The 119,192-nt window shown below is 25.9% G+C and overlaps 10 protein-coding genes across 36 annotated transcripts in view; 3 read left to right on the top strand and 7 right to left on the bottom strand.

Annotated features, from left to right (window-relative positions):
* The window catches only part of LOC126902648 (facilitated trehalose transporter Tret1-like), an 11,561-nt gene extending 7,445 nt beyond the window's left edge, over positions 1-4,116 (bottom strand). Inside the window, exons 1-4 of one of the 5 annotated variants that reach the window (XM_050680125.1) lie at positions 3,608-4,111; positions 2,367-2,532; positions 781-946; positions 515-717 (exon numbers count right to left, since the gene is read on the bottom strand). In XM_050680125.1, coding sequence (XP_050536082.1) covers positions 515-717; positions 781-946; positions 2,367-2,456 — 459 coding nt within the window. In that variant the 5' untranslated portion in view covers positions 2,457-2,532; positions 3,608-4,111. Of the gene's footprint in view, positions 1-514; positions 718-780; positions 978-2,366; positions 2,533-3,607 lie in introns of those variants that run through there. The other 4 variants (XM_050680123.1, XM_050680124.1, XM_050680126.1 and 1 more) reach the window with 4 other exon arrangements.
* Positions 4,117-5,772: 1,656 nt separating this feature from the next.
* On the bottom strand, positions 5,773-9,462 carry LOC126902652 (39S ribosomal protein L47, mitochondrial). Its single transcript, XM_050680136.1, has 6 exons — positions 9,218-9,462; positions 7,999-8,151; positions 7,775-7,871; positions 7,208-7,325; positions 6,079-6,238; positions 5,773-5,995 (listed from the first exon to the last, which is right to left on the bottom strand). Exons 1-6 carry the CDS (start codon positions 9,286-9,288, stop codon positions 5,857-5,859), a joined length of 738 nt encoding a protein of 245 aa, XP_050536093.1. The 5' UTR covers positions 9,289-9,462; the 3' UTR covers positions 5,773-5,856.
* Positions 9,463-19,523: 10,061 nt separating this feature from the next.
* Positions 19,524-27,895, top strand: LOC126903161 (plexin domain-containing protein 2). Its single transcript, XM_050681178.1, has 10 exons — positions 19,524-19,827; positions 22,187-22,357; positions 22,500-22,607; positions 23,490-23,575; positions 24,502-24,633; positions 24,703-25,105; positions 25,181-25,326; positions 26,575-26,752; positions 27,425-27,558; positions 27,633-27,895. Exons 1-10 carry the CDS (start codon positions 19,749-19,751, stop codon positions 27,699-27,701), a joined length of 1,506 nt encoding a protein of 501 aa, XP_050537135.1. The 5' UTR covers positions 19,524-19,748; the 3' UTR covers positions 27,702-27,895.
* Positions 27,896-30,442: 2,547 nt separating this feature from the next.
* LOC126903160 (putative uncharacterized protein DDB_G0282133) lies at positions 30,443-43,127 on the bottom strand. Of its 2 annotated transcripts, none has more exons than XM_050681177.1 (12): positions 42,907-43,127; positions 42,505-42,675; positions 41,926-42,400; positions 40,695-40,996; positions 40,437-40,532; positions 40,114-40,353; positions 38,062-38,133; positions 34,787-37,881; positions 33,410-33,756; positions 33,115-33,351; positions 32,162-32,252; positions 30,443-30,757 (listed from the first exon to the last, which is right to left on the bottom strand). In XM_050681177.1, exons 1-12 carry the CDS (start codon positions 42,947-42,949, stop codon positions 30,668-30,670), a joined length of 5,259 nt encoding a protein of 1,752 aa, XP_050537134.1. In that variant the 5' UTR covers positions 42,950-43,127; the 3' UTR covers positions 30,443-30,667. The 2 variants fall into 2 exon arrangements, with proteins under 2 accessions (XP_050537134.1, XP_050537133.1); XM_050681176.1 differs by having other exon boundaries at positions 38,062-38,136; positions 42,907-43,126.
* A 1,504-nt stretch (positions 43,128-44,631) lies between these two features.
* LOC126902401 (uncharacterized) lies at positions 44,632-46,723 on the top strand. The gene is made up of 4 exons (XM_050679643.1): positions 44,632-45,088; positions 45,218-45,413; positions 45,850-46,030; positions 46,143-46,723. Exons 1-4 carry the CDS (start codon positions 44,832-44,834, stop codon positions 46,628-46,630), a joined length of 1,122 nt encoding a protein of 373 aa, XP_050535600.1. The 5' UTR covers positions 44,632-44,831; the 3' UTR covers positions 46,631-46,723.
* Positions 46,724-47,588: 865 nt separating this feature from the next.
* On the bottom strand, positions 47,589-48,498 carry LOC126902403 (dynein light chain Tctex-type 1). Its single transcript, XM_050679645.1, has 3 exons — positions 48,316-48,498; positions 48,011-48,176; positions 47,589-47,826 (listed from the first exon to the last, which is right to left on the bottom strand). The coding sequence occupies exons 1-3, from the start codon at positions 48,334-48,336 to the stop codon at positions 47,678-47,680; spliced, it is 336 nt and encodes a 111-aa protein (XP_050535602.1). The 5' UTR covers positions 48,337-48,498; the 3' UTR covers positions 47,589-47,677.
* Positions 48,499-51,788: 3,290 nt separating this feature from the next.
* Positions 51,789-56,426, bottom strand: LOC126902400 (mitochondrial outer membrane protein SLC25A46-like). The gene is made up of 6 exons (XM_050679642.1): positions 56,023-56,426; positions 55,415-55,518; positions 54,307-54,485; positions 54,185-54,241; positions 53,067-53,212; positions 51,789-52,607 (listed from the first exon to the last, which is right to left on the bottom strand). The coding sequence occupies exons 1-6, from the start codon at positions 56,177-56,179 to the stop codon at positions 51,991-51,993; spliced, it is 1,260 nt and encodes a 419-aa protein (XP_050535599.1). The 5' UTR covers positions 56,180-56,426; the 3' UTR covers positions 51,789-51,990.
* A 383-nt stretch (positions 56,427-56,809) lies between these two features.
* LOC126902402 (SAP domain-containing ribonucleoprotein) lies at positions 56,810-62,781 on the top strand. The gene is made up of 8 exons (XM_050679644.1): positions 56,810-57,084; positions 58,195-58,294; positions 58,365-58,429; positions 58,505-58,615; positions 60,913-61,074; positions 61,133-61,225; positions 62,262-62,345; positions 62,427-62,781. The coding sequence occupies exons 1-8, from the start codon at positions 57,031-57,033 to the stop codon at positions 62,586-62,588; spliced, it is 831 nt and encodes a 276-aa protein (XP_050535601.1). The 5' UTR covers positions 56,810-57,030; the 3' UTR covers positions 62,589-62,781.
* A 667-nt stretch (positions 62,782-63,448) lies between these two features.
* On the bottom strand, positions 63,449-99,322 carry LOC126902398 (calcium/calmodulin-dependent protein kinase type II alpha chain). 21 transcript variants are annotated; one of them, XM_050679620.1, is made up of 18 exons: positions 99,017-99,322; positions 91,529-91,623; positions 85,648-85,707; positions 84,506-84,560; positions 82,276-82,414; positions 78,187-78,289; positions 78,047-78,130; positions 77,877-77,971; positions 77,638-77,760; positions 76,558-76,641; positions 76,401-76,461; positions 72,788-72,880; positions 71,796-71,849; positions 70,907-71,083; positions 66,584-66,659; positions 66,420-66,514; positions 66,225-66,351; positions 63,449-65,972 (listed from the first exon to the last, which is right to left on the bottom strand). In XM_050679620.1, the coding sequence occupies exons 1-18, from the start codon at positions 99,079-99,081 to the stop codon at positions 65,825-65,827; spliced, it is 1,734 nt and encodes a 577-aa protein (XP_050535577.1). In that variant the 5' UTR covers positions 99,082-99,322; the 3' UTR covers positions 63,449-65,824. The 21 variants fall into 21 exon arrangements, with proteins under 21 accessions (XP_050535577.1, XP_050535576.1, XP_050535578.1 ...); XM_050679619.1 differs by having other exon boundaries at positions 63,450-65,972; positions 71,796-71,852; XM_050679621.1 differs by having other exon boundaries at positions 63,450-65,972; positions 66,225-66,336; positions 71,796-71,852.
* A 3,524-nt stretch (positions 99,323-102,846) lies between these two features.
* LOC126902397 (phospholipid-transporting ATPase ID) lies at positions 102,847-112,468 on the bottom strand. Of its 2 annotated transcripts, XM_050679617.1 has the most exons (22): positions 112,296-112,468; positions 110,253-110,311; positions 109,979-110,191; positions 109,549-109,754; positions 109,339-109,485; positions 109,057-109,231; positions 108,743-108,954; positions 108,505-108,667; positions 108,346-108,438; positions 108,136-108,240; positions 106,970-107,156; positions 106,538-106,839; positions 106,276-106,447; positions 105,121-105,225; positions 104,845-105,031; positions 104,627-104,757; positions 104,218-104,570; positions 103,930-104,155; positions 103,758-103,861; positions 103,548-103,679; positions 103,274-103,416; positions 102,847-103,215 (listed from the first exon to the last, which is right to left on the bottom strand). In XM_050679617.1, exons 1-22 carry the CDS (start codon positions 112,312-112,314, stop codon positions 103,020-103,022), a joined length of 3,630 nt encoding a protein of 1,209 aa, XP_050535574.1. In that variant the 5' UTR covers positions 112,315-112,468; the 3' UTR covers positions 102,847-103,019. The 2 variants fall into 2 exon arrangements, with proteins under 2 accessions (XP_050535574.1, XP_050535575.1); XM_050679618.1 differs by lacking the exon at positions 108,136-108,240.
* Between the last annotated feature and the right edge of the window lie 6,724 nt (positions 112,469-119,192).

The raw sequence follows: 119,192 nt of genomic DNA, 5'->3' as shown, positions 1-119,192 counted from the left end.
AAGGTCTGACACTTTTATATATATCTTAAATTGAAGCTAATGCAATGTTCTTTTTTATGCAAAAAAAAAATTTCGGACTTTATTTTATCTTCACGGTGAAAATGGCTACCAAATGCTATAATTATGTGAAAATTCTCGATTTTATTTTTTACATTTTTAACTTTATAATGCTATAACTTATTGAAAAGTGTATTGATCAACACAATTTTTTTATGAGAAATAATATTTTTTAATAATCCCTTTTTCATTCGACATACTTTATCTTAATCAGGNCGAATAAATATTTTTTTTCAAAAAACGAAAACTCCCGTTATTTTTTGATATTTTTTTAATTTACGTCAGTTTTTTTCTTTATACCTCGCATAAAGTATTTAAAAACAAAAATTTGGGTTCATCGGTACATTTTTTAAGAAGCTATAGCAACACATCGCATGCCATTTATGCCAACACCTCAATCTTCATAATATTCGCTAACATAATTAATAATATAATAAACAACACTTAACCTACTTACTGGAGCTTCCAATAATCCACCACACATACCACATAAAGCTACAGCTAAGTACAATTCCAAAACAGTGGAAGCATTATGAAATAATAGCCACGCTACAATAAATGGTAAGTTGAGCATGACCATGCTTCGTTTTCGTCCAAATGGTTGCGTTAAAGTTCCTGACATCAAACAACCAAGTGGTACACATATTAGATTTATGCTGCCTAAATAAAATAAAAATATATATTAGCTAAAAAAAAATTAATTTAATTCCTTCATATACTAACTAAACCATGATATTTGTTCTCGAGACAACTGAAGAGTATCACTAAATTTTCCACTAATGCTATTTAAACTTTTGTCAGAATACAACGCTGGAATCGCTATGGTTGGTAGACCTATTGTCATTCCATACGTAAGAAGCAAAACGTTTTTTGCTGATATTGCCAGGATCTATTTTTAAAAATTATATAAGTTTATACTTCTGGAAAAAAATTTATTTATTGATAAATTTCTGCAGTCTACTATCTTCTTAATTTAAAAGAGTTACAGAGAAATGTTTATAAGATAACTACAATTTATCATTATTGTTTTTACTCATTAACTCTCATTGTTCAAAGAACCTTTTATTTTTTTATCACAGATATGTTTTTTTTTTGTGATTTTGTTTCATTGAAAATTAAAATCTATTCATTATGTGTAATGTAAAATAAATATTTTTCGACAGCTCTACAAAATAAAAAACTAAAAAGTAATACACTGCTGTTGTATAAAATATATGTTAATTTATATTTTATAAAATATAAATAAACATATTTTTATTTATAAAAACTAGTATGATGTTAAATATTTGACATTGTATTTTGTACAAATTCAACCTCACTAAAAATGTTTAAATATGAGTCTGCAAAATCAGTTGGTCATTATTCAATATTCGGACATTATCTCGAAAAAATAATTTGCCGGTTAAATTTTCAGTCTTAGAGATCTTTAAATATAGTTTAATCACTTGTTCGAACATTTTTGTTATAGGGTTGAATCAACACTATTGATCTGACTAAAGGTCTGTAAGACAATAGTCATTCTAAAGGCATATTAATTTTCTAAGCGATGTAATATTCGGACGTCGTTGACTTGACTTACTGTACAGTTCTTTTTCTACATTCTTGAGAATATAATTTCAAAACTAAGTGGATCAATTTAGGTGGGGATCTATATAAAACCAACAAATTTATTTATTTTTGACCAAAAGTATTTTAATTTTGTTCAACATTTTTTTACCGTTATGATAAACTAAATAAACTATAAAATGTATACACAGAATAAGTAATGAAGATATGACAAAACCAATAAATCTTGATCCAATAATTAGATCACTCTAATTTTTTTTAATAACAATTTGTACATTTTTGACTACGTTAAAAGTATAATATTTATAATTTATCATAATTAGAAAAACAATTTTTTTTTCAAAATTTAAAAATAAACAATTCTTAGCTATTTGCTTACAAAAAACGTTGATGGATAGATATCAAATTTAAGATAAGTTTTTATTGATTTACAAACATTTAAATACATTGAAAAAAACATTGCAGTATTTGCAATTTTAAAATACTTTTTTTCATTTTTGGAAAAATCCAATCGTTTTTGACTTTAGACACTGTCACTATATTGACTCGGCCACACCGACCCTATAATATGATTTTAAAGTAGTTTAAAAATATAAAACTTCATTTTAAAAAAATGATACCGAAACTTATTTTTATTTTTTAAAATTTTAAACGTTTTTATGAAAATAAACTATTTGATAAAATATTAACAATTAGCTATTCAAATTTTACAATTTTTTCAAGAATTTTTAGTATCAACTAACTTGAGACAAAGCACTTTTAAATGTCTTCTCTTCTTTATAATTATCTGAGTCATTTGATTCATTCGTTTGATTTCGTGTATCAGCAAACATAGATAATTTGTCAAAATTAATCAAAATATTGCTTCAAATAACTGATTTATCGCTGGTAAATTTATTAATTTCTTCTCTAAAAATAAAAATGTTTTAACAATATACCAAATACTTTCAATAACGTATAACATTAAAATTATGTAAGGTATTTAATTGACCACGCGTTTTACCAATTAATATAATTTTATAGTGAATCAATTATTACTATTTTAAAAGGGCACAATAAAGGACAAGTCATCGAAATACTTTTTTTTAATTATGTAATACATTTAACAAGCTTTAATTCAAAGCTAGCTAAAAGTAATATTTGTGAAGAAGTTTTTGAAACACAAAGATGTAAAAAATAGTTACTAAAATTATATGGCGACGTCTGAAAACCTCAAATGAATAATTTTTAAAAAGTTTGTGAAGATTGAAATATTTTAGAATACTTATCAATTGACAAGCAATTATAATTTTATTTTATTGTAGTTGATCTAACATTATATTTAGTTTTGAACGGATAACAGCTGAACGGATTAAAAATCAATGAGCATAAGTTCCATATAGAGAAAAATTCAATGTCATCAATGCTTTTAAAAAATTATTAGGAAAAATAAACATTAGAATTGACGAAAGGCATATACTCTAGAAATTATCACTAGATTTGTTGGTGTATACAAAAAAATTCGATTCTCTTAGAAAATCGCAAAAAGCATTCAAGATGGTTCTACTTTTTTTAAAGATTAAGAAAAAAAATGTTTATGATAATGTATAAAAAAAAAATCTTTACTAAGCGCGGACTAAGAAATATATACTAATTTTGAGTCAGTGCATAGATGCATTAAGACTATAGTTCAAACAATTGAAGAAATGTTTACCAAGATAGGATTACAAATAATATGAAACTAAAACAAAATAATTAAAATATAATAGTGGACAATTAACTGCAGATTTTTACCTAATAATTAGAAATTGTCTTTAAAAAAATAAGCAATTTAATACTTTGGTTCAGTCTTAATTAATAAATATGTAACAGAAAATAAAATATCAGAAAAGATACTTTTAAGGAACTAATATCTTCATAAAAGGCTTTACAAGTCTTTTACAAGACAAAACTAACATTTATGACAAGAATAAAAGTCAAATATTTAATTTGTATTTGAACTTACCTGAAATCTCAATTTCATTGGAATGTTGTAATCTTATAAGTTTAATAATATATTATTTAACTTAATATAATCTTTATATTAACTATATTTTATACAAAACATTAATATACTAAAACGGAAAAAAAATTTACTTTGGTCAAAAACGGTTTTTACTAATTATTTGACTAATGAAATATGGTACATAAAAAATGGAAGAAAATAATGTATTTACGATCAAAACATAATTTTTTCGGTATAAAGATCTGTAGAAATGAACATACATTAATTTTGCCCCCTATATCCTCAACATCTAAATTTATAAGTCGAGTAGGTGATTGTTGACGTTCTAAAGTAATTTCAGTACAATTGAATCTAATCACGCCGAACTAATTGAAATGTAACTAATGTACTCGTATGTTTCTATGGCTGTTTCGAGTTTATTTAAAATGAAAAAGTTAGTTAGAATAAAATTTAGTCTATTTACTAATTCAGTAAAAAAAGCACATGAATTAGGTATAATTTAACCTTAGTTTAAGATACTTTTTTAACCACAACATAAAAGATGAGACGAATCTTAGGAAGGTCATAAGATTATTAAATTATCACAATGCAGTTAAAAAAACAATGTTTTTAGGTGATAAAATTTAAAAAAAATATTTGCACTTCTATTCAAATTGCATATCCACGCTTTTCAGAAAATTCATGATTATATACTACACGATAATTATTTATTTAGGAAGATGGAAACTAAAAAGATGTTAACATATCGTTAAGCGCAATAAAATAAGGTAGTCAATCATTATTTTTATTTTTCAGGGTATAAAAAATAAAATTTATTCTCCGATTACACTCTATATGTTTATATTTTTTTTAAATATTATAATTCCGATTAAAAATACATTTTCAATATTTTGATGAAAGTTATTATAATAAGAGTAAAACATAAATCTAAATACCTCATAATCTGAAAGTTGAAATTTTTGAGTTACTACTTTCTTCGTTGCGCAAGCCTTGTGTAATTTTTCTGAGATATCGTTATTAAACATTTTTATCTCTCTCTGAAGTTTAAACCAGCAAATATTATATAAATATATCAAAAGGTCAGAGGCGTCGATAAGTGAAAATTGGGGTTCAACCCTCCCGCCAATTACAAATTAGATTATAAATATATATCCGTGTATAGTAAATAATTGTTCAAAATGTTCTGGACTATATACTGTATAAAAGTTCCGTCGACAAATATTGTTTTTGAGTTGAAAAGAAACTTGATATTTGTATAACAAGAAAAATTATTTTTTCTCATGATTATTTAATAATAAAAAATGGTTCTCCACACATAGTTAATACATGTCGATATTATTAATAATTACATGTTATTCCCTTAGAGACGTTGGATTATTCAGAAAAGTTGTCACCTAACGCCATTGGTTTAGCGAACTAGTGGTTTCCTTTCAATTAAAATTTATATGTACTGCTTTCAGTAGCGTAGTTATAATTTTGTTGTAGATGGATATAAATAAGAAAATTTTATATTACCTCTTCAAACGAAAGAAACTGTATATTCAATATATAAATAATTTTGTTCGCCTCATCATTCCCTCATAAATACATCACTAATGCTGCTAACCCATTAGATATCTGCACCATGCAATGTATCAGAGTCGGCATGGGATCTTATAGGATCCGGAGGCAATTTTCTCAGAGGTCTATTAGTAAAATAATGGTTCCTAACTCAATATGGGATACCAAAATAAGGGATACCTCAGGTGTAATTAACACAGCAATGCATTATAATTCTCAAGTAATTTAAATAACTAAAAAAATATTTACAATTTATAGGCTACTTTATTAATTCAATTCTTTGTTGCTTAATCAATTTTTCCAAAGTAATTAAAGATTTTATAGTCGTAACAACCATATTTTATAAGGTTGATAAAATTTTATAGAATAATATAAAAAACCATAATGTATATGTTTAATATGACAGAAATGGATAATATTGCCGACAATGATAACACAGAACAATAGCCACTATTCTGTCTAAAATGTTTATGTTTTATATAATTTTGATGATTTTTTTTAAAACACAGAATTTTTATTAAATAAAACATGTAAAAATAAAATTGTAGTTTTTTCGAATATTTAAACTTTAAATAAAAGTTAAAATAAAATAAAAAATACTCAAGAAATTTTAAAGTATAATATAATATAGATAAAATAATAAAAAAAATTATTTCATGATTCTAAATACTTATTTATTTAATTAGTAATTAAGGAGCAAAATGTCCACGAGCTTTTTTGTAATCTTTAATTTTTTCTATGTCCACAGAAGGAAATTGTTGTTTTACCGCTTCCATATCTAAATTTGGGTAACGTTTCATCAGATGCATAACATGATTTTTATCACGGCTAAAATATAAATTAATTTAGATAAATAATGATTATAAAATTATAAATTTTAGAAGTAAAAACTAATTGATATAATTATTTACTTTCTTGCTTTCCTTTTTTCATTATGAATTTTTTCTCTATAGAATTTTTGGAACTTTTCAATATTTCCATTAACTCTATTAAATGTGTGCTTTTCTCTCCATTTTCTGTTCAAAAACTGAGGAATTAAATGTTCAAATTTACGGTAAAAAAAGTTCAATCCTACAAAATTTTACAAAAAAATATTTATATAATTATTTTAGAACTATTAGTTTAGATACAGGACAAAAAACTAAATACAAATAAGAAAACTGATTTTTTTAGTTAATGGTAAAATTAAGGTTTATGAGAAATAATCCAGTATTATAGTAGTTTTAGGATACCTATCATATGAGTCCTCATATCTAAGTAAAAAATTCATAATACTACTTAATTATTGATAAAATAAAAAATTATACTTATCTAAGGTATGGATACAAATGCTAACCATACTATATGAGGGAGCAGTGACATAGAACAAAAGTTGAGACACTAATGGATCTACTTCTGACGTAAGTATAATAAATAGAGGTAACATGCCTATTTTTATATTCAGAAACAGCCAAGAAGTAATTTATCCTTATAATTTGCAAAAAGGAAATGATCAAATGTCAAATGTAATAACTTTTCCAATATTTTGTCAAAACTATACAATAGTTTTTTAATAATATCAAAATCTCCAAACAATTTCTTAATACTCGGTTTCAGACAATTAATTTTTAACAAATTAACATAAATTCTTAGTAAAATTTCTTGATGATTTCTAAACCACCTTCTAAAAATAGTTTGTCTTAAAGGCATATTGAGAAAACAACAGTCCAGTGAACACAAAAAATTTAGCAGTTTTACTTTCTCAAAAAAAAATAAAAACTAATTTTTCAAATTTATATTTTACAGCATCCAAAGTAAAAACGCCATTTCCAGTTTCTCTCAACTTTGACTTTCATATTGATATAATGATCGACATTTAGTCTGGGTACAACAGAGTTCATGATAATGAAGTCCAATAGCTAATTAACAATGTTAAAAATAAAATCTTTAAGGGATGATAAATCATATTGAAATTTTACTATCCAAGATTTGTAAACCTTTAAGAGAAAAAGTACTAAGCAATTTATTTTAAAATTGTTACATGAATACTTTTTTTTTTACCTAAAAGATTTGTCACCATTTCACCTGGCCTTTCTCCATTTTCACCAATTTCTAAATCATAATAAGCTTTATTTCGTTCACGAACAACTGTTTCTAAATTTGCCATACTTAATTCAACCTGAAATAAAAAAAAATAGATCATATTTCAGATTTTACATTTTTAATTCATAATATTTATCCAACAATACTTATAAATAATATAAGAAATATTATAATATAAAAATAATAATTGAAATAAAAGTAATTAACAACCAATGGCCTGTGATGACATAGTTTTTATAATAATAAAAAAGTTAATAATTAAATATTATATTTCTAAAACTAATGTTAGTTAGCTAATAGGCTTTATTTATAAATAAAAAATATAAATACATTATTAACAAAGGGAACATTTAAAAAATTGATTTCTCATCCTTATTGAGTAATGTGAAAATTATTTTCTCATTATCCTCAATCATTTCAAAAATATTTTTTTATTATTAAATTTAGAGAAAATATATGCTGTACAAAATACGTAATGTACGTTTTATTTTATTTAAATTTTAATTATTGATAATTATCATTTACTTTATCAATACGTTCAGGATTAGGAAAAAGTTCAAACTGTGATTTACATTCTTCTTCCATAGTAAGTAACATATTCCTTTCTTTTAATAAAACAAACCTAAATAATTAAAGGAAAAAAAATTAAATTACTCGCAATTTAATAACAATACAAATATTAGATAAGATATTTGAAATTATAAATTAATTTTCCTGTTGATATTTTATCTTTTTTTTTCCTTGTTTACCAAAGTTTATGTAAGTCTTCATTGCTTTTAATACGCAATTCATCTTTAGACCATGCTCTTCCAACTTTAACATGTTCAACAGCCCAATTTTTTTTATCATCAAAAAATTCCATCAGATCTCTATGAATCACAGAAACATGAAGTCCATTGAATCTAAAAATAAATGATAATACAAATTTTTAAATTTTATAATTTTAAACTGAGATGGCCTATATAACTAAATTAGAAACTAAATTTAATACTAGAATAAAAATTTCCAAATAAATTTTATAAAAAATTGAAAAAAAAAGTGTATTACTATAATATTAGAAAAATAGAAAAACTCTTAAAAATATCAAAAAATAAACTTATATTGTTAATTAATTATTATAATTTGAAATAAAAAATTAAAATTAATTTCAACTTTTTTAAGGTCAAATTTTAAGTTTAATTAAAGTTTCAGAAGCTTTTTCATAATATTTTTAGTTTCTGTAATTGTTTTTTCAATATATAATAAAAAATATTTGATACAGATAAATTAATTTATTAGTTATAATAAAAATGGCCAAATCCTAGGGTTATATACAACAAACAAATCCTAACAAAGACCTATTGCTGGATTTGGACATAAAACCTCACAGATTTTATTTAGAATAGCCAATTGCACCTAATCCAGACTCACGTGGACTTTTTTTGCTCATTAATTTTTTTTTCATTCTTACTCTCTTCAAAGTAGCATAGTTATGGAAGGGATCTAAAGTGTCCCAATTCCTCTTGGTATAAAATTATGGTAAAAGAGGTTAAAGTTCTCTCTATTATTTGTTGAGAATGTTAATATTGATTTACAAGATCAATGTTTAAAGAAAAAATTATTTGAAAATGTAAAAGAAATCTATTTAATTTATTAACTTTTAAAAAACTTTTATTTATAATGTTTAAAATAAATGGTCATTATAACAAAATAATTATTCATTAAAATAATAATTAGTACATTAAAGCAGCTGTTGTTGTTATTTGTCAATAGGTTATACTATTGTAATTACTTTGAAGAGACTATTCATATCATCAAATACAGGGCAAATAATATAATGAATTAAAGAAGACTAATTAAAAATTTTCTTAGTAACTCATTTGGCCTATCTGGACTAGTAGAGTTTATTAAATAAATCATTTAATTAATAAACTAGGTTCTAAGAATTGTATACATTTTATACAGTTTTAGTAATTATTAGCAACTTACCGTAAACTAGTTGCATAATTATTAACTACATTTTTCAGTAAGCAACATCCTTTAAATACTCTAAAAGCCATTTTATAAGACAAAAACCTAAAAACACTCAGTTTTTAACAAAACAAAAATATTTATACCAAAATTATAAGTAAATATTGGATATCATATTTTAACAGGTAAATGTAATTAAAACGTAAAATTTGCTATACACAAAATTATAATTGTAGAAGAATTGAGATAGGCATTAAGTATGTTCTATCAAATTAAAAAAACTATTTTTTGATTGATAAATATCTCATTATCATTTGTCAGTAACGTTAGAAAGCGCTTATTCTATGATAACAAAACGGAATTATTTTAAATTCATGTATGTATAAAATACTAGTGATGGGAAATATCGAATAGTAAAAATATTCGTTAGTTACACAATATATTCGAATAGTTTTAAAAACTATTCGATATTCTATACTAAAAATAAACTATTCAGTTGTATAAACATAATTCGAATAGTTAATCGATAGTTTAAAATATTTGAAAATGTCCATCACTATAAAATACAATTAAATATCACACATAAGATAAATCTTTTCACATCTGTGGTTATATTAGTTATCTGTGAACGCAAGTGGTTAACACCACTTGCGTTCTTAACAACAAGGTCAAAAAAAAATTGTATTTTTTTAATTTAAACAAACAGTTTTTAATTGATATTTATGATATTTTTTGGTTTTATATTAAAAAATATGTTTTAACCTAAATAAATAAAAGTTAATTTAAATTAATTGTAAACATTTAACATTTTTACACTTAAGCAGTTGAAGTAGTGTGACCTAGAATAAACCCAATCTTTCCACTTCCCTAAATCCATCACTAATCATTCAAAGATAATAAACTTGATTAGTACTGATCGAATTGAAAAATAAATTCTGAATTTAACATGGATTGAATTTAGATTTTTTAATGGAAGAAGCAGAAAACAATTTTTCCCCTAATATTTACATAAAATAATAACAAAATAAGTTAATGAGTGAAAACCCAACCCCACCCCTTCTGAAATATACTTTAATTCAACACTGTTCACGCTACTAGTAGCGAAGTTGAAAGAGGCCATGGGACTATCGTAGTCCCATTGGGTAATCATTACCCAATACAATTTTTTGATAAAATGTTTTCGCTTGCAAGTTAAAACAATTATACAAAACTTATAGTTAAGAGAATTCTTAAATTCATACTTATTTGGTTTTACCTGAATTTAACTACATAGTTAGTTTTTATTAAAATAATACATAATCTATTTTTAAATTGAGAATTTCTAAATCAAAATCCAAATTTAATTGATCATTATAAATAATATATTTTATGACATTTATTTATAACCAAGATTAAACAGTATTGTTTTATGTTTTAATTGATTTATAATAAACATTAAAATATAATGTATTTTGTAAAATACTACATAAATACTAATAAATATCTTAACTTTAAGTATAAATTTACTTATACAAAGTGTTTTGTAACAGTTATATGAAAACAAGTCATACTTGTTATAATCAGAGTTAATTATTCTTCTTTTTGGAACTAAAACCAATATTTAAGTGCGTATATTGACTGTTAATTTTAAAATTTTTATAAGTTTAAAATGTTAAACATATTAAATTTTTCTCCTACATTTTTATTATATTTAACTTTTAAAATATTCTACGGTGAAATCAAGAAATAATTATCAATAATGAAAATTTTTTTTATGACGTATTAATTCCAATAAATATATATTTAAATTTTTTGTGTTTTAGCATATCAGTTATATTAACAAACCATATACATTAGTAATAATAAATATAGTTTAAAAAAACCAAAAAACACGCTTTTAAAGCACATCGAACTAAAAAGTTAAAAATAATTTTTTAGTTCAATGTGCTTTAAAAGCGTGTTTTTTGGTTTTTTTAAACTATATTTATTTTTTACTTTTTAGTTTCATGTTATGATAGTAGTTAATATCAATATCATGGTTGTAACGGGTAACGAGAAATCAGGGTTCGATTCGGGAGAGGGAGTCTGAGAAACGGCTACCATATCCAAGGAAAGCAGCAGGCGCGCAACGTGGAGGTAGTGACGAAAAATGACGATACGGGAATCATCCCCCGTAATCGGAATGAATACACTACATATCTCTTAATGAGAATAAAGCGTATTAATATATAAGTTTTAATAGTAATTAGAATATATATATACATGTAAAGCGACTTAAGTACGTAAACGTATCATGCACGAGGTATAGCCGTGTTTTGTAGCGGGGGAAACATTATACACGAGGCATAAACGGCGGCAGCGGCATCGGTTATAGGAATATATAAATGAATATTAACATATACGTATATATAAATATTAATATATATATATATATATATGTATATATTAATATTAACGGTGGCGATATGAATATATAATCTTCGCATAATATCGCGGCACTTTCGCTGGCGTCGACGACACGATGTCCGGCGTGATCCTCGGGCGTTAAAAGGTTAGCAGCGTTGATGGCGACGGTGCGCAAGTGCGAATCAGTTCGTCGACGTTTTCACTTTGACAACGGGAAGAAGACTACGGTATCATTTGCGGCGGGACGTCGTCGGCCGTGTGGCACTTGCTGGACTTTGCATCGCGGCGTATAACGCGCGGTGTTGGTCAGTCAAATACTCAGAGTAGAACGACGGCTGATAAAGGTGGCACGAGTCGCGGCGCATCGTGTATAAGGAAGCGACGCGTTGCATTGGAATGGAAACCACAAGGGAAAAGACCTAGAGGGAGGCCGAAGAAAAGATGGATCGACGTGGTAGAAGAAGATCTAAGAATCCTTAGAGTTAAAGACTGGAGAGAGACAGCCCAAGATAGAGATAGGTGGCGAAGCGTAGTAATGGGGGCAAAAACTCTTAGAGAGTAGAAATGCCAGTAAAAGAAAAAGAAGATATATATATATAATTGATGACACGCGCGCGTCTACGGGTTGGAAAATATTGTTTACGACGAGTGGTGAGTGGGGTGGGGTGAATGCGTTACGACCGTCTAGTCTCAAGGCCGTAGACACGTGCGCGTGGAAAGTTACAAACAACTCACAACTCACAACAAACATACATGTGAAACTAATATAAGCGTGTTAAAAATTATTTGATCGAAGAATCTGATAACACTATCAATATAATGGATTTGAGTATCTATAAAAACCTTCAGAAAAATCTTGTAGGCTTTAGTCATATGGATAATTGAAGAGAAAATCAAATACATCCAATAAGAACTGAGAAAATATTTTTATCCTCCTACACATGACTTACGCATTGAACTTATTTTTTAATCTTCAAAGTGGCCCAAAGGAATAATTTAGTCCAACATTATGTAAGTATAAGTAGGGTAAATAAGGTGATTCAGCCCGATAGTGGAAAAAAGAGGCGTGACCTGTTAAGGGAAAGTCTGTCCCACCTCACCTCCTCCTAAGTGGATCGTGGTCTTATGATGGTGGGGGTAATCCCCCTTTTCTATTATTTAAAGTTGGTATAAAACACATTAGGTTTTGGAAAATTAATCATATTATAACTTCATTTTCTTATTTTTGCCTAATCAGTGAAGTATAACAGTGTGATATTCAAGATAAACAAAATTAATATATTCAAGATATAAAAATATATGATGCACCGGCGAGGGGTGTATACTTGTATACACTGAGCATAAGGCTCTCTATAGGAGAAAATAGAGAGGAAATTAATCAAAGGCTAGAGGTGTAGAGATCAGCTCTTGAAGAAATGGGTTTAAGAATAAGTAGGAGTAAGTCAGAGTACATAGAGTACGAGTTTGACAAAGGAGAACACGAGGTAGCTGAAATAAGGAGACCAGTGACAATAGGTGAGGACGTGATTGGAGAGGTGGAAAGTTTTAAGTATTTAGGATCAGTTGTGCAAAAGAGCGGTGGTATTGACGAGGATGTAAGACATAGAATCAAGTGCGGGCGGTTGAAGTGTAGAGAAGCGTCTGGTGTATTATGCGATAAAAAAATTCCGAGTGAGGGAAGCTATGATGTATGGTTCAGAGTGTTAAGTGGTTGATAAGAAAGTAGAGCAGAGAATGAGTGTAGCAGAGATGAGAATGCTTAGATAGATGAGTGGAGTGACTAGATAAGATAGGATAAGGAACGAGCATATATGAGGGAGTATAGGTGTAGTGTCAATCGTGGATAAGATGAGAGAAAATAGACTTAGATGGTTTGGTCATGTTATGAGGAGAGAAGAATCTGAAGCTGTAAAAACAGTTATAGAAATGAAGGAAGGAAAAGAAAGGAAGAAGAGATACAGGAAGAACAAAAAAGAGATTGAGAGATGTTATTGAATGCGATATGAGGACAGCTGGTGTGAGCATAGATGATCTGGGAGATTGTGTCAAGTGGAAATTTAGGATAAGGGTGGTCGACCCCAAGTATTTGGGATTAAAGCGAGGAAGAAGAAGAAGAAGAAAATTTAAAAGATATAAAATTATATAAAAATGTTAATAATTATAAAAAAATCTTTATACCTTGTACAGAATACATATGAGTTTGCTGATTCATGATTTTTTTTTATTTGCGCATGTAAAATATTAACATAATACATTTTTAGTTTTCAAAAATTAACTATACGTTAAGGTCTATTAAACACGCATGTGACAGGATAAAAAGCATTTAACCGGTTAAAATTAATTTAGTAAAAAATAAAATGCGTTGGCCGGAAAAACAAAAAAGTTGTCATTTTTCTCATAAAATGTATACGATAGTGATCATTACTGTAATGTGGTACCTTTGATGTTTGAAATAAGCTTATCTAACCGTCTGGTAGACGATGACAAAATTATTAAAAAATGATTTATTACGTACAACCTAAAGGCTTACAGCAAGTTGTATTAGTCTACATCGGTTATCATCATCACCTCTCCCATTGCATTAGGTTAGTTTATGTTATGTTTCATTATCCCTTCCCTCTGTAACGCATGGTTAAAAACGAGATCCCCCTGCAATAGGTTAATTTACATCGGATTTAATACTCATCCTTCATCCGAGTGGTGTAGGAACGCTATTAGGTTGGATAACAAGGATTGTATGTAGGACGTTCACGACAGTTGAGTGACAATTACTTAATTGTAATGGCTATTACAATGACCACAATAACATCATAGAGTTTGTTAACACTCCTTCCACGTAGGCTACGCCTCTTACTTTCCCTATCGGGTTGGATCCTCTTTTTTACCCTACTAGTATATATACATTGTATTATTAAAAAAATAAGATATACAGGACTGGATTAAGAGACTAGCAGAGCAAAAGTCTTGAGGTCCTTAGATTTAGGACCCCAATTTGAATTTTACTAGTATGCGAAGATATTTTAAATAAAAATAACATGTACATGTTAGCAATATTTTTGCTTTTCACTAGCCATAGTCCATACTCATAAGCCTCGATTGTGTCTTTAAGTACCATACCCATAGCTTTTTGGGTGGGAAATAAGAGCTCCCCGATAACGAGTTTCGCTACATTCGTGACACGGTTGGTCGCATTTTTTCTACATCCTTCAATGCGGACGCATTGAGACACAAGGTTCGTCCTTTCTCCTTTTATCTCTATCCCTTCGAAGGGATCATAAGCCTTTGTTCTCTCGGAATAAAACTCGCTTCTATCGTCAAAGTCCAACCTAATTAGCTTGAAGATGGATGTTACAGAGATTCAGAAGTTTCCGAGAGACCGGAAACCTTCGTGAGGCCCACATCATCTCCCTGCAAGCGCAACTGGATATATTCCCAATATTCAAACTCAGAGCAAGACATAGGGATCTCGTTACAAAAACGAGCACTGATGCCCGACTATTCCTCTACTAAAACCCGATTGTTGTCGAGATATATGGCGGTAACCTCGGTAGCCCTTAGGCCAATGGAGGATGCCTGTTTCGCACATCTTCCGACAGTAATTTTAATGTGAACCCCTGGATCCTGCCTAGAATCCAAATCCTAATAGTAAAAATGCTGAAGTCGCTAGATAACGACTGGTTCAGGCCTTCAGCAGAATCCTCCCCAGCCGTTTCTAGAGTCTCCGAAGCTCCTGGAACCGTAACTTTGCTTCTCTCTTTACAACTTACTATCGCTGGTTTTACGGGTGACTTTCCTCGTGTTTAATAGACACCAGGAGATTTGTTTTCGGTGTTACCTTCACCTACTAAATGGTCGCTTACTGGGCTAGTTAGCCCACCCACCCATCACTGTATCAGGTTGACTCAATGAAGATTAAAATTAGAAGAGTATCAATACACAGTGCACTATAAAAAATATAACAAAACACTAATTTTGAGAATTGTATTAGAATTTTTGGAAAATATGGGCAATTATATACTCATCGAAGACAAACTTTCTACGACCAATCTCAGTTCCTTTCCACTCTACACATAGGTGATAAAGTTCTAATTCATGGAAGGCTAGCAAAGGGAAACTTGCTCTAAATGGTAACGTTCTTTCAAAATATTAATAGAGAGGCAAACACCAAACTCTCCACAAACATATAAGCTTTATATCGCTATTACAAGGCTAACAATTGTGATGTAAATCTTTATTTCAAACCTTATTATTCTCTTCTTAATTGTAAACTCAAATATCGAAGTTTATTCATTCCTGTATATCATATATTAGAATCTCAAAACGCATGGCTATATGTATACTCAACAGAAACCTATATGATTTTTAAATGTGGAAATGTACAGATACTTTTCAATCAATGCTATTGGTAAAATAACAGAGAATAAATCTTGTACTGTTAGAATCGAAATTTCAATATTATGCCATCTCAGGACATAACTTCAATAATTTCACAAAATTTTATACCAAAAATCCTTCAATTAACTAAAATTCTAGTATGACTACCAAAATTTCGAAATATCAGCCTGAACCACTAACAGAAATTTTAAGCTGTTTTAAAATATAAAAAAAAAAACATATTTATTATTTTTCTATTTATACAGCATTTTTACAAAAATCATTATCTTAAATTAAAATACTATACATTAATTAGCCCATTGTGATTTAAAGAAAAATGTCATTTTATTACATGATTTAGCTAATACTGCTTTATGAGTAAAGTAAAAAATGTACAACTCATGACATTTGTTCAGATTTTTATTTAAGCAGATTAGAAGATTCGAGTGTCATGTTCGAATATAATAGCCAGCAGTGAACTTTTATTAAAAATTGATCCAACTATTTAGTTTGCTTATATTTTTCAACAAAATTTACTCATAATGATTTTGATTTTATTTTTTATATTTTTAGGGACAGAGGAAGATAAATACGATCTTTGAATGTTTGAATTACATATTTGAGAATAAACTTAACCATACCTCTTAGAAATAAGGACAAAGCTTAATTATTATTAGCCAAAAAAAAAAAAAATCAATTACAATTGATTTAAAATTTATTTAATGAACAAAATTTTTTAATTTGTAAATTGAGATACACCTTTTTTTTAGAAGGTCAATAAGTCCAATATATTTAACTAATAGAAAACAATAAAAACCACTTTTTAAGCTAGCATTAGCGCGTTCCATTGAAACTGAGATGACTAAATGAAAATATTCGATGAGATATGTCTAGTTTATACAAAACATTTCAAATTTTCCTATTTTAACTTAATAGGACTCGTTTAAAAAGTCTGCTCTTGTGTTGTTTCTACAATATATTATTTACAATGATATATATGTGCATGATTAATATTATGACTGTGCCTAGTTTTTTTATCAGACAATGGATACATATAATAAATGTTTAATATTTTTAATAGAGTTTTAATTTTACTTAATGGATACATGTTTATTTTTATAAATATTTAATTATCCAAAACATTTTGTAAAACTATCAAAATTATTAAAAAATTCAAGGTTTTTTTAAATTTTCTCTTAAAAACTCGTTTTTCAAATTTTGGTACTGTTATATTAATTATTACATATAATGTTAACATATAATATTATGTTATCATTTGTACATGTATGTCACATATTATGAATGTACAAGATCACCAAAACTGGGTTCTCTCATTTAAAATACAAAATAACCAGTTAATAAGTTAATCTACGACACTCTACTCAAGATTTCACTCTCCAGGACTTAAGAGGCTTACACACTAGGCGTTTAATCACGCGCGTACGCGTTTTTAAAAACGCGGCGATTAATCGATTTATATAAAACACCCGCATTTAAATTGAACCATGCACACTATGAGTAAAAACATGCGTTCTGACGCGACCGATCGTGCAGGTTTGATTTTGGGCGATCGGACGCGACCGATCGCTAAAATTAAACAATACAAATCGCATGTTATCATTCACACGGGGCGATTAAATGCCGCGATTTCCGGGCACGTGAGGGTTCATTCAATCTATTTTCACGTATTATTTTGGATTCATTTCCTTTTGTGTCTTCTATCTATCATGTCTTTTGACACAGAAAATTTTATTAATTCCATATATTTGGACGAGTCAATTTGGAATACAGGTAAGTATTAAAAAAAGTACATGAATATATATATATATATGTTAATAAAATTAATATGATCATGTGTATTAGCTTAATACATTTCAATTTATATAAGTACTGTATACTTTAAAATTGAATATTAATAGGGGAAAATATTATTATTAGTATATATGTATAGTTTTACATAGGAACTCATTATGGAATTACTTCAAATAATATAAATCATAAAAATTAAATTTTGTCGAACATTTTATTTGAAATTTTTTATTTTAACTTTTTGCGGGAAGTATTTATATAATTAAAAAAAAATGGACAAATTTATGGGTTCATATTATGTATATGCAGTTCTTATACGTTTTATTAATTGTTTAAAATTAGTTGATCAAGTAAATTTATAGTTTCAACTAGAAACATTTTGTAATCTCTTGACTTGCCGTTAAGCAATATCAGTCAAGTGGGAGCTGATAAAAAGTACTAAGTACTCAGTCTTGAGGGAATGTACAAATAAAATTGTTTATTTCCCCCCTCAAAAAATTGGATTTTCACAGGGTAATTATTATTATATGAGGTAATCCTCCCTCATAATGACGTCCTTGAATATAAACCTGCATTGTTCAAATTAATGAATGTTTTTTAGCTTCGATGCGAAGCGGAGAAGGTATTAATTTTACTATGATGTGTTTTTTTTTTTTTTTATGTCTGTTGCCACTTTTTCTCAGCTCTCACTGGACCGATTTCTTTCAAAAATACGTCAAAAGATCACAAATCGTATCTAGTTGAAGACATTACCCTTAAAAATTGAAAAAAATTCCCTCGTTCCCCGCAAATGGGGGAAATATCCAAAAAAATTACAAATTTAAAAATCGCTAATTTTCGAAATTTTTTCACTTTTTTTTCTTAAAACTTCCATAACTTTTTGAAAAATCAACAAATCAACATAATTTTTTTTTATACTAAAACCTTAGATATTTACCTTTCATTTGATATCATTTTTTTGAAAATCTATCACTTAACCTGCTCATTGGGGGGGATTTAAAATGGCAACTTTTTTACAAAAATTAATTTTTTCAACTTAATTTTTGAAAATGTTCCGGAAAGACTGCGTCCTTTAAACATATATCAAATTAAAGCTTATTTTATGTACTACAAAATGAAAAAAAAAAATTTGTCCCGACACTTTTTTTTCTACATTTAAACGGCTGCCGTAGTTAAAAAAACACTATTTTTGTGTTAAAATTTTCGATTTTCGATTTTAAATTTTCAACTTAAAAATGCTATAACTTTTGACAATAATTTTTACGCCGGCTGTCGACCTGACATTAGTCGTCTCTTACGACTGACAGAGTGGTCGTGGAAGTATTTTTAGCCCCTATCCACAGGGAAAATTAACCTAAATGAATCATCTTGTATAATCGATGGTATATCCAAAATTTTTCACGAGAAGGTTTTATTTGAAAAAAATGTTTTATTTCCTTTATCGTATCATTATATTTATTAAACATAGTTTTCAATAATCAAATTATTCGATTTACGGTAAAAAATATAATTTTATTTAATTATTAATGTTTTTTATTTTTTCTTTATTTTTAACTTTGGGGTGGCAATGCGCAACTGAAGTCCTAGAAAAAATTAAATAAAATGCATTGTTTAGAATTACGGTATTATTTATTTAAATGTTGTTTTCCCGCGATTCTAACTCAGTGAGGAATATTTTGCAAGTGCGCTCTCTAGCGACAGAACGTTATCTATAACTATACGAATTTCATATATTTTGTGATTGCCATCAATATAATAATTATTTGTAAATAACTAGATAGTCGATAAAAACCAACAGTTGTTTTGTTCAATGCTTCCAACTTTAGTGATTATTACTCATTAGTTGTAGTACTAGATGAGCAATACGTCTGTTCGCGTTCTTTATGTTATCGCCCAAACGTTTTATGATGTATAAATAGGTGAATTGTAATCGAAAATTGTGCGTAGATTAGGGTTAAGGAGTGTGATATATCTATTAAAAATGAGTTTTAGAATTTTTTATGCGTACTTAGTTATTATTATTTGGTCTATTTTTGGTGCTCATTGTGTACCAAATGAAGGTAATTAATTTATAATCAAATAGTATGTATGTATACATTTTATCATAACTGAGTGTTATTAAAAATTGCCATATAAATTACTGTATAAATATCAAAATAATGTGTATAATTGCATAGAGTTCATATTTTAATACTTTACATTCATAAACAAAAAAATTTTATTTAACATTTATGTCCAATTTCGAGGTCAACAACATAAAGTGGGGCATATTGAATAATTTTATTATATGTGCTCTAAGTAATTGTCAATTATTTTATTCCTTTGTCTGAAATATGTATTATTGATGGTTCATATTGACTTATTGATTAAATCGCTAATTTTTTAAAATCATTTGATGAATTTTTGACCAATTTAAGTAATTTGTTGATTTGTATTAAAAAAAGTTATTTTAATAATTGCTTCAATAGTTATTAAATACTTCATTAATTATCTAATATAATTATGGTTGTTCATTATTAAAATTTTACCAAAATAAAAAATCTAATAAAAATTGTATGAAATAAACTTTATACAAATTTGTCATAAATGCAGCTTAATCTCATCAAATTTTTATAAATTTATTTGTTTTTTACACTGATTATGAATATGCAAAAATAAATTGTTAGTCAAAAATAGTTTAAAAGTTCGCTTATATGTTGTGCATGTCATTATTTTGATAATTTATATAGAATTCTGATTAAAGTAACTGTTCAGATATTTTTAAGTTACTGTACTTTTTAGTGTAACAGGTTGAAAGTTATTAGAATAGTCCAGAATCCATTTTTTCTGGTGGCCTCCATTTTACAAGAGTCTCAAAAGGTCTTGAATGAATCATTAGAACTAGTACTGTAGGTTGCAATTTTTATTGATTGAATTCTAATAAAAATATCATTAGTAATATGCATATTATTTTGAAAAATTACATGAAAAGCAAAAAAAGAAAGAATAAAGACTTAAATTTCAAAATTTTTAGCTAAGTTATAAATATATTTGAGCACTTAATAAATTTTTAATGAAAATTACTTTAGGATGAATATTAATGAGGTTTGTGCGGCCTCTTAGCAGCATTATATACAAACTTTAAAGTTAACACATATCAGTATGTGTTTTGGCATTGATAATGGTAGTACATTGATTGATTAGTAAAGGATCAGTCTGGTCTAATAGGTAGAAACGTATGTTTCGGTGCATGAGAGAGATCCCAGGTACGTTCCCAAGGGTGCAAATAAGGTGTTTCTTGTGATTTTTTTATTGGTGGTGTCTGGTTTCTGGTGCTAGTTGATAATAATACCCGTTCTGTTCATCATTGGCCTAGCCAAGGATCATCTTAGACTCCCTAACATGTAAAAGAGGGTTACCACCCTCTGTTCCATGGTGAGTTCAGAAAATAGATGGATGTAAAACTGATCATTTTTTACATTGATCAATTAGTATTTATTGTATACTAATTTTTATATAACAAATACAATATTATTGCTGTTATACAGTAAATACCCCAGTGATTTTTTTTTTTATGAAACACTAAAACATTGGAAAAATCTTGTATAAATAATAATTTAAGTAGTTTTAAATATTTGAATAGTTAAATAACACATAAATCAAAAATATTTAGTTGTTTAAAAATGTTTTTTGACCTTACAATGTTACAAAAATAAATAAAAAATGCTCAATATATTATTAAAATGTATAATATGTATTGCACTATATTTTTAAGTCCAATCATACTTAAATGATTTGATCTGGATTTTTTTTTAGTTATTAGAATTAGTCTAATTCATTTATAAGTTTAATTTGAATATTTTGATTTGAAGTAGATGTGCCTATTTTAAATATTTCACTTGTAATTGATAAAAAAAAAAAATCCAATCTAAATCATTAAATATTAATTGTTTAATTATATATTTATCCACTACATTTTCCAATATCAATCATTGTAAGTAATATTTGTATAAAAATATTTGTTCACACCTTTAATGGAAATATTTTTTTTAGAAGATTTATAAATTATTTTTAATTTTTAGTTGAACAATAGTTTAATTTTATATAGTTTAAGTTCATTATACTTTTGTTGGCATTTCTCTTTTTTTTTTTTTTTCTCCAAATCCTAATTTATTTATATACTTTTGAAATATAACCTCTATTGTGACAAAAGACTCTGCCAATGCTGAGGTAAATAAATTTTCTCATGAACCTGCAGTTAATAACATCATGAATAATATAATTTACTCAGGTCATAATTTATTTAGTTTTCGAAAAGTCGACATTTCTCTTTTTTTATTTTTGTTTCTCCAAATCCTTATAAGATATTTGTCTGTTTTAAAATTAAAATTTATTAATTTATGTATATACTTTTGAAATATTTTGATTTTTGACTTGTAGAGTATTTTTATGAGGTCACACCTCATAATGATCAGTATGATGTCAGTTTTGAACTCCCATTTGATCGTATTAAAAGACATCTTGTTGAACCCGATACTAATCGCCTAAAAAATGGATCTATCCAAACTATTATGCCTAAAAATAATAGTTCACCAGCTGAAAAAAAAACAAGTAATGCATAATATTAGTAACATTAAATTATTTTTTAAAACTAAAATTACATTCTAGATTAAGTAAATATTCAATATTAATATTATTATTTTTATTTTTGCTAGTCTTAATATTTATTATATTTTGATATATTTATAATTAGATTTATCAATAACCTCTATTGTGACAAAAGACTCTTCAAATGCTGAGGTAAATAAAGTTTCTCATGAACCTCCAGTTAATGGCAACATGAATAACATAACTTACTCAGGTAATAATTTTTTTATTTTTCGAAAATACAATTTTTTAAAAATCTGAAAAGGAATATTAAATAAATATTATGGAACAGTGGAAAAGTTTCTATTATTTATAACAATTTACCTGTATCCTTACTTATTAAATACCTATATATTAAGTTAGTGGTTAAAAATATTATGTTGTCATTAAAATTTTCAGAAATATTTTTAAGTTTTGAACTGGTACATCTAGTAAGTAATTATTATTATAAATAGTTTGAGCATCGGTAGTAGTATAATATGCGGTATAATTTGTAAAAAAACAATTGTATTTAAAAAATAAATACATTCGTTATATTATACACAACTTTAAAATTATGCAGTACATTGTAAAATAATAAATTATTTTAATTTGCATTGCTTTTTTAATTTTTTTTCCTTAAAAACATGAAAGTAACTTATTGTTACTTTAAATCAAACAAGTTTGAATGTTTTTGGTAAAATGTTACTTATGCCAACTAACCTGTAAACAATCTATTTAACATACATTAAAGAAAACAATTTAGTTGCAGTAGTGTCAGACATTCAGTGTTATTTATTTGAGATTATTCAATAGCAGCTCCTTTTGCTGAACAATAACTCAGCTCAGTGATATAAGTTACCATCACTCTCTCCAGCAATATACTATATTTTTTTCTTGAGTCATATAACTTTTATCATCTCAAACTTTGCACATTTTGTTTCATTAATAAGTAAAAATTATTAACACGTTATATGACATGTTATAACTGTTCAACATAGTAGTTATATTAAATTTTTGCGAACCCAAATTTAATTTTATTTAAATTTACAATACAATACATAATAATAATAATTTACAATATGTTATGTAAAATGATAGATAAAATTTATTTCAGCAACATCTCAACCTATGTCTGTAGAACTTCCATTACCAATATCAAATGAAACACTTGCGATGAACAATATAACAAAAACCAAAAATGTGAGTTAAACTATATATGGTTTAATAATTATAGTTTTTGTTATTAATTTAGGCAATTTTATTTTCATTATTAAAATTTTCTTTATTCCTACAAATCTGTACTTATTAACCTTATTCAATTAAATTTATGTTATTATTTTTATATAATGTAGTTATCAAAATTTTATACAAGTATAGGTTTATTGCCAGTGAGTCCATGTATATGTATATATACAAGCCAGGATTAAGACATAAGTCCACAGTCTAATTTTTAAATGAGACTCCTATATTATAGGCGATATATAAGATATATTTTATTTTATATAATCTGTTTAAATTAATTAGCGTATGTGTTAAAAGTAAATATGACATGAACATTTGAATGAAAATAATTACCTAGTGGTACAACTTTTAAATTTTATAATTTAACAAAAAAAATCTGAGGCTTTGGAGACATAATCATATTCTCCCTTAATCTGGGCTTGTATGTATTAATATTGATTATTTTTTAATATTTATTTTTGTCTACCCTTTTTAAATTATAATATCTTCATAATAATTCTTGACTTAAAAAATATTAACTTAGAATAACTGTTAGATAAATCAATGGTACAGCAAAAAAAAGACAAGAGTATGCATATTCATAGAATTCTTATATGTAGACAATTAATATTAAATGTACAATTGACATCTTTAAATTAGACTTAATAAAAAAAAAATTGTATTCATAAATACATGTACATATGTTAACAGTTTATAAATTAATGATATACTTTGACAGTGAAATCAAAGAAAATGAATCCTATTAATTTAAAAAGATAACATTTATCTTATATACTCAAGTAATTATTTTTAAATATTAGCTTGTTTTCTCATTGTTATGTTATAATTATAAATTATATGATACTTGTTTATTTATTTAATAATATTGTTTTTTTAACTAATAGGATTCCCATGTTTATTATAATAGTACTACAATAAATGAGAGTAATGAGTTTAAACATTATTGGATAGAATTAAAAGATCATCCAGGTGCAAATTTACATGGAATGTTATCAGAATCTCATCGTAGAGCAGCTGTAATGAATTATATATATGTTTAAAGTGTGTTAAATATATTTTATTTTATGTGCATTTCTATTTTTTAGACTGTTAACCTTAAATTTCAATTCCCATTTTATGGACATCTCATAAATGTTACTACCATTGCTACTGGAGGGTTTTTATATTTAGGAGAATACATTCATTCATGGTTAGCTGCTACCCAATATATAGCACCATTGATGGCTAATTTTGATCTAAGTACTTCAAATGATTCAAATATTTATTATATGGATAATGGAACTACTTTCACCGTTACCTGGCATAACGTAACTTTACAAGATAAACCTAAAGCGGGAGAATTTACTTTCCAGACTTCACTCTATTCAAATGGAGATATTGTTTTTGCTTATAAATTCTTACCTTTAACTCTAAAAGATATAGATTCAACCAGTCATCCAGTAAAAATTGGTTTATCTGATGCATATGTTTTGGATAAAACTGTATTTTGTAAGTAAAATTCTGATTTTATTATATAAAATAAAAAACTAAACATATTAGATAATTATTTTGGAACTTATTTAGTCTTAAGGCGAAAAACTATCTATGAATATCATCGAGTAACATTCAGTGATGTAACAAATGGGACTGTTATATTTTTGAAAGCATTACCTACTTGTATGGAAAAGAAAAACTGTTCAAGCTGTGTAAAAACTGATACTAATTTCCAAGTAATATACATTAAAACATATTCAATTCTAAATTATATTGATCATCATTTTTGAAATAATAAGATAAATAATATATTTATACAAAGTAGAAAAAATCTAACTGACAATCCTTATAACTTTTGATACAATTATTATTTTATTGTAATTTTTTTAAAAATTATTTATGCATTCATAAGGTATATTAAAAGCATATTTTAGCTTCAATGTGAAGTTTAGGAAGTTTTACCACAATGTCTTGTTTTTATGTTCATACAAATTCTCAGCTGACAGGTTCAATTTTTTTTATTGATATGTTAAAAGAACCCAATTTTATTAATCTAGTTGAATCTAATTAGTACCAAAAACTAGAAAAAAAGTCTCTGAATTAAAAAAAATTCATATATACCTCAAATTACACTACTATAAAAAAAATGACATTTTCAAAAAAAATTTTGGATTTTAAAACTGTCAGAACTTTTTTAAACATCAATCCTAATGACATTTTAATATAATATATTAAAAATAATTAGGATACCAAAAGAATGGTATGTTTTTTATGAAAATTGAATGAAAACCCTGAGTACAGGGGGGTTAAAAGACACCATCCATGCATTTAAAACAAATATTTTTCATATATAACTAAAAAAAAAAAAAATTATCCTTTAAATGTTTTTGTTTTTGATATTATTTTTACTGGTTCCAACTTTGCTGCGTCACTACTATACTGCTACCTTACTGTATTCATTTTTTTTCTTTTTTTAAATAAAATTTTTTATATCTTTATTTTTACATAATAGTCATTTTTATCACTAAAATATTAATGATCTGATAACATTTTTTTTTAAATGCTTATTAAATTACAAGTATTTTAATACGTTAAGTAGGCATTTAGTACAGATAAAGTGTACTGATCCGTACTACATACCACTCAATCTATATATTAAAATACTTGTAATCCAATGATAACTTATCCTAAAGTTGTTATCGAGCCATCAGTACATTAAAAAAGAACTATAAAATAACTATTTTTGTTTTTGTTTTAATTTTAATTTTAAAAAAATTACTATTAATCTATTTTTTATTATTAGAGACAACTAATAAAAATATGGTTTTAACATAGTTCAAAACTGTAAAAATTATAAAAGTAACACAAAATATTTACTTGATGAAAAGTTATTATATTTGTCAAAAACTTTTGAAACACTATAAATATATATTTCCATACTCATAATTTCAGATGTAACTTTTTTTTTATTCTATCCTTTTCAGTGTTTTTGGTGTGACAATCGTTGTTCATCAGGATTAGATCGGTATCGTCAAGAGTGGCATAAAAAAGACTGTGAAAAACTAAAACTTTCTAATGAAGACATGTGTACAAATGGTATTGCTACATCTACTCCATTAAGTAACATATATGGTGAAAAATCTGTTGAAATAGCAGAACCACGTAAGTTCAAGAATTTACAACCACAAAGCAATTTTTGAGTTATTTCATTTGCATGTTTTGCTTATTGTTATATTCATATAATAATATAATTTATAATATTACAAAAATAGAAATTATTATACACTACATTGGTTATACATTTTTATTTTCTAAACAGAAATAAATTTAGTTTGTGTGTTGAATTTAATTATTATTATTAACTAGCTGTGATTAGTAGTCATAAATATCAAAATTTCAAATAGAATTGTAAAAAACTGTATTAGAAAATTTGATCAAAGATTATTACTCTAATTATTTAATTGATAAAGCTATTGTTTTATAGTTAATAAACTTAAATTTTTTTTAAGGAAGCTATTTACGCTAACTTTCTAACTTAAGGAAAAACATATTATTATCAGATAATTATTCTTATTATGGGATATTAATTATTTGCTTTAATTAAAATAATGTTCGCATAAAATTATATATTTTTTAAATCTATTTCAGTACATGAATTCATAAGATAGCTTATTTAAAATATATTTTAATTAATGATTATTATTATTAGTATTAATTTTTCCTCCATTCTGAATTAAGTCAGAAAGTCTGTATTATATTTTGATTTTATGTGTGAATAATTTTGTTGGCTTACTTAATTAGCAAATTATATTTAATATTTTTTTTTTTTTTTAGATGCTAATAATTCAACATCTAACACAAGTTTATTCTTTATTGCACTATGTCTATCACTTTTAGTAATGTCTACTGTTTGGATACTGTATGCATATCTATACCCACATACAAGATCTGGTCAATTGTTAATAAGAGTGAGTATAAAATGGAATTTTTATGCTGTTATGAATCTATAAGTACTTAGTAATAAATAATAATTTCCAATTAGTATCGGCCTAGTCAATGGGGTTGGAGAAGAGGAGAAGCTCGTTATACAGCAGCTACTATTCATATGTAGAAAAATATTTTTGACTATATCATAAAATTTTTGGAATGATATTTAACTTTTCAATTTATTAATATGATCAAATGTTTAACTAATAATTAAAAACAATTTTAAGTGATAAAAATTTGAGTATTAATTATTGAAGTATTCATAGTTTATATTTTTAAAAGTAACAATGAATTTTAATTATTGACGATTTTTAGCAATATACATATATATAAAAAAAAAAATTTATTTGTAANTATTAAAAAAATTATTGAGCTCGTAATCCTCATGTTATAACTACAATAGACTAATCATGAGCTATTTATTACTATTAAACAAATTAAGGGTCTCCTTAAATGTAATTTTTAAGGAATATTGACATTAGTATATAGATTCGGCAATAATGTACAAATTTTTTTATGTTGTGATAATAATGTTTTAAGAGTTTGCCACTTCTTACATTTAAGTTTTTTGGAGATGATTTTTTTAAAAATAGAGCTAGCAAAATATTTTAGTAAAATAACATATATTTCATTTTCTGTTAGCTTCAAAAATATTCTAAATGTATATTAATGTTTTCAAATGCTAAAAATATACAATTTTTATTTAAATATTTTATTTTTATTTTCAATCAAATCTTACTATTATAAAATTGCTAAAATTTATTTTTGTAAAGACTTTTATCAATTCATGAAATAAAATAAAGCAATCATTAAAAAAATTGCAGAAGTTATTAAAGACTAAAAATAATTGAGTGGCATTTTCTTAAGAAATATAAATATTTTTATTATAATTTGTTGTGCAATAAAATATAATTTTAATTATGTTGACTAATACACAACCTATTATTGTAAAAAGTTATTGAATTTCCATTTGAAAATTAACAATGGAAAAATCCATTGTATGTTTGTTTGATAGGATTTCTATTTATGCACGTTACGTTTTGTACTTAAAAAATGTGATTATTCGACTCACAGTTATAAATTTTTATTTGCTTTAAAATTTTAGTGATTTACTGTATTAAATTTAAATGACTAATATTATTTGAAATATGTTATTTGTTAAATGCAGCTTTTTATTTAATGATTAAAATTTATTATATTCTTTAATTAAACTGAAATTCTTTAAATGATTTACATATTATAGACAGTTAATTTGTGGTTAATATTTGAGTTATCTTTATTGACAAATATTGTTTTTTCAATAATTATTACTTTATTAAAGTTTTTATTTCATTAATATTTATATTAGTAACTGTAAAATTTTAATTTAATATAATTCAATGATAATCATATTCTATTATATTTTTGTCAATTATCAACAAATGGTCAACAATTTTTGATAAATAACAATATTTGGTTATTAACATTAATTCAACTACTAACGCATATACTGAAAAAGTTAATATGTTGGTACTTACAACTACTGGTAATTAAAAACTCGGTATATTTATAATACCAGCACCCAAGTTATTTGTATAAAAATACATTTTAGAAATACCAAATATAATAAATATATACGGAGTGATACACTTATCATAAACCACTTAACGAATTAAAAAAAAATATTAATTTTTTTATTTGTTTCTTTTAGTTCAATGTTTCTCTCAATTTTTCAATCATAAAGTTTTTTTATGTTTATTTCTTTTACTTTTAAGGGTGTTTACACTAATTTCTTAAATAATCCTAATTAACTAGCCTATTTAATAGATAATGATCTAATTATGAACATTTCTGGTTGATTACTTTTGGATCAGTATTTTGGAATTTATGAATAATTTAAAGTTATGACTGGAGGTGAAGAGTGGGTGCTGCTAATTTTATTACTAAACATTTGACACCTACTCACCTACAAATATGTCAATAACTTTCGAAATACTGATCTAAAAGTTGTTATCGATTTGTCATTTTCTTAATAAGATAATACTATCTTAATATAATAGATAATAATTAATAAATATAGATAATACTATACTTAAGCTAGTTAATTAGGGATGATTCTATTTGAGAAATTAAAATTGACACCCCTATAAGGAATAAACATGAAAAGTTGAGAGAAACATTGAACTAAAAGAAACAAATAAAAAAATTATTATTTTTTAATTCATTAAGTGGTTTATGATAAGTAAATCATTCTGTATTTATAGTGTTCATTGAATAAGGCACGACTTTCTATTGTTTTTATTATTTGTAAAAATTGACCTGCTTCCTTATTTATTGAACATCTGTATATTTGCATAGCTTTTAATACAAAATATTGTTATAACTCAACAATTATCTTTTATAACTTATTATTTTTAAAAAGTAGTTTATAGAAATAATGAAACAAGTTTTAAGGGTATATGAGAGTTAATTTCGAGACGACGGTATTAAAAGACTGACGCACAATGTCATCAATTGCCTCCCAAATAAATATTGTTTAATTAAAAAGAGATGTTTTAACTGTTAAGTATTTATTTAGTCACTTGATGTATTTGTATTAAACTTATATATAAGATTAAATACAATTTTATTTAAAATAATTTGTTTTTAATTTTTAGCTTTGATGCGAAGCTGAGAAGGTATTAATTTTACTATGATGCGTTTTTTTTTATTTTTTTGTGTCTGTTACAACTTTTTCTCAGCTCTCACCAAACGGATTTCTTTCAACGATACGTCAAAAGATCACAAATCGTATCTAGTCGAAGACATTACCCTCAAAAATTGAAAAAATTTCTTACTTTCGTACTAACTTTTTTTTCATTATTTATTAACTAATTAAAAAGCACATAAAGTTAATCAAATGTATTTTAAATTATAAATTTGGTATAACAAAAAATAATAAATAAATATTTATATACATTAAAATATATGTCATAAATAAAAAATATTCAATATTAATTAGAATACGAGTCTAAATTAAGTTGAAACTATTAATTATTAACTAAAGAATACAAATAACAAGATTTATAAAACATTTGTAGTTAATTGCTTAATAATGTATTGAAATTCAATTTACTGTCCATGAACAATGGATAAAAAATCGTCCACATTCACATTTTTCAGCAATCTTTGATGTTCCACTTTAGATATTTTTGAAGGTATCTATGGTTTCAATAAAAAAAATATATTTAAAATAACTAATCAAATTTATAAATAAATTAATATCAATATGTATTATAAAGTTTGTTAGTATTAAATAATTAGATAAAACATATATTAACAATTGCCACATTAATATTTTGGATGATGAGGAAGTTGAGATTTCAGTCCTAATTTTTTTTTACATTACTTTTAGGTTCGATGCGAAGCTGAGAAGGTATTGGTTTTACTATGATGTGTTTTTTTTTTGTGTCTGTTACCACTTTTTTTCAGCTCTCACCAAACCGATTTCTTTCAATGATACGTCAAAAGATCAAAAATCGTCTCTAGTCGAAGACATTACCCTCAAAAATTGAAAAATATTCCCTCGTTCCTCGTAAATAGGGGAAACCTCCAAAAAAATTACAAATTTAAAAATCGCTAATTTTTTCAATTTTTTTTACTTAAAATTGCCATAACTTTTTTAAAAATAACCAAATCAATATAATTTTTTTTTATATAGATGTATGATATTATTACCTTTCATTATCTGACCCTTTACCTGCCCACAGGGGGGGATTTAAAATGACAACTTTTTCACAAAATATTTAATTTTTTCAATTTAACTTTTGAAAGTGTTCCGGAAAGTCTGACACTTTTATATAAATCTTAAATTAAAGCTAATGTAATAAACTTTATCATGGAAAAAATAATTTCGGACTTTATTTTATCTTCATGGTGAAAATGGCTACCAAATGCTATTTTTGTGTAAAAATTTTCGATTTTGTATTTTACATTTTTAACTTTATTATTCTATAACTTTTTGAAAAATGTATGGAACAACATAATTTTTTCATGAGAAATAATATTTTTTAATAATCCCTTTTTCATTTGACATACTTTATCTTAATCAGGATATAAATAAGAAAATAGGAGATCATGTAGCTAATCCACCAATTTTTTAAATTTATACACTATCTAAAGATTTGCATCGAAGCGTTTTTTTTTTATAGTGATTTTAATCACTGTCAGATATCATTATACTTGATCCAACTATGCCACGTCTCCACTGTGCCGCAAACCCCCTGTGCTGGGTTTTTTTTTAAAACAATTTTTAATTTTTTACAGTAAAAATTATTTTAAAAAAAAGTATCATAAAATATTTGCTGGATCAAACGTTATTAAATATATCAAAACCTGGTGAAACACTGTTTGTTACAATGAAAAAAATATTTTAACTAAGAGTGACAGCAAAAAATATAAGTAGTATATAATTTTTAAAAAAGATAAGTGTTTTGGGTAGCATTTGTTTACTCATAGGATTACATTTACACTTTAAATGAAAATTTTACATGATACCATTAATAGCATAAATAGCATTGGTCATTAAATTTAATATATTAATTTACTTTTCAATTGCTTAATTACCTCATTAATATTTGTTCGACTTTTAGACCTCTTAGTGGCTTTTTTAAGAATGTCATCTACCCGTATTGATTTTTGTGTATCATTCTGAGATCTAAAAATAAAAATAAATAATGCTAGTTTATTATTATCATATTCAATTTTTTTATTTTACAGAATAGTGAAGATCATGTAGAAAATTGGGACTTCATGAAATTAGAGGATTATTTTGGTTCCTTAAAGCAGTAGGTATTTTTACTTAGAAAAAAAATTAAACTTAAAGTTATCTGTTAAATATATAAACCTGTTTAATTCATTATGAACTTTTATGGTTTTTCTTAATTAATATACTATACCACAGAATTCAATATAAAAATATAAAATGTAAAATAAATGATCAATTATGAATTAATATATAAATTTTTAAAACCAATGTTGGAAAACAAATGAAATTTAATTGAACTATTTTTGCTTTTACATCCATTTAATATCTTTACAAAAAATAATGATTAGAATCAAATCTTAAGTTTATATATTTATTAATCTATAAATAATAAACCAACACCATAATTATTTTTAAATTTAAAACTATAGCATATTCAATAATATTCTTAAATCTTGAATGATAATTTATTATGTGTTATATTGTATACAATTTTTCCAATATATAACATCTATTAAATTAAAACAGATAATATAAAGCATAATACCACATTAAATTCAAATGAAAATTTTTAGTTACTAACTATTTTACTGACTTCATGTTAAAAAATATTATACGTAGAGTTAAAAATATAATATATTGATCGTTAAATTACCAAAACCTTTATTTTGGATATATAATTTTTTTAAATTTATTTTAAAATGAAATAAAATATTTTACTGAACTAAAAATTTTTTGGATGAGATGCCATTGTTTTTATTATAATAAAAATAAATAATTAAATGTTTTTGGTTAATTTAAATAGAATAATTACATTTTAAGAGAAACACCACGCCTTTCCGTTTCATCTAATCTTTTATAATCATCATAAGCTCGATAATCACGTGAATTCCTTCTTCTGTCTTCTTTTATTTTATACTTATCTTTTTCTCTAACTGATTCCTCTCGAGGCTCTCTTTTTGAGTAGCTTGAAAAATGACTCCTTTGATATTTATTTCGACAATCTAGTTGTGAGTACTCATCACGATAAGAAGAATACAAACCAGTTTGCCTTTAAATAAAAATAAATTAATCATGATAAAAATTCTTGTTTATTAAAATTTTATTACCTATATTTTTGCTCATATCTATTTTCTCTATAATTATTACTTCTTCGATAACTTGTATCTTTGTGCTTATCATCTCTGTATTTGTATAAATAATGTATTGAGTCCTCCCAAAAAGATGGACTCCTCCTAATTCTACTTTGTTTGTCTACATTTTTTTTATCATAAATTTCTTTAGGTGTACTAGTCATTAAGTTTTCAACATCATTAACTAATTCACCATCTTCCAATTCTGAGGTAACATTTAATAAATTTTTAGAAATTAATGGTGAAATGTTTTGTTGAAAATTGTTTAACTCTGAAGGTATATTAAGTAAATCAAAATTTGGTGATAGTTGAATGCATACCACCTAGTAAAATAGCAATTCAAACATAAATAATAAATATTTATAATATGTTCTAAAAATGTCTATCTTAAGTTATAAAATATAAAAATTAACCTTTTTATATATTTTAATAGGAAATTCAAAAGCTTAATATATAGATTGGAGAAATACAAATATAAAAGGAAATTAAGTATAGTGGTGAATAGGTTATGCATTGGACACACTAAGCTCACTCACTGATACCTTATAGATCATACGGAATAACCTATATGCTAAACTAGTGGAGAAAAGCTCACAGTAAAACATATTAAGGCTCAATGTAGAAAGTACAGAGAAGTGATTAAGAGGTTAGAAATATCCAACCACTTAAACACAATCCTTGGATCTTTGATTGAAGGTTTATACACCTAATATAGTATCCAAATAAAACAAATTTAATGAAGGAAATTTTATAAAAAAGTGTAAATTTAAATTGTAATTAAATAAATAAAAAAGAAATTCTTCGTTTAGTAGTTTTTTTTTGTGTAAAAGATCAATAATATATATATTAATAGAAAATTTTATGGCGAATTCAATGGTACAACATCTGTGGTTTTACCTTCAAAACTCATTAAGATAAAGAGTTTTAATGTTCTTTCAAAAAATCTTTTTCTGTTACTTAAAAAACAATCTTAGACAAATTAAAATAATCACTGAAGTTACTATGTTTATCAAAGACATAATAACTTGTGATTGTGCTATCATAGACTTAACAATTTCAATTACTAATAACAATAATAGAAATATAAACAACAGCTTGTGAGGGCTTACTTCATCAAAATAACAATAATGTGGTTTATTAAAACAAATTATTCCTTTTAAGGGTTTGTTAAGTGTTATTTAGTATGTATACAAGAGCTTCCCGATAAAATGAGTATAATTTTATTTAATAATTTTTTGATTATCAGATATTAGTAAAGTCATATTTGCACTAGAAAACACCCAATGTGACATAATTTTTACATAGTAATAATAATAATCATAATACTTAAGCTAGTAATAAAATATTTTTTACCTCTCTTTCATCATCTTCTGTGATGATTTCATATATTTTTGGACTTTTGAAAAAATCAGCTAAGCATATTTGATCAGGTAATATTGATTGAGATTTTGATGTTTCATTATGACCAATTGTTATACATGAAGTATTACTATTAATTGTTGATCCAGATTTATCACAAGTTATAGGGCTTGAAAAATAATTTATACTTTGTGTTAAAACGGAGTTTGCTTGAGAATTATTTAAATTTAATTTTGAGTTAACAGACATTAATTTAACTTCATCATCATTGTCTATATAGGATGTATTTTTTACACAACTAAGGGAGGGTCTGGTTTCATTTTTGCTTAGGTGATAGGATTCTTCTGAATTCTTATCTAAATTATGACTAGTATTCTTAAAAATGTTTTTCTCATAGCTATTATTTTCATTCAGAATAGACTTTTTTTTAGTACTAGGTATGGTTAATTTTTCATCAGCCCTACATTTGTAAGGTGTACTAGGTTTACTTAAGTATCTACTTAATCCAATTAGTGGCTCAGGAGTTTCTATTGTATTCAATTTAGATTTTTTTGATATATTTTTTTTTGAAAAAGTCATAATGGAAGACTGATTTTGATCTTTTTTAGGCGTACCATTCATAATTATTTCAACTGGGTCATCAAAATGTACCATTGACTTCATTGTTTTTTTATTAGTATTATATGATTCTACATGAGAAAATAATTTTGGTTTTGGAAAATTTGTCAATTGAGATTTTGTGGTGACCATATTTAATGATGGTTGTATTACATCACAACTAAAAGGTTGTGCAGCTTTAATATGCATTCTCTGCGGAATAAGTTTAAATCCAGATTTTTTTTCTTTTTTAACTGGTATTTCAAGTTTCTTAGTTAGGCTATTTGTTGTTATAAAATTATCATATTGTTTTTTTTTGTCTAATTCATCACCGCTAGAACTTGATGATATTTCACTTCCAAATAATTCAATTTTAACTGATTCATACACTTGTTTCTTTTTGTCTTCAATATTTTTTAATTCAATAGCAGATTCATTTTTTGTCCTTTGAATAGAATTTTTAGCTTTGTTTTTCTTTGGAATATTACTTAATGATTTGTTCTTATTAGGTAAAGTTACCTCATGTTTTGAAACTGATATTTCTTTAGAATTATTTAATTTTGATTCAGAGTTAAAAATAGTAGCTTTTTGCTGATTATTAAAGTTTATATTTAATTCTTGACTAGGTAGTGATATTATTGTATCAACAGATCTCGAATTTCCAGGTGTAGGAGGAAATGGGGAAATAGGAGGACGATTTAAATAAGATGTTTCTCTGAATACTTTTGTTAATGGAGTTTCTAATGATTCTTCACAATTGAATGGAGATGACGCTATTGGAGTCATGAGTTTACTAGGATCACATTCCCGCAAAAGCTTTGAAATAGGGGTTTCAGGAACATCAACTGCAGAATCATCACATTTGCAAGGTGTTTCTATAATAATATGCTTATTTGATTGACTTTCACTCTCAATATTTTTTATAGAATTACTTAACTCACATAATTTTTTATTATCTTCAAGATTTGGTAGATTTTGATATACAGTTGATTTAACATTTTCAACTGTTTTATTTTCTAATTGAGTTGGTGAAGTGAAATTATTAATACAGGGATTTTCTACCAAAACACAGTCTGAACTTGGAGTATTCATTGTATTGCTGCCAGTTTCGGAGTTAAAAATGACAGGATTTATTAAAGTAGTATAATTATTTTTTGAAACCACCTTTGAATTTTCAAATGAATCTGAGTTAAGTTTGTTAAGTATTATGGATTGATTATTTTGACCATTAGTGTTAGTCTTGCTTTCTAATTGATTACACTGAGATGATTTTTTAACATCTTTTATACAATTTTCTTTACTTATTTCTAGTGGAGTTTCCAAATTTTTAAAAGGTGTTTCCAAGTTAATAGTTGTGATTTCTTTAGAAATAACAGTTTTAGAATCTTTTATTGAGTTCTCAAAACTATTATTAAGATCACACAAAGATAATATTACATTATTTGAACTATTATGTTTTAAAGAATTTTCAACTTGTTTTAAATTAGAAGACATAATGGTATTCTCAGTAAAATTTTCTGCAGTTTCATCAATGGATGGGCGAGTATTGTTTATATTAGCTGTAAAATTTTCTTCTACTATTAATGAATTTTCATTCTCCTGAGTATAACAAGTATTGAAATTTGTTTGCTTTGGTTGTTCATTGTGGTTGATATTACTAGAATCATTTTGAATTTTTTTTATATCAGATGAATTTTTATTAATTTTTTCATTTAATAATGAAGTCTCTTCATTTTTTCCAACAACCTCATTGTTACTAACATTTTTATTTTTTAATAATTTATCACTTACAAGTTTACTTTGTTTGTTGTTCAAAGATTTTGATTCTTTTATATTTTTATTTAAATTAACTCTTTTTTTAGGTGTTTTCTTTTTTCTAGGTGATTTTCTTGATCTTGCATCAGCATCAGATGTTAATATTCCAGCCCCTACCATTTCTCTAATATCTGAATCCCAATGCTTCTTTACATTATTATTTTTTACCATTGATTCAAAGCCATTAACTGAACCCCAATCAGCTTGCAGTTTTGGAATAGGACTATGAGGAGGTTCTTCATCAATTTTTTTATTTTTTTTTGGAGAATCATTAAAGAGTTTTGAACGAGCATTGTTTTTTAAACTATTTTTTGGTTGTGGTGTACTAAAATCAAGGCATCTAATATGAGTACTACGTCTACGAGGTGTACTCATACTTCTGTTTTGTGGAGGTTTTAATCTGTCATCTGGTGTATCATGAGAAATATTTTCTTTCACTTTAAATGGTTCTTTAGTTATATCAGGTAATCTAATAATATTTTCAATAATAATATCATTTTTTGATTGAGCTTCATCAAGAGTACTTTGGTTTGGCACTTGAATAACAATAGAAGGAGTTGGTTTTATTGAATTCATTGGTTGAATAGGTGCAAGGTTAGTTCTTCTAAATTTACTTCTTACACCAAATTCTTCTAATGTTCTTCGTTTTCTCTTTGGAAAAAAATGCTTTTCTTGTCCTATAATTTCAAAAAAAAAAAGGATCAATAAATAAATACATAACGAGAATAAACTTTTAATTTAATAATTATAAAAATATTTAATTATTTTATAGTATAAGAAATAAAATAAGTAAAAAAATTTTCTAACTTTTTTTAACTGAAAAGTTTATATTAATTTTTAATTATTTATTAAATTACCTTGTTGTGATAAATACAACGGTGTAATTTTTGGTGCTATTTTCACATAGTTAGATTTTCCAGGATAGTCTTCTTCTGAAATGTTATCATACATTAACAAAATAATGACAAAGATAAAGTTAATTTAATAACAAATAAATAAATTAAAAAACAAATAGGAAATAGAAATAATATACCAATTAAAAACAATTTATTTTTTGTAACAGATAGAAAATATGTATATTTTAATGAAAAATTACATGAAAAGAATTTTAATTATTGAATACATTTTTAAGTCAGTCAATTAATATATTAGTAAAACATCATTTTTAACTTGTTTGAATTCAGTTGAGTTTTACCACAAGATAAAATACCATGTTTATTTACCTAATAATTAAATATAAAAATAAATTATGGTTTCTAGCAGTTTAGTTATAAAATTAAAATACTTTTTTTTCTTCAAATATTTTTCTACTAAACACAAATTTTTTTTTAAAAGTCTTAAATTATAGAAATCTTTCTTACAAAAAATGATGAGGAACATTAAACATGTTCAACAATGTTACTTATGAGAATGGGCTTATACTTATAGACTTTGCAAGTGTTGGAGGACTTATTGAAAAGAGTAAAATGTTCCCACATAAAGATATTTACAAAAGAACTTGAAAAGCATTAAATGCATTATATGGTAGATATGTCAGCTAGATATATCCATGTTCTCATTAATTCTTAAAAATTTTATATAAGATCTAAAAATGGTCTGAGAAACTGATTGTTAGATCACTACTTAGTTAAAGGTAATTTGACAGTATAACTAAAAATTCCTGAGTACCTGAAAAAGAATTAAAAATGGACAGATACGACTTGAACATATTAAAAGATACCAATATATGTAAGAGTTTTAAATGACAATTACATGAACAATTTAAATATAAATCAAAAATAAATATTAAAGGCCAGATCACTATAATAAGGAATACTTAATTGTAAGCTGAAGTAACAGAAATGACGGAAAAGAACAGGATTTTGAATTAGAAGAAAATACTTTTATAAAAGTATTGCAATTTATATATTTGGGATTGATTATGCAGCCACAGACAAAAAAAAATCAATTTTCGGGTTTGGGAGTCTGACCATGTTTACTATATGTTTTTGAGGTCCCTGAATCCGAATCTGAGGTCAAAATCATCCCATTAGGTCGGGGTTTCTCATAACTTCAAAAAAAACCCTTCATGAAGCCATATAACGATAAACCCTTCACATCAAACTCCTTAACCTTTTGAAATCATAACACAATCACCCCCGGGTACCTCGTTACCATATTATATAACCCCAATGGGATGATTTCGACCTCAGATTCGTATTCAGCGACCTCAAAAACATACAGTAAACATGGTTAGACTCTCGAACCTGAAAATAGATTTTTTTTTGTGTGACTGTATTATTAGTCAATATAATGACATTAAGACAAAGATATTATCTATAATTCAACAAGCAAATAAATGATATTATGGATTACAAAAAATTCTTAAATCCAGAATTTTGTCTAGAAATTAATAAATTTTTACATTAAAACATTATTATGAACTTTTGTACTATATCATTCTGAGGATAATGAGAAAAACCAAAAAAACGAAAAATATTTAACTGATCTTTTATAGGGAAACAAATAAATGGAGAATATTTTACACAATGAAATTCAGAGACCTCACATAGTTAAAGAAAACACAAAAAGAAGACTAATGTAAGTGAATGCTTATGCCTGGCATAAGCAAAGATCCCTAGTTATGCATGTCAGAAAAGATCCTATAGGGAAGACTTTTAAGTAGGTCTAGGTTAATATGCAAAGACTGCGGATGGACAGTGACAAAGGATAGGAAAGGATATCAAGATTTATATTTAGAGGCATGATATTAAAAGATAAAGAAGAAAAAAATATACTTTCTGATATTTTCGCACTATAAAAACAAACCTAGAAACTTTTTTCTTGAGAACTAATTTTTCTAGTAATTTTAAGCTTAAGTTTATCTTTCACTTTCTCTAATTAAAATTATTAAGAAATATTAAACATACCATGTATTATTTCTGGTGTTAAACTTGAAGAATCTAATGTATATGATTGTCCATTTGACGAAATGTTTGATTGTAAGATTATTTGATTAGATAGCACTGAGTAATTATCAATATAAATTGATTTATCATTACTTTCACCAATCAGAATAATACTATCCTCAATATTCTTACATTCTTCGTTACTACTAGATATGTGTTTGGAGTTATTTATACTTTTCTTAATTTTATTTGGTGTATCATCTAGAATATTAACATAATTTTTAGTTAATTTAAAAATAGATTAAAGAAGTAAAATACTATAATAAATAAAAAATTTAATTTGCCTTTTTTCTTAGCACTGCGTAGTCGAGATTTTATAGAACTTTGTAAATTATCAGGTTGATTTTTTGAAGTTTCTTCATCATTATTTACATTAAAAACTAAAAATAGACAATTACAAGCTTTATTTATACATTTTTTTAAGTTTATATAAATTATAAAATAATGTTCAATAGTCAATTAAATAAAATAATTTTATTACTATTTAGATATTAAATATAATTTTTTTAATTTTAATATCTATATAGTTAAATATGAAATACCTAAAAATTCATCCAAAATATTCTTAATCTGAGGGTCTGATTGAGTGGAATCAATAGCTTTCTCTAGTGAAGGTTGATCCAATATTTTTACACTTTGTTCTAAATTATCATCATGAATTTCTAATGATTTATTGATATTATTGGCAATTTTTTCTAAAAGACTTTTATCTTTTAAAAATGTATCAACTAATTCACCAGTATCAACGATAATTGATGTTTCTTTAGGTTTTTCTTCTTTTGCCAATCCAGGCATTGAATCTAAAGGTGTTGCTTCTGGTATTTGAATACAATCAGAAGGTACACTAAAAAATATTAATTTAAAATAAAACTTATAACATAGAAAAAAGTAGATAACTTTTAAAAAATATAGGAAAATTAAATATGTTAATTTGTTAATAGAACTAAAAATTAAATTAAAAACTTTTATTTAAATAATTGTATCTCACATTTTACTTCTCCAGTAATTAACAAAATATTAATAACAATTTTCCTATAAATGTACTTTCAATTTTTTTAAAAACTCATGTGATAAATATACTAAATTAATTAAAACCCAATACAACATTTTTTCTTTGGGATCAAAGGTGTACTACATTTTGTTTTCTTTTTTTTATGATATCAAAATATTCAAAATCTTATGTGTAATTTTAATGACTAAATTTTCAATACATATACTTGTAATTATAAAAAAATTAAAATAGTAACAATAAATATCATTAAATTATGATATTTCAAAGTCTTATGTGCAATATCATACACTTTTTCAGATACAAGTAGTTGCTATTAAGGAAACAATATGTAATAATTTATATTATTCATATTGATTAGCTAGCGAAAAAAAATAATTTTATTTTAATTATTTTGTATTACTATTACTCTAAATCAAATTCACTTTTTGTGATACGGCATAATATAGTCTGTTATTTTCATTAAATTTTATTTTAGATATGAATTATGACATAAATTCTTTTAAGTAGGCTTTAAAAATAATTTATGTGTACAATGTCACATAAAATAAAACAATAAAAGAGTATTTGAGTGAAAAAATTGTTAGATGTTGTGAATACTTGTATAGAATACTGAATAAACTTACGCTTCTGCTATTATATATAAAATATAGTCTACATGTATATATAGAAAAATATTTATTATATTGAAATTGAATACATATTGCTTAGGGAAATTTACTCATAATGTTAATTTTTTTAGACATGACATAAATTACACTTACAAATCAGATGCATTTTGCTGACTGACAAATGGTAAATTGTTAAAAGATGTTTGTTGGGCTTTGGGTGTTAAACATTTCTTTGAACTATAAATCAATTTTGAAGGAGTTTCACATTGACTTATTTGAACACTAGAATGGTTTGTTATGTCAGTACTATTAAATTCATTATTATTATTAACATTAGATGTTGTATCAATTAATGAACATGATGAAACATGACTTTTTGAACTTATGAAATTTGACTTTTCTACTTCTTTACATAAATTTATTTCTACATTTTCTAAAGTTGTTGCAACACTTCTTGTCGGTGAAGTGTTATTTTCAGCAGTGACATTTCTATTTGAATCATAATTACAATCAAATTCAGTTTCAATACATTTATCTATTTTGTGTGTTTTATTATATACACTTAACAAATATTGTAATTTTTCAATTAGTGTTTTGGATTCATAGTCTTCTGATATATGTTCATTAACTATATTTAAAAAAAATCATAAAAATTTAAGTACTACAAAAAGTTAAAATTATTTTCACAAATTATTATAATATACAAAAATATAAATACAATTACAAACTTACTTAAACTACACATTGCACCAAACTGATCAAATATATCATGCAAACTAAAACCATTAACTTTGCAATTGAAATTACGATTGACCTGGAACATTTGATAACATTCTTTTAGATGAGGTGATGTTTTTAAAAAACACTCGGCTGTATCTTCATTTAGCTCTTTTTTCAAATATCCTATAAATAAATAAAATATAATAAAACAATGTTATACTTGAAAAATATATATAAGTTTAGTTGTTAATACTACTTAATACTAAGTATTTCTAACTCAAATAAAATGTCAGACAACCCTAAAGACGTTATTTGTTCAGAATAAATTTACTAGCAATAAAATTTGATATTTTAAGCTATTGCCAGTATTATTTTGATAAATTTAGTAAACACAATTATAAGCATTTTTCTTACCATAAATAAGACGAGCGACTTCTGATGGTAACAATGGCTCCATTGTTCTGTAATCTTGTACGGATAGAAATTGTCAAAAATATTATCTCCAAGCGTCATTAAAAAAAACCAAATCTGTTTGAACCATAATGAACAGATACTGAATATATTTAAACATCATCAATCAAAATTTCATGAGAATTATTTTTGATCAATCTTTTAAGTTGTTGTGATAACAATATTTATTATTTACACACACTTAGTTCTTGTAGCTCAAAGAAAGAGCGGGAAATTAAACAGTGCCCCAGCAAAATAAAATTGGAGGCACCACTGTTTTAGTTATTATCACAGACTATATGAAAACAGATAGTTCACTTGGCCCAATAACAAAACGGTTTTTTGATTGGAGAAGTGAAATCAGTGCAACCATATGTATGAGCGCAAAAATTCTTTTAATTTATTTCATTATTAAATCTTCTGTAGCATAAATATTATGAAATTCCGTATATAAACATAATTATTGACATAAATTATTTTAATACATCATTAAATTAAGGTATTAAACCCATAATCCCTTATTTATGACTCAAAATCCCTAAATTAGTCATGAAAATTAAATAATTATCAGTTTTTATAATGTAAATTATTAACTACTTAAATTTGACTCGAGCAGTAACNATTACCGAACCGATTTCTTTCAACGATACGTCAAAAGATCACAAATCGTATCTAGTCGAAGACCTTACCCTCAAAAATTGAAAAATTTTCCTTCATTCCTCATAAGTGGGAGATATCTCCAAAATAATTACAATTTTAAAAATCAATAATTTTTGACATTTTTTTCTTAACACTACTATAACTTTTTCAAAAATGAAAATTTTATATAGATGTTTGATGTCTTTACCTATTATTTGGTATATTTTTTTATAAATTTAACCCTTTACCAGCCCACAGTGGGGAATTCAAAATGACAACTTTTTCACAAAAAATTAACTTTTTCAACTTAACTTTTGAAAGTGTTCCGGAAATACTGACGCTCTTATATATATATTAAATTAAAGCTAATGTAATATACTTTATTTTGGGAAAAAAAAATTTCGGACTTTATTTTGTCTTCACGGTGAAAATGGCTATAATTTGGCCAAAAAATGGCTAACAATAATAATAATAATAAAAATTTAAAATTTATTACATAATTTATATTATTATTTATTATATCTAAAATAATTCAAATTTTATAAAAAATGTAATACTATTAACAGTTTTACAAAAAATTACAGCTTCATATATTATAGGTAAAACTAACTAAACGTTGACAAAAAATTTATAAAATAATAAACTACACAAAATGTCAACTTTTATACAAATTAAACACAATATTCATAATGTCAGACAATATTTAAAAAACAAACATTTTTATTAAGACTAAATGTTATTTAAACAAAATAAGTATGCGAACAGTTATAATTAATTATTGTTCAAGTATTTAAAATGCAATAGTGTCACTAATTCCAATATCATTGATAATTTTTGTAACTGATAGAGGAATTGTACAATATTATTGTAAAATATTTGCACAATAATATGAAATTGTACAACAGTCTCTACTGCTTTGTCTTCTGCCCAATCAGAGAGCTTGATTTTTTTTTCTATTGTTCTCGGCTAAGTGAACTATCTGTTTTCATATAGTCTGTGTTATTATCAATAAATCCGTATCAATTTATCATTTAAAAACTGTTATCATTAGGACGGACGAACAAACATAAATTCACAAAATTTGAAAGCAGACTTCTAACAAATCAAATTTATAAACTATAGCTTCTCTTTAGATTGGTAAACATATAAATTAATTAGATATGATTATCTTTTTATTCAAATTTAGTATACATTTTTCATATTAAGTCATTTTTTATATCTAGTTAAAATATTTGAAAACTGAAATATAAATGTTTTCTAAAAAATTGATTTTTAATGTTCTACATATTCCAACTAAATATACAGTAAAAACATACCGTAAGAGTGTAAAAACTAAGTTTGCAATCAAATGTAGAAATGAAATAAAAGGCAATCCAGGAGGGAATCGTTTGTTAGCCATGACATTAGAAGGAGAATCTCCAGATAAAGTTGATATTTCAATGGAGGAAATTGAAGGAGGGGAAAATGACATGCTTAATTCACATTTATTTTATGACGAATATATAAAGTAATTATTTGGTTTAACATTAATTTTTATGAATTATTTTCATTTGAATTTTAATTATCATAAAGAAATTTTATTAATTTAAAAAATATCTTCAAAAATTGAGTATTTTACATTTTTATTTTATTTCAGAGAAAAAGAAAAAGAAAAGAATTTAAAATCTTTCTATAATATCAAAAGAAAATATTTTAAAATTCAATCGACACTGCCAAACTTTCTTACTTATTTAGAAAAGCAACAAATAAAATTTTTACACAATAAAACTCCAAAAGAGTGGACTCCTGAAACCTTATCATTATGTTTCCCTGCAACTCCTGAAATTATTCAAGTAAATAATCAAGATATTTCTATAGCTTATTAATGATTTTAGTATCATATTTTATTAATATTCGGGTATTTAAGAACCTTAAGTAGCATTTTAAAAGTATCCTTTTTCTTTTAAAAAGTCTTCAGGATGGCAATTTTTGTTAATACAACCTTGTTAAAATATTTTGTTAACTATTATAACCTATCTAAGGTATAAAAATACTATTTAGTATTTTTTAAAAATTACATTCAAAAAACTTTCTTATATAAATAATGTATTATATATTACAATAACATCAAAAAAAAAATTGTTATTTTTTAAATGGTACATATGAAGTCATAAATAGATCAAAAGTTATTCAAAACTTATAAGTTTTTGATATTTTAATGCTTGTATACTCACCTTGTGGTTTTTTAATAAAAATATGATTATATGATCAAATAACATTCATTTTCAGAAAATATTAAAGTCCAAATGGATAGCAGATGAAGGCATTAAAATAATAAGACATGATAAGTTAGTTCAACATAATTGGGAGTCCTTTCGTAGTGGTACATTACAATATTCATTACCTGAAGATATTAAACATCATTTATCTAAATTTTCTGATAGACGCCCAAAATTAATTACATTAGAAGGTATGATTTGATATTTTAATTAAAAATAAAGAACTGTTTATAAAACTTATTTTCATTAATATTATGTATTATTCACTATTGCTATTAATAATAAATCTTATAAAAATTTTAGAAGCAGAAAAATTTATACCGAGGCCAGCATCAGATTATTTAAAGCCTAAAGAATTTGGTCAAATTATAACAAGTTATTTGGGTGAACCAGTGGTAAATAATGATCAAAAACAACTTGAATCAAATACTGAAAGTTTGTTAAGAATTTATGAAAATGATTTGAATACTGATACAAAAAAGAAACACTTTATATTGGAAGAATTGAATATTAAATCGATAAAAAAAAATTCTTGCTACAATTCTCAAACTGAAAATTTTGTCAATAATAAATTAAATCATCCTTTAGTCGAGACAAATTTTCAAGAGTCTACCATGATCATATCAAAAAAGGAGGCATCTCATTTGATTAATAATATGACTGAATATCCATTAGCAATTCGAATACCAAAAAATGTATGGAAAGAAGGATTTACTTATAAAGTAAATGATTGCTTTTATGATGATAATGGAGATTTTTTGTACAGGGTTCCTGGATTAAAAAAAAATTAGTTAATGTGAATAATATTAATAATAAAATATTGTAGTTGATCAAATAAAATACAATACACATATTAATATGTGTATATTTGTTTCATTATTTTATTTTGTATTATAAAATTATTTTTAACATAGTTTAATGAGTTATGAATCAACTGCTTCAGACATTTTATAAATATTATATTATAAATATATAGTAAAAAGACCACAAAACAATGCTTATTATTTATTTAAGTTATTTTAAAATTTAAAAAATAATTAATTGGTTTGATTCTATTGCACCGAGCTATATTGTACTAGATTAATTTTTTTTTACGAGCAAGCATAACTGTATTAATATAAATAACATGTATATATAATTTTACTGCTTTACCAGCCCATTAAGGGCCGTAGAGGCTTCCCCCAAAGGAGGAGGTTTCTTAACCATTTATAATCCGGGACGGGAGATAAATCTGTCGCCGTAGAGAGGAATAGCGACGCCAATTACCAAACTGATCTCTCATTCGGCAAATTAAGCTGCCCGTGACTAAGTTTTGAACCCAAGGCAGTATGCGTCAAGCACTGCATGTTACCGACTCGGCCATAACGTGCCTCTATATATATGTATGTATGTATGTATAAAATAAAGCTAGGATGGCTGTCTATTTAGCTAATTCAGTAACATATTGTGCTTTAACGAAAGGATATAGAGGTGTTTTGGCATAAATAGTCTCTCTAAAACCTATCTATGCCTTTAATATTTATAACCTTTTGACAATTATGATTTTAAATAATATTTTTTATAATAATGAAACTTAAATTAGTAGCAGTATTTAATCAAAATAAACTTTTTACATACAATAATTCTGTTTGTATAAAAATGTAAAACTATATAAATAAGATAATTAACAAAGGGTTTATCCACAATGGTAAAAAATTTTAAACATGAATATTACTTTTTAAGTTAAATTTTATTAAATAATATATTAAACTTGGTTTGTAGTTCATATTTATAATACTTAATATTGGAGAAGCTTTAATTAAGGACAATATTTTACTGTAGCTGATAAATAATAATGTTTAAATTGCAAGTCCAAAAACAGATACTATGACATACATAGTTTTATTTTCCCATCTTACTGTACAACTACCATCAGTTAAATTATCCCAGTAACATGAACTAGCTGAATGAAATCCTGCTCCATTTTTCTGCATTATGGCACACGTTACTAAAAATGATTTTCTTTTTAAATTTATAGACAAAACAATTACTAATAGTTATTATAAGATATAATTTAAATTTAAATGATGCATTAAAATTATATAATATCAAAATTTGAAACTAATCTTACTAACAAATAAAAAATATTTATTACTATTATGAATACTGTTCATTTATCATATTATACAAACCAATATATTTAAAAGGTTTAGCAAGTTTACAAAGCCTTGTAAGACAATTTTCTACAACTGAATCTGTCCATTTATTAACCATATTTTGTTGATATAACTGACTTCCAATTACATGTTCAATAGAATCCTTAATAATATCACTCACTTCATCAACTACAAAAAGTGTCTGAAATAATAATGTAATAATTATTAGTAACTCAATAAAAATTCTTATTTATTGTATAAATATTAAATGTAATTTAAATCTTAATATTCTAAAATGTTTGAGTTATTAAATAATTTTATGTTAATAATGAAAATATTACCCCTTCACCAGCATCTGTCATTTTGATGACGCCAAAGTAAACTTAACTAAATTCTTTGATTTAGTATAAAAAACACAAAATATTTCAATTAATATTATAATTTTACTTAAACGAATGATAAATTTTAAATATTGCGTTATCAAATTATCATGTATAAAACTGACAAGATAAACACAAGTTATACCTTAGAATTATAATCACTAATTACCACCAGCCATTCAAATAACGAGGTAGATAACAAGATAATAATTCTATATTTGTCGAGCAAAATATTTAAATCTTAAGAAATTGATAATTTATTTTATTTATGACAATATAAAAAAGAAATCCTAGCAACTTAATGTCCATGGTGTTTTTTTACACATTTATTTATTTAAAATAAATAGATGCGTAATAAAAATTGAAATACTGAAAAATAAATTTGAAACTGATTAAATGAGACTTGGACAGTTACAAATTATCATACTGTATCGTTCTTTGTACATATCCAAATAATTTTTTGATGATTTTTTTTTAAGTTTAAATATTTATTGAAAATGCAAAGTTAAATCAGTTAGAGGATAAGCTGCTGATATTACACTCTTAGAATAAGATTGTAGTATCTCAATAATTTATAGGTACTAATATAATTTTACAATTTATTTATATTCGGAATATCATAGTTTCGTGAAACTTAATTTTGTATTAGGTCTAATTTTAGCTTCGATGCGAAGCTGAGAAGGTATTAATTAACACGCTTATATTAGTTTCACTTGTATGTATTTTTACTATGATGTGTTTTTCTATTGTTTTTTTTTTTTTTGTGTCTGTTACCACTTTTTCTCAGCTCTCACCGAACCGATTTCTTTCAACGATACAGTCAAAAGATCACAAATCGTATCTAGTCGAAGACATTACCCTCAAAAATTTCCCTCGTTTCCCGTAAATGGGAGAAATCTCTAAAAAAATTATAAATTCAAAAATCGCTAATTTTCGAAATTTTTTTTACTTAAAACTACTATAACTTTTTTAAAAATGACCAAATCAATATAATTTTTTTTTATAGATGCACAGTGTCTTTACTTATCATTTGGTATATTTTTTTAGAAATCTGATCCATTACCTGTCCACAGGGGTAATTTAAAATGACAACTTTTTCAACTTAACTTTTGTAAGTGTTCCGGAAAGTCTGATACTTTTATATATCTCTTAAATTAAATCTAATGTAATATACTTTATTATGGAAAAAAAATTTCCGACTTTATTTTGTCTTCACGGTAAAACAGACATCAAAGTTAATAAAAAAAAATACGATTTCTGTAAAAAAAATTTTTTTTATATTTTTAACATTATAACGCTATAACTTTTTAAAAAATGTATGGATCATTAAAATTTTTTTAAGTTGAGTACTATTTATATTCTTCTTTAAGGCAACATACTTTTTTTTAAAAATCGGACCATTATTCTTTATACAGGGGGTGTTCAAAACTTAAAAATGCATATAAAAAATAGAACTTTTTCAACTTAATTTTTGAATGTATTCCGGAAATATATGATTAATACTATTTATATATCTCTTTCATTCGACATACTTCTTTTTTTATAATAAAACCATTTCCCTTTATATATTTATTCATATATTACTCTTATAAATCATAAACTTGTAATCAGGATATAAATAAGAAAATAGGAGATCATGTAGCTAATCCACCAATTTTTTAAAATTAAATACTATCTACAGATTTGCATCAATGCGTTTTTTATGATAGTGATTTTAATCACTGTCAGATATCATTATAGTTGATCCAAATATGCCACGTCCCCACTGTGCCACAACCCCTCGTGCTGGGTTTATTTTATTATTAAAGTATTTTCTACATCATGTTATAATTTCAAAATATCTAAAGATAATGTTTACGTATTAAAGTATTCATATAAAAAATATATCGTACATGCGATGATTTCCCATTAATTAGGATTTCAAAAGCATTTAAATTTTTTATACAAACATTTTTTATAGTAATATTCCTTTACTGAATGTGTTGAATCTAAGAATATTTACGAAGTTTACCAAATCATTACCTCCCTTTTATCTTAAACAAGTTTTCTTTTCTTTTCACTCTTATGCATCTTGAAAATAAGCCCTACAAATGTTAATTATTTTTTATTTAAATATTTTTTCTCCCATTGCAGTAAATAATTTATTAATATTTTATTACATTATATTATATAATGTATTATTATATAAAAATAAAAATACATCACTATAAATAATATCACTTCAAATCCGCAAAATAAATATCAAATCAGTTGTCTTATATAATGCTTCATATTTTAATTACTTATTAACTTATATTAAATTAATTAACTAGATATAACAAGTTTAACGTTTTAATCTTGATATTCAAGTTATCTTCAGCAATCGTAACATACTCAGGATTTTTTTAATGAGCTAAGGACTTTTTCTAATCATCTGTTTATAGCACCATAGGTACCTTTAATAGATATTAATGTATGTAAATGCATCTGAAAATGGGGGAAGCATTATTGTCCTAATAAGGTTGTAGGTTGTAAGTACTTAGATCGTAGTTTTGAGAAAAGCAACTTTTTAAATCATCTTATTATTTTTATCTCATTGTTTCTCCTTCTGCAATATTTAATATGATTGGTTTGCAGCTCATTGTTATAATTAACAATCTCATTGTTAATTAATATAAAATACCGAGTATAACAGTAATAATAATTTTATTTCGCCACACATAAATTAAAATTATACATTTTAAGGATAGTTGTTGCATTTGACAACACAAAATTACAAAAGACAGAATTAGTAGAAATAGTAAGGAGTACGCTTGGCCTAATGGGTATAAAAGTATTTTTCGACACAAGGAGTCCCGAGTTTGATCCCAAGATACTTTACAGAATTAATTCTTTTGAGATTTAAACACTCACAAAGACCAATTATTAGTATCTATCCATAAATTTTCAATCTGACCAATGTCAATACTATTATAGTTTGTATTCTAACATAAAAAAAAGAGTTAAGTAACAATATCATCTACCTTAAACGATAAATCAAACGACTAGAATTGATACAGTTAATTTTTAAAGCATTTTATTATGTTGTATGTGTAACTTCATTAATTAATAAAGCAAAATAGCTGTATAATGTGGTAGGTTATTGTGAGATTACTTAGTATATTGTGATCTATAGTATAGACTGATATTGAGATTCTGTGGAGAATTATTTTTATATTTAAAAAACTATACATATACATGTAATCATTTTATCATAAAATATATTGCACTTACGCTATGAAATTAAAAAATGTGCCTAACAAATATTTTAGTATAAAAACTAATTCTTAATTTTTTGGCACTTACTACTTTATGCTTATAAGAGCAGAATAATCCACCATCCCTCCGTATATACTTCACTGTCCATATTACAACAATTTAAAATTTAACTTGTCTAGATTAAATTAATAAATATCTATGAACTATATACATTTATTAAAATTTAACAAAAAAAATATGTCTTTTGTAATACTTAATTTATTAATTATTATTTAATATTACAATTTACAGGTCAACAAAATAACAAAACTATTATTGTACATTAATGAAATATTCATAAGCTAACATAACTAAACACACAGTTTTCAATTTGAAAAATTAAAATATTTATTCTCAAGATTACATCATAAAAGATGTAGATCGAATGACTGATCTTGAAGTTGAAGGTCCAACGTTAAATTGCTCACTTACATTATGTTGAATACTATGAGTATTGTTAGTTGTTGAAGTAGATGGATTTGAAGAGTCATAAGTATCAATAATTTTTACAAGACTTATTTTTATCACTTTGTACAACACTCCTACTACAATTGTTTGAAGTATCAAAGCCCCAAATCCTTTAATTAGACCTAATCGTCCTTCTTGTGTAACAGTAGTTACAAAACAATCAATTGGCCCATCATATCCAGTTAAAATAGGTATAACTGAATATCCTGTATCAAGATTATCAATTATAGTACGTGTGCCTTGTAAATAAAGACGATGCATAATGGTTTCAATTGGATAAAGTATAGCATCACTTATAGCTGAGGCTGACAAATCAGATATTGCTTCAAACTGTTCACCATCAGCAAATGAATTTTTGTTTGATGTGACATTAGTTTGACGGACTTTATATAATTCATACTTAACTAATGAATGCTTGACACATTTACTTATAACAATATTAGATGTATACTTTAGAACTCCATATAAAACAGTGGGAATGACCAAAATCCAAATTGGTAACATACGTCCTAAAAAATATAGTAAAATTTGTAACATATTAGAAAATATAACTAGAAAAAATTCCACAAGGTTATATATTAAGACAATAGATTTGTTTAGTTCTATTAAACTAACAGTCAATTTTTTTTTTTTAATTTATTAGTTATTTTTTGAGGTTTCATTAACATAATCAATTAAATATTATTTTATGATTTATTTTATTTTGCTACAATATTTAAATATTTAACAATTAAAATTTTATAAGAGATTATGAAATTTTATTCTTCAAGATTTTAAAATTTAGTGCTGATATGGGAAATTAACGCCCACCTAGATTTTGAAGAGATTTACTTTTTAAGCATGCAATTAAAATTACTTGATTTAAGTTTTTATAAATATTTATTAAATAATAATATTTTAGTAAAAAATAAATTATTTTATTTTTGATAAATAAATGAAAAACAAATGTATTGTTTTTTCCATCATACCTTTTTGTGGGTAATTCCATTGAAGAAACCTAAAAAATCCTTCTTTGAAAACATCATAAAATGCAGTTTTATCACTTGCAATAATACTTTGAACAGTTTCCACAAGACATGCAGTATAAAATGGTGTGACAAGACTTAAACTTACACTTTAAATAAATAAAGAATTGATGAATATTTAAAAATTATAAATCGATCTTCAAAAGGAATAAAAATATTTATTAAATTTCTTATACTCAAATTTTTGTAATTATTTATTAGGCTGGTATAGAATTCCCATTATATTTTTACTTTTGACTATGTTGCTACAGTAGCTTTCTGTGTTTTTACACTTTATATAAATAAAATTCCCTAACTTGTAAGCTTAAGGTTTAAGTAAAAATTAAATTATTGTATCTTGTATCATAGATATTTTATTGAAAACAATTAAATAGTATTATAATATTGTACATAAAAAAAACAAACAATTTAGTTGAATATTAACCAATTTATGAATTCAAATACAAAAAAAAGCTTTAAAAAAGTTGCAAAACTTAAAAATTGTTTTATTTTTATTTGAAGCCTTATAACTTAGCGAATATTTAACTAAATTTCAGTCAAGTGTTACTTATTTTTTTTTATGTAGATTACATATTTAAAATTTTTGTCAGTAAAATATCTATGACACAAGACATAAAAATAGAGATGTAAAAATAAACAAAAAAATTGATTTTTATCCAAACTTTTAATTCACAGCTTGGTGAATTTTTTTAAATCTAGTTTCTACATGTTTACATCCATAGAATGCTACCATATCAATATGGCTAAAAAATAACAATAAAATAAAATTCTGAACTACTCTATTATTTAAGTTTTAGATTGTTTTCATAGTTTCAATAATCTGTTGATATTTTAAACATTTATTAACTCTTTTTGTTTTTAATGTATCTTAATTATTTTTTAAGCCTATCTCTAATATTTTTTTTGGTTTGGTCTATCATACAAGGTTCTAGAGTAGATATAATAGAAAAACTTATGTAGTTCAGTACAAAAAATTTCATAATTTATAAACAAGTTTATAACATATTGTTTTAAGAGGAAAAATAAACTTAATATTACAGAATTAAAAACAAAAGTATTACCATTTAAGTAGTAAATGTTTTCCAAAACTCTTTGAATTAGTAATTGATGACATTTCCCTATAAATATATTGTTATTTTACAATAATATACAAAGAATCTTATTCAAAATAAATTTAAATTACTTTGGCCAGTCAAAAAATTCTGATAAAAAAGCTTCAACAGCCATAGTCAATCCTTTGATAAGTAAAACTGTTCCAAAACCTTTCCATAATACTGCAACACCTTGAATTTTCATGAGTCTATATGCTACAGGAATTAAAGTAAATGGAACAATATGATAGCATGTGGAATCATAGTGCAACTGAAAATTTGTTTATATAAGTTAAAAACATGATTCAATTTTTATTATTTTATGCAGAAGTTAAATACAATTGAAGGGTACAGTGTAAAAATTACAGTAGTCTCATTTTAAGTTATTAATATTGTTAAGGACAGGGGCACTAAATATTATAGTGAGTACTGGAACTGGTTAAATGCACTTAATACCAATCAGACTATGTAGTGTACTGCCGTTTAAATAGAATCACTGGAGATAGAAGAGTTTGCCTGCCAAAAATCAATGATCTATGTTGTATAGTATAAAATAAGTATAGTGAACTGTGTAGTTATGTGCATGCGTGATGTGTTCGTGGGTCATCTGATCGATTGATAGTACAGATATCTACACTACTAATGTAATGGGGAATTATTATACGTCTAACGTAAGAACCAGTCCGAGTACGTTCTCACTATTAACAACTGTAATGTTATTAACAAATATTATAGTTTTATTTGATAGCCCATTAATATAAATGATAAGTAATGAAATACATTGGACGTGGTATGGTACAGTGTATTATTCAGTCTTCACTTCAGCTATTTGCTGTTGGTTTCTGAATAAGTGATCATACGGGAGATTTAATAATAATAAGCCAGTAAGCTGGCTTTATCAGCCAAAATATAGCTGTGTTGGGTTGACAAGTAGTAAAAAATCCTTTTAAAATTGCAAGGTTGACACCAAATAGTTGATATTGAAGCTAAAGAGATGATGATAAAATATTTTCGGTGAAAAATGTTCTATTTACTAAATCTATAATATATATTTTTATTTTATTATTTAAGAGATAGAAATAAATAACTTTTTTTTTGTGTTCCTAAATTGTACAGAAACAGATTACATTTGTTTATACACATTATCTTTCAATTATATTTTTATGATACATATTTGAAATAATGAAAACTTTTTCGTACTTGACACTGTCTTCTCAAAACAATAAAAGGATAGCTTACAACATGTTGTAAAATGATACATGTTGGCTTTAAACATTTGTTCACCGTTTCATTTACCATAACATCTAAAATATATAAAATGAAATAATAAGTTTAAAAGATATTGAAGTGAAACTTTTGAAATTGAATTTTTAATGTAGAAATATCAATGCTCATAGGAAAAAAAGGCCATACATATAATTTTTTTTTATAAATGAATTATGAATATTTCGATGTTTATACCATGACTTTTTTCTTCGTTATCAATAAAGCCAATTATTTTATTGATACAAATTTTTATATAAATAATTACCATTAATTATAATTAAATATTAAGTATAAATGGAATTTATTATGATGTTTAATTTTATTTAGTTCTCCTGTAAAATTATAAAATTTTAGTTTACAATATTTTTCCCTGTAAAGATTGATATAATATGCCACTTTATTATTACTTAATGCATTCTTTATGGACCAACTACACAATAAAAAGTTTCACTTTAAAACAATTATTTTAATTTGGTATCATTATTATGTCAATTACTTTCCTGATTTTTAAAAAATTGATTACTTTTTTATTTATTAATTACCTTTGTTTTTTGACATTTCTAAAAGCATTTCTCGATGATTCAACTTAGTATTTTCGGGATTCATAAGATTACTATCATTAGTAGCATAATTTTCAGAAATACTTCTAGATGCTCGGTGCCTTAAGCGGGCCAACTCAATAGATTCCAAACCGGCCATAATAATATGCAAGATCAATTATTAGTAAGCACTTAAGTTAGAGACAACTGATTGTTACCGTTATATAGTAAATCATACTTATGAGTAAAAATAATGTTTTTTAGTACTTTCAACATTTAAATGAATAATTATTTTATTTAATAAATATACTATGCATTAAAATTGAATTATAAAGATTTAGTAAAACTACGTCCGTATCAATCTATATGATCAGTCATACATATATAAATATATATAATAAACAATGTAACCATAAAAATAAAATGTATAACAAAATTTGTAACATACATCCGTGAAAAGGCTAGATATACAGTTCAAGTACATTGATAAAGTTTCATGTCAGTGTTTTCTGTTCACAAAATTTTAATTATTTGATTTTGATAGAATTTTTATAAAATTAGAATGAAAATAGTATTTTTGTGTAGATAAGTGTAGAATTTTATTATTATGGGTGTGTTAAAAATATTAAATAAAAATGTTAAAGCAAAACAATTATTTTATTTAGAAATTTCTATCTTGTAAATATATTATTTATTTTAGTAAAATTGAAAACACTGACTAAAATATCTGTTAATACAACCAACATGATAACGACATATAAGTATTAATAAAATATAAACAAAAAATTGATTACCATCCCGCCGCTGTATTAATGCCTTAACACGCCGATTCTTATGCGGTTAGTTGGGCACCTTATACTTTATAAAATACCTATATTTGTCATGTTGTATAATAATATTAAATAAAAATTACTTTATTCAAGACACCTTATACTTATATTGTAATATCTATTTACGCCCTTAATTAGAATTCCCATTTTTTTTTACTTATTTTTAGAAATAATACTTATTATGTCTGATATAAGTAATAACGTAAACAAATTCGAAGAATTAAGTAAAATGAAGGTAAGAGAGATTTTTTTATTTGTTTTGGAAAACAACTATACAACATTGTGTTCTTTTACATATTTACTATATTACTAGTTATATAGCATAACTAGTAACAGTTATGCTATATTTATAAAAATTTATAACTCAAATTATTTTGATAGTAATTTTTTAAACAATTAAGATAATGAAATAATATTGATTAAAAAAAAAAAGCAAATAAATATATAGTTTACTGTGCAGTCTGTAGTATTCTAATTTAGTTTATATTAAATTTTAAATTTATATTTTTTTTTTACAAAAAAATTAATTTTTCTATTGGAAGTTTTCCAAGTTGTTAAATAAAAATTATATTATTTAATATTATACATTTTATATAAAAAATATATAAATTAAACTCAAAGTAGTTTTTCTCAATTAGAAACTCTACCTAATTGAATATGGTGTGAACTTTACATAAACATTAATTTTAGTAATACTTCTTTACTAAAAGTAATCTAGTTTTAGGAAATCTAATCTAGTGGTATTATACATATTATGTTATTGACGAGTTATAAAAAAATAAATATTGAAAACATCTTTCGTTCCCTTACAAATACAAGAATTCCCTGATGTTTATTAGAGAATTCTTATATGTTAGCATATACTTTTTCTGAATTAAAAGTTTTAGCTTCTTCAAAATCATAATGGCAAAGGCAAAACATTTTTATAGGTAGTATTCAATATGTATTTTTAAATCTAATCCTCAGTTAAATCTTAACAACAACCTACTATTTTTAAAAAATTGCTATTACGTTAAACATTATAGATATTGCTATTAACACATGATTTTCACTAAATTATATTTTATAATAGTAATAATACTTTGATAAGCAATAAATTATAAAAAAATTTCGTATATATTTTTTTAAATTGACTCCTAAACTGTTTAATTAAAAGGTTTTATTATTTCTGTTAGTCAATAAAAATTGGATTGTTTAATTATTATTGTATTAATGTTTTTTTATTAAATGTTAATAAGTATTTCATTAAATTAAAAAAATATAGTAATTTTATTTAGATTGATGATCTTGAACAATAATATTATCAAATTAAATGTTTGTTTCTTTTTATTCTATAAATTCATAGGTCAATGATTTGAAGAAAGAGTTAAAAGCAAAAGGTTTAAGTACTGTAGGAAATAAACAAGAACTTATTGACCGCATGATAAATCATTCTGAAACATCAGGTTTGTATTATAACTAAAAATTATTTATTTTTTATGTATCTGCTCGAAAATAGTAATGGTTTTATTTTAGTTTTAGATCTTGAAGATGCAGTATTAGATGAAGACAACATACTAGATGAAGATGACGGTTTGGAAGTTAGTTAAATTTGTATATATTGATAAAATTTCAATAACTTATTAAGTAAAATAAAATATTTTTTTATTTTGTAGGATGACTTTGATGATTCTGATATTGATGAGTCAAAAGTTTTAGGAGATGTCACAGGAAAAGACATTAATTTAGAAAGTAATTTGTTATCTACAGATTCAACTGATCAACAGGTATAGGATATATAACTCATTTAGTCTTTCATAGTGTTTTTAGATATAATAGAGCCTGTGAATAAATGATTATTAATAAATTTGTGAGTTTTAGAACTTACACTAGAACTAGAACTATCGCTAGTTCTAGTATAAGTTAATTTTAATGAGCCTTCAGAAATCATAAAATATTTTAATCCATGAGGATTATAAGGGGCAGTACAATGCAGTTTTTGAAAATATATGCTTTACAGCATGGATTTATTTTTATTGATACCAAAAAAAGTATCTAAATTCAGGGATGAGTTGAAATTAAATTTTATTTAACTTTTAAAGAATTTATAATTTTTTATGCTTTTTTATTAAATATTTTTTTATTAATTTTAGGTAGAAGTATTAAGTAAAACATGATTTCTTTATCATAAGTATTATTATTAAAATTGTATTGTCAGAAAATATTTAATTATTAACCTAATTAAATAAATAATTTTCTGATCAAAAATACTAAAGAATTTCAATTTTAATAAATCTTTTAGGATAATAGTAAAATCAATAACATTTTTTTTCTGAAAATATGTATATCTTACATTAGATCATAATAGAGTTTAAAATAAACAGTTATAAACTTCTTCTTCTTCTTCCTCGCCTTAATCCCAACTACTTGGGGTCGACCACCCTTATCCTAAATTTCCACTTGACACAATCTCCCAGATCATCTATGCTCACATCAGCTGTCCTCATATCGCATTCAATAACATCTCTCAATCTCTTTTTTGTTCTTCCTGTATCTCTTCTTCCTTTCTTTTCCTTCCTTCATTTCTATAACTGTTTTTACAGCTTCAGATTCTTCTCTCCTCATAACATGACCAAACCATCTAAGTCTATTTTCTCTCATCTTATCCACGATTGACACTACACCTATACTCCTCATATATGCTCGTTCCTTATCCTATCTTATCTAGTCACTCCACTCATTTATCTAAGCATTCTCATCTCTGCTACACTCATTCTCTGCTCTACTTTCTTATCAACCACTTAACACTCTGAACCATACATCATAGCTTCCCTCACTACAGTTTTGTAGAATTTACCTTACAGCCTCATTGGAATTTTTTTATCGCATAATACACCAGACGCTTCTCTACACTTCAACCGCCCGCACTTGATTCTGTGTCTTACATCCTCGTCAATACCACCGCTCTTTTGCACAACTGATCCTAAATACTTAAAACTTTCCACCTCTCCAATCACGTCCTCACCAATTGTCACTGGTCTCCTTATTTCAGCTACCTCGTGTTCTCCTTTGTCAAACTCGTACTCTATGTACTCTGTCTTACTCCTACTTATTCTTAAACCCATTTCTTCAAGAGCTGATCTCCACACCTCTAGCCTTTGATTAATTTCCTCCCTATTTTCTCCTATTAACACTATATCGTCAACAAACAATATGCACCACGGCATCTCTACTTTTATTTCTCTAGTAATTTCATCCATCACTATAGAGAATAAGTAAGGGCTTAAAGCAGAACCTTGGTGCACTCCTACTCTTACCCAAAAACCTTCTGATACTCCTCCTATGCTTTTTACCCTGGTACAAGTGGCATCATACATATCTTCTATTATATTAATGTACCTTTACGGGACTCCTTTTCTCATTAATGCCCACTTTAGAACCTCTCTCGGTACTCTATCATACATTTTGTCCAAATCTATAAATACCATACAATGTTTTTCTTTTTTTCCCTAAACTTTTCTATTAGTTGCTTCACACAAAATAATGGCTCCATTGTTGATTTACCAGGCATAAATGGTTTTAGTACAGTAAATAAGGTGAAGTTTAAGAGGTATGATGAGTTGTATGATAGGCTAGGAACAAAGAAAGGCGAGAAAATAAACAGTTATAATACTAAATAAAAAATAAAAAAAAAATTTGTTTTGGTTAACAATGTTAAATATTGTAACTATTAATTTAAATGAATATTTTATTTAATAAGTTAAAAAGTTCAAAATATTGTTTTTTTTTAACTTTTATGCAAATTTTTAAATTTAAGTTGCTTATTGAATAAATTTTATTTGAAATTTTTTTTTCAAATCACACTCATTTTAATAAAAATTTCACTTGTATGACTTTTGCTCTAAAATTGTAAAACAATTTTATAATTTCATTGAAAAAAACTAGATAATGGAATACAACTTTGAAAACTTTGGACTGACTTTATGACTTTGGAAATAAAAATTTATAAAAAAATTCTTTAAAAACTGTCAGAAAAGTTATATTATGAATGTTTTTGATATTTCTATTTTGTTTTATTTTTCAGACAAATCAACCAAAAAAAGTAACTTTAAAGAGAAACTCAGTGACTACCTTGAATGGTGATAATAGACCAAAAGAAGAAGAAATAAAAGATGAAAATAAAGTGTCTGACGAAAAAGATCGGGTTATTAAATTGGATGATGTTGAAATATTAAGTCCATCTGAAGTAATTATTTAATATTTTTATTTTTATTTATAAGATTATACATAAGTTTCATTTGTAGAGGATTTTAATGAGAGCAAAAAAATTTGGTAGTAATATATCAGAAGATAAGAAACTGGCAAGACTTATCAAATTTGGAGCAGTTAATGAACAAGTATGTATAATTTTTTTTATCTAAATAATTAAAGTAAGCTTAATTTATGTATTTTTGACTATAATATAATTAAAACTATGTTATATTATATCATAATTGGAGAATGGATTAATATGCATTTATAAATTTTGTTAAGTTATTTCAAAAACATTATCAGAAAGTTCAAGTTTATATTAATAGGCTTGAAAACTTGGCAGTGTAATATAACTAGATCTAGAGTGTTGGGGGTGATTAGAGGTTTATTCTCCCCCAAAACAAATATTATTTCTACTGTATTAAATAACTATACGACAAAGTTACACAAATTTGGGATCCTTCAAAGTGACTCAAAATTTATAAATGCATATAATCCCAGACTCCAGTTATCAATTTTTTTTTTTTTTTTTTTTGTATACTATATAAATAAATCTACATTCTAATCATAACTTGGTTATTAAAATAATTATATTTGGTTTAAAAAGATTTGATTATAATTCACTGTAGTTAGGAATTTTACAAAAAATATTGCATAAAATTTGCAAACCTTAGCATATTGTGTTTTAGTTGATTATCTTCTGTTTATTACAATTTACTCTATGTAATTTTTTTATTTGTTAGGTGTAAGATTTTTAACATTATTCCCAGATATTTATTGCATCTTAAAATCAAAATAATCATTCAATTAATTTTGATATTATTATAAAAATTATTACTATTATATATTTTAAAATGACTAGCATATAGGATATATCATGAAAATCATTAATACTAAATTGTAAAGGTAATTTTAATAGATAATAATAATTTATAATACTTCATATTGGTAGTAATAAAAATTTTGATTGTCTCTATCAAATTCAAATTTTCAAAACATATAATAATTATATGTTTTGAATAATTAAATCTAATTATTAGATTTATAAGAATGCATGTCTTATAGACAATAATTTTAATATAATGTATATTCTACATAATATTAATATCTTTGTATCAATTCTCATATATTTATGTCATTTAATTTTATATGAAAATAAATTGAAATTTCTCTTTTACATAGAAACCTAATGTAGATGCTGACAATGATAAATTGAAAATGAGGGCTCAACGATTTGGAGAAACTGTATCCAAAACATTGCATGATGTAAGTACAATTTTTATTTGAAAATGAAAAATTTTATATTCATATAATATACTAATAAATTATTTGAAATATAATTTATAGAGTGAAAAAGAAGACAAACTTAAAGCTCGTGAACTTCGATTTGGAACAATTGATAAAACTGTATTAACAGCAATAAAAAAACGTAACAGTGGAGAAAATATTGGGAAACAAAAAAAATTTAAAGGTGGTAAAAGAAATTTTCCATATAAGAAGCGGTATTAAAACAATTTTTTGTATATGTTTGTAAATTTTTTATGGTTAATCACCAATAATGTATGTATTATTACATTTTTTTCTACTATAGCCTGTAACCAGTAATAATTAGTTTCTTGTTTTGACATATATCAAAATGTTATTGGTAGTGCCCACAAACTTATGAATTGACTAAAAATTTATTAAAGAAATTAAACTTGCATTCCTTTGTGTGTAATTAGTTCAGATTTATAAGTAGTTCTTTTAAACTTAACAATCAATTCTAAAATCGAAATTTTAATTTAAGATTAAAGAATAAATAAAAAATTGTTATAATCATTTAGCTAATCAATGAAGTAATTAAATATTAATAAACTGACATTCTTACTTTTTTGATAGTATGATTTAACTATTTAAATATAATTCCAAAATTCTTTGTTTTTATGCATTTTTGCTTCATTTTAAGTTGAAATAAATTTTTGAATTTTAAAAATTTAAACTAAAAAAACGTACTTAAAAATACTGAATTTTATATTATAAATTAAAAAAAAAATTTATTTAAATATTATATATCATAAAATAAAAAGAGAATTACAATTAATCATATAAAAGCACAAGAGGCTCATAAAAATAATTTCTTAAATAGTTAAAAGTCTGCTCCTTATTTTTAACAACTTCTGCCGAGCTAAAACTCAATAGCAGAATTTTGTTAGTTACATTAATATAAGTATTAATTCAAACAAAATTATTTCATTGATTATTTATTTACCCTTTTATATACCAATGATTTTTTTGTAGTATTTAACAATTGAAGGTTAAATTATTTTATGGTTTTTATGATCTTTTATTTTATTTATGCTATACTATTTATAATAAAAATAAATAATGGTTGAAGTAACAACAACAAAGTTATAGAGCTAGAATATATATAATAATAAGTAATAATACAATTAACAAATTACAAAGAATGTGATGATCAAAATCATCACAAAACATTAAATTATAAATAAAATAAAGTTGTTTAATAATTTTACATTATTCAGAAATGTGATTTATTAAATTAATTTAAAAAACAATTATATTTTGAAAAACTCACAAATTTAAAAATTGAAAGAAAATTTAGTTTAAATAGTGAACATAAAGCACCAGTCTTTTTGTTATAATATTTTATGTAGAATCAATATTTAGTTAAAAACCTTTAAAATGCTAAAAAAAACAGCAATAATTATCTTTAAATTAATTTCCTCTGCATGAAAACCGATCACAGTTAGCGAGGAGAGAATAGATTTAATTTTTTGAACTCGCTTAAATTTTTAACTTATATATTGTAATAATATACATTTATAAACCCTAATAATAAAAATAAACAAAATTTAGTTTGACTAGAATTATTATAATTAAATACACTTCTTAAGGTTAAATATACAAGTGTGAGGTGAAAGAACAACATGATGTACTTAAAAATTAATCATACAAGAAAAGGTAGTAATATTTTACAACATAATTTACATAGGATACATGCCTATTAATTACTGTATGAATAATAAGTAGGTTTATAAATGTTATAATATCTTTCTAATTTTAAATTGTTTATATATATATATTAGACATTATTAACAAAAAGAAGCATTTTCTGCTGTTTTATAATAAAACATTATAACCGTGATAAAAATATTAGAAAAAACAATATTGAAGTTTTATAATGAAATAAAATTTAGTAATATGTTATTTCTTATGTATGATAAATTTTAACATAATTTTTAACTGGATGTCTTTATTTACTAATACCATAAAATATAACAAAGTAAGATATTATGTTTTTATTTGAAATTCATGAAAAATAATATTTTTTCTGTTATATTTATTATTATTATAATTGATAATCTCAAATAGGAACCTCATATTATACAAAATGATTATAATGGTTTGTTGTCAACCTTAAGATTGTTCAACGATTTTAAGAAAATCCACAAGAGTTAATATACTATGTATTACATATTTTAGATTTTATAAATTTTAATGAAAAACATTGACCAAACATTAACTAATTCCAACCGTAAAAAAAATTTAGTTAAGAATCTAAATTTGAACTGAAATTATATAATTTTAATGGCGTAATTAGGGTTTCATTACGAGAAGAATATATATAAGAAAATTTTTCAGACCCCCCCTTTAAACAAAGAAAAAATTTATCTGGCATATAACAATTTTTGTCATGGGTGGGATGTAACAACCATATCCCAACCAATAACTATGCAAGTGTATACTTTTATTTTAATAATTTGTGATGAATAGAGACACATAATTTAACAGATTTGTTATGTTTAATAATGTTTAATTATTAGTATAATTTATATAATTATATATATAATCTATAACCCCTATAATTTTTAATATCGGTTGATGGGTTATAATTTTATTACTAATTATAAGAAAAATAAAAATGCGACATGCCCAAGCCAAAAAATCATCGATATTGAATTTTTACGTAATGTGCAAATTTAGTAAATTGGTGCGCTTAAAATTGTATAAATAAATATTTTAATTTCTGTGAATAGCGAATTTTTGTAAGAAAAGTTTTATTTATTGAGGATATTTAAATGAACTAAACCTCTCTAAAGTTGAATTGAACAAATAAATTATTTATTTTATTATATTCATATTATAAAATAAAAGTTGTTTTTTTAATAATTTATTAATATTAATTTTATTGGCAAAAATTAAACCCAATTTTTATTCAACAAATATAATCAACATATTATTTTAATAACTTGAATAAACATTGTAACCGGGCATGGTAGTTTTAGGAGGCAAAGTTCTCACGTATATATGATTAATATATTTCAACCCCACTAAACTGTAATCAAATTTCAAAATTAGTTTTAACTTCATTAAGCTGTTTTCTCATTTAAAATTATTACAAGTTGATACTTTAATATTTTTGTTTTAATGGATTTTTGTAATCTACCTTCTCAAATGTTGGTATAATATTTATAATATAGGATTTATATAATTTAACCATTTATAATTTTAATATAATAATAAAAACAACAAAATATACATATAACACGCCTTTTATATGTATATTTAATATTTATCATCATTATAAATAATCAACATAATTATCAGTCAAAAGAAAAAATTAAAATAGTAGAAGATTAATTGAAATAAAGTAAAAGGAACAAAAAATCGTCTAATTGTATGGGTTTTTTTTGTTCTATTACCATCGGATAATGATTTTTCAATTTAACAACGTTTGTTTTCGGTTATTTGCCTGTGCCAGACGACGGGAGAAACGCACTGTTGGTGGATGCTACTGATGCAGACCTGTGTGAATGCACGTTTTGCCACTTATTATCACGCCTATGCCACACTCTCGTCTCTTCATATTGATGTGATCTGGGAACCCCTTGTCTATAAATAACCAAATCAATATTAGTTTTCATACATCAGTAGTAAAACAAGACCATTGTAATGTTACATATATGTAGCAGTATTTATAATGAAGTATATGCAGATATGTACTTAAGGATTTATGTTTTAATTAAAGGAAAAAAGTCTCTTTCGACCTAAATTTCGTCACAATATATTTATCATTTTATTTTTAGTAAACTCTTAACCAGAACCTACTATAGGGGGAAAGTAGTTAAAAAAATTTGAACTTACTTATCAATATATTGTACAAGTATAATATATGCAATGCAGGCTGCGTCATCGCCAAGTAAATGTACTGTAGGATTTAGTACAGTGGTGTTAATTCCTCTGTTCTTTCCTAAAACTGTCAACACAGATTCTATACTTAACAGATGAAATGTGTACTTAAGCAACAAAATGTTGCGCGCCGAAAGATTGTTATACTACCATGGTCAAAGTAGAACTTGTGGAATTCCATTCCTTCTAGTAAATTTCCAAGTGCTTCTGGTTCGAACGCAGTCATATGAGGATCACAAATTTTTCTAACAAAACCCAAAAAAGTAATTTACAATAAATTCGTTATTTTAATGTATAGTAAATAATAATCATACGTATATCCTTCAAAATCGGCATTATTGATCGATTCAATCAATTGTTCGGTTATCTTGACGATTTCTTGTTTACGTGCTAAAAAATATACACATTAAGTATTTTTTGCATTTCTATCATTAAAGGTGTGTTATTAATGAATTGAAGGTGTATAATTTAATATGTTATAATTAATTAAATGTGTGTATATAATGCGTTAATATTTTTTCGTTGTATAATATAATGGTTTAATATTGATTAATCGTGTTAAACACAAATTAGTAGTTACATACACAACAAAAATTAAAATAAAAAACTTTATTTTATTGTGTGTGTTTGTGTTTAAATGTTCCATTTACAGTTTTCAAGTGTCAATATGAAGTACGAGAAAAAAAAATTAAATCAGTATTGGTGGCTACCAAAAGCTTAAAATGCAAATCGTCATTCATGTGAGTAAAAAATAATCAAAGTTCTCAATCAATAATCAATAGATAATACAAAACGTTTTATAATCTAATTAAAAAAATTGCTTATATAAATGATTAAAATACGATTAAAAAATGTATGCATTAATTTGCTTTTTATGTACAAGGCGTAAGGGTTATGTAAATATTAACGTGTAGGAAAGAGGTTGAAATGTACAAGTGTAATTTTTCCAAAATATAACTATCTAAATTGGTATATAAAACTCACCTGAACCGCAAGAATTAGTCGAGTGCTGCGAGAATGTCTTGTTGGGATAGACAATCCTCACGTCTTAGTGAAAATGTGTGAATAAATAAAACACAAGAAAAAAAAGAAATGCCAAAAACGAAAAAGGATGAAAAAAAAAAGAAAAAAACACTATTAGTATTTTTTTTATTCTAATCTTTAGTAAAAATTGTTTTATTAAACAATAAATGTTTATAATATTGTATTGCTACATATGCATTGTTTTCCCGATGGGTTAGGTTAATTTTACTAATAAAAATAATAGTTTTTTTATATATGTACACTAAATGAACTACAACTATGACTATTTATTATAATTTCTTTTTTTATAGCTAAGGTTTTATTATGATAACAGTCAAATTACCTGTAAAAAGTACATTTCATGAGATTACTTAAATAAGATTTTAAAATATGAACTATTGTTGAAATAGTTTTAGAGAAATTATTTTAATAAATGTATTAATAATACTTCTGAAAAGAGCGCTAAGTCTAAAATACAACATGTCCCGAAATCATAAGTTAAAAATATACTGTACATTAACTGTGTCAACATTTTTTTTTTTTTTTTTATACAACGTGATTTGTTTATCATAACCACTATTAATAAAAATGTTTTTTGTTTACATATATTTCTTGATTTATCATTTTTTAAATTAATATAAAAAATATTAATTACTTTTTAGTACCATCCCTTATAACTTATAATGGTATCAACTAATTTTTTTTAATAGCAACATACATATTTATCTAACTTATAAAATAATAAATAATTTAATAACAAAAATGACGGATCGGTAACAAATTTTAAACCAGTACTTTTAAAGTTATAATGATTTTAAAATTCTATTTATGAAACCTGACCGAAAATAGGGTTTGCGTGCCAGTAGAATAGGAATTGAGGAATGATAGAAATCCTCAAAAAAATTATATAGTGGAAACAATTTTTTATATTTTAAAGCGGTAATGAAAATATTCTATTTGTATACCTCCCTAATACAATAAAAATTACGCCACTACTATGTAGCAGTCGCCGGGTCATGTGCACTGGTCGCACTTCTCCTGACCGTATAAAATTTTTAATAACTTTTGAATACTGTTTGAAAAGCTGTTACCGACTTGTTATTTTCTTAATTAGATTATTTTCTATTTTGTATATTAACTGAATATGTATGTTTAGTAAAAAACTATATTGTTGACACTCATATTAGTAACAAAGTTTAATATTAAAAGGTCATTAATACAGCTTAATACTTTTGGTCTCTAGATTTATTAGCATAAATCAGAAAATATATGTAACTAAAAAAACAAAATATTTATATTAATATTGTATTTATTTTGCGAGTAATTGAGTGATTATGATTATAACTTTATATACAGCTCATAAAGTTGTTATACGGATAAATTATTTTTTACTAATTAATAGAGATACTTTGGTACGATAAACTATACAATAAAATTATAAAATGATTCTATTAAAAAATTAAAATTTTAATGAATCTATTTATATCACGAATTTATTTTTGTAATATTTAGACTGAAAATGTTTTCCCAGCTATAGGCGCAACTAGAATAAAATGTTTGGAGGCGCTAAACTAATTATCTTTACACCGTAAATTTTTTTATATAAATATAATTATTATTCTTATTATATAATTTTCTATATTTTTGGTGGAGACTAATTCTTCTACCGGGGGACTAAATTCTTTTTAGCTTCTAGCCCTCTAGTTGCGCTTATGTCCTTAATTACTATTAATATTAGTAATTTATAGTACAGTTAGCATGTTAAATTGAGTCTATGTATCAAAATATTTTGATATTTATTAAGAAAATACTTTTTGAACTTCAATAGTCTACATAATAATTATGTAGATTATAAATCAGATAATTTATTATTATTGGCACACATAAATCTCTCTAAATTTGCATTATTTTATCTAACAATTTAGGCAGGTAGGTACAACTAAAAACTAGTATTTAAGTATATTGTAATGATAGATAGGAAATTATCAAATTTTAAATTTATAAGCGATTTTGGAGGATTAACTATTTTGAAGTACTTACAGATATCTTTTGAACTGCTGCCGCCACCGTAATCGTTAGTAAATCGGTCCATCGTATCGTTCAGACGTTCTAAGGTGGCGGGCGATGCTATTGAATCGTCGGAACAGGAACGACAAGAAAAACACAATGTCATGCTACGCAAGCACAGGAAAATGCGTACCAAATGATACAAAGATCTGATCACGAGGGTTGCGTGCACGTGCTGTTACATTAACTGACTACACCGCCGTCGTCGGACTTGGTTGGACGTTCACGATGTGACGTTTTTATAGACGTTAATTAGCCGAGTAAAAACGCATTGGAGTATGTTTTAGGATAGTCTGAGTAGTGAAAACCACGAAATAATGAAAAACGCCGTAGAATTCAGTCAACACTATTTATATTGGCTCAAACGAGAGATTTAGGTTAATTCATGTTAATTGTTAGGTGTCTTAAGACACGTAATTATATATGTTTAGTTTTGACTAAAATTTCAGACAGTGTATATTTTGTTGCTGGAAGCCCACGCACTCAGCAGTAGTCGACGCACACGAGCCCAACGCGACCACAAAGACCACAATATATTATCACATGAAAACGACACTGCTGAGTAGAAGTAAAAATAAAACTAACATAATTGTTCGCTAATAAATTGTTGTTATTTTATATTACTGACAAATAAACATGGATACGATTTGGACAAGCGACAGCAAAAATATGAATCAGAACTACTTCAGTAGACTACAAAACTAATAGAAATGTAAAATCTTAATAATACCCGGAGAGTTATAGAAATATTTATGTAATACTTCTAATAATAACTTCACTCATATTATTTGAATGTGCACCCCCCAACCAATTTGTCGTTTATTTAACAGCAAACATGGTGATTTATACAAAAACTTGTATTTAATTACTAAATACACACAGAGTTAGAAAATAATACTATTTTGATAGAAATATTTATGAATGGGGATACCAATAATCGATACATAATCAAAGTTGAAGTTAAACACGATACTTATCGACTTGTAATGTCGATATTGTATTATAATGATTACGAGGGAATTACTAATTTCTTTCAATAAATTTAGGAAACCATAAAATATTATAGCTTAAGAATAAATCGGGTCATTTTATTAAATAATAAAAGGCATTTTGTAAAGCTATGAAATGTATTATAGTTTTATCTCCAATACAATAAATGTAATTCGTTTGAAAAGTCTCTGTGTTGATTACAATTTTAATGATAGATGTTCATCGCTAAGCACATCGTTATTGAATTTTAATTAAATATTAAAGTGTTAATTCAATTGATAGCCTTTAAACTAAACTAATGTTAAACTAAATTATTAACATAACATTCGAAATGTGTCGGAACGACACAACTTATTCTTAAAAATTGTTTGTTTCTTAAACTACACATTCAAAGTTATTAAAATTAGTTTGATGTTAGAAATGATTCTATGTTTTCAGTCTCGTTCTAATTCTAAAGCGATAGCTATTCTGATTATATTGTTCGTGTTAGTAATGAGAGTTCTGGTATAGTAGAGTAAAACAGACGTGAATGTCAATAAACACGACCGTGTGCTAACCTTGTGTGACAACGTTATGGGAATTGTTGGCGACCGCAGAAGTTGTGTTGTTAATCACGGTCAATTTATTGGGCTTCGATCCTAATGAAGTGGACGAAGAACTCTTGAAGAAGCCCAGCACGTTACTGGTGGACACGTTTGATGGTGCCGGAGATGGTGGCGGGGTGCCAGTATTTCCTAAACACAACCTTGACTAAATTATACTAGTACGATAACAAAAGATGCGCTGTCGAGTAACCTGCTACTGGACTGTAACTCGACGTCGACAGCCAAGCTAGTCTAATCGACCTGGTAATAAAGGCCATACTTATTCTATTCTCATACAAAACAGATTTAATTCTTTTGTTTATACGAACTTAAGTAAACTTCTAACTTTTACCTCACTACTGTTCACACAATGGAGTTTTAGTAAATTCATGTATATGAAAGCTTTTTAAGAGAGAAATGATGCGGCCGTATAATAATAATTGCTTAGAACCAAAACGTTTTTTCTAATTTTGAAGCTGATTTTTGTTAAATGTTCCTATTTTCAATTTTGCAGACGACAAAACAATGCATACAAAACAACACATGTACCATTATTTGAGTAATACGTTATAAAACTTTACTGTCATCGACACTTGCATGAGAATAGAAATGAAAAATATATCAAAAACTTTTCATCGACTATTTATAAATTTTACGAGCAATTAACGCGATTCGGAGTGAGAAAATAAAAAACTTTGTAATTAGAATAAGAAATTAAAAATGTGTTTGTATTTTGCCATCACAAAAGCTTAATTGCAAAATAAAATATTACTATGATTATTGAAATTAATTTTTCATTCCTTATGATTAATCAATTAATGGTATTTTTTTTGTGAATTGATTTTGTCATTGTGATATTTACCTTCTGCGTCTTTGGCAATTACTGTAGAGCTTCGGTCCACAGTCCCTTTTTTGTCTTCTAGGAGAAAAACACACTTTTCATACTTAGAGTTGAGTATATATTGTAACGGTATTCAATTGGAGTTTTAATATTATTTAGATTTATAAAAGGAAAATAAATATAGTTTTTATTAATTTTAAGGTTTTCAGTTTTTGTATATTTGTTAAGGATTAAATGAAATATTGGAATTAAATATGACCTACTACGTGCATTTTTTATTACAAAAATTTACGAACGCCGTAGATTTCTCATTGTTTATAACTATATAATGATATTATTATTATTATTATATAAAAATATATATACAGTAAATCATACGGAATGTTTGTAGAATTTTTCGGTATTTTTTTTTTTCGATTTTAAACTTTTTACATTTTATCACGGCAGCGGTATTTGTCAAACGCTAGTGGATAAATAAAACTTTACCACATGTACTTAATAGTCGTAAGCGTCACACTGCTTATTTACAAGCCAACAACCTTTGATGTATAATATTTACAGGGAAATTAATTTTTTTCTTTGTGTATGTGTTCTGTGTTTTTTTAAGTCTCTCGATATTGTGTTGTTCACGTTTTTTAGTGAGTTAGTGTTGTGCATCTGACAATTTTTACTTTAAAGAATTTTGTTGCTTTACTAAATGCATAGAAGATAAAATTAAAAAAGAAACCTATATTTTTATACTCTAACTCTACATTTATTTAAAAATAATTTTTTTTCTTGAAATTATTTGATTTATATATTAATTATTTAATTTTTTTTTTTACTTTTTATTTTAACTAATTTTTACACATGCATATTAATATATAATTGTCATCTGATGATTGTAAAAATCGAAGTGACAATAAATATTATTTTATTTATAACTTTTTTATTTTAAAAATTATTAAATAACAATTTTTTTTATTAAGTAGTCAAATAAAAAAATTATATTGAATGAGTATTTTTTTACTTACCCCTAACATCGTCGTCTTCTAAAGTCGTATTACTTTCAGTTGATTCTTTTACTTGAGATCCGTCTCCTTTTTTTGTAGTTACAATACTACGACCTAATAAAAATATCACTGGATTAGTTTTTTTTCCATAACTTTTATAATGTATATAAAAGTATATATGAATATTATAAATTTAACAAACTTTCAGCCAAAAAGAAAGAAAAGCGTAATTATATAAAAATGTATACAATATTATACAAAAAAACAATTGTATTTTTAAAGATTTTTTTATATGTGCAGTGTAACTAAAATTCTATTCAATTATATTTTATTTATTGCTGTTATATCAAATTTATACAATTAGTTCTATAATACACATATTTTATCACTCATATAATTAGCGTCATTCACTTCCATTTACTTGGTAGATACTTATATAATTATTAATTTGAAGAATTATTTTAAAAAAGAGAGATATTAACTTTTTACGAATAATTTTAAAGATTTGATTTTAAAATTAATTTCTTAATTTGATTTCATTTAGTATGTTATTTTAACTGTTACTAATGTATGTTTTGGAGATAATTATAAAATGAAAATTAAATGATACTTAATTTTTTTCGTATTAATTAATGTATTAAATATAATTGTTATGATTGAATCATATTTAATGACATTTTATAGTTATTATAGTGAAAAAATACAAACAATTTTTCTTATCCAGTGTACATTGGTTCCTTTATTACGCTATTAAACTATTTTACTAAAAAAAAAGTATACGTTTTTTACTAAGTTTTAGTAATAAATTAAACTAGCTTATTGAATCAAAACAATTTTTTTTTGATATTCTATACTTCCTAAAAATAGAATAATGTTCTTAAATTATAATACAATAATCATATAAAAATTAATTAAATGCATCATGCTATTGCTTTATAAACTTTTTGTTACAATATGTAAATTATGACCATATTACTTTAATACATACTAATATATATTCAATTTGTGAAACATGCATTATTAACTAAATAGTAGTAGCTTATATATTCATGCCATTAGTAGCTTTTACGAATAACAAGTTAATAAGTTTTAATATTAATATTCGATAAAATATTAACCTAAGTTTTGTGTAGTGATGTATTAAATGATAAAACTCTAGAATACAGATTAATTAAAAACAATATTAAAGCAAAGTGCTTAAAAATGTATAAAATATTAAGTATATAGTTGTATAATGTATAAAAATGCTAAAATAATGACGTCCACAAACATATTAATTATTAAATGGGGAAAATGAAGTAAAAAAAAAAATGTATAAAAATAGAAAAATTTTAAAAAGAAATACAGTCTTACCACTTCCTGTTGCGAAAATATTTGTGGTAGATTTTTTGAAGAAGGTATAGAAGTGTGGTGCGTTTAGAGAGAATTGACGAAGAGTACAGGGAGAGTGAACAAAAACGAAAACAAAAAAATAAATGAAATATGATGAGAGTTATAACAATTATAGATATAAGATGATTTGAAATTGACACCAACATCATATTGTTCATTATTTAGTTTTTTAAAAATGCATTATGATTGCGATGTAATAGGTTTTTTTACAGGTGTGATAAATACACAGTAAACGCCTTGCATGGAACCTCATACTTTCCATCATACAATTTAATTTAAATTTAAAATGACAGTTCTGTAGATTTGTTTATAGATGGTCCAAAGATACATACCACAAAAATTAATATTAATTTTATTCGTAAAAAGTCATTAAATTTTACCAATTTAATAATATGTTTAATTTTTGCCTTTTTTTATAGTATTAATATTTTGTATGATATTTTCCCTTTCTAAAGTCCTAAACGTTATGATTTTTAATTTGCAGTATAATTTTAAGCATGTTTATAATAAATAAAAATAATCGAACAATCCCTAATTTTTTAAATATGGAACAATAAGTAAAAAAAACTTCGTTTAAAAATGTTAGTGATCGTTAACCTGCATTTACATAGATTGTTTTATGGCATTTTGAAGTATTGATACATAGCGTTAGAATAATAAAACTGTGTTTATTAAGTCAAAGAAAATTTACATTTAAATATTGTAGTCAGTAAAATTAGGTATACACCATCTAGATAAATATATTACTACATATTTAAAAGTTTTGAATGAAAAAAAAGTGTAATTGATTTAATGGACTAAGTAAACAAAATAATAACTTCTCAGTTTCGCATCGAAGCAAATAATTTGTTGGTTTTTACAAAGAGATTAAACCATTAAAAGTTTTAATTTATTAAATTATCAGTTAATTTTGTTAAAATTATCTGTCTATTCTTTTAGACTAAATATTGGTCTGAAGACTATTTAAAAAGACAAAATGACAATTTTTTCAATTTAGTGATGCAAATATTTATATTAACATGTTTATATAATGTAAAATAAAACCTGTAATTTTTATCTTTAGTTATATTCAAAAACATTTTATTTAATGATAAAAATAATATCTTGTATTTTCTTCAAAAGCTCATTGAATTTAAATTAAATGCTTTTTTTGCCTCGTACAAGGTGTTCAAAAAATAAGGAATCAATTTTTACAAACAATGTTCTCATTGTTTAAATGGAAACCCTTTTTCTTACTTACTGATCATTCTATATATTGCAGTCGTTGATATCATGTAAATGTACTGATTTCTATCATTCTTATTAAATCATAATTTAATAATTATTATTCGAGGATATTGTGAATATTAATAATAAATAAAATATTTTAATTTAAAATTTGAAATAAGATATCCACAAAACATTTTTGACTAAAAACTAATATTCTTTCAAAATATCATATCAGTGCATAACTTATTTATGATAAATAAATGGTTCTCTTTTTTAAATTAAATGAATAACTGTATTAATGGTAGTAAATTTTCTAAGGAGCTTTTATAAATGTTAAATTGTAACATATCCTTTAACACTTTTTATTATTAACAACTAAAAAATTGTACTGTAAATGTACCTAAAGCATGCATCTACTCATTCAAGAAATGAAAGGTATAAATGTACATTTATTTGAATTGATATATTTATATATTATATAGATGTATTTTTGGCAGATTTAAAAAGTACATTTGTACTGTATGTAAACAGAATTAGTAATTTAGTTGTTTTAAAGAAAATTGAAAATTGTACTTTTTTTTATTAATATTCCAGCATATATGCCATACTAGTGCATAATCTTATACATTATGTAGGTGTATGATACAGACCTACCGTATCCTCAGTAATAAAAATAATACAAGTTTTCAAAATCTATAGCACCTAGTGATTGTATTATCTTGAATTCTACTTTGTACAATAAATATCAAACAAATCTAAATCTCATATATGCGTGTATAACGTCAGCCAAAAATATTACCGTTGATGAACTTATTTACAATGCTCTACCCATAGAAGTATGAGAACACCTAAACATTTTATTATTCAAATCGGTAATATTTTAAATATAGAACAAAAAGTATGTAGAATTAAATTATGTATTTATAATTTATATATACACGTTGGAGCATCTAATAAAACAAATTCTAATTATAGCAAAACCATCTTTTCACCTATTCACACGTAATTGGTCTGAGGTTCCAAAGGCACTTACCGTGTACATCATACTTACTGGAGAAGTTCCTCGTCGCCAGCATAGTTGTCAAGATGGCACCCTGAAAGTATAGAATAGTAATATTTTTAAAAGATTCAAGAAAAGTCTATAGTTATTGAATTATTTAGTTTACTTATTTCTTTGGAAATATGCTTACTTTTAGTTTTCTTCTGGCGTTGAATTTCTTCAAGCAGTCGACCGTCTCTTGTCTGTGCACTGCTGAAGCAACCTTTTCACGGTACTGAAACACACAAACCATCAGAGTTACATTATGTTTTTCTTGGGCTAGTAAGTTATTATTATGTTTGCATGCAATACATTCATAAAGTACCCGAATAATACTCAAAAACTCAAATAAAATAGCTTTTAATAAATTTATTGTTCACGCAATACCATCAAAAGTTTGATGACACTGGAGTCTAAGTAAANATACCCGAATAATACCAACGTATTCCTATTGTGTTTAAAAACGAATACAAGTCAAAACAGGGGAATAGGGGAAAACTCAAATAAAATAGCTTTTAATAAATTTATTGTTCACGCAATACCATCAAAAGTTTGATGACACTGGAGTCTAAGTAAAAACGTTTACCATCATCTCCTGTTATTTCATATGAGACAAATTACAAAGTTTATATTAAATTTGTTATTAAGTAGAAGAAACGCGATAACCAAAGAGCACGAATTTAGTATTAGACTTCATCAAATGTCATATTTGAATATGTTCGTTGAAATATCCAAATTTTCATCAGTTAAACAAAATATAATACTAATGTATTTGAAGGAATTATCGTGATTTTGTGTTAACATGCTATTATTTTTATTTAGATAAACATCACTGGAATGCAAAATTACTGTATGGTAGACATGAAATAATCACGTTGTATTTAATAATATAAAAACGTGCGCTACTTGAAAGACGTTTTGAAGTATTTGTAGAGATTAGATTTATTTTAAATTAGAAGTGATTGATAAACTGCATATGCTTAATCTATATCACTATACTTTAAAATTTGTTACTGGTGTTTATTAATAAGGAATCAAACGAGAGAAGAGGAATTCCAAATCTAATTAAATAAAATGTCGAGAGTTCATCGGGACAAACTACTCACAATTTGTTGTTCTCCTATACCTCAACAGGTTTATTCTTGGTTTGATTACTTCCTTCATTTGTATAATATGATCATATTTATAAAAATAATCTATAAGCAAAATATAAAACCAAAGTTGAACTTACGCATATCCAAGGGTGTTTCAGTGCATCGGAAGCGGTAACTCTTTTAGCTGGGTTCACAGTCAACATTTGATTGATAAGATTTTTTGCGTCTGGTGTTACGGTATCCCATTCGGGCGATGGATACTAAAATATTCAATGTTAATTCCAATATTATCACAATAAAATCAGTTAGGTCATTTAATCTAATATGTACATACAATTATGCAACCTATATTATATAATTTTAAATGTATGCTTACGTCATAAGCGCCAGCTTTAATTTGGGCGTACAGTCTATGTTGGTCTTCATCCCAAAATGGTGGATAACCGACCAATAAAATATAAAGTATTACACCTATTAAATAGTATAACATTTTGAATTAGTAACATTAAAATAGATGTTTGTGGTATGGAAATTAAATGTAAGTACCACAGGCCCATATGTCTACTGGTTTTCCATATGGCTCTTTTTTCAGTACTTCAGGTGATAGGTAACCGGGCGTTCCAGCGAAACCTAAAACATTCAACAATTAAAACGCATTATAAAAGTGCCTAAATTGAAAAACTTACCAAACCACGCTTGTTGATCGCCCTGAACTTCTATAGCTAATCCGAAATCAGCTAATTTAACTGCTGCACCTTTAATTTTGCTAGCCAGTAATAAATTTTCCGGCTGTAAATAATATTCAATAACACAATCGATCAATAAAAATTATCATATGGAAAATCAAGTTGAATAGATCTAACTGAAAACTCTAATAACTTTTGATACAAATATCATTTTGCGGTAGTTTTGTTAAATCAATTTTGTATTTTTAGACTAAGTTAAAAACATTTCATATGATTTATTTTTAACAATAAAATAAATAAAAATAATTTTTAACTTTTTAAGATCTTTAAAATTTCATAGAACTCTTTTTACAAAATACTTTAATGGGTCAATTACAATTTTAGGACATGTACTTATTATTGAGCTACAAGCATTTTAATAAATACAGTGAGTATATAGCGTAGATGGGAAATAATTTATATTTTTATATTGCATACTCTGTTCACGATATATGTAAATTGATAGTTATTGTCACCTACATGAGTTAATTATCATGTTCGAACAATAATATAAATAATATTTTAGGTATCTGTGTTTATGATAAATTATATTTTGAATATAATATATTTAAATAATGAATACAGTAAGATGCGTACAAAGGAAGGGCAGAATGAGGGGATATATAATTTCCAATGAAATCAGTCACCACTCAAAATAATATATTAGCTGACTTTGATATATTTTTATAAATATATTTTAGTTAAATAAAGTAACGTTTGTTTTTTTCATCGAGTTCATTACGTTATTGTATGATTGTACCTAGAAATAAGAGACGATTCGGTGTTGATTAAAAATTATTACAAAAAAAAACGGAATCCTAAACGAAATATTTTTGTAGGTATGAAGCTACAAACAACTTTTAAGAATTAAGGAACAAGGAACGTTAAAGAATTAATTTTTTCTGAGAAACATAAATAAAATTTACAGTATCCTTAAATTTCATTGTTTCTAAAATTATTATTTTTTGCATTGATGTCTGTCGACCCTAATTATATATCTGTACTATATCTTCATTATGTTATAAATATTTTATAATTTTAATATACTAATATGATATTAAATAAATTATTACGCTAAAAACGTAATATCTTGAAAGAACAGGATTTTATGTTATATATAAACATAAAAGTCGACATTTTTTTTTCAATTTCATACTTATTTTTGAGTAATCAAGTCGTTATAATAAACTGATCACTATGTATAGTATTAGTAATTTTTTAAACGTGATATACGCGGTATTTACATAGGCGAGAAACCTAACTGCACACAAAAAAAAATGATGAGTTAAAATCTTATATGTTATCAAAATTGTAATTTTATTATTATTTAAGATTTATGTATCACTTCTATGTCACAAACTGATGCCAATAATTTTAAAAATGTTTCATGGTTAAAGAGGGGAGCTTACAAATAGAACGGTTGTAGGCCAAGGGCTTGAATAATTATGTAGGGTGTTCAGTAAGTAACGAAACGGGCTTCTAGTGTTCTCGTTGTTTATAACAATTGACCTGTTTCCTTAGATACTGAACACTTTGTATAAAATTCGTTAAATACCACAGTAAAAGAAAATTAAAATAATGATGACCCTTTTATCGGTAAATATGTAAACATTGAAAGGTACTGAAAACGTAATATGATGTACGTATTGTGGTATTTTATATTTTGCAATATATTATTTTTATGAAAAATATTCATTGAAAAAATAAATCATTATTTATTTATATTTATCACATATATTATAAAAAACAGAAAAATTTTTCGTTCTCGTGAAGTGTATATTATTGGTCGATAATTGAGTAAAAAAGATAAATGGGTAAAATTCAGTATTTATGCATAAGTTATTCGTTTTGCTACAATACTTACGAATGGATTCAATAAATACATTTAATATGTGTATAGTAGTAGTAGTAGTACTATAAAAATTATATGAATTTATTTAAAAAAATTATTAGCCTAGTTCATATAAAATAGGTAATCATTAAGCGTTTTTATTACTTAACGATTAAAAGTAGTAACAAAGCAAGGACATAATTTTTTTTATTTTTTCCTTATTTGGTGTATAATATGTGTATCTTACGCTATAAAATTTGTTTTAAAATAAAAATAATTTTATATAATAAGTGTAAATGTCATTATGTTAATATGAATCATTTTTAATGCAAATATTTTATGTTCTATCATTAAACAATTTTGTTTTTATGTAATTTTGTGTAATCGTGTAAGTTATTCAAAATGTATTTAAAGTTTTACAAGATTTTTATAATAAAAATAATAGTTTCATAAATTTATATTTTCGAAATTATTTTAAATAATATATTTCTTATATAAAAAAAAATAAGTTTTAAGTTTCTATTGAATTATTAAATTCAGTAAAGTATGAATAAGCTAAAAAGTAGTAATATTTTTAAATATTTGTAGATTCTACAGAAATGAAGTAGTTATTCTCCTTAAACGTGGCGTACGCGTCACATCCCTAGTGTATTAAGTACTTAGATCAATTCATACATTTTAATGTAAAAACTACAAAATTTTTTTTTATGTAACAAAACACTCCATAGGAGTGTCTATGGGAGCGCAAAAAACTTTTTTAGACATCAAGAAATCAAGTATTTGCCAATTTCATCATTCAAAAGACTTTTCTTTAGAAAGTGACGATAGCTCAAGGAGGAATGCGTACCTCCTCCAAAAACGTATATATGAATATATTTAAATATGATTAAATAATATGTGTCTAAACTGTAATGCAATCTGTATTTACTAATTTATATAACATACATTTTTTTAAAGTTATTTTATGTAATGTGTTATAACTAGTTATGAAAAATAATAACAAAATATCTCAAATATTATGGTCATTAAACAAGATCGTCCACAATGTTTTGACAAATCTAATAACTCTTGATATATCAAATGTTTTATGTTACTTTTGTTTGAAATAACTTATGTACTCTTAGACTAGGTTAAAAAAAATTGTTTATTATTTGTTTTTAATAATAAAAAAATTACAATATTTTTTTTTATTTAATTTTTAAATATCCGTTTTCAGTTTTTCTTAAAACAATTAAATGAGGTAATAACAATATGTATTCATTGTTATTGACCCATTAAATTTTTTTGACATAACAGTTTTAAAAAACACCTATTTTAAAATTTAAAAAAAAATGTTTAAATTATTAGCTAATAATTACATTTAAATTTATGTTTTATACCTCATAAGGATGTCAGCTTAATTTTATTCAATGGCAACATACATTTTAAACTCAGTGGTACATACTAGAAGGTAAGGGGGTTGTAAACCTCTGATTTTAATAATGATGTTTGAATTTTTCAGTCGTGTAACCTTTTTGATCATTCCAATTTTTTTAAAATAGATGCAGAGTAAAATATTATTAGTGAGCCAAAAAAAAGGTGATTTCCTCAAAAAACTAGTAAATATTATTACACCCGCACCTTATCTACAACTTATAATTTTAATTATTTACAACTCACGAAATGTGAGTCAAAAATTGTTATCCCCATTTATTTTTTTAATTATATCATATTTTATTCTATAAGTTAGTTAAATATGATACCATTGAAATAAATTAATTTGACAACCTCATAAGGTATTTGAAATGAATTAAAAAAAAGTAATAAATTACTGATTAATCGAGAAATATATGAAACTAAACTACACCATAAGTAATTTTCTTAATATAATTTTTACTTTAATGGAAATTGAGCGACTAGCATTAAAATTATCACCTTGTATAAATATATTTTAAAATATAATAGAAATAATAATGTTATGTTGACAGTTTAATGCACTCGCGTATAATAAAATTAATGAAACAATATATAAAGAGAAAAACCAAATTCAGCGAACAACTTTAAAACTAATGTCATTATAAGTATGAAAAGAGAGGTAAGTATAGCAGTCGTTGTAATATTTGGTCTAAATACAGGAAAAATAATAAAAGGTAGAAGCCTATTATTTGCTAACTCTGTACCAACAATGTATTACGATAAGGGCAACAATGAGTAATAAATGAAATAAAAAATGTTCTTACTTTTAAATCCCTGTGAACTACACCGTTGGTGTGGCAGTGATTTACGCTTTCCAGTATCTGCTGGATGCAATGAGAAGCGTCTGCTTCACTATAGAATTCTCTCGCTACTATGTCTTCAAAAAGTTCGCCACCCGTTACACTAAAATATCAAACATAGCATTGAAAAAAAAATTAATTTTTTTATTGTTCTTTATGTAAAATATTATCCATATTTTCATATGGATAAAAAACGTCAGGTAATGAAAATAATTAATTTCAATGATAATTTATTTTAATTTTTCTCGTGTATTTTATATTCTAAACTAATTGTTAAAAACAATTCGTAATATAGAAAATAAGTATTTATTTCCTCACGGGAATCATTGAAAATTGTAGACGGGTTTTATACCTCATTTAAAATCTGGCCAAGTATTAAGCAATACGAATAAAAGTACAATGTGCTCATGAAAATAGGATATAAGTTTATAAATTAAAGAAAAAGCAAAATTGTCTATATTGTAAACATTATTACTTTGACAGGCGGACTTTTTTGGGAAGAATGAGGTTGGAACTTTTTTACAGTTTGGTTTGTTATTGAGAATATCATTCCTTTTTATTGGTTTAAGCCAGAATAATTTATTATTTTCATCATACTTAATTGATTAATCATACTTAAGTGACTATTCGCCCTAACGATATTGTCTGTAAGATCGTTTACTTTGAAAAAATAGCAATTTTCAGATATTCTCCTTTTTTATTCTATAGAAAATTTTACTAAATTTTACGTTTTTACCTATTCAAGAAGTGTCTTATAATTTTAATAATGAGTTAGTCAGGCAGTTAAAACAAAAATGTCAATTTTGAAATTTTCTCATTTTGAAGTGGCTTAACATTAAAGACTAATATTTTTACAATGTTCTAAACTAATTGAGCTTAATCTATGTTTCAAATTTGAAATCCAATATTAAGAGAATACAGAGAAATGGGGTTAGAAAAACTGGGCAAAATATTTCGTAAAAAAGGATAGGGAAACCTTAAAACTGTACAAACAAATTAAATCCAAGTATGTGTTTAATAAGATATAATGCATTTCTAAACTTCGCTAAACAGGAAAAAACTTTATGTGAATAATTTGTATATTACATTTATATTATGCTTAAAATATTAAATTTTTATAATAAAAATAAAAATCTTTGTTCATTTAAACCGTCTTTTAAAATTATGTTTTGTTGATTTAGTTTTTATAGGCTCACACATTTTATTATGAGTTTATAATTATTTGTTTCTAAATTATTCAACGAATCATTATTTTTTTTCATAAATGTAAAATGAAAATTTTTCATATTTTAATTAAAATGTATTAATTCAAATCCATTTAAAAAATAACTCTATTTTTGATTTTTATAAATTTATAGGTAGGTAACATGTTTATTATAAGCAGTGAGATCGCGACCAGTAATTGTAAAATTTATTACACGAATTATGTTAAACGGGTTGTTTTAATTTTTGTTAATGGCAATTATTTGAATAAATAATTAAAAGATGTTGAGAAAATCAATAAAACTATTATTAAAAACACAGGCGGGGGCGTTAGAATACATTATTGGAAATTAATGCCGCAAGAGCATAAACAAATTTATTAAACAAACAAAATAAATGACGTAGACATTTTTAAAATACAAGTGCTTTTCAAATTAAATTAGTTTTTGTATTTTAGAAACAAATAAATAAAAAAATAAAATAAAATAACTTAATTTTAAATATCAATTTAATATACACTATGAAACTTTATGTGTTAAGAGCGCTTGGCCTAATTTTCTATTAAGATGATAAATTAGTGTACAATCGCTTTTGTGGAAAATTATGTTTTTATTTTTTTATAATTTAAATGAGATGATTTTTTTACACCTCTTGTTGCTGTAATAAATTTGCGTTTATGAAAAAAAATTATCTAACAATAAGAAATTAAAAATGATGATAGTAATATTATAGTATCCAAATGTTTATAATGATCATTTATATATGGATCGCAATAGTCTATTGGAGAGTGAATTACCTGAAAGTTTTTTGGAGTTTACTTCTCAATTCTGATAAAAAGTTGTAAGGTAGAATTCTTAAATAACTAATTAGTTAAAAATAAGTCTCACACTGTAGTGTATCTAATTTTCTTGGTTTCATTTTTGTATGTATATCAGTATAAAAAAAATTGTAGCTACTTAAATACTTGAAAAATTCAAAATACTATACTTACAGGTCGAACACAAGGTAGTGGAATAATTCTTCTTGGATGCTATCGTGCAACCGAACTGCAACAAAACACATAGAAGTATATAAATTACGATTTTATCGAATTCATTTTTAACTAAAAAATTTACAATCGATCATACACGAGATAGACCATCTTATTAGTCATATATATTTTTTTATTCGCCTATTAATGAAGTTAAGCTGTGATTCACTCTTGTTGGTCTGTTTTATACAGTTTCAATAATAAATATCTTTGTTGAAATACCTATTGTACCTTAAAAGGAACTAAAATTATATCATAAGTCTCATTAGTCACATTTAAATATAATCGTAAATATAAATAGTATCTCATCGATTTAAGTAACTTAGGATGTAAATAATATGTTGTTTAGATGAATTATTTTTCATACAATATTATTCCAGATATACATCTTGGCATTTATAAGTAATTATATTATTTATCAAAATACATCCTCTAAAAAAAAATTGAGATCTATTGTAAAATGGCTATAATAATGAAAGTGCTTATGGTATAATTAAAAATCGTTAAATCCGTTTACACCTTAGAGACATTTTCTCTTTAAAAATATTACATGACAGGAAGCGACTGGAGCACTTATTTAGGACTTCATGTAAAAAATATTTTAATAAAAGGTCATTCAGTAGGTAGTAAGTTTGAGATCCACGATTATAAATTTTCCAGAGACTCACTAATTATTACGTGGCTCCTTTTCTAACTAATATTATCCTCATCGCCTACCTTTTCTCTACTAGGCTTCAAAAATAATTTTTAACGTAATTCTTCGATTTTGGATGATTTCTAGATATTTTTCATTAATAATTAACTAAATGTAAGTTATAGTTGTTTAAAAGAAATATACAGAGTGATAAACAAGTAAAGAAACAGATCACTTGTTACAAACAATAAGAACAATAAAAATCCACTTATTTAATGAACACCCTACATACTTTAATTTTAACCTATTATTCTAGGCCTTCTAAGTTTTTTTTGAGAGATATTTAACAAAAATTAAAGTTGATTGCCGACAGTCTATATAACTGTATAAAATAAATAATATACTATCTATATTCTAGTGATATTTCCTAATGTAAGAAGTTAATTTACATATTTTCTATTAGCCTTACCGATATTGGGGTGTTGTAACTTCCGGCATATTCTTGCTTCTCTTTCTAATTTTTGGAAGTCTGTAAATAATATAGTAAATATTGAATTATATCATAATGAAAATTCTTTATTTACAATAAATATAATACTTTAGGTATAAAATGTATCCCTGTATATAATGGATTTCCATTATGTATGTGTCACGAAGTACTTAATTAGTCAAAAATAAAAATAATATCGAGAACTTCTTTTTAGATTTGACTTCAGTAAATTTTGTTGTAAATTTATTAACTTGGAAGTATTTTTTATGTTCATCTCTTATATCTTACAAAGGTGTCAATTTTATTTTTGCACACGACAGCATGCATAATTAACTAGATTAATTAATAGATAATTAGATCTAAATTAAATATAACTAATTACGAAATTGACTAATCGATAACAACTTTTGGATCAGTACATTGGAAGTTATTAATATTTTAGTGTAGGCTGGAGATGAGACAAGGATTTTATTATTGTTATCACTGGTCATTTTACAGCTGTACTCTTCCTTGTACCTAGGTATAAAAAAGTCAATAACTTCCGAAATACTGAACTCAAAGTTAAATTTCAAGGATCAGTCATTTTCATAATTAGATCATTATTTATGAAATAAACTAGTTAATTATGTATGTTTTCTTGTGAAAAATAAAGCTGATACCTTTATAAGGTACAAGGGATAAACATAAAAAATACTTTATGATTGATAAATATAAAGAAAAACATGCACCAAAAACCAAAACAAAAAAGTTCATATTAATATTTTTATTTTTTGACGAATTAAGTGATTCATGGTAAACGAATCACACTGTATATGTATATGATTGTGTAGATTATTAAATTTTTCTAAATATGTATGTTTAACCTGTTGTATCAAATTATTTTATAGCACTAAAATTTCAGTGAAATTAAGTTATCGTTTATACTACAAAGAAATTTAACAAATATAATTGTACATAAAAATTGTGTATTAGATAAAATAAACAACTGTGTAATAAATGTTTAACGAACGAAAATTGTCCATACTACTTATGAATTCTGATTGCAGTATATTAGTTTATTCTAATATTTACATAATAATGTTATTTTGAAATTAACACAAAAGAGCAATATTAATCTTACTTGCCAACTTGCCACTTATTATATTCGTCAATTAATTTACAAGGCGTTAAGAGAATAATTTAATGCGTATAGTAGTTTTAGGAATTTTTAATTATTTTTTTATGGTTGAATTTAATTATTATTATTATTACAAGCTAGTCTTTAAATTTTATCAAGTGTATCGATAGCTTAAAAATTTTAATAAATAACGTTAGAGTAATTTAGGGGATATCATACATCTAATTTTATTTGCCCCACAAAAGTATAGCCTTTAAATAAAATATTTTTCCATGTATAAAAGTAGCCATTTAAAATCTTATTATTACTTTGATATTTCCTGAAATCATAAAAAAACTAGTCGCTCTAATGTTAAAAAAATTGACCTACAAGTTAAATAACAAAAATTAAATGTTGTCAACTTTCCAAGTACAATGCGATTGTAACGGTTTGTAAATGAACTTTACTACTCGTATCATCAAAAATATACAAAACTTAATAAAAAAAAAGATTTGTTTCAATTTCACAGGTTTATACAGTTATTACCTCGCTGTAAATTTTAATGAAATAAACAGGTGTGATAATAATCATTATTGGTGCAAGATAAATGTATTCAAGTGTTAAGATACAATTCTAAATTGTTCAACATGTTTGGAGATCAAATAGCACAACTCTCAACTAAAAATCCCACTTAACACGTTTGTGTAATATGATAGTCAAACTCATATTCTTGTAAACAGCTTTACATCCATATCGATTAAAAAATAACGAATCATACATGTCCTAGATTCTGAAAGTAATAAATTATATAATATACATTATATACTGCTACCCTCTAGTTTTTCTCTTGTAGAGCTGTTATATTTTGTTTGATTTATAATATTGTGTTTGTAGAATATCGTAATGTGGTATACGTGCTTTAGTGAAACGTGACAAAGTGTCAAAGCACTTTTGCACCCTTTTTGTTCACATCTAACCTTAGCTCACTAACGAAAGAGGATTGGACCGAGCTGTATTATTTGTGTTTATCATGAATAACAAAACATTCTAAAACCAAGTCGTAGTCATATTCGAATTAACAATAAACAGATTTCTGACCACCATTCTTATTACATCCAATAGTCTAGCTTCAGTTGGTAAAAAACCTTTAAAAACCACTATAGTAGCCGGAAATTGGGTTAATCAATAACTCAATACTATGATACAGTTTCGACTTTCAAGACATTAACCCTTTTGCTCGTCAAAGTTCCATCAACAAATTAACTTACTCGTAGTAATAATATTTCTTTAATGACTTAAGAAAGTCCTGTTTCCATACTTGGAAAATGGTTTTTAAATAAAATGTTATATTCTCAATAGATTGATGATGCAGTAATGTTAAATTTAAATTAATTTTACAATTGCTCTAGACGATTAGTAGTGATTAAATTATTTAAAAATTAAATAAGCAATCATTAAAACAGAATATAAGTATTGTGTAAAGGGATAATTTTACATAAAACATTAACAGTTGGTATGTTAAAAAAGTTTTACGTGATATTACATCGCCATTGTTTGAATAATCATTTTAAGGTTTTACTATAAAATAATATTACTAATAGATTTTAACATATATTTTTAGGTTTGTGTTGATCAATTTTCATTGGAGAATAGTCAAATGTTTATACCCATGAGCATAGAATCTATACTTGATGTTTTCAGTTATTTTCTCTTATGGGTGTTAATAGATCTTCAAAAAAATTCATAAATAAAATACACTACGTGCAAGGAAACCAAATTTCATAAGTATTTTCATTTTTTTAAATAACTTAGAAAACTATTAGCTATACATTCTTTTATTTTCTAATTGATATGGATTCTCTTTCCTAACGAAAACAAACTATTTATTTTTTATTTTTGCACAGAGTATAGCTTAATATATACTGTATATAATGTATAACAAACGAATAAAAGAATATACTTAACTGTAAATATGATGTGAATACAAAATATTGAAAACCTTTACTGTCCGAAATTTATAGAACTTGGTTAAGTATTATTCATAATGATTTAATACAATCTCGTGTTATTTTTTTCATGGCATATTTGATATTAAATCTTTTATTGAATGTTTTTATTGTGAAATTGAATGTAGGTGCTAACAATTTATACTACTGTTTTGTTTCATTTACGATTCAGTGGAAAGCTGATTAATCAATCATAACATAAGCCCTTCGTTTGGATGGATCAATTAGCGCTAATACCCTAATTAGCAAGATTTCCTTCGATTAACGCTAATAGTTAAAAGTAGTGATAATCGCACAGATAATAAAAAAGTAATAAAAATTATTTGAAATATTTTCATAGATATATTAATATAAAAGTAATATAATCTAATTAGATTTTGATAACACTTTCTTCCATATTTTAGCTAATAAGTAATTAATACATTAGCCAATTTATTATATCATGGCATTTGTGTTTAATTGTTTAATGAAGTTAAAGGATTTAACGATTATTTAAAGAATTATTAAAAAAGTTCTTCCGAAATTTGAAAGAAACCTGCAACGTATTAATCAAAAACTCATGTCTTTAGAGAATTCAGACTTGAAATTTATTTAACAGATTCATTTATAAAGAATTTAAGCTTACCCAAAAGATTTTCTTTAGGTTGTGCAAGTTTTACGTATATTGTAAATTAGAAAACAAAAAAATAAAACCTAATATTAGTAAAAATTCGTTTAACTACCGCTGTAATTTTAAAAGTGGAACTCTATCTTCTAGTATCTTATTTAATAACAATAAATTATCACTTCAAACTCGCTTACCATCTGTGCCTTTTTCATTAGTAATTCGTGCTAAGTAAACAACGGGCATAAAATGAATTGTTAGTATAATATGTTAACGAAATACGGTTCTAAATTCATTTATTACACTCGCCTTTTTAATTCGTGTTAATTTACAAATTTGAATTTCCTTACTTAAGTCAAGTTTAAATATGTACACGCAAGTAATTTTTAATATAAAATAATATTTTAAAAATAATTTTCAACGACAAGGTTTAATTAATAGATGATGATGACGATAAAATAATAGATAACCATTTTTTTGTATAGATTGTAATGTAATATTTTATCCAATAAAACGTATTACACTATATGTACATTTGTGTAGAAACTCATAACATTACATATTAAGTAAATCACATTTTTAAAATTTGCAGTAAATCTTAAAATACGAATTAGAACCAAAGCGTGTTACACAACTGTTTGAAATATTGTCATCATATTATTAGTAACGTTAAGTAAAAAAATATGATATAAAAGAAATTTTATCATTTCCTGTTATTGATAAACAATATTATTTAGTATCACGCATTCACTTTTATAAATACGACTTAATATACTATTGTATTATCAAAAACAACATTTTTACATTAAGAAAACATATAAAATTGACAAATTTTGAGTTACTACACTAATGTACTCATATTGTGTTATATGCTTTAATCTAAAAATTCTCAACATTTTATGAGGTTATTAATATACGTTATTTTTATTCTTTGCTAACGAGAAAAACTTCTCCAGTAAAAAAAAAATCATAGAAATTTACAAATTATTTCCTTTTTTTTTTAATTAAGCTATTTGCATGTAAGCGATTTGTTTTATTACATAAATTTACGCATGTTCCTATAAAGGATAATATACAGTACGACAATTTCATTCGCCCGAAAGATAATTTTTTGGGTATTATTTATATTGCAATGAATAATGTCATAAATTTGATTTTTTTTTTTTAATTAATGATTTATTTATAATTGTAAAAATCGTTTAAATGAGTTAAATAAGCTAAAAATTCAGTTATAAGAGATGATGTTCTTTTTTAGATTTGAAATACCATTGAGTCTATATACTTGAATGTGTTCTGTAAAACTTAAGATAAAATATTTAAAAATCAAAGATCAATTCTTATAGTTCGACGTGGGAAATACGACTAATTAGTCGTATGAAAATTTAAATAATAACTGAATCAGATTTAGTTATTTGATTGAATTACAATTTTTACGTATTGAAGTATAAGCATAAAGATTATTTGTATAACCTTTATGTAAAATTGATGGTTTTCTAATCAAATTTAAAAAGGAAACGACAGAATACAATGTTCGAAGTAATAATCGCTTGAACAACACTACGATTGAGGTTATATGCTTTTAGCAATCTCAAGGATACTCTGTACGATTTATTTGATGTCATAAGTCAGACCCTATTGACATTTTTAGGTTATTGCTTTTATTTCGATCGTTATAAATTCGTATCTTGATTGATTAGTGTGTGGTCAATGTCAATCATTTTTTGTGAGTTCTGAGTAAAATAAAAAAATTAAAACGACTATCATTGACTTTTCATATCAAAACATAGATATAATTTTGTTCGTCTAATTAACGCATACCGGCAGAATGAAAATACAATTAGCAATAGCTGAGTACAATACATTCAAGTGGATTATTAAAGAAAACGAAGAGCAGTAAATGAAATAAGGTCAAGTGAGTGAATAAACATTCATATTTATTATATTTAGCTAGTTTTTTGCAACCCTTTCTCTTTTTCTCTACTAGTATTATCAACTTTCACGGTTCTAAACTCGTAAATGATTTAAATAGATATGACAATATTAAAGTCCTGTAGGATTAAATCATTTTTAACTATAAATTAGTTAGAAAACTATTTTAGTAATTTATGCAATGTTTAATTATAATATAAACAAATAATGATCAGTTTTACTCACCTCTGGCAGATAGTTTTTTTGTGTTGATTATTTTGGCTGCGAACTCCAGTCCCGTGTGTTTTTGAATACATTTACGTACTACGGAAAAAGCACCTCTGAAAAAAAAAAAGAGAATTAATTACCTAAATGATATAAGAAATTTTTCTTAGAGTACAATTTACTAATTTATAATCCATTACGCGTTTAAAGGAAATCGGACCTTCTATCCGATTTTCTCATGGAGTATTTTATGGATGCGCATTAAGATAAACGAATAAAAACCTTGTTCAAACAAGATGGCCAATTGCAAAAGTGTACAAATACCGTAATTTTAGATCAATGTTAATAGACGACTAGCAGAAATGTACTCATAAATTGGAACGGGCAAATTAAATGTATATTTATGGACTCGAGTACAATCGACACGCGCCTGTAATAAACGGCAGACGACGCGCAACGGTCTTTATTTGCAATCGAACTTAATTTCTATTGTAAAAACGTACATACTACTAAAACTCTATTGGCGCAGTGTTACAACAAATTCAGCAAATGCCGAATAAATTGTCAACAACTATATGGATGTTGGGAAATGAACTTTTACTAAAAGCATTATTGAGATAAAATAGTTTATGATAACAATGTTGTTTTTGCATAAACTTGTACCGATACTTGATTGGCTTCTGATAAAATGTTAAGAATAATAAAAAATAATTTTGGCATCAGGATTACATTGAACCGGTGAATAACTCGATATTTGCGTCGGATAAAAGTTTCATTGTTTGATTTCAACTAGAAACATATACTTTGTGTGATAGTTCCATTGTACACAGTACACATTCAATTTTGATGATCAATTATATTAAAACGACATCAAGCGTAAAGCTTAATTAAAACATAGCGCCTTTTTTGAAGGCACACTTTATCAATTTCTTTCGTCATCACTTTTAATTGGAAGTAAAATGGATAACTGAAGAGTGAAAATGTCAAACGTTCTATGTGCCAAAAAAAAAAATGTATTTTAGGAAACACAAAAAAAGTTTTAACATACAAAAAAACAGTAAAAATTATCAACAAAAATATATGTATAATTCTACTATATATTTACGACTTGGCTTGGTTCAATAATTTTATTTGTCATTTTTTTATACCTAAAATTGAAACTTTATAAAAAAAAAATGAATATTATTAATGTAAAATAACTGTATCGAACGCAACTCGTTATTTTTATCAAGAATTCATTATTTTTAATATAAATGCGGTAGACATTTATATCATATGATAATGAGCGTACACTTAGAACGGTTACTACCAAAGAAACAAATACTTTATATTATAATACGTTTTTTAAATACTAAAATATGTTTATTCTTTAATTTAATGCATTAATTAATACATTTTATTCTTTAATTAAGCTATAATTAAAAATTTTTAAGAATATACTATAATTGATGAAATTGTCAAATGATTACAAAAAAATGTTTGTTTTAATCGTCATTTTTTTAAGTTTGAACTTTTGATTTACATGTTATTACACCACATTTGTACTATGATAAAGTGAAGTTGATAAACTTAGATATGAATAGAGTAAATCAAATAAAATATTTTTAAACGTTTTATGAAATTCAAAAAAGACGAAGAATATTCTATAATTTTAAGTATATATAGTCTAATTTAGCTTTACCGCTCGCAGTGGAGTATATACATCTAAATAAGAGACGTTTTATCGTTTTAAACGTTTTTTTTTTCTAAGTAAAAGTCATTGATTTATAATCAAACACCAATGTCTTAATATAAAGACAAATGGTAGAGGCCCATTAAAACGATTGACCAAATATATATATTTGTAAAATGCCAATGGATTACAGAGTAGTATTTATATGGAACGTCTTAAAAAGGAATTTTCAACATTAGGTTCAACTTTGTAGAATGATATATATATTGAAAATTAATGACCCGAAGCGATTTTCGGAAACTTGAGTTTTTCTGATGTAGTTCAACTCCCTTAGACTTGTGCTTTTACTTTTTCTGTCGAATATTTTATTATTTGTACCGACACAGACTCTTTAATTAATTATTTTTGTTATTTTGGGTATATTTATTTAGTGATATCGACTATTATATTACTAGAACAGATTTCTTCGTATGATGTTCTTGTCATGAAGTAATTCGAACTACAATTAATTATAATCTCGAATGGTGTCGTAAAAGTCTCAAGTTTAACATCATGTCAACTTTAATTTCCTCGAATCATTTAAGCGCACGCAACAAATTACATCGCGATTTTTTATTCTGATTATTTCTAATATTTATAAAGAAAATTATGTATTGAACCATTTAAAATGCGTGTGTAAATTGTCGACTAACAAGTTGAATTTGTAAAATTAAAACCGTAAAGTTCGTTTGTTAAACGGGCGTGTTGAATGTAATTAAAAAAAAAAAATGTTTAATGTGTTTCTAAGCATTGGGATTGTCAGCGAACGTTACTGAAAGACCATGTCCATAAATGGATCAGCGAACGTGAAAAGTGAAAGTGCAAATTGGCGGCGCCGAGTATTATTGCTGTTGGCATAAACGTTTGTTAGGTATTCGCGATGATATTAGATGAAGCAGAAGACGACGCAGGCCAAAGTGGTATAGAAAGAAATATAAGAAATAAATCAAGTCAGTGGCGACTTTTCACAGTCCAGGGCTTATATTAATAGGTACCGGCTCGTATACTCGTGTTTTTATTATGATGAACGCGCGACAAGAAGGCAGGCAGCCATGGCCGATGATGTTTAAAAATATATCTCGGCCGCTATGGGAGACGCGTTGCCAAACGCGAAAAAGAGACCCGCTGGCAAGTTGGACGTACAACTGTACGCCTCCGGACATTCACGGGTCTATTATACTGCAAGCGCATACGCACACACAAACGTATGCGGTATACTTCGAAACCGTCCGCTGGTGTAGTGTAATAATAATATTATGAACCATCGTGTTTATTTTTGTGGGACGGTCTACGATGAAGGGTTCTGCAAGTGCTCTACTAGCTTCAAACACATGGACACCGCTGATAACGAGCCACGGTGTCACGCAAACCAATTAAACACCTCTACCTCCGTCCTGCGGGAGTTACGCGCCCCAAAATTCATTTCGCCATAACAATCATAGTATTAGTGAACAACAATGCGGGACGCCGACCTTTTAGGGGTGTGAGGAAAGTGCTACTGATACGAAACGGGAAATTCAATTAACCTCTTTCGCCGACGACATAAGTGCAAAAACTACGGCTAAAGGCTTCTACGGCGTATAATTGACAGGGTCGTTATTTTACTAATGTTATGATACAACTTTTTCGACCTGTCGTTTCATTCAAATCAAACATTTTGATTTAATTACGTCGTAGTTACACCGTTTTCTTATTCTGCGCTTTGCTCTTAAACATCTCCACTTGTTCGTGTCGACCCTTTTTCACTGTAAGAGCAATTTCATTTGAACGGAGGAAACGAACAATATTATAATGATAGATTGACAATGTCTACAAGAAATTTGTTTGCAAACAAGAAAGAATTGAAAATAGATCATCATTTAATTTTTAACTCAACTAAATTGTTATAGTCAAGATAATCTAATATCGTCGTGCTTCTATCAAAAAGTAAATCATTGAGTCGTCTAATTATTTAGAATTCGATTAAATGTTTATCAATCGATTTACCTATGATCGTTATGTTTGATTGAAAGTATAAACTTTGTTTTGTTCTTTCTAAACAATTATTTGTTTAATATCGATTACGTAAAATTATATATAAAATTTATAATTCTTCATATGTCCTATAGCAACTGCATTAGTAAGTCACAAATTTCAAGTCTTGATTATCAGATTAGTAATCTTATATTACTTAAAATAACGCAAAATTCAGTAATAAATGCACAAGGATTAAAAGATAAAATATTCTTTTGTCCTATCAAAGGTACTTATAATTTTACTTTCGCAGTAGAATGTATTCGAGTGAGATTTTACATTTCATTCATAAATTTGGCAAACGTTAGTATATTTTAGTTATCCATATACTTGTAGTTTTTTTAATTATCGCTTGAAATTTTTTTTTTTTTATGAAATCCGGTGTCAAATTTCATTATTTTTTATAACTTCCTTAGTAAAATATTAAAAATTACCAAAGATATGCCTTTTAACACATTTTTATTTGAAAAGTTTTCCTCTTATATATAAAATTCAGCATAAACCTTTATAAGAAAAATTGAAAAATTAGATAAAAGTTGCAATTTTATAAATAGCTGGTAGTCCAGCAAGTCTAATTTAAATGTTTCGAAAATTAAAAATAGTGTTTCAGACAAGCCTAGGAGTTGTATTTGTAAAATAGTCCCACGATCAAATATCCTTTCCTCTGCATAAAAATTACAAGTGATATAGATTGTTTTACATGGGATATCTTCAACAGATGCTAATCTACAATCGGTCGAAAGGAATAAAATTGTCTGATTACCACCAAACACCCTAAACGCCTGAAGTGTATTATACAATCATGAATGTTTAGTTTTTTTTATACGCCTGATCAATATATTCTCTGTAGATTGGTAATAAAATCAACCTACTCTCTGTAACGGACATAAAGTTATAAATAAAATAACAGATTTTTCTCGGTAAGCTTCTTCTTTGATTTGTCAGAAAGACCCCACCGGCAAGTTCGCCGTGTTCGTTTAAATATTAATACCTCCCCTTGTATTCTCCTTTGATCCTTCGTCAAGTCTCTAGAGCGTTCTGCTGGTTCGAGTGAATATTACATAGAAACGTACAAACGATGAAATTGTTCCAAGACACACATTGTTATTATAGATTACATAGATTGTTTGTTACATCACCGCAACTTACTTACTCGTATCCGCTACCTTGTCTTTTACCTAACACCATTGAATACCCATATCGACATCCGACATTATGCTCAACCTGATAGTTCAATGATGATTTTAATTGTTGAACAAGCGATAAATGTATGCGAAATTTCCTCATTCAAAACGTGGGTTCTCTGTTTTAACGGATCGCGTCTAAGCTTAAACATAATGAAATTGTTTCCATAGCAACGAAAACCGATAAATTGATTTTGTTTGAACGCTCTAATCGTGTCGCGTATAACAATCATATCTGTGAAAATGATACGCTCCCCTACCGCCCCTCCATCAGCATAATATATACACAATACATAAGTATACCCATCAGACTGGACGCACGCGAAAACACAATGCATTCATTAAGTGCCACGAAGAATTTAAATATTTTGCTTTGCTTTTTCTCCTCATTATTTATATTATAGATATTTATGCTTTGAAATTCATTATAATCTAATTAAATAAAATTTCAAAGCTGAGGAGGAAAACGCTTCAAGAGACTGTGGCTCATAAAATTGAATATTCGTCTCGACAATATCAGGACGGGACAACGGCTTGTCTTATCGATTTCCTCTTTACGTAGTTCACGCCAAAGAGAAAAAAGTTTAAAACAAACACAAACTCTCGTTAATGCCGCGCATAATTAAATATACGAGAAAGAAGGGTGTAGGAACTATGAACGTAAACGGAAAATAAAAAAGAAAGTCAAGAGGGCACTTGGTGGCGCCTCTGTACTATTTCTGTTTTCATTGTGTATTTTGTATACCAAGAGACAAATATGCAAGTGTATGTGGTTCGGTGGTTTGTAGTCCAAGGACCGTTAAAAAGAAGCGCATGCTCGCTAAAAAATTTGCCGAAGTATCATTTTTGTTAGAATGAGTATGTATAAAGATACTGGAGGGTCTGTAGAGATGACTATGGCCACGGCGAGGGAAATAAAAGTGGGCGAGTCGCGATGAAAGAGAGAGGACAGAGAGAAAAGTTCGATAAACCCGACTGTTTGTTATTCGACAATGACAAAAGACACGACGAGACACCTCACTGTCCTTGGCCGGAAATGGTGTACATATGTATAATTTTTAGATTATTGTACTGAAACATTAGTTTATTTTTCAAAAATATTGTTGTTTTATTTTATGACATGTTTTCGTGACCTCTGCGAGAAGATTATTTATTATAAAATCTAAATAAGATACATGTTGGTTAGAACAGAAGCAAAAAAAAATCATAATTCAGTTCGTTGCTTCGAATGGGAAAAACGAAAACTTTTTAATGAGTTATTCTAGCAGAAAAAAAAATAGATTCGTGACTAAAAAATAGTGCACTCGAATAAAAAATACGTTTATTTTATTTACTTTTCATAAAAAAAAAAGTCCACGATCGATCCCTTGTATTTAATCGTTTATCTATAACCCGATAACCAACCACTGTCGCATGCAATGAGCCCACCAGCCACGTGATTTACGAGCATGTGCTTTGCTAGTTGCGCCTCTTACTGCGGATAGAACAGAACAAAAGAGAGGAACAAGGGACTACGATGGCCCAGTCCAATTTAGTATGTACATACAGGAGTCGTGCCGGTAGACGGCAAAATCCCTCTCGGTGATATTCGTTTTCATGTATGCATACCCATATTGAGTTATGAGTGGAGCGAACGCGCTCAAAAAGCTTAACGGTGCAATAATCCCAGTCATAACTCGTTTGAGGCCTTTTATTACCGTGTAAGCCTACCGATAATTTAATTTACATTCGTGCCCATTTTCCACAATTATCGCAAGTATAGCTGTACACTTACGGATACAAAATAATGTGTTCGGTATACCTCTCGCTTTCACTTTGACCGCCACGACTGGGTTTTACTCATGCGCGCCGCTATTTTGGACTGGTAAACGCGCGCTATCGATTCTATTCGGTACGGCGACGTCGGTGTTCTCTGTTCATCGCGCGAATGTATGTGTGTGTGTGAGTTCGTGCTTCATCACTGTTTGTTAACATTATTATCATCTCTGGAGAAAAATACATGTACAACGTGTTAAAAGCAGGTGTGATCAGTGGGGGCACATCTAACTCAGTGCAGACACGCGCGCGCGTTCAGAATTTCGAGGATTTATATTATCTTTGAAGGGTTAACTCGGAAAGTTAATGGAGATAATCGATCGGACGAAGTGACGGCAACTTCGTTGTGTTAGTAGCGATCAAAGTTCAAAGGCAATAAATAAAAAGCGTACAATTTACAAAAACACATTATTTTTAAGCAAGTGAAAAACACACACCGGGTGTTGCGATCCCAGTTAAAACAATAATTGCTACGTGTTTAATACAACGGTAAATAATACCGACAATAATAAATTTGAAAATAAAGAAGAACAAGCAACAAAAAAAACATGACTAAAATTTAAACGAATTTTTATTGTAATTAAGGAATACTTCAGTAGTTTAGAGAAAAATGTTGATTTAAAAAACATAATGAAGGTTTCAAAGATAATGAAATACACGGGCAGAGCAAACTTTCTGATAACTGTTGTCTATCAGTATACTCAAAATATTTATTAGATAAAGCTGATTGATTAAAGGTCGGAAATAATTTGAACACGAGAATGATTTTAAATGTTCTGTACTTACTTTCCGAGTTCTTCTTTTAGCTCGTAATTGTCACTAAATCGCGTACATACGAGCGGCGCAGCCATCGTGTTGTGTCGTAAGTATGTCTATGTGGTTCGGTTACCGAGGGGGGCCCGGTCGGCGCTCCGTTTAAACCGCGTATATGATGTATATAAAATATATTTTTGTGTTTTATTATTTATATATATATATGTATAAAATATGCGCGCGCGTGTAGACGAGAAAGAGTATTTGATTGTGTGTAACGTGCAGTGCGTAACGCCGCGGACGCCGGTGCGGGTGCTCTGCGACGGACGCCGTTCTCCAATCAATACGCGGTAGACGACAAGCGGCCGATCGGTTCAGTTCGGCCGGTGTCGGCACGCCGAATTACTTGTTGACATCCTCCAAAGCTCAGCGCGCCGTCTGTGCGCGTAACGCCGCTTGACGCCGGCGCTCCTTTGACGGCACTACCGCATTACAAAAATTGCACACACACACTTACACCTTACATACACTTACACTTACATAGAAGTGCATTCTATCAATGTGTTTAATGCGAATTGTAAATAAATGGATATGATTACTTTGCATTCTGGTTAACTGTAATCTCGCCACGACACCAACCGAACGAACAATAGGATTACCTTGGCGGAGAATACTTGTAGGAGTTCTTCTAGAAAAAGGATTAACCGATTCTACGCTTTAAATGAATTCAATTACAAAAAACGAATTAAATTCCTCCTGCAATTTACGAAGCGTATCTATTATTAAAAGCCAACCAATTATATTTCGACAAATTACATTTTATCCACCTATTATAAAATAGGTATATTTAATGTAAATAAATTCTAAGTGTCTTTACTCAATTCGGAGACCTGACTAAGGATTACATTATTTTAGCAGTATTTACTTTTATTATACACTAAATGCTGAGTACGTTATTCATGGGGCCATTATGAGAATTCGACTGTCCTCAACCTGAATTTATTAATTGGATTTGGCTAGAATTTGCAATTGTTCTGAATAATAACGATGTGTATTCATTTTATAACCGATACATAGTTATTTCTATTCAAAGAATTTAAAATAGAATGAAATTAAGAGGCATAAAAAGGGTGTGAGTGTGTTTCGATTATATAATTACTAAAGTTGGGCCACCCGAAAGGGTTCCAGTAGAGACCAATGCTCTAACTGACAAAGGAAACTCATTCACTAATTATTAGTATTATATTTACATTTACGGACAAATTCTCAAATTAGTAAATATTATTTTTAAAAGAAAAAAAATAATTGTTATATTTTTTAAAATAACAAAATATAAATAAAAGAAAAAATGTCTTTAAAAATAATGTATTGTCTTAACTAAGTGTGTTAAGCTAAGTGTGGACTTTTTTGGGCTAGTACATATAATTTTGCCACATTTCTGGAGTGGCTAGTCATCTAGCCATTTCCCCAGCTTGACGCCTTTGCACAAGGTTGTAGGATATAATGATACTCTTAGATTAATACTGTGATATCATAATTTTATTCAATTTCCTGACAATCATCATCTCCTTAGCATCTACCTTTGCTTTTTTGGGTTACCGTATAATAAATTTAACAGGATTTTTACACCGGCTGTCTGCTTAACGCAACATTATTATGCATGAGAACCAGTAAAGGGCAATCTGTGTGTCACTGTTAAAGTTTTAACTGGTGAAGTGATCACCCACCCGAGAACTAACAGCAAACAGCGCTGCTGAACATCGATGCTATGGCGACGGTCGAATGAGCTATTTTGCCACATCACCACCGGTTCAATTTCTTAGGAACACAATCTAAAAAAAAAATGTCCAAAATTTTTACATACATATACTGGAAGCTTATAATACATACAATGTAATCGAATATTTGAAAAAACAGTATTGTATACGAATTTTCGATACTTTATGTCAAAGTTACACAATTTATGTGTACAATTAACGTGTATGTAAAATATCATGAAAACGTATAGGAATTTTTGGATTGTTTCTTACAGTGTAATATTTGATGATTTTATATAAAATTTTATAGTTATTTGTTATAGCTTTCATTTACTGTTACTCCTCAAATTGTACAAAAGAGAGATTTTTCATTATATTGATGATTGATCCAAAGTTGTATCAATAATTACATAAATAGATATAAGCTTTTATTGTATCTGAGATCTATTTTCTTACTTCTTGTTAGTGTAATTTAAGCAGACGATAGCCAATTGTTAGTACACGAAATATAATTGGTCTATTCTAGTAAATTTATATTTTTTACGAATTAATATTAGAAGAAGAATTTCAATTAATTTTATGTTTATATTAAAAATAGCATTTATTTTATAATTGCGCATTTAATAAGGAAGTTGGGACTTTTGTACTGTTGTATAACTGAGTATTGTTTATACTTGGCATTAAAACATTTATTGCTATTTCAAAATAATTTTCTCATGAATCAATATTATTATGTAAAAACTATCCACATCAACTATTCAGTAAGAACTTTCTAAATTACATGTTTCGTTTTTACATTATAAAAACAAAAAGTTAAGATTTATAAAACAAAATAATATTTTTTATACATTTTTCAATTTTATTTTTAGTTATTTAACAGGATTATTTTTATAAGATTAAACTCAACACTTATGTGTAGTCGAATAGTATATGAATTGTTATTAGAAAAATATTTTTAAAGTTATACATTATTGTAACACGGACATTATTAAAAATATTCATTACAAATAAACATATACTGCAGTATATACTTCTGTCAATACAAAAAAATGAGTTCAATTTAAAAAATGTAATAAAATTAATGGCTTTTTTAAAATGAAGGAAAATTGCATTAATAGTCAAAACTCATTTTTTTTTCAATAAATTAATGAAAAAGAGTAGGTTGGTTTTTCACTAACGTACACATTAGTGAAATATGTATGTTTCCATTAAAAAAATAAAATTGATACCTTTTTAAGTCATGAAATATGATTCTAAAAAGTAATAATTAGCTGATAATTCATTAAATGTACCTAACTAAATATTGCCATTATTTTAAGAGTAATCAAATGAAAAACCGATATACTTGAAATCTTAAAGCAGAAAAAATTTATTTCCTAATCACTGATTAGGATTTATTTGATTTCTTAAATTAGGTCATGTTACTTATAATAATAACTTTTAATGTGTTCAAAGACTAAACTATATATCTAATTGTAGAAATTAGTTCAAACTTTTCAATCTTTAAAAAAAGTATTAATTTTCCTAAGTTCAAAATAAATTTTTTTTAATTTTAAATTGTATTTTCAAATTCTACTAAGCTAAGTATTTAACTATACTGTTGAATTATCATGTATTTTTGTATTTATATATAAAATAAATAGTAATTAAAAATTAATAATAAATGAAATACAAATTTCATGAGCAGTCTTAAAAAAATTTTTTTCGTATATTTAAGTTACTTTTAGTTTTTAATTTCAAAATATGTTTCACATAGGGTTTTCAAAATTTAAGCTATCTCAAACTTCCAACCTTTTGGATGTTTTTAACTAACTAAAAATTTGTATGAAAAAAGAACTGTGGCGCACTCTTGAAGAGTAAACTTTTAATATTGATTTATAGTATACTTTTGGTTATGAAATATGTACTAAATATTTAAAAATAAACGCTATGATACTTTTCAGATTTATAAGACAAAATAGGTAATCTATTAAATATAATATAAATTTATGAATATTAGTTAACCACGGATAAAAAAATCAGTGAGAATCAGTAATTGTTATTGTTAGTAATTCAATTACTACTAACATGAAAATTAGTTTATCTATCACAATATTATTTTTAATAATTCGTAATGAGTCACTGCAATAGCATCAACAATATTATTATAACATCATTATATTTTTTAATAAAATTATTAAAAAAATAGTAAACATTAAAAACACGATTAAACATCATCTGTTAAGGGTAAAGTCAATAGACAAATTTAACATTAAATGTTAATCGTTTAATAAAATTTATTAAACGGTTATGTCGGAAATGTCAGAGTTTTTCCTGTTGATGTTGCCTTCACTGTTTCTTGGCGTTCTTATTATTTTACCACTTGTTATAAGTCGACCAAACCCTTCCTGGTGAGCAAAAGCATAACCCGATCTGATTGAACGCCTTTTATGCTTTACTGATACTGACTGAAGCATATCTTCAGAAACTTGCTTACTAAAATAAATAAACATTTATAAACATTTTTTGGAAACTTTTTTTTAAAAATAATTACGATCGAGATATTTGCTTCAAACGTAATTTGTCTACGAGCGAGGGTCTGGTTTCTAATAGATACAGCCTCCAAGCTATTACGGGTACAACAATCACTACTACTACTAAAAATGTAACCAGCCAAAAGGTGGGTTGCTTCATAGCCTATTATAAAAATATATCGTCGAATAAATAACAAACACATAATAAATAAAAATAATGATCTAAATGTTTTTAAATTAATGACATTTCATTAAATTGATTGATTTTATATACGTAGTAGGTCTGCTACTAACCATAGTCAACGAGCCAACATAATATCCACCAAAGATATAATTATAAGCATATTCTGCTATAAAAAACATCACTAGTGAACCCCATATCACTATATGATTTATAATGGTCCAATATGATGTATCAAAAGCTACCTAACAAATTTATATTCATGAGCTATTAGATAAGGTATTAAATAGTTAGAACATGCATGTATATTAAATATGCTTTACTTGAACTGTCATAGCTGTTACAAGTATCATAGCCACTACTTCTGCCATATACATATGATCTAAAACATTCAAACCATCGGACGTCATGCCATAAAAGTATGTACCTGATATTTAAATAAATTAAGTTCAATGCTATTTAGAAATACTATTTTTATAATCACATTTATCATACCGTATGGTACAAAAAATATCACTAGAGAGGCATATGTGCCCAGAGCAGCACATTTGAAAAATTCTTTAGTATTGAAATACATATTTTTTAACCCTGGAGTATAAAGTTTAGGATATGCAACACTTTTGCGTTCACTTACATCTTGATCTAATACTCCGATAGCCAAAACGGGCAGAGCCGTATAGAACATATTGTAAACAGATATATAAAATGGATCAAAAATAGTCTGAAAATATTTATATGGGTATAAATAGTAGTTTCTTGGCATAACAATAATTTAAAACCTACCTGGGCACTAAATCCACAGTAAAATCCGAACCATATGTGACACAATGTAAAAGCAATGTTCTTGTAAAAAAAATATCGAAAGAATTTACACATTCTGTAGTAAGACCATCTACCATGTACAAGAAGTAATCTTTCTAAAAATCGAAATTGTGATAAGGAGTAGTCTGAGGCCAGCGTAGCTTGATTGCCTTCTTGACCAGTTATTCCTACACCTATATTAGCTTCTTTAATCATTGATACATCATTGGCACCATCGCCAATGGCTAAAGTTATGGCATTTTTGTATTTTTTGATCAATTGTACAACCATTGCTTTTTGCAGTGGTGTAACTCGACAACATATTACAGCTTTACCTATTTATCAATTAAAAATATTAGTTAATTATATGCTAACCAATTTTCGATCTTACAGTTTGTGCATAAATCGACAAATATCTTTTCGAGTTCAGTGTGCAAGGCATGTACTAAAGAATGACCATTAACAATTAAGGCATACTCTAAATGTTCTTCTTCGTTAACTTGCTGGCCATCATCTGGTTCACTATATGCACAAAAAGTTCATTGCCAATTTTAATTTAGTATTCTCCATTAATAAAATAAAACCAATAATTATTCAGTTATTAATTACCTAAATCTCACAATACTTGTAGCCATACTATTTCTACCCGAACGTTGATATTCTTCTTTATTTGAAATTGCATTACTACATTGATTGAGTTGATTTTCCACTTGATCCTGAGTGCTTCCATCAACAATTAAAAGTTCCATGTTATCATTTAAAAGACTACAAGAGTAACCAATATTAATTGCAGTTTCTGAAAATTGTATGTTTAATGTTCACACATTAATTGGAGACTTTTAAATTTTATTAAGATTTCTTGGATATGTTTTTTTATGAATTTACCTTGTTTATCTCCCGTAAGAATCCATACATGTATTCCTGCTAACAGTAAATTTGTTATAGTTTTAGGAACGGCATCTTGTAATTTATCTTCAATGGCAGTAACACCTATTTTGAGATATATAAGTTGTACGAAACCATTCATTATACTTTTGATTTTAAGAAAAAAAAACTAAATACAATTTGTATTGACATATTATTATAAGGCATTGACTTATTTTTTAGCTTTAAGAATATTATCTTGAATAGTTAATAAAATTAACAAAAACCTTCTCTACCTGGAGTAACATAGATATATTTATAAGTATAATTCTTTACTGCAAGAGATCATTAATGATAATTGGAATGACAATCCAACGAACCTTAGTCATTTAGTGCAAGTGGAAACACGATTTATACAGCTAGCCACTTTCGATTTTTAGGACTAGTAGACATACCTGCTTGCAAACAGCAAATGAATCCCATACAAAGTGATAGATTCTTGTCAACAGGGTAGTATACTAAAAAGTGAATATGACATTTGAAAATCTCTATGGCTCTGGATGCACTATACAGGGTGTTCAGTAACCACAGTGTACATTTACCACAGTACTAAGTACTGCTGTGGTGGACCTTTCTCTGTTTGATGATGCTGAAGTTGGATATACCATAAGAAGGTATAATATTGTAAAAATTAAAGACAAATTAAGAAAAATTTGTAAGAAAAAGAGTGAAAACAACGAAATTTCATAGAAATCGTTGAATTTAAAATTTTAAAATTAGAAAGAGGCATCTATTGATAATCTATACGTTAATAGTGGAACACTTTATGATGAATCATAAACTTGCACAAACACGTAAGAGAAGTCAACTAGTAGATTCCAGGAGTCGTAGCACATTGCCTACTATTATCATTGCTTCAGAATTATCTTGTGAAATGAAGAGATCTAATTAAAAATAGCCACATAGGAACGAGTATAAAAAAAGAGCAAAATTTCTTAGAATATTGTTAAATAATTAAAAATCTTAATGCTAGAAATGAATCAACTAATGATGAATCATTATAAATATGGAACATTAATAATGAACCACACTAACAATAGCATAATAATTAATTAATTATTATATTAACAGTTTTTTAATCTATGAAAAAATATAAAAAACTTAATTTATTAATACCGATTAGTTTAAGATTAGTTTCAATTTCGTTATAAACTTTATTAAGCTTCTCTTCACGGTCCGATTTTGATGAAGCGGCTTCCATGTACCTTCGTTTCCAAGCCTCAAAAAATTCTTCATCTATATCTCTTACAGCACAACAAAGCGTCCGTAGACCATCTCCAGCAAATTCCTAAAAAACTCAATATTATTTGTTATTTTATTTTACATATCTATATTTTATCAATTACACATAAAAGTATGATTATTTCATTTAACTTACATTTAAATGATGATAAGTCAACGATTTATAATTATCATTCCCTGTTTCTAATCTCTCAAATAACTCGCTATCGGCACCTTTACAGTAAAGTCGTATTTTACCATTTTCCTTAAATACCACTGACATGCGACGTCTGAAGTTGTTAAAATCGAGAATACAAAGAAGTTCATGAACTCTAATCTCGCCCATTACTTCGATTGTCACAGTATTTGGTGTTCTCTCCATAAACACAACGCCAAAATTTCTAGCCGCTGTTACCAAAGCTGATTCATCAGGCGATTGAGCTTGATATTTTAGAACACCTGTTTCGGAAATATTGATTTAACACTTGTACCATATATTCTAATAGTAAGTATACGAACAACTTTTAGCAAAATATTATTAACAATAATTCACAAAAGAAAATTGTTATAAATAAACATTTAATATTACCGTTCTTCCAGTTTGGCATAACTGTATGACATAAAGCAAGAAGTTCAAAAAATGTTAAAACTGCATTTTCTGTATTTTTGTCAGCCATAGAATTACTTCTGATAACATCTACAAGATTTTGATCGAACCATAAAAAATCGTGTTCATAAAAGTGATTCCACGATAAATCCACTGGTGGAGGACCGACCTGAAGGAATAAGAACATATTCATTCAACATTAACCATACGCATTATATTTACCCATGTTACCGCAGTAGTACATAAATAGCGGGTACAGGCTCTCAAAGGTGCCGACAATGACGTCATCAATTGTTCTCCGGAAAATAATGAGTGCACAGGTGACATGCAGTCCGCCCAACTGACGTCATACCTGAACTCATCATAAGCCATTACTGTAGATTAGGCTTCAAGTGTGATGTCATTAGGGAGATAACATCATAAACAGCATCTGTATGTACTTGGATGCGGACCTCAACCATTGGTGGGACCAGGGCGATAGCAGCATGTCAGATGTGACGTCTTTAGGGGGGAATGCATCTCACTTGTCACTACGGTGGTCCTTAAAAATCGAATGTCTTTTTTTTTTACTATTCTTTAATTTTTCTTTATTTCTCATAAAAATTAGCTATGCAAAATTTGGAACTGATCCATTAAAGTTAACCCGTAACTTCTTAAGTTGAGTTTTATAGGCAAATTTAATAGAAATAATTGATCCATATATCATAAATTTCTTTTTTTGCTTAACTTAGAATTATGAAAGTAAAACTCAAGTAATGAAAATTTTACAAGAAATAAAAAAAATAATAACTTCTTCTTCTTCTTCCTCCCATTAATCCCAAATACTTGGGGTCGGCCACCCTTATCCTAAAATTTCACTTGACACGATCTCCCATATCCTCTACGCTCACATAAGCTGTCCTCATATCGCATTCAATAACAACATAATAAAAAATAATAACTTAACTGTTGTTTTATCAATAAAAAAACTCATAAAAATACTACATACAATAAAAAATATGTAAAAGTCCTAAAATCCTACTGTGCACCCATTCTTTTCTCCAGAACAATTAATGACGTCATTGTCGGCACCTTTAAGAGCCAGTACCCGTTATTTATATACTACTTACCGCAATCAAAGTAGCGAGACATCATATAATAATTAGTACCCGGTGCAACGGAGAGTTTATAGTTACTCTTCTATGGTCCACTTGATCTATACTTTCTTTATGACTCTTGAAGGCGGCTGATGGAATTTGCTTGTCAGTGCAGGTCTAATAAGGACAGTCACAAATAATGGAAAACACAAAAAGCTCGGACAATACAAAGACAGTACTGCATATAAATAATAAAAATATAAAATAATAAATTAATAATACCTTGACCATCTCCTCGGATTTTCCGTATTGATACTCGTCTTGATTGCCATAGACGATCCCATTTATCGAACACTTGTTGAATGTCATTATATTCTAAAAAAAAAAAAAGGAATCATACAATTATGAAATACCCAATTTTAATTAACCACTTAGTTCTACCTTAGTCAAGGTACCAGTTTTATCTGATAATATATACTGTATCTGTCCAAGTTCTTCATTTAAAGAAGTCGTCCTGGCTTTGGCTGATATACCCGTCTCTTTATCAACCATTTTCTTATCCCAATTTATGTAAAAACTTTGCACAAATCGTACTACTTCGACACTGTAATAAAAATAATTATATCATATCAATGTAGTTATTAATAAAAAGTAATAAAAATGATAAACTTCAACAAACCTCACGTATAGTGAAATTGGCACTAATGTATTGAGTACGATAGCATAAGAGAAAAACACTAAAGTACCTACGGTTATGGACCCAAATAATCTATCAGTAGGTACCAATGCGTCCCATGGTAAATATGTCTGAAAGAACCATCCCGTTTTATATTCCCATAAAGCTGAACCAATCATACAAGACATACATAATACAAATAAGAACAGAACAATCTAACAAAAAAAAAAAACGATTTTAAAGTCGATTTATTTATTTTGATATCATCGTAAAATAATTATTTTTAAATTAATAAAACTGTAGACAAAAATTCTTACTCCAATAATGAGATAGTTGAGCAGTCTATCAATGGAGGTACGCTTAAATTGAGATTTTCCTGAATTTTGCATTAATTTTGTGTCTCGGCCTGCAAATATTACCATACCATAACACCATTCGGTGTTTCTGAGAACACAGCCTCTTAATATAATGTGATCATTGTTTAAGATCAATCTAAAATTTAATTTTAATCTTAAAACTTTAGTCATGATAATTCAAAAGATTTATTGTTATCGTTCGTGAAAGTTTTTAAACCGTAGTTTTATTATATTGTGACCTACTCTTTGTCGTTCCATTGCAATACACCATGAAACTTATTGAGCAAATTGTTCGGTTTTTCGCACCGTATAAGGCCGTTAAAATTGACCACATCGTGGCCCAGTTGCGCCACTTCGGCTAGACACTGCCGGCATTTGAGATTGGTTTCTCTGTTGTTAGAAGTAACAAGTTTTAGTAAATAATTTAAAAGCAAATTTAAGATAAGTTCTAACCCATCTAATTCAGCTGTTTCTATGAAACACAGACCACTTGGTTCGCTTGTAGACAACAGCAGAACGTCGGCGGCAACGAACTGACCATCTTCCATCAAGATAACGTCTCCAACGTGCACGTCTTTCCATTTCACGTTTACAACGTGACCGTTTTTTACCGTTTTTGATATACGGTTGTTTACCTGATTGTCGTTGACGTGCCTTTGCTATAGAAATATTATTTAATTCTTATTACAGGTCCTAAAAAATCACTATAGTATATTCAGTGCCGGCGCTACATATTACGGAGCCCATAATAATTTTTACTGTAAAAAGACCATTTTATTTCTTTTAATCTTCATTTTTAAGACTAATATAAGTACATTGGTAAAATTGCCCTCCACCGGCCCTGACTAATGTTTTATTGAATGTTTAATACTTTAACACTAACGTAATCGTCGTAAGCGTCTTTTATGGCAGTGATGGTAAGGACACCGACCAAAGGAATGGACGTAGTGATTGGCGTCAATGAAGAAATAATAGATATCATTTGCAGCATCATTAGACAGAGAAAATAAAAATTGGCTAATCGCTGAAATTGTTCGAACAAATTCAACGGCAAGAATGTTAGCAGAGAATATTTGGACGTTTTTATGTAGTTCGTCTATAAAACAAATCTTATAGTACAAATAAAAAATTTATAAAATGCTAAATATAACTCTTACAGCATAATTGAATTGAGTGTTGTATGATGAATCGTTCGCTTTTATTAAACGATCCTTTTCTATAAGAAAAATAAAAATTTAATTATTATATACAAAAAAAAAAATATTTGATTGTTATTAGGCATAAATTATTATTTTCATTATTCTCAACTTAATGCTTCAATTACATAATTAATATATCTATTATTAGTCTTGTTAAAAAATTAATATCTTGATATAGGAAAATTGTTGGGTGAAAAACTATTTATTTTTAGGTAAAGTATTTATGAAATTTATCTTTAAATTTAAATAATCAACTTTTAAAAAGACAAACGGACAGTTTATATTTTTAAGCATCCTTAACAACATTGTCCATGACCTATTTCAGCATAGGTCAATACTGAACATTTTAATATCAATGAATGTGTTCAGTTGAATTATTAAAATAGAAATCCTTATTTAGAGTTCGTATTATTTTATTTTAACTTTTTTGATTATTCATAAATATATTTTCAAAGTTAGGTCAATCGCTCGAAACTTATGTTTTTTGTTTATGAATTTCTTAAATCCATATCAACAAATGTTCGATTAAGAATTAAAAAGTATACACATTATTGAAATGTTAATTAATGGAAAATTAATTTTTTATTGAATGTATGACAACAATTCATAATTATTTAAGATTTGTTAAAAATATGTAAACTTTTTATTTGTAAACTCATCGTATTGAATTTGTTTAGTTAATTATATTTGGATTTTAGCCCAAGTCGTAACTCATATTTCACTATTTATTTAATACGCTATTATTAACAACATAACATTAAGAAAAAAATAAGTTTTAAATAACTAATAAAAAAAATTTTCTTAATGGAATTTACAATATAAAATATTTTCCTCGTAAAATTTATTTTTTGTGTCCATATCATAATAATCACCATATTTAAATAATTATTTCTTAATTTGGTTAGCATAATTATTAATTTATCAATATTTATTTCACAATATTATATTCTGTTATATTTTTATAACATATATGTGATATGTTAATATTTTTATTTATTCAGCCAAAGGCTTCCACTTAAAAAAAACAATTACGGTTCTATATTTAAACTTAACGTATTGAAATAATAAATGTACCTTACATAATTTAGAGGTTACCTAAATGTAACATATAAGTTTTAATTTAAACGGCAAAATATGATATACCTTAATTTTTTACCAGTGTTTTAATTAATCAAATCTCAAATATATCACCTATAAAGATTAATAATAATTATATTAGAAGTAATAAGTACTCAGTCTAAATATGAACAAGATATAAAGCTTTTGACAAGAAGAAAAATAAGAAAATGATACGTTAACAGGAATGTCCTTGATTTTTATTTATTATTACAGTGTTATGGTGACAATAATTACTATGGGATCTACTCTAGGGTAATTGTTTGTTGGAATACATATCTACTCTACGTATATATATATATATATATATATTATGCATACTATAAAATCCATTTGTAAACCAATGATATGTTTTAAATATGAATTCACACACATTTGCGATAGTATCTATAGGTTTAATACAAACACAGTCAGTGTGTTATTTACAACACGTGTTTTATGAAAAATCGATTTTCAGTCCTGTGATGACGAATATTTTACTAGTAGATAGGAATATATATTATTTACAAATCAGAACATTTTTGGTGTGTATGTATTACACAATAAAAGCTAATATTCTCAATTATTAATACTCAGGTCAAGTTTGAATAATTAATAAAAAATGTTTTTCAAATAACAATAATTTTTAAAATAACATTTTACAATTCTATTTTCACAATTGACTTGTAAAAATGTATAGTGATTATTAAATAATTTCAATACTTTAATAATTATATATATATTTTATGTACTAGTTTCTTTCCTCATTTTATTACTATATTATAATTACTTATTTGTTGTCATTATAATTATTATTATTTTTCTAATAACGTCGTGTTAAATCAGACGGACGAGTCCAAACAATAGTTGTGCTGGTAAAAAAAAAGTAAGAAATAAAATAATTACCTTTGCCCCTTGAGATCATCCCAGAGTATCATTGAGGTGTGTGGCAATAAAACGTATAAACTTGCCGGGGGCCTACTGTCGAGGGACTGTCACGTTTTGGTAGGTCTGGCGTCCACTGTGCTGCACGCAAAGGGTAGTGTATATGACAAAATGCCCTTCCTATGGTTTACAAGCACCGTAGTTTACCACCCCACTGGCCCTCATTGGTCGTAACCACATATTAATGAATTATATATTTCTGTATACATATATACTTACTTCTAGAAACAAAAAAAACTGCCATCAACTTATACATATTAAATATATTATGGCAGTTACTTACCCTCCTACTTATACTAGAAGTTTGGGAAAATCAATTGGTCACGAAGGACTGAGTGAAAATGTCGTTGAAAATTAATCATAACAAAGATTTTGACTTATGAAAAGCAGTTGGACATTTTAACAATAAATTATACATAAATGGACAATAGACTAACATGTTTATAAATTTAAAAATAAATTAAAGGCTTTGGAAAATCAACTATTAAATAAAAGTTGAATCACGTACTTCTTTGTCATTGTCATTATTGCCATTATAATGATGTTCATTTTCTTCGTTGTATTGTAAGCGCTACTGCTATGATTTTGCATACGCTGAGCGCCGGCCTTTTTTTATTATAATTATTTCGTACATGTTAATGTCAAAATAAATGTAGACCTCTATTATATATTTTCCTATAATTATTTTTTAACTACTGTTATTCGACACAATCTTTAGTATCTGTATTCCTTGGTAATAGTTAACTCAATAAGTTTTAGTGGTATTTCACGATGACCCATCGTCCTTGGCCCATTAAGTCTCGAGAAGTCTGATCATTAAATTATTCAAGGGTCCTTTATCGAATTTTTCATTATTATACAATAGATGTCCACTAAACTAAAAACTTAAACCAATTTATTTCCGTTTATCAGAGCATTAATAAAAGTGCAATGTCTTGTTAACTTTTTTAAAGTTTTCTAACTGTACACTGTACAGTGTACCGGATAATTATTTATCTATGATCTACACAATATCTTCTTAAGTATAAAACATGAAATTTTTTACTACTTAGAAGTTAATACTTACGCAAAGCGCGTAGGAGCCTACCCCTTCCATACCTTAAATTTACGTCAACTTTTATTTTTTAAATGAAAACATATATGTTTCATCAGCTTACAAATAATATAATGATATGATTAAAAAAATGACCGGGCGAACACATCTTTTGTACCAAAACTTTAAAAGACATTAACATTAACATTTTTCTACCTCGGCTAGAGGAGTAGTGCGGATCCAAATCGTTTAAACTGCTTAAATATATGTTATTATTTTAAAACTTAAGTTAATAAAATTTTGAGAGGGTAAGAGGAATTTGACTAAAATTTTTTTTAATCATAGAATATATGGATACTATTTAATTTTAAAAAGTAAAATATCTAATGTATTCTATATATAATATATAAAATTCTAATTAGAATTACAACATATTATTCATTACAGTATCAATGCTCCATTGTTTGTTTAATGTATGTGTAAAATGAACTGAATGATTCAAATTATGTTTATTTCCATAACACACGTGCTTTTTATGCTAAATATTATTGCATTTATGTTTTAATGTTGTATTATTTTTACTCTTTGTCTACTTAGGCATATATGTTGTAATAAATAAACAAATATATACATATATCTCAAGATAAAGCGTGAGTTATAACCAAAAAATTACTCTGTATTTATGAAATTTTTAACAATCATATAATGACTAAAAAATTAAATCAATATTGATTATATATGAAAAAATAAAATGTCAAATGTTTTAAGTTCTAAAAAATTGTACTATACATACTTATATTTAAAGAATATTCTTCGTTTTACTTTTAACTTAAAAATATTTATATATTTATTATTCAAAAATATTTGAGTTGATTTACTCGATTTATATCTAAGTTATTTAGTATAACAGCTTCACTTCATCATAGTACAAATGTGGTGTAATAATATGTAAATCAAAAGTTCAAACATAAAAAGATAACGATTAAAACAAACATTTTTTGATAATCGGTTGATAATTTTATCAATTTACTTACAGTAAATTCTTAAAAAATTTGAATTGTAACTTAATTGAAGAATAAAATGTATTAATTAATACATTAAATTAAAGAATAAACATATAGTAACTAAATAAATGTATTTTTATATAAAATATTGGTTCTTTGGTTTTACCCATTCTAAGTGTCATGCTTACTTATTATGTCATAAAACATTGAAAAATTAGATAATGCTGGAAAAATTACTTAACGACCTATGATTTTCAAATTTTTTTTTTTTAATGCAAAAACTGGACGTTATTTTAGGAAAATTATTCGCAAAGTTTAGCACGCCATGAGAATTTAAAATTTTCATCAAAACGCTCATTGCCGCCAACGTTTTTCGATTTAAATCCTGAAATTTTCACCAGAGCTGTCTATAGACATTTCAAAACTTCCTAAAAATTTTGTTGAAATCTGTTCATATTTGGCCAAGTTATCAGATTTTTTTTTTTAAGTTCACATGCATAGTTTTTAATAAAATAATATTTTGGTTCACGCATGTCAATTTTGTTTAAATTTTATGCAAGTGTACTAGTAACACGGTATTAAAGATACTTTAGGAGTGCACCTAAATATTTTAGAATGATATTATTAAGTAATTTATTTATTATTTCAAGTATCAAATAAAAATTATTGAAAAGGATCTATAAAAAAATAATTATTCTAATACAGAAAAGTTCATCCATTATTATTATCATTAATACCTTTTTTACTTCCTTCTCTTTTTTTTCTTTGAGAATAATTTTTTTATTACTATATATTATAATATAATATATTAACAATCTTTTTCTTCGTGGTAGGAAATTTTCTTACATTTTTTATACCCTATAATAAAGTTTTTGTTACAGGTTGGGTTGGGTACTCCTACTGCAATCAGTGGCCTACTTGTAAGGGCAGCTTGAAGAGACTAACGCACCATAGATGCGTGAGGGCCGTTGGCCGATGGGTCTGGAGCATAGTTATTATATGATCAAAGTGTCTTGCGCATTTATTTGAATAATAATAAAAAAAAATGTTATAATAATTACTCGCTAGAAAATAAATTTCAAACATATTCTCTATAATTTATAAAATAATTAATCTAATTATTTGATTTATATATTTAATTATTCACAGGAAATCTAATAAAATCTATTTTTTTTTTGTATTAAAAATCATAACAAATTAGGCATATGATTTTAAATGAATTTATTTCAATTTTTTAAGTCAATTTTTACAATAATATAATGATTAAACTTTGATCTTTACATATTTTTTTTGGTTAAAAGTAAATATAAAAATGTTTTATTATGTAAAAAATATAAAAATTAAAATTTTTACTCGCTATGAAAATTCTTAAGTATACGTGAAACCATTAAAAAGTTGTCGTGCAATGTTTAACTTTAATTATTACAAAATCTTTCTCAAAATAGATTTTAAAAGCCCAAAGGTGCTCAATAAGTAAGGAAAATGGTATCTCTTGTTCTCATTCAATCTTGAAAATTAACCTGTTTCCTTACTCTTTGAACCCTCAATCTTTAAATTCTACTACCCCTCTAAAATATAACATCCCACTAATGATTTAAAAAAAGTTTTTGTAAATTTTTTTTAATTTTTTTATAAGTGCAATTATATAATTATGTACAAATATAATTATATCACACTATATCAATTAGTAATTTTTCCAAAAACTATTTTATATTTTCTTGACCAGTGCTATAATTTTCTTATGATTATTTGTATATTTATCTTAATTAGAAAATTTTTAATTTTAATAATCAGATAAAAAAAGTTTTTTGTATGTGTGAATATGCACTACATATTTTAATTTTGAAATATAAATAACTTCCATAAAACATCATAATTCTTTTTGCTAAATAAGCAGACTTCAGAAATACTCAAAGTATTTAACAGCATAGTTTATATTTTATATAAGGGTAAACACAATTCCTTAAATATTTTAGGTTACGAATTTTGTGTTAAATATAAAATATTTACATCAAGTGATACTTTCTATCTTTCAATTGCGTGTTAATAAATAATCTTATAAATAATTCTATTTGTGAAAGTAATATAATAATTATCTATAGACACACCTATAGAACTGCTTCGTAATATATTGTTATATAATTTATTATACTAACGATATCAACTATAATCAAGGCTGGATATAAACGCTATAAAAAGTTAGATGTTTAAATTTTGAACTTAACTATATTATATTTTTCGCTAACATGACTAGTATCTTAAAGTGGATATTACATAAAGTAACTTTAACTGTATTTGCTTTGGTTTATTTTATAAGTTAATTCAGTGTTCAGTAATTGAATTAAAAGACTATTTTGTATTGTACTGGAATTAAATGATTTATATATAAAAATAAAGAGCAACTCGGACCTAATTCTATGGATTTGGTATTACATTTACAATCTGAAGATGAAAAAGATATTTGTGCATATGATTTATTTGAAAAATTCTTAATTTGTCATAACATAGTCGAAGAATCAACAATATCCATTGATGTAATTAACTTTATAAAGAAAAGTAATGGAGCTTTTCCGAACTTAGCCATTGCTCCTAAGATTTTGTTATGAGTCCCAATAACTTAATCTAGTACAGAACGCAGAATAAATACAAAAAATAAACATTAAGTGTTGAAAATTACGTAGTTTGTGGATTTTCCATAATACGCAAATTGTAAATTTTGTAAATTCTATAAGTAGTGTTAAAATTATTTCTCCATCATCAAATTTCCACCAGAAGTTTTAATTTCCTAAAAGTAAATACTATGTAAATTTGAAAAAAATTCGTTAGTCACCATGATCCATGCGTGTTCAAGACCGTAAATTGACACAAAAAAAAAAAATTATAAATTGATTCAAATATGATATGAGTTAAAATAACATGACTAAAAGTTTCTGAAAAGAAAAAAAAATTTTTTGACCTTCAAATTTTTCTATTTAAATACTACAAAATTTAAGTTATAAATCAAAATTTCGATATTAAAAAAAATTCAAAATTCATAAACTTAAGAATGAAATTGAAATACTATTTAATATGAGTAAAACAGTGCTAGTTCCACAGTGATAGCTTATTTAGATGTGATGTTATAGGCTCTAGAACATAAGGTTTCATGTTGAAAAATAGTTTTAAGTAAAAATAATTGAAAAAAACCCAACAAAGGGATGTCGCGGCACAGTGGTGACGTGGCATAGTTGGGTCAAGTATAATGATATCTGATAGTGATCAAAATCACTATTATAAAAAACGCTTCGATGCAAATCTTTAGATAGTGTTAAATTTTAAAAAATTGATGGATAATTGTAAAATCAACATCAAGTTTTATTAAAATAAAATACATAATTTTAATACAAAAATAGCATATTTTAGAATACGGCAGCCATTTGCGTATAGAAGATAGGTCGTAGGGACAATTTTTTTTTTTTCATTTTGTAGTAAATAAAATAAGCTTTAATTTTATATATGTTTAAAGGACGCAGTATTTCCGGAACATTTTCAAAAATTAAGTTGAAAAAGTTAGATTTTGTAAAAAAGTTGCTATTTTAAATCCCCCCCCATTGAGCAGGTTAAGTGTTAGATTTTCAAAAAAATGATATGAAATGAAAGGGAAATATCTAAGGTTTCAATACAAAAAAATATTATTTTCATTTGTTCATTTTTGAAAAAGTTATGGCAGTTTTAAGTACAAAAAACATCCCGATAAAATGTAATTTTTATCGCAAACATTACATTTTTTTTTAAATTTTTCGACAGTCATTTACACACAGAAGATAAGATGTCGGGACAAATTTTTTTTTTTCATTTGATTTTATATAACATAACCTTTGATTTGATATATGTTTAAAGGATGCAGTATTTCCGGAACATTTTCAAAAGTTCAGTTGAAAAAGATCTATGTTTTTTACAATATTTTAAGTTTTGAACGCCCCCTATATAAGGGGAAATTGTCCAATTTTAATAAAAAGTATGTCAAATGAAAGATGTACTTATAATGTATTTAGAAAAAAAAATTTGTGCTGATATATACATTTTTCAAAAAGTTATAGCATTTTTAAGTTGAAAATTTAAAATCGAAAATTTTAACACAAAAATAGTGTTTTTTTAACTACGGCAGCCGTTTAAATGTAGAAGAAAAAGTGTCGGGACAAATTTTTTTTTTTCATTTTGTAGTACATAAAATAAGCTTTAATTTGATATATGTTTAAAGGACGCAGTATTTCCGGAACATTTTCAAAAATTAAGTTGAAAAAGTTATTTTTTGTAAAAAAGTTGCCATTTTAAATCCCCCCCAATGAGCAGGTTAAGTGATAGATTTTCAAAAAAAATGATATCAAATGAAAGGTAGATATCTAAGGTTTTAGTATAAAAAAAAATTATGTAGATTTGTTGATTTTTCAAAAAGTTATGGAAGTTTTAAGAAAAAAAAGTGAAAAAANAAGCATGTTGAATGAATATTTGATTTTTTGAATTTCAAAAGTTTAGTTGATAAAGTTGTCATTTTAAATCACCCCTGTGGGCAGGTTCAGATTTATAAAAAAAATATACTAAATGGAAGGTAAAAACATCATGCATCTATAAAAAAAATTATATTGATTTGGTCATTTTGAAAAAAAAATATGGCACTTTTAAGTAAAAAAAAATAGAAAAAATGTCGAAAATTAGCGATTTTTAAGTTTGTAATTTTTTTGGAGATTCCCCCCATTTACAGGGAACGAGGGAAATTTTTTCAATATTTGAGAGTAATGTCTTCGACTAGATACGATTTGTGATCTTTTGACGTATTTTTGA

The sequence above is a fragment of the Daktulosphaira vitifoliae genome, unplaced genomic scaffold (genome assembly GCF_025091365.1).
Source record: "Daktulosphaira vitifoliae isolate Bord-2020 unplaced genomic scaffold, ASM2509136v1 Scaffold_3, whole genome shotgun sequence".
Taxonomy (NCBI): Eukaryota; Metazoa; Arthropoda; class Insecta; order Hemiptera; family Phylloxeridae; genus Daktulosphaira; species Daktulosphaira vitifoliae.
The sequence above is the reverse complement of the archived record's forward strand: the minus strand, read 5'-3'. Positions and strand labels throughout refer to the sequence as shown.

Bases quoted from the DNA above. Each gene is read 5' to 3' on its own strand.
- LOC126902398 (XM_050679619.1), bottom strand. From the start codon at position 99,081: ATGGCTGCGCCGCTCGTATGTACGCGATTTAGTGACAATTACGAGCTA. The intron at 91,624-99,016 runs GTAAGTACAGAA...TTTTTTTTTCAG, and splicing joins CTAAAAGAAGAACTCGGAAA to AGGTGCTTTTTCCGTAGTAC. The intron at 77,972-78,046 runs GTACTTACATTT...ACTATTTAATAG, and splicing joins AGTAGACATATGGGCCTGTG to GTGTAATACTTTATATTTTA.
- LOC126902401 (XM_050679643.1), top strand. From the start codon at position 44,832: ATGTTTTCTAAAAAATTGATTTTTAATGTTCTACATATTCCAACTAAA. The intron at 45,089-45,217 runs GTAATTATTTGG...ATTTTATTTCAG, and splicing joins TTTTATGACGAATATATAAA to AGAAAAAGAAAAAGAAAAGA. The intron at 46,031-46,142 runs GTATGATTTGAT...TAAAAATTTTAG, and splicing joins AAAATTAATTACATTAGAAG to AAGCAGAAAAATTTATACCG.
- LOC126902397 (XM_050679617.1), bottom strand. The intron at 105,226-106,275 runs GTATTAATAAAT...ATCTCAAAATAG, and splicing joins AACTAATCTTAAACTAATCG to GTGTTACTGCCATTGAAGAT. The intron at 103,862-103,929 runs GTATGATAAATG...TTTAAATATCAG, and splicing joins GATATTTTTTGTACCATACG to GTACATACTTTTATGGCATG.
- LOC126903160 (XM_050681176.1), bottom strand. From the start codon at position 42,949: ATGGAGCCATTGTTACCATCAGAAGTCGCTCGTCTTATTTATG. The intron at 42,676-42,906 runs GTAAGAAAAATG...ATTTATTTATAG, and splicing joins AGTCGCTCGTCTTATTTATG to GATATTTGAAAAAAGAGCTA. The intron at 42,401-42,504 runs GTAAGTTTGTAA...TTTTAAATATAG, and splicing joins TGGTGCAATGTGTAGTTTAA to TTAATGAACATATATCAGAA.
- LOC126902400 (XM_050679642.1), bottom strand. From the start codon at position 56,179: ATGGCCGGTTTGGAATCTATTGAGTTGGCCCGCTTAAGGCACCGAGCA. The intron at 54,486-55,414 runs GTACGAAAAAGT...ACAAATTTTCAG, and splicing joins TTTTGAGAAGACAGTGTCAA to TTGCACTATGATTCCACATG. The intron at 53,213-54,184 runs GTAATACTTTTG...ATTTATTTAAAG, and splicing joins AAACATTTACTACTTAAATG to TGTAAGTTTAAGTCTTGTCA.
- LOC126903161 (XM_050681178.1), top strand. From the start codon at position 19,749: ATGAGTTTTAGAATTTTTTATGCGTACTTAGTTATTATTATTTGGTCT. The intron at 19,828-22,186 runs GTAATTAATTTA...TTTGACTTGTAG, and splicing joins TCATTGTGTACCAAATGAAG to AGTATTTTTATGAGGTCACA. The intron at 25,327-26,574 runs GTAATATACATT...TATCCTTTTCAG, and splicing joins AAACTGATACTAATTTCCAA to TGTTTTTGGTGTGACAATCG.
- LOC126902402 (XM_050679644.1), top strand. From the start codon at position 57,031: ATGTCTGATATAAGTAATAACGTAAACAAATTCGAAGAATTAAGTAAA. The intron at 61,075-61,132 runs GTAATTATTTAA...TTTCATTTGTAG, and splicing joins AAATATTAAGTCCATCTGAA to AGGATTTTAATGAGAGCAAA. The intron at 62,346-62,426 runs GTAAGTACAATT...TATAATTTATAG, and splicing joins TATCCAAAACATTGCATGAT to AGTGAAAAAGAAGACAAACT.
- LOC126902403 (XM_050679645.1), bottom strand. From the start codon at position 48,336: ATGACAGATGCTGGTGAAGGG. The intron at 48,177-48,315 runs GTAATATTTTCA...TTATTATTTCAG, and splicing joins TGACAGATGCTGGTGAAGGG to ACACTTTTTGTAGTTGATGA. The intron at 47,827-48,010 runs GTTTGTATAATA...AATCATTTTTAG, and splicing joins TAAACCTTTTAAATATATTG to TAACGTGTGCCATAATGCAG.
- LOC126902652 (XM_050680136.1), bottom strand. From the start codon at position 9,288: ATGGCTTTTAGAGTATTTAAAGGATGTTGCTTACTGAAAAATGTAGTT. The intron at 8,152-9,217 runs GTAAGTTGCTAA...ATTTATTTTTAG, and splicing joins AATTATGCAACTAGTTTACG to ATTCAATGGACTTCATGTTT. The intron at 7,326-7,774 runs GTAAATGATAAT...TTTTTATTTCAG, and splicing joins ATCCTGAACGTATTGATAAA to GTTGAATTAAGTATGGCAAA.